Source organism: Meles meles, chromosome 15, assembly GCF_922984935.1.
Source record: "Meles meles chromosome 15, mMelMel3.1 paternal haplotype, whole genome shotgun sequence".
Taxonomy (NCBI): domain Eukaryota; kingdom Metazoa; phylum Chordata; class Mammalia; order Carnivora; family Mustelidae; genus Meles; species Meles meles.
This window is the reverse complement of record NC_060080.1, coordinates 20,387,400-20,504,464: the sequence shown is the minus strand read 5'-3', so window position 1 is coordinate 20,504,464 and position 117,065 is coordinate 20,387,400. Positions and strand designations below refer to the sequence as shown.

The window sequence follows — 117,065 nt, the reverse complement described above, 5'->3', positions numbered from 1 at the left end:
AGAGGTCAACCCCCTGAGACACCCAGGCGCCCCTAACTCTTGACATTTTGAAGAAGGTAACAAATTCTACGAGCTAATACATTGGCTTATATCTGAATCAGGACAGGTAAAGGAGAGCTTCCCCATTTCTGTAGGAAATGAAATTAATCCTATCACACACACAAAAAAAAGCACAACATGTCTGATGCTTTTTTAACCAGGGAAGCCAACCACAAGTTGATCCTTTCCCCGGCTCTGCCCCGATTTGCACCAGGCTTCTCACCAGCTGGCAGCAGGGATGGAAGGCAGCCACTGAGAGCCCTGAGCTTCCTGATCTAGTCAAGCCAAGAAGTTTCCAGAACCTATGGGAGAGCTCCCACCCCGTCACCTACCTCTTGGTAAGTTGAATTGATCCTCGACGTCATGCTCCTGGCCTCACAAGTAGATTCGATGCAGAAACTCAAAACTCACTGGGAAACCACTGGCTGTTACATGGATCATGAGAATTTCAAGGTTTTTAGCAAATTACATATTTCAACTTATTTATAAGTGGACTTCTACTGAGGAAAGAATTTAATTTACTACTGAACCACTGACAAAACTAAATATGATATAATGCTATTATTAAAAACTATAGTAACAAAAATTGTAATACATAACATGAAATTTACCATTTTAAAGAATTTTACCATTTTGTTTTTGAGGCATCTGGGTTGCTCAGTCGGTTAAGCGTCTGCCTTCAGCTCAGGTCATGATCCCAAGGTCCTGGGATGGAGCCTCACATCAGGCTCCCTGCTCAGGGCGGAGTCTGCTTCTCCCTCTCCTCCTTTCCCACTACCTCCCAGCCCCACTCCCATTCCCACTCCCACTTCTGTTCTATCTCTCTCTCTCTCTCTCAAATAAATAAATACAATCTTTAAAAAAATTTTGGTTTTTAAGTAATACCCAATGGTTATTTCAAACTCACAACCCCGAGCTCAAGAGTCACACACTCCACTGAGTCAGCCAGGCGCCCCTAAAATTTACCATTTTATTTATTTATTTTTTAAGATTTTATTTATTTATTTGACAGAGATCACAAGTAGGCAGGGTGGGGGGAGCAGGCTCCCCGCTGAGCAGAGATCCCCCCCCAATTCGGGGCTCGATCTCAGGACCCCAGGATCATGACCTGAGCCAAAGGCAGAGGCTTTAATCCACTGAGCCACCCAGGCGCCCCTAAAATTTACCATTTTAAAGTGTACAATTCAGTGGAATTTAGTACATTCATGACATTGTGTAACCATCACCATTATCTAGTTCCAGAACATTTTCATCACCCCAAGAGGAAACTCCACACCCATTAAGCAGTCACTCCCCAGGCCCTCTCTTCCCCAGCGCTGGCAACGACGAGTCTACTTTCGGTCTCCAGGACTTTTCTATTCTGAACGAATCATACAAATGAATCATACACTCTGTGATCTTCTGTGTCTGGCTTCGCTCACTTACCACAGTCTTTTACCAGTGTTTTCTAGGTTGATCCCTTTTGTAGCCTGTGTCAACACTTCGTTTTCCAGGCTGAATAATATTCCAGTGTTAGGGGCGCCTGGGTGGCTCAGTGCGTTAAAGCCTCTGCCTTCGGGTCAGCTCATGATCCCAGGGTCCTGGCATGGAGCCCCACATCGGGCTCTCGGCTCAGCGGGGAGCCTGCTTCCTCCCTCTCTCTCTGCCTGCCTCTCTGCCTACTTGTGATCTTATCTGTCAAATAAATAAATAAAATCTTTAAAAAATAATAATAATATTCTAGCGTATAGACATGCCACATTTTGTTCATCCATTCTTCAGTTGACGGACATTGGGTTGTTTCTACTTGTTGGCTATTGTGGGCAGAGCTGCCTTGGCCATTCCTGTACACATTTTTTGTTTGAACACCTGTCTTCAGTTAGTTTGGTTACATACTTAGGAGTGGATTTGCTGCGTCCTGTGGTAATTCTGCGTTCAGCAGCCACCAAACTGGTTTCCACGTTGGCTGCACCATTCGACATTCCCACCAGCAGTGGCTGTGGGTTCCAGTTTCTGCACCAAACCGACGCTTGTCTTGCAGTAGGTTTTTTGTGGGGTTTTTTTTCCTTGTTTTTCTTATAACCATTCTAATGGGTGTGAGGTGGTGTCTCATTGTAATTTTGAAAAGAGAAGATTTATTTATTTATTTTTAAGATTTTATTTATTTATTTGAGTGAGAGAGGGAGGGAGAGAGAGAGAGAGAGAACAAGTCGGGGCAGGGAGAAGAGAGAGGAGGAGAGAGGGAGAAGCAGACTCCCCGCTGAGCAGGGAGCCCAATGCGGGGATGGACCCCAGGACCCTGAGATCATGACCTGAGCCAAAGGCAGATGCTTAACTGACTGAGCCACCCAGGTGTCCAGAGAAAATTCTTTTTATGATTTCAACCTTTCTAAATTTACTGAGACTCAATATATATAACGCTATTTTATAAATAACATGAGTCTCTTCTATTTGCTTTTTTAAAAAAATTTATTTATTTGACAGACAGAGATCACAAGTAGGCAGAGAGGCAGGCAGAGAGAGAGGGAGGAAGCAGGCTCCCCGCCGAGCCGAGAGCCCCATGCGAGCCTCGATCCCAGGACTCTGGGATCACAACCTGAGCTGAAGGCAAAGGCTTAACCCACTGAGCCACCCAGGCACCCCTCTATTTGCTTTTTTATGTGAATACTTATTATTACAGTATTATGGGAAATTACATATTAAAAATCAGTTTTGAAAAAAGGAATTGTAAACTAATCAATTGCATAAATTTACCTCTGTGTGATACCAGCTCCCGTTTTGGTAATATCATAGTATATACACTTCTTATATTATTTCCTAAGGTACTGCTTTATTTTTACTACAAATATCAAGGAGTGGACATAGCCCTTCATTAGGGCATGGACTTCAGAGGGAGGTAAATACTCAGATCTGGGAGTCTGACGCACCCGGGACTGAACTCAAGTCTTCCTGCCTGCTAGCTGTGTGATCTTGTGAGCTACATAACTTTGTTGAGCTTGTATTTATTTATTTATGAGCCAAATGGGGACAAGAACACGTAAGTCAAGGAGTATGTCTCCTAAGTCAGGATTGGTTGAAGTCAGATAATAAAAGGTGGGTTGCAGAGCAGGGAATATCCTGCTGCACTGGGTCTAGCCCCTTCTGGGGGGGCGGACAAGCATCTCTGGGGACACCAATCCCTCCAGGACCTTGAGAAAAATGCCTCCAGAATGTCTGGTCTGCTTTCCCCATTCCCCACTGAGAAGCTCCCAGCAGGGAGTAGGGGCAAGAGATGGGATTCATCCATTCAGCAGACACGGAGCATCCTGTGTGCCACGGGCCCTTCTACATGCCGGAGACACAGCAGCAAAGAGGACGGACAGAGCCCCTGTCCACATGGAGCTTCTATCCCAGACGGGAGGAAGGCAATCAACTACTGAACATGCAGATTTTAATATGGCAGATGGTGGGAAGAACCGGAGGGAAAAAGCAAGCAAGGGGAAAGGATAGGGAATCCAGGACAGGGCTGGCATGGCTCCTATCCCACATGGAGCAGCCCGAGGGGGCCTGGATGATAAGGGGACATCAGGGCAGAGACCAGAAGGCAGTGGCAGGGTGAGGGGTTCTGACAGATGAAGGATGCGTCTTTCAGACGGAAGGAAGAGCGAATGCAGATGTCCTAAGACAGACTGCGGCTTGTTAGACAAGTGCTCTGAGCACTGAGTTCTGAGCCGCTCCGACACGACACTCCAAGGTCAGGAAGATGAAGACCTAGGAGGACGAGGGAGGGAGGGGGCAAGGGGTGTCCTGGACGCCACGAGAAGGAGGCGTTTCAGGAAGGAGGGAGACTGAGTCGACATCTCAAGAATTAGTGGCCACTCCGACCTTGGCAAGAGCACTCCTGGTGGGGGTGGAAGGGATGATGCCCCAAGGAAAGTTCTAGAAAGGCTGAAGCCCAGTATACACAGCTCTTTTCAGGGACTTTTGCATAAACCCGAGCAGAGAGATGGTGGGGGAGTTGGAGGGGGTCTGTGGAGCCCAGCATACTTTTGCTAAGTATTAGAGATATTTCGGCTCGCTTCAAGTTGTGTCCCTACTCGCGTGTGAAACACGGTGCCCGCAGGAGAGAGCTAGCTCCCCTGAGCTGAATGATCTGGAGCCACTTCTCTAGGAAACATTTTCTGAGTTCTCCAGTCAGTTTTCTCAACACGGAACATTTGCTCGAGTAACAGCTTCCTCTTTAATTATGGCAGCTATTTGCAAAGGGGAAATTTCTGGGGCTGGGAATTCTGCACCCTAGCTTTCTGCCTCTTACCCAGTGTGAGAAGTGATCACAGCCTGGACACGGAGGTCTAAGGTCACCACACGCCTGCACTTGGTTCTGCTAGTTCTCAAGTAAAAGCAGAGGCTCCAGGAAAAAATGGAAAGGGTGCTGGTGGGGAAGAGACAACGACCTGCCCCCTCTCCCCCAGTGACCATCAGCTGTGTGACCGCAAGCATGTCTCTGGGCCTAAGTTAAAGCCCTGCCATCAGATCTCTAAGTGCCCTATTTGTCCCTCAGACTGTCCTTGCTTTCTTATAATTTGGCTATGCATTTTTAATTATGTTTATCCTCTCTAGGTGTCTGCATGGGAAGGGGAGCAGATCGGCTTGCTTGCCTGGCTAAAAGCGGGAAGCTGAACTAAGTCACTTTCATGCATTCTCTTGCTCGCTCATTTAATAGTATTGCATTGACTGGGTCCCTCCCCTGTGCCAGGAACAGGCAGGCCCTGGGGACCCAGGAGCACATGAGGCATACTGTGTCCCTGCCCTCAGAGAGCCTGCTGCCTAGCTTCCCTAGTTCCTTTCCATGGTCCTTTAGCTGTGTGACACACCCACCATTTAGATGGGGACCATGTCCCCTGGTTCTGCTGGAGGTTTTTTGCTTCCTGGGCTGGCTGCACAGCCCCCAGGGCCTGCTTTCCTGGGACTCAGGGCTCTGTTTCTCTGCATACTTTTTCACTGTGCTTAGAATGTCCTCTAATGGGGGCGCCTGGAAGGCTCAGTCAATTAAGCGTCTGCCTTCTGCTTGGGTCATGATCCCAGGATTCTGGGATCGAGTCCCACATCTGGCTCCTTGCTCAGGGGGAGCCTGCTTTTCCCTCTGCCTCTGCCTGCTGCTCCCCCTGCTTCTGCTCACTTTCTGACAAATAAATAAAATCTCATTAAAAAAAAAAAAAGAGGGGCGCCTGGGTGGCTCAGTTAGGGTTAAAGCCTCTGCCTTCGGCTCAGGTCATGATCCCAGGGTCCTGGGATGGAGCCCCGGATCAGACTCTGTGCTCAGCAGGAAGCCTGCTTCCCTTCCTCTTTCTCTGCCGGCCTCTCTGCCTACTTGTGATCTCTGTCTGTCAAATACATAAATAAAATATTTTTTTAAAAAATGTCCTCTATAGATTCCTGAGAAGGTGAGCAAGGGAAGAAAAAATTTACCTCTTTTCATACCTAAAGACATCATTTCCTATTTGCCAGAAAGTTGAGTGAGTAGAGAACTCTACACAGAAATTCCCTTCCGCTCAGAATTTGGACGCCATTGCTCCATTGCTTCCTCAGTCTCCACATTATTCAGGAAAATTTCTACATTCAGGTTCTCAGTTCTTTGCAGGTGACCTGTTTCTCACACCTGGATGCTTTTTCCCTTTTTTTTTTTTTTTTTTCCTTTTTTCTCTTAATCTTTTCTTTTATCCTTGAGGTTCTGAAATGCTCTGATGACATTCCTTGGTGCAGTAATTTTTCATTCTTCCGGGTTAGGCCCTTTCAATCTGGAGACTAATATCCCTCAGTTCTGGGCAGTTTTCTCGTCTTCTCTCTCCTGACAATTACTTTCTATCTGTCTTCCTCTTTCTTTTTCTGGACTTCCCATTAATCAGATTTTGGCTTTTGGATTGGCCCTCTGAATTCCCTACCGCTCCTCTTTTCCATGCCCCCCCCTCCCCCGCCACCGGAACTGTCTGCTGGTTTGTGTGTTTTATTTCTGGGAGATTTCCTTCACTTTCACCTTCTCATTCTTCGCTTGAATCTTTTATTTCAGTTGACTGTTTTTATTTTAATGAATTCTATCCCATTTTTTATAGCATTCTATTTTTTTATTTTATTTATTTATTTGACAGAGAGAGAGGTCACAAGTAGGCAGAGAGGCAGGCAGAGAGAGAGGGAGAAACAGGCTCCCCACCGAGCAGAGAGCCCGATGCGGGGCTCGATCCCAGGACCCTGAGACCATGACCTGAGCCGAAGGCAGAGGCTTAAACCACTGAGCCACCCAGGTGCCCCTATAGCATTCTATTTTTTAAAAAAGATTCTATTTATTTGAGAGAGAGAGAGAGATCATGAGCTGAGAGAAGGGCAGAAGGGGAGGGAGAAGCAGGCTCCCCACTGAGCAGGGAGCCCAACATGCAGCTCGATCCCAGGACCCCAGGATCATGACCTGAGCCAAAGGCAGACGTTTACCCGACTGAGCCACCCAGGTACACCCCCTTTTTATTTAAGTAACCTCTACCCGCACTGCTGGCATGAAACTTACCAGCCCCGAGATCAAGAGTACATGCTCCACAGACTAAGCCAGCTGGAAGCCCCTGCATCGTATTCTTGCTTTATGGATTCAATATCATGTTGTACCCAAGTTTATTCATTACAGTGTGTTTGAGGTTTCTCTTTGGTTTTTGCAGTTTTTAAATTTCCTTTTCTTGTTTCTTTGTTAGCTGTTTTCTTCTTTTACGTCACCACGCAGACCTGGGTATCTGATTGAAGGCAGGTATCTGATCAGTCTGGGTATCACGTATGTGCATTTTTACTGTCTACGTTTCTCATGTTTGGATGATTGCACAGAGGTTTTAGGTAGATTTGGAAACTTGACATATGTGCGTCTGACTTGGTGACAGAAACCTTTGGCACAGCACCATCCGCAGGGAGCTGACCTTTTAGTTGGTGTACCTCCAAGTGACACGGTTGGTCACTCTTTTCTCTTGAACCAGGTTTTCCAGAGACCTTCCTAATCTTCTGCCTGGGTACCTACGTCTGGAGGCCAAAACCGGGGGAAGGGAGGGGAGAAGGCGGAGAGAATCCGTGGAGCCCATCATTCAAGAAGTGGCTGTTCACTGAACCCGCTGCTGTGGACCCCGTGCCTCACCCCACCTTTCCCTCCGTCTGCCTGGTGCCATTGAGTGTGGAGCCCCTCTTGGTCCATTTCTGCAGCTCGTAAACCTTCAGAGGGGTGGCAGCGCCTTCTGGCTACAAGCGATGATCAGGGACACCCGGGGCTCCCAGGATCTCTTACAGAGTCTTCCTATTGGTCCCATGTTTGTCTACTGCCTCACGCCAGCCATCTCAGTGGTACCCGGCGCCCCCACATCCTGGTACTCTTGGATTCAGGGCAAACCTACTCACTTCTTATCGGCGCTCCTCTTGGAAAACGATGAGCTTGTAACTTCCGCTCGAGGAGAGTCCCCTCCAGCTGTTGCCCATCTCCCATTTTTAGAAGACTTAGGTTCAATATTTGCATTAATAAATCTTTTAATTCTCACAGCTTGCCTGCCTTTTAACATTACTTTTAGTATAGTTGACAAAAAATGTTACATTAGTTTCAAAGGTACAACATGGTGATTCTGTAAGTCTGAACGGACGTTATGCTATGCTCACCGCAGGTGCGTAGCTCCCATCTGTCACCATGCAGCTCTATGACAATGTTGTTGACTATATGCCCTACGCTGTGCCTTTTATTCCCATGACTTATCATCTTGTAACTGGAAGCCTGTATCTCCCACTTAATTTTGTGTGGCGCTGTTTACCAGAAATCCTACAGGATGGGGCGTCTGGGTGGCTCAGTGAGTTAAGCCTCTGCCTTCCCTCAGGTCATGATCTTGGGGTCCTGAAATCCAGCCCCTAATCAGGCTCTCTGCTCAGCGGAGAACCTGCTTCCCCCTCTCTCTCTGCCTGCTGCTTCGCCTACTTGTGATCTTTCTCTGTCAAATAAATAAAAATCTTAATAATTAAAAAAAAAAAAAAATCCTACAGGATAGGATCTCCAGACTGACAGGCTCTAGGAAGTTTCTTGTGAACCAATGGAGACATGCAGTTCTCAGAAATGGTCACAAGGTGGCCCAGTGACTCTATATTTAATTTATAGATTCCCCCAGCTACAGGGCCAACCCGGAAGAGTTAAAAGTGCTGGATCTTGGTTAATCCAGCAGAGGGGAACCAGCAACGTAGATATTTATGCCGAACTGAGGCTCCGAGTGCTTTCTAGCCCCGCTTCTAGAGAAAAGGGAATTGAGAGTCACAGGAGTCAACCCATCTGTCCTGTATCCAGAACAGGCCTTAGGCTTGAATGTTAAAATTCTTATTCTTTTATTATTTAAAAGTCATATTCAAAGTTGCCTTCAAATTGTAATACACATGCTTATGCATGAAGGCGGCAGGGGGCACCAGGAGGCCGGGGCAGCTCCGGCTCAGGGAGTGGAGTGTGGAGTGAAACAAACAGAAGGGAAGTCAGCGCGTCACTTACCGCGTGTCCCGGACGCTTGCCGCGTGGCCAGCAGCGCACTTAGCGCTGTGGAGACACAAAGGGGACGAGACGGGGTCCCTGCCCCCCAGAGTGTACACCCTGGGAAGGACATGAGCCTGCAGAAGACAACTAATGGCAACCAAGGAAGTCGGCAGTTACGCCCGGTGGAGACGTCGGTCAAAAGTGCTCTTGGCAGTGGGGAGAAGCGGGAATCCGTCCCTGCAGGGGAGCGGAAGGCCCTTGCTGGGGGGACTGGGGCTGCCCTTGGAGTTAGAGTCGGACTCAGCCCTCCTCAAACTGGGACATGCGCACTAAGCATCGCCTGGGGCTTCGGTTTAAAGGCCGATTCCGACTCAGGAGGGCCGTCCCTGGGTGCCGAGACTGCATTTCTAACAAGCTCCCAGGTGACTCCGCTGTGGCTTACCGGAACCAGCGCCAGTGTGTAGGCACTGGTTCATCAGCAAAAAACCGCTCACACTCCAGTCTCACCCCATACTGCGTTAATCGGGCTGGGTGCCACCTTGGCGTTGGTATTTTTAAAGCGCTTCCCAGGTGATTCTAATGCACGGTAAGGTTCGAACGTCACCGACGTGGGGAACATGTGTCACCCACCCAGCACTTGAAGCCCCCACCGAGAGTCAGAGCCCACCCCCATGCTATGGAAGCTGCACGCAAGACTCTCTTTCCCCCCCACTTCTGGGGCACGGGCATGCGCTCTGGGCGTCACCAACCAACTGAACCATCTCAGACTTCGCAGCAAAAGCTACTGAAAGAAGCCGGGGCTGCGCGGTTCCGACCTTGGCAAGGAGTCTGGCATTGGTGGCAGCCATACTGTTCTCAGAGGCGGCGGGGACCATTGCTAGGGCACGATGTCCAGCCGCAGGAGCCGGCCGGCCTCAGCGGACCAATTCTGCTAAGCCTGATTTTGAACAGTGGTCTTGACCGCACAGCCTCTGAAACTGGTCCTTTGGTCCTACAGGTTGTGAGCAACCCAATGTAATATGAAACCCACACAGAGTCCTTTATGATTAAATGTAATACACCCTGTAAAACCCCTAACACCAATGTGTAGATTAATGAGTTGTTACAAGGCAAACACCCTTGTAAACATCCATGCCAGATTTTGCTATCCCTGAATATCCCTCCGTGTGCCCTTTACCATTTTGTAAAAGATCTATTAATTAATTTATTTATTTGGGGGAGGAAGGGCAGAGAGAGCAAGAGACGGAATCTTTTTTTTTTTTTTTAAGATTTTATTTATTTGTCAGAGCATGAGCAGAGCAAAACAGTAGGCAGAGGGAGAAGCAGGCTCCCCACTGAGCAAGAAGCCCAACGCGGGACTAGATCCCAGGGCCCTGAGATCATGACCAGAGCCAAAGGCAGGATCCAGAACCTTGAAGCCGACTCTGAGCTGAGCCTGGAGCCAGACCCAGGGCTGGATCCCATGACCTCAGCAGAAACCAAGAGTGGGACACTTACCCAACTGAGCCACCCAGTAGCCCAATCCCCTACCATTTATAACTCCTCCCTCCCTGCTCAGAATATCCCTATCATGACTTTTAATCATTTCCTTAATTTTCTTTATATTCTCTGTAGTTCCCTAAATACATTGTAGTTTAGTCTTTTTTTTTTTTTTTCCAGTCTTTGATTCATTTACAATCTCTCCCTCTCCCTCCACTGAAATTTAATTGAAGAGACTGGCTCAGTTGTCCTGCCACATTTTTTACCAGGCTGGAGTTTGCTGACTGATGCAGTTCATGATGTTCCTCTGTCCTCAGGTTTCCTATAAATTGGTAGTTGGATCTAGACCAAAACTTTGATCTGACTGATGTTTCAGATTTTTTTTGGCACGGCCTCGTTGTGGGAAGTATTGTTAGTGGTCAGAGGTACGTGGATGTTTGGCTGTCTCCATTTTGTTGGATCTCCCTTTGTGATGTTAGTCATTGACCATTCCTAACCCCCTTAATTCATTAGCAGCTACAAAACAGTGATACAAACCTAAGAGCTCAGAGCTGCTCCTCAGTGACGGGTTCATTCGGGAAGCTATGCTCTTAAGCAGATAAGAGATTTCAGAAATTCAGAAACCTTCAGTTCCAAATCATTTTTATGCCCCAGTGGCTTCTTCTGGCCCCTTCTACCGTTCAGTCAACCAGTGATATAGTCTATACTGGGAAGCTGAGGTAAGTTCTGGATTCTTTTATTTACCAGCAAGGCTGTGGTAGGGAAAAGAGCTGTTGCCCAAGCAACTTCCGACAGTGACCGATGAGGAGTCTGTGTGCCTGCACGTGCGTATTCCATCATTACGGATCCCCACATTGATAAACGTCTGATGTGTTCCCGGTGTCCGCTCTCTGGCTGGAGTGGGTCTCTTCAAGTTGGCTCCCAAGACCTACTGACACATCCTTAGATTTCCAGAACACACATGGACTCTGACTATTTCTTCACAAAGCTCTGGTTTCTTTTAGTGGGTAAAGGGAACTTCTTAGGGCTCGGACTGTTGCAGTCTTCCGAGTACCTAGCAGACCCGTGCACTCACTTACTGTTGGATTGTGCAAACCCCTGTGTCAGCCACTGCTCTAATATTGGCGTGCAGTGTTTTCGAGTACTTGCTGGTTATTTTGGAGTTCTTCCAACCACCGGATGCCCCATTTCTTTTTTTTAATTTTTTTTAAAAATATTTTATTTATTCGACAGAGAGAAATCACAACTAGGCAGAAAGGCAGGCAGAGAGAGGAGGAATCAGGCTCTCCACGGAGCAGAGAGCCCGACGTGGGGCTCGATCCCAGGACCCTGGGATCATGACCCGAGCCGAAAGCAGAGGCTTTAACCCACTGAGCCACCTAGGCGCCCCTGCCCCATTTCTTCCCTAGGCTTTCTTCTTCACAGACGCTATGATGCAGCTACTGTTTCTGTCAGAAGTTTGCCCCAACCTGCTTGTGTTTGGAGTTTGTGGGGTACCTTATCAAGTGCTTTTGCTGTATACACTGTTCATGGGTTTTCCCATCCTACTTGCTGTGTTTTTACGGAGGGATTTGTGGAAAATGAAGAATCAGGTCACTGCCACCACCTTCATATAAAAATGCAACTTTAGGGACGCCTGGGTGGCTCAGTGGGTCAGGGCCTCTGCCTTCGGGCTCAGGTCGTGATCCCAGGGTCCTGGGATTGAGTCCTGCATCGGGCTCTCTGCTCAGCAGGGAGCCTGCTTTCCTTCCTCTCTCTGCCTACCTCTCTGCCTACTTGTGATCTGTCTGCCAAATAAGTAAAATCTTAAAATATATTTCTAAAAAATTAAAATAAAATAAAAATGCAACTTTAACATCCTTTTAAGAAATGTTCTTCACTGTTTAAATAAGGCCAAGGTGGTTCTTACCATTTGCAGCTAAGAACTGCACAGAGGGGTATTAAGCGAAGGGATGGTAGAGGCAATTTGCTGCCTGAAGTGTTTTGAGGCCTACAAATAGCTAAGTCAATCTGTGTGGCACTTTGGGTGACAGTTAAGGCTGTAACATGAATTGGGGCCTGGAGAAAGTCCCCAACTGTTGCACCAGGTCAACTCACTGTTTTCCCTGGAAGCTTGGATGGTGACAAACCATGGTCAAAGCATGACACATCCTTGCTGTAGGCAACGGGGCCACTGGACATTCTCAAGCAGGACAGTGGAGTGTTCAGAAGACAAACCTTCTGATGTGTCCAAGAGGGACAAGGGGTATAAGGGGGACAGCAACACTAGGTGGCGAGTTAGGAAAGTAATGCTGTGGTCTACAAGAGAGGACCAAGTATCAAAATAAGAGCAGTGGGAATGTCAAGGGCAAGACAGGCGGTAATGGAGGAAAACTGAACAGTACTAGGTGACCGCGAGGGAAACAGTCATCATTGGTTGAGGTCTCAAAGTTGGGTGATTAGAAACGAGAATAGTAATATCACCTCCCACAGCAGTGACCTGGAGTTGAGACTGGAAAAGAGGTCCTAGGAATTTATTTTTCACATCATTCTCTTCAAACATTTATTTCCAAGGTAACATGTTAAGTGGCCCGTGTTGATGAAGATGGACGGGATGTGTGAGGCGCCATGGAGAAGAGCACAGCCTGGAGACCTTCAGACCGGACTGGGTCATCCCAGAGCGAGGGGCTGGGGCAAGTCAGTGCCTTGCTCTCCCCGCAGTCCACTGTGGCATCCGCCTTCAAAACTTGCCAGACCCATGGCTTCTGTAATTGCCGACGTGACACTGAGGAGGCTTTGATGGAATATTCCAAGCACTTCAGAAGGGGTCCGGTTGCACAGCCTCTCCACTGAGTCCGATCATTTTCAAAGTGATATCCATTCTGCCCCTGCACACCTGGACTCAAGTAAATGGGCCTTTTCCACTTACCTCTAAAGCCCTGCGCTTCGAGCACTCACAGGAGAGCTCAATCTTGGACTGACTACGCTCTAGCTCCAGTCAAATGATGAGCTGCGATCATTTCAGAATCAAATGAGAACGGTAACTACCCTTTCCTGAAGAAGCAAATAAACTACCTACAGCAAGTCATCTCACCAGAAAGCTGCACATGACTGCAGATCCCTGCAGAAATGCCACCATGAACTTTCAATGTACTTTTCTGTTTTACGGAAATTCACAAAAGTGATAGAGCAAAAGGACAAGCAAATTTATGCATTTTATGAACTTGCATTGGAGACATCTTCACTTTGGAAGCCAATAAACCTTAATGGTAGAAATTTCTGAATTTTGTGCTGGAGATTTTTTCTTAGCAACCACTCTCTTGAAGATGCAACAGGACTATACCTCTCTTTATCTCAGTGCTGGAAACCGCAGACCCAAATTCAGTGTCCTGGAAAAGCCTGAAGCCCCCAATCCCCCTAGAGGACTCTTAATCTTGTACCAAGTTATACTCTGCTAGTCATTTATTACAAACTATCTCAAATCCCCCCAAGAATTTGGCATAAACTCTATCTGCCTTCTTCCCCTCCCCTGTATTTTGAGTTCTTCCACCATTACTCGTGGTAGTGATTAATTAACAACACAGCTGCCCCTCAAAGTCTAGCCTTAGAAAGCCAATTAAGAGAAATGTAAAAAGAAACTGCCTATTTACTTTCAGCCCAAAGATGGTTTGGAGTAGGAAACATAAAATTGGCAGGGTGCCAGGGGGTGGAATATGGGTTTAAACTAAAAACAGGGCGCCTGGGTGGCTCAGTGGGTTAAAGTCTCTGCCTTCGGCTCAGGTCATGATCCCAGGGTCCTCTCTGCTCAGCAGGGAGCCTGCTTCCCTTCCCCCCTCTCTGACTGCCTCTCTGCCTACTTGTGATCTCTGTCAAATAAATAAATAAAATCTTTCAAAAAAAAATCTTTTAAACTAAAAAACAGTAGTTAACTGGTGTAAGTACTTTCAAGGGCATGACTGTGTTAGAAGGGGCCAAGGTCAGGCTCAATGGTTACATCAACTAGGTAAGACTACACTCTAGAATTCTTTTTAGCTTTGGCACAGAGCCCATATGACCTTCATTAAAATATATTTAACCAAACCTTAAGACCCTATTCTGAGAAACTGTGATAAGGTGAAGGTAAAAACAATGAGCACTGGCTTCAGGCTTGGTTTCAAAATCTAACTCCAGCATCAATGGGATGTGCAACCTTAGCCAAAGTACTTAATGTGGCACTGTTTATTTTGTAAATAAACGGTATTTTATACACCGTCTCACCAGGTCATTGGGTACCTAACCCAAAGAACATAGAAAAGTGTCACAAGTAACTGGTAGGCTCCCTAGTAAGCAAAAAGTATTCTTTCCCTTTCACATACTTGAACTTAAACCCTGCATTGCCCTCTGCCATCATTTTAGCCTGGTCCTATTAAAATATCAATTAACCTACTAACTTCCTATGTGATCTCCAGAACCTTCCAGCTTCTTCCTCTTCCAACACATGTAGAATTGGTTTCCTCACACACACTGCTCTCACCACTCTGGAGGGCTCAACAGGATCCCCCCACTGCCCATTATTGTTTAGCTGGACTTCTGGTTTCTCACATAAGCAAAGCCGGTTTCAAATTTACAAGTGGTCCCTTCTTACCCTACGTTAGCATTAGCCAATCTATTTACCTCAGAACCAGTTCATGTCCCTATTCCCTCAAAAAGCCACCCCAACTACTCCCATCAACTGAACTTGCTCTTAACTATTAATAGAGTACTTAAAATCTGAATCACATCTAGTTGATTTTTTTTAAGAGTAAGCTCTGTGCCCAATGCAGGGCTTAAACTCAGGAACCTGGGATCAAGAGCTGCAAGTTCTACTGACCAGGCCAGCCAGGCGCCCCTTGTTGGCTCTTACATACTTAGCTAATAATGGGTTTTGCTTTCTAAACTACATGGCAGATTTAAGGGCTGAGACCATGTTCTATTTTCCTATACCAGTCTCAAAATGAGAATCACGGGCCTCACCCTAGACACACAAAACAGTGAAAGTTGGGAGAGTGAATGGGGAAGCAGTAAAAGCACTCCAGGTGATTCCTATCAACACGGCAGGCTGAGAAAACTTCTACACATTCTCCTTCCCACAGAGATAATCTTGCTAATATTTAACTCTAGGGGCACCTGGGTGGCTCAGTCATTAAGCATCTGCCTTCAGCTCAGGTCATGATCCCAGAGTCCAGGACTGAGCCCCACATCAAGCTCCCTGCTCAGCAGGAGGCCTGCTCCTACCTCGCCCACTCCCCCTGCTTCCGCTCCCTGTCAAATGAATGCTTTTAAAAATGTTTATCTATTGAGTAATAATGCCCTAATATGGGATAAGCTTTTCTTTATATAAAACGAAGCTGTCAGGGCAACTGGGTGGCTCAATAGGTTAAGCCTCTGCCTTAGGCTCAGGTCATGATCCCAGGGGGGTCCTGGGATCGAGCCCCTAATCGGGCTCCCTGCTCAGGGGGGAGTCTGGTTCTCTCTCTGCTCCCCATTCATGCTCTCTTTCACTCTCTCGCAAATAAATAAAATCTTAAAAAAAAAAAAAAGCTACCCCTTATGGTTCACAAACAAACAAACAAAAACTGGAAATACTTTTTTCAGATAAGCGGACGGTCACTGCTAAAACAAGCATTCGTTCCGGGCTGGGAGCTTTCCTTGGTGCCCTAGGGTCATCAGCTGTGTTCAGGGCAGCTGGCCTTCCGCACATTCCAGCATTGTTGGCTGGGGAATGACTGACTGGTGTCTCTTTTGACACCAGGATGATTCTGCTTAGATTTCCATTTTTTATATAGTTTCTTACCAAGGTAGTTCTTGAAACTGCTTTCTGTTTCTCCTAGGCTGAGAAAGTTATTTCCCTTCTATTTTTGCTCCTCTAATACCCAGCTTGCTATTTCGCATTGTCTTCAGAGGTGATCCTCCATCTTCAACTCCATAAATAAATGAAAACCAAGCCACACAGTTGGAAATCAAGTTTTGTTTTTATATGAACAGAAGTAGACCATCTAGAAATATTTCAGTTTATTTAAATTGTTAAGTAGAATATGAAACCGAATTTGTAGCTAGTACCAGAGAATGGACTTAACTGTTTGGTGTTTAATGAGAACAGCTTCTACACAGGATCCCAAGAGACTTACAGAAAAAGGGGCAAAGCCCTAATATTAAGCAAATAAAACTCATGTTTCAAACAGATTATACAAAAATTGATTTATACTCCATTTCCCTTTTTTTTTTGATATTTAGAAAGTGCAGATTTAACAAAAGGTAGCCATATCCTTTCTATGTACAATGCCGATTATAATTATGCAAACAAAACTGTCAGTCTTTTTTTTTTTACCCAAAAATCCCAGTGTTTAGCTCTCAAACCTTAAGTCACTGAATTGAGTAAGGATTAAAGAGGGTTAAAAATAAAAAAGCTATTGCCACATTCCAGACGGGGGAAAGCAACACATACATTAAAATTAATCTAACAATAGTAGGTTTAACCTATAACTTTTCAAGAAGCTTAACATCATTTCATTATTTTTAGTGGAAAATTAGGGATTATTTGGCAATGCTGCTTTTACTAGTAAACAATGATAAAGTCAAGTGAAGGAAAAACCTAAGAACAACAACCAGTGAGGCATATAAAATTGTTTTTAGGGCACTATCTGAAAAATTCATGGATGTTTACAGCAGATACGTCCCTATGCTGTTGACGTGAGCCAAGAGGGCATTAAAATGCTATCCACGACACAGAGAGACTTTTCAATGGAAGCTGCTGTCCTAAACTCAGCCTCTGCTAGAAATGAATCATGCTATTCACAATTATTTCAACAAAGGTATCATCTTAGGATGCTAGCAGCGTAGCAAACTTAACTTACCCTATCCTGATGATAAGCCATGAAGCAAAACTAGGAAAATGAAGTGGAAAAAGGACAGGGTTAGAGACAGCTGGAGATCTTATCTGTACATGAAAAGCCTTTTGTTGTCCTTTTCCCAAATCCATGGTAATACACATTCTCCAAAGGGATGTGAAGACAGGACTTAAAATTAATAATATTCTAAAGTATTTCTAATCTTAAGGTAAAGACAACTTAACACTGAAAAAGTGTTCTTCAAAGGCCAAATCTCAGCATATTTGGCAAACGTGTTGATAAATTTCACTCCTCCTTCCCACCATTTAAAACAAAAACAAAACCAAAAACAACCAAACCTTTACTGGGCTACCAAGCTGCCAGAGGAGTTGCCAGAATGGAGACTACTCAAATTTCGGTTACGAGATTTATTCTAGGAAAGTGAACAGGCTATACACCTAATTAGAAAGACAAACCACAACACCCTCCAAACACTAGTGCATGCAATTAACTCTTCCATTTCATAAACTCAGTGGATAGAAAGGGAACAAAGAGGGAAGGAGAAGAGCATGAAGTAAAAGAGCGAATGGAGGAATCTGGGGCCGAAGTTTTAGGAGAGAGAGAAAATAAGGGGAAGACATTTGATAGTAGTAGGCAGTTAGAATTTATCTTTGAGTTTACGTAGCGAGTTAAGTCAGTACTTTATGTTAAACTTGAAAAACCTACTAGTTTGCCCCTTTCATTTTTAAATAACTCATACCATTGGGTCATGGGGGAGGGAGAAGCAAAGAAAGCAGCATGCAGGTAGACAGACACAAGGAAAAAGTGGCCCAAGAGAAGAACCGGTGGCAGGAATAGTTTTAAATATCAAGGCCACTTAAAATTAAGACTCAGCAAACCAAAGCTATCATTTCTGCATTACCCTTTGTCCTCAAGTAACTACTTTGAAAATTACAGCCAAGCAAACCACAAACATTTTAATGGTTTATGTCTGTATGATATGTATGTCTCCTGCACATGCTTCCACCAAAACAAACAAACTAACAAACAAAGGAAAAACCAAAGAAATTCCTTTCCACATAAGGCACAGGACAAAATTAATTCCATTTACATATTCAAGGCGAAAATGAGTGTTTTCCTGGCTTTTGTTTCTTTTGCTATCACATGTCTATAGGTTATAGGGACTCAAGCACATTATCCAGGACAGAAAATTCCACTGTTGTACAAAATAAAATTGTTAATTCTAACTTTTATTCTTATACAATTTGCAGAATAGAGTTGAAATGATTGCTATAGGTTTTAATGTTGATAAGAAGAACTGGACTATAATACAACTGAAATGCAGTGGTGAGCTGAGCAAGTACATTTAAAAATGAAGTCACAGACATGATTTTTCTATACATTTTCTTGTTTAAGAAAATTATAAAGTCAGCAAGCAGTCACGGATGAGAGAACAAATGAAACAGGGGGACCAGAGAGTTAAGATGAGGAACAAAAATATCTGTTTAGAGTTAAAAATGGACAGAGTGGTTTATTTTGCAGCAAGAGGAGAAAACAGGGTGGTGGACGGCAACTGGCGGGAGGGCGCTCAGCAACATTTGCTCTTCCAGCCTGTCACACCGCCTCCACTGCTGATATCTACATTTTCACTGTTGGGCTCTTTTACAGGGGTCTGGAACAAACACACAAGGAAAGCAACCCATGAAAAACATTGCTATGGAGAAATCAAGATTCAGCAGAAATATTCTCATAAAGGTTAACAAAAAGTAACTCCAGTCACACAGGCAGATTCTCTCTCCCATGAAAGTAAAGATCTGGAAGCTTTGTTTTCCATCTACATTTTGCCTGCTGACTCCAAGCTGTGAAATGTCTAGAGGCCTCTAGGCATCCCTTGAATAAAGCTTCCAATATCTTTTCTGCTCTCCCATGCACAGAGGTTTGCTATCTCTTAGCCCTGACCCCCCAGGGGTCTAGTATCTAGTACTTAAAAAGCATTATCAAAAGGCATCTGTATAAAACCAATGTCGGGTCAAGTCTAACCCCAGAGAAGTGAAACAGCCCTTTCTGTCTAGTTACTTGCCTTGAGACTGAAGTTTGTAATGCTCTACCACAGATTTAAAAGGCAAGCTCAACAGTGATATGCCAACATTAAGTGGAAGAAAAAGGGTAGGGCAGAATGCAAGTTGTATAATTCATGGTAAAAATGGATATATAAAAAAACAAAAGGAGAGACACCAAATGTTAACAGCAGAAAACCCTTAGATGGTGGGTTTATGAGTGATTTTATTTTTTTCTATGAACAATCCTGTATTTCCCCAGTAACCTAAATATTACTTTTAAAATCAAAAGAATATACTATTTTCAATGGATAGCCCGTACAGTATATAGGAAAGGAACATTTTTTAAAGAAACTGCTTACATTCAGTTAAGTATATAAATCTTAATTGTGCTTGATGGATTTTGAGTATATAAAGTGAAACTATCAGATCAAAACATAGAACATAATACCCCCAGAGGCTCCCATGTCCCTTTCCAGCCAGTACTACCCTCCTAAAGGTAAACGGTACTCTCATTTTGGTCACCAGAGATTAGTTTTTTTTTTTCTGTTCTTGACCTTCAAATACATGGAACCATGTTTTATGTATTCTTTTATGTATGATTCCCTTTACTCAGTATCAATCTGTGAAATTCATCCAGGCTGTTGTGTTAACAGTGGGTCACCAAAAATGAAATTTTAAAAGCTAAGATGTAACTGGGAACGTATTCTCTCAATGAAACAAGATAAAGTTAAGGTAACCCAGGGGAAACAACTTAAAATATTTTAGAAAGTCATGTAGCTCAAGAGAAGTCCTACTTAACTCATACGGAAGTGAAATTTCAACTCGCAGTTTGAGCTCACCTACCTACCCTCACTGCCTTATGGGATTCTTTTCCTTACTGCATGTTAAAGCTACAAGTTTTGCATTAAAAAAACTTTGGGTTTTCCTGAGCAACCAACTTTATTCCTACTGCAGATCTTGAGAAAAATGACAGAAGAGAAAGAGCCCCTCAGCATCTATTCCACAGCAAAAGAATATGGTTACACAGGAAAAGGTCCTTCTCTGGTAACTTCTAGGTGTGGGTCAGTTAAAAGTACATGGATTTTGGGGGGGAAAAAAATGGGTACTTGTAACCAAGGAGGTCACTATATTCCTTCACTTAACAGCTCACTCACTGTCTATCCTTTTACAATTTAACTTAGATCCTTCAAGGAGACTCTCTGAAAAAAGGAATTCTCCCATGCAAAGTAAAACATTTTAAAGCCAAAGTATTAATCAAGTTTATTTCAATATAAATATAAGCTATTCCTAGCTAAGAATAAGAAGAGGGCCAATAACTAAAAAAAGCAAGCAAAGGAATAAAACAAGTTTACAGAAAAGAAAATACAAAAGTGGTTCTTAAAACTATCTTTAAAAATGCTCACCATACTCATAAAAGAGCTGCAAATTAAATCTACTTTGTTTTTTAACCTGTCAGGTTGGGAAAGATCTGAAAGTCTTACAATCAGTTACGTGGCCAGAGTGTGAGGAAACAGACATTCTCCACCACTGCTAGTAGGAATGTAAATGGCTAAAACCCTCATGCCAGTACATGGCAAAATGTATCAGAATAAAAATGTACATACATGCTCTTTGGCTACTTCTAGGAATCTGTCCTTCATATATTTGCACATAATCCTATGCTTGCAAAATGATTTAAACGTAAGATTATTCACTGCAGTGCAATTTATGAGATCATAAGGCTAAAAATCACCTGCATGACCCTCACTGAGAAAAACTGTTTAATTATGACACATCCACTCATAGGAGTAGCATTCAATTATTTAAAAAGTGGAATTATTTTACGTATTTTAAGTGCCAGAGTACAGCAGGTTGCCTTATCTCTTTTTTAAAAAGCTGGTGGGGGGGGGGGAGTTGGTGGGAATAAAAATATATATTCATATTTACTCACATATTAAAAATTAAGAGGTTAGTTAATTACACTGGTTACCTGTGGGGGATGAATGAGGAGTTGGGGGAATGTGGTGGGAAACTTCTCTGCACTTGTACTCTCTTTATTTTAAAGTTTGAACCATAAGAATGAACTACCTATTCAAATAAGTTAAAAATGTTCTGAATTGCTTTTATTCCAAAGTTTAATTTTCTTTTACTAAGTCAGGAGAGAAATCATGGCACAGGACGCTTCTGGTCAGGAAGCACTCCTGTATTTCTCATTCTGTTTGCTGTTTAACTTCTAATTTTACCACATCAAAAAGTATATGTATGTATATTTGAGAAAAAAATGGGACCCCACATTGGGGCATGCCTACATGGGGAAGACACAGACCAGACTGAGACCTTCAGCAGTGTATGCGTACTTTTTAACCTTTAATACAGTAACAAGGAAGATCTGTCATATTTGGAAGAAAATTTTAAGACTATATAAGCATCTTTTTTTTTTAATGCCAAGATTAGTGAGAAAAATCAAGGGATACAGTGTGGACAGAAAAAAAAAAATCAAAAACAATGGAGAAAACAAAAAAATCCAGAAAGAGAAAGAACACAAGAGACAAGGGGATTTCAACAAGTGTTGTGGTAAATTCTGTGGGTACTGGAATAATTTTTCACTGTGACTTACCAACTCTGAAATACAAAGTATTCCATTAATTAAAAGAGCATTTTTCGGGGCGCCTAGGTGGCTCAGTGGGTTAAAGCCTCTGTCTTCGGCTCAGGTCATGATCCCAGGGTCCTGGGATCGAGCCAGAGAGCCTGCTTCCTTCTCTCTCTCTGCCTGCCTCTCTGCCTACTTCTGATCTCTAGTCTGTCAGATAAATAAATAAAATCCTTAAAAAAAAAAAAAAGAGCATTTTTCTATTCCTGTTATTCCCTTCACTTAATTAAAAATATGAACATTTGGGGCGCCTGGGTGGCTCAGTGGGTTAAAGCCTCTGCCTTCGGCCCAGGTCATGATCTCAGGGTCCTGGGATCGAGCCCCGCATCAGGCTCTCTGCTCAGCGGGAAGCCTGCTTCCCCCTCTCTCTCTGCCTGCCTCTCTGCCTACTTGTGATCTCTGTCAAACAAATAAATAAAATCTTAAAAAAAAAAATATGAACATTTTTCCTTGTCCATCTAGTACTTTACTTTTCTATGCTTCTATTTTTATTTTTCACAGGAATGTTTTCAAATATAAAAATGTATATAAAAATATAAAAATTCCTCAAGAAATTCCAAGGGGTTTTATCTTTCTTTACATACTGTGAAGAATATTTAAAAAAACTTTTTTTTAAGAGTTTTATTTATTTGACAGACAGAGATCACAAGTAGGCAGAGAGGCAGGCAGAGAGGAGGAAGCAGGCTTCCTGCTGAGCAGAGAGCCCGAGGCAGGGCTCGATCCCAGGACCCTGGAATCATGACCCGAGCCAAAAGCAGAGGCTTTACCCACTGAGCCACCCAGGTGCCCCGAATATTTTAAAATTTTTAAGTATTTTTCTTTTTTAACTAAAAAGATATGTTAAGTTTTCTAAACAAAACTATATAAATGTCAGAGTCATTGAGTAATTTTGTTCTATGTCTCCTTCTCCTTACCTCCCCACTTGGAATACTCACTATTTACATTTGATATAGATCCTTCCAGATCTTTATTTGCTGAACATAACCAAACATGTGTGTGCACGTGTTAATACATGTGTGTTTGGTACCATACATAATTAAAAAAATAAGATCAGACTACACGTATTACATCCTAACTTGCTTTTTATTACTCAGTATATTACAGATACCAGGATGCTGGCAGATGTGGAAGGGCACAACTTTTGTAGTCACTGTGAAGAGCAGTATAAATGATGACTTTCTCCTATACAATGACTGCTTCTTCATCAGGAGTTGTGTCAGATTTTTTCTGTTTGTATGAGCATTTAAAGATACCATAGACTGAATGGACAACTCAGGATTCAGAACCAAATCTGGATATTATATCTACTCATTTGAGGAGAACTACGAAAACCAATTCCCAATTTTGCTACAAGCGACTCATATTGGTAAGTATGGGGATTCCCAAGTTAAATTCAGAAAACTAAACCTGAAGTAAAATGAGTTCCCTGGGACCTGATATTTTTAAAATATCACAGATTGAAATGATTGGCTAAATGAAAAATAGGGGTGGATTTATTGCATTTATTCACTATACAATATAGACAGGTTCTTTACTGGTATATCTGAGAAATGAAGATATAGACAGAAGAAAGTGATTCTGTAGCAGTAACTATTATCTTAAATTTTAAGAAATTATCTATGGAAATACAAAGAGTGTATAAGAGAAGTGAGTCCAAAAGTAAACAGAAGAGCCACAAGAGCACAGACCCGACAGAAAGCTGAAAAAAAGGAGAATGAAACTGGGGACCTGACAGACAGTGTGGGAGCTCAGGACAGTGTTACCACTGACCAGATGTTACAGATTTCTAATGGCTCACTGCTTCCCCAAGTCCCTACTTCACTTTAGGAGGGTTAGATACTGGTGATGAGTAAAAAACATTCAGGAACAATACCACCCAAATCTAATTTTTATATGTTAATCCAGTACTTCATGAAAGAACTGTGACACTGGGAACCTTAGATCTTACCTTTCGAAGGATATCTTCAGCTAATGTGAGGAAAGCCTTTTCGATGTTTATATTTGCTTTTGCACTAGTCTCAAAAAATCTAATACCATGCTCTCTTGCAATCTAAAATAGAAGCAAAATGTCATCATAAAATTATCAAGCACAAGGTGCCAACTGCTGACTTTAGCATCCTGGAGGAAATAATATTATTCTAAAGGCAGCAAGTCCCTACTAGGTTATATAAAGCAAAGTACTTCAATGGGTCACGATTCAAATGGTCAAGTTCTTTCAAAAACAAATAAGCAAACAAAAATAATAATAAAAGAATCCTCTCCTCACTTCAGGAGTTTACGTCAAATACTCTAAGTGAGGTGCTTAAAGTCTTAAGTTACAAAGCTGGGGATCACTGATTTGTTATTTTTCCTCTTTCCTTTTTTTAAAACTTAAATACAGCTGAAGATACTACTACCGAAGGTTTGATTCTCCCACACCTATTAGACAGGCACTGAGAAAATTCACTCACATGGTAACTTGTTTCCCACAGCACTTACAAAACAACGTGAAGAGCTCAGCACATTCCATTACCACTACTAACAATCAAATGTAATGCCATCTTCACAAAGAAAGGACAGTGTAGCAGTTTCATTCACAGCTTTTACCTGTTCTCCTTTTCCTTTAGGTACAACTCTTTTATCATCCATATCACATTTGTTTCCTAGTAACATTCTTTCCACATCTTCATTGGCATGCTACAACGGAAGGAAGATTTAATTGACATTTTATCACGACTTATAGCTCAATATTCTCTAAAAATGACTTTATTATTCTCAATTTTCAGTGTTATTTTTATAATCTGGAAGTTTTATACCATCATCCTGAAATCACCCCATGCAAAAAGCGTATACAAACTTGCAAATTACTTAGAAAAAGAAACACAATTCCTAAGACATACACTGTTAAATATTATCTCACCCCAACACAAGGCTGTCTAGTTTCTAGATATTCTCATCAAAACTGAAGATACGGGCAAAAGATCTGAAACGGCAATCTCTTATGCATAATCTAAATCCAAGGGGGATCATAATTTCAGATCATGAGTATTACCCTACCCTGCAGAAGCCTGAATCAAAAATTCTACAGAGCTCTTAAAATCCCAAGAGGCTATACTGCTAGGGCACAGGAAAATCCCATGCAGAAAAATCAGTTAAAAATAAATGTTTGGGGGCGCCTGGGTGGCTCAGTGGGTTAAAGCCTCTGCCTTTGGCTCAGGTCATGATCCCAGGGTCCTGGGATCGAGCCCCACGTCCGGCTCTCTGCTCCGCAGGGAGCCTGCTTCCTCCTCTCTCTCTGCCTGCCTCTCTGCCTAGTTGTGATTTCTGTCTGTCAAATAAACAAAATATTTTTAAAAATAAATAAATAAATAAATAAATAAATAAATGTTTGGGGGTGCCTGGGTGGCTCAGTGGGTTAAAGCCTCTGCCTTTGGCTTGGGTTGTGATCTCGGGGTCCTGGGATCGAGCCCCACATCGGGCTCTCTGCTCAGCAGGGAGCCTGTTTCCCTCTCTTTCTGCCTGCCTCTCTGCCTACTTGTGATTTCTCTCTGTCAAATAAATAAATAAAATCTTTAGTAAATAAATAAATAGATAGATAGATAAATGTTTGCCCCACTGAAATCCTAACAACATCATTTGCACATATAGAAAAATCCATCCCTAAAATTCATTTATAGCCTTGAGGGACCCTGAACAGCAAAAGTGATCTTGAAAAAGAGGTACAAAATGAGAAGATTCATACTTATTTCCTGATTTCAAAACTTACTACAAAGCTGCAATAATCAAAACAGTGTGCTACTGGCATAAAGATATATACATGAATACACCGGATACAGAGCCAAGAAATAATCCCTTGCATGTATGATCACATGATTTTCAACAAGAGGGCCAAGTCCATTCAATGGGAGAAAGAATAGTCTTTTCAAAAAATGGTGCTGGGGTGTGCCTGGGTGGCTCAGTGGGTTAAGCAGCTGCCTTTGGCTCAGGTCATGATCCCAGGGTCCTGGGTTCGAGCCTCGCATCGGGCTCCCAGCACAGTGGAGAGCCTGCTTCTCCCTCTCCCTTTGCTTACTGCTCTGTCTACTTGCATTCTCTCTATAACAAACTGTCAAATAAATAAGTAAAAATCTTTTAAAAAATAAATTAATAAAAATGGTATCGGGCATACCAGATTTTAACATGGGAAAGAATGAAGTGGGACTCTTAACTTACTACCATATACAAAAATGAACTCAAAATGGATCAAAGGCCTAAATATAAGACTTAAAACTAAAAAACTCAGAAAGAAAATATAGGAGACAAATTTTATGACATCGGATTTGGCAACGGTATCTTGGATATGATACCAAAAGTACAGGCAACAAAAGAAAAAAAGGCAAATTATATGTCATCAAAATTAAAAAAACTTTTATGTGTCAAAAGTCACTATCAGAGTGAAAAGACAACCAACCCCTGGAATAAGAAAAATACCCGCAAATCATCCATCTTTGGCCCAACACTCTTTCCCTGAATGTCTCTAAGCCAAGGTAGTTAAGTTCTCTAGAGAACAAAGTACATTGAAATTTGTCTTAAATTTGAATCAATTACATTCTTTCCACTAGCCCTATTCTTTTCTGGGTAACTTTTACTCACTCATTTCTTCAGATCTCAGCTTAAAAGTCATTCCTCGTATCAAAGCCTGTTTGACTATTCTGGGTCCCATGCCTGCACCTCCATATGAATTTTAAGATCAGCCTGTCAATTTCTCCCAGCCACCCCCCTGCAAGCCCCAAGCCAGCAGCTAGGATTTTAATATGATTACACTGAAACTGCAGATCACTTTGGCAAATGCTGTCATTTTAAGAATATGAAAACTTCATTAATAAACATGGGGTGTCTTTTCAATTACATGGATCTTTAATTTCTTTTGACATTTTGTGGTTATCAGTATGTAAGTTTTGAATGTCTTTGGCTAAATTTTTCATAACTAGTTTTTCTTCTTTTTGATGCTACTGTAAATGGAACTATATATATATATATATATATTAAATTTAAAAAAAAAGATTTTGTTTATTTGACAGAGAGACAGCAAGAGAGGGAACACAAGCAGGGGGAGTGGGAGAGGTAGAAGCAGGCTTCCTGCTGAGCAAGGAGCCTGATGCAGGGCTTGATCCCAGGATATTGGGATCATGACTTGAGCTGAAAGCAGCTGCTTAATGACCGAGCCACCCAGGCGCCCCTGGAACTTTTTCTCAATTTTATTTTTTGATCATTTGCTGCTAGTGTATAGAAATACAAGTGATTTCTGTGTATTGATCTTATATCTCCAAGCTTACTGAACTTGTTCATCAGTTCTAACAGTTTTATTTTTTCGTGTATGCTCTTTAGGATTTTCTCTCTCTCTTTTTTTAAGAGTTTATTTCTTTGACGGGGTGCCTGGGTGGCTTAGTCAGTTAAGCATCTGTCTTCAGCTCAGGTCATGATCCCAGAGTCCTGGGATCAAGCCCCAGATTGGGTTCCCTACTCAGTGGGGAATGTGCTTCTCCTTCTCTCTCTGCATGCTACTCCCCCTACTTGTGCTAATAAATAAATAAGATCTTAAAAGAAAGATTTTATTGGGGGTGGGGCAAAGAGCACAAGCAGGGGATGGGGCAGGGGTAAGCAGGCTCCCGCCAAGCTGGAAGCCCAATGTGGGGCTTGATCCTAGGACCCCATGATCATGACCTAAACCATAGGCAGATGTGTAATCGACCGAGCCACCCAGGAACCACTCCTTAGGACTTTCTATATACAAAATCTCATTATTTACAAATATAGTTTGCCCTCCCAATCTGGCTTTTCCCCTTTTCTTTGCCTAAATGCCCTGGCTAGAACTTCCACTACAATTTTCAACAGTAATGGCATACTTCTCATTTTCTTGATCACAGAGACAGGTATGCTGTTAGCTGTAGGATTTTCACAGATGTCCTTTGCTTGGCTAAGGATGTTCTATTTCTAGTTTGCTGAGTGTTTTTACCATGAAAGGGTGTGGGTTTGTCAAATTTTTTTCTGTGTCTGATGGCAAGATCATACAGTTTCTGTCTTTTATCAAGATGTTGTATTACACAGGGTGCCTGAGCGGCTCAGTCGGTTAAGTGTCTGCCTTCAGCTCAGGTCATGATCCCAGCGTCCTGGGATGGAGGCCCAAGTTGGGCTCCCTGCTCAGCAGGGAGTCTGCTTCTCCCTCTTCCTCGGCCTGCTTGTGCTCATGTACGTACTCTCTGTCAAATTAATAAATAAAATCTTCAATTAAAAAAAAATGTGTATTACAGGGATGCCTGGGTGGCTCAGTTGGTTAAGTGTCTGCCTTTCACTCTGGTTGTGATCTCGGCATCCTGGGATCCAGCCCCAACTCAAGCTCCCTGCCCAGCAAGGAGTCTGCTTTTCCCTCTCCCCCTGCCCCTCCCCACTAGGGTCATTCTCCCTCTCTTAAATAAATAAAATCTTAAAAAAAAAAAAACATAAAAAGATGGTGTATTACACCAATTGACTTCTTATATTGAACTACCCTTGCATTCCTAGGTAAATTCCTCTTGATCGATATATAATCCTTTTAAAATGTTGCTGGATTAATTTGGCTTTTTTTCATTTTGTTCAAGCTTTAATTTCTAAAACAAAGTGAAAATTAGGCAACACCAATCTCTTGTATGTCAGAGAAACTTTTTTTTTTTTAAAGGTTTTATTTATTTATTTGAGAGATCCCAAGTAGGCAGAGAGGCAGGGAGAGAAGCGTGGGGGAAGCAGGGTCCCTGATGAGAAAAGAGCCAGACGTGGGGCTCGATCCCAGGACCGAGATCACGACCTGAGCCGAAGGCAGATGCTTAACCCACTGAGCCACCCAGGAGCCCCACATATTTTCTTTTTAGTGGCTGAGTTTTATGTATCTTAATTCTCACGTTGGGAAACTAAAGCTACCCAGCCTATGACATGCATAAGGCTGTAACAGAAATAAAGAACGAATTTGGCCTTGGTACCCTGGCACTACTCCTAATTTCCTGAGTGAAAGACTGTCTTTTGTTATTCATAACAGAGCCCTTTCTACCTAAGTTTATGCTAATGAAGAACTTGGGCAGAGTGGTGGCCTACAGAGTTTCACAATGGAAATCGGTCACTAGAAGAGCCAAACATGTGATTAAAGAATTGGAACTTTCAAGGGGCACCTGGGTGGCTCAGACTGTTAAGGGTCTGCCTTTGGCTCAAGTCATGACCTCCAGGTCCTTGATCCAGGGATCAAGCCCAGCCTCAGGCTTCCTGCTCAGAGGGGAGTCTGTTTTCCTCCCCCTGCTTGTGATCTCTCGCTCACTCTGTCTCTCTACCCCACCTCAAATAAAAAATAAAAAAAGATTTGGAACTCTCAGCCACGCCCCTACTTCCCATGAGGTGAAGAGGGCTAGAGATGAAGTTAAATCACCCGAGGCCAATGACTGAACTACCCATACCTATGTTGTAAAACCTGAATCAAAACTCTGAAACAATGAAGTTAGGGACCTCTTCCAGGTTGGTGAACATATCAAAATGCCCAGAGGGTGACATGTCTAGAGATGGTATGGAAGTTCTGTGTTCCCCAACCCCCATACCTTCCCTGTATATCTCTTCCATTTAGCTGTTCCTGCGTCCTTCATAATAAAATTATAAATGTAAATAAAACACTTTCCTGAGTTCTAGGAGTCATTATAGCTAACTACTGAACCTGAAAGTCCTGGGGGCCCTGGGACCCCCCTCAACTTTCTAGCCAAGTCAGAGAGAAATGAAGGTAACTGAGGGGACCTAGGACTTAACATCTGAAGGAAGGGCAGTCCTTAAACTTGGAGAGTCTGACACTAAGGCTGGGCAGTTAGCATCAGAATAGGACTGAACTGTGGGATATCCAGTTCATGTCATAGAATCTGGAAAACTGCTGTTGTTGGTATAACAATGCACAGTCTATCAATTGCTCCTACTATATGTGCTACTTAGCTGAATCATAAAATAAAGGCTAAGAAAATCCAAAATGGCGCCTTGTTTAAAAAAATCTGTGTATTATTAACTGATTATTAAATACTAACAGGCTTCTCTTTCAAGATTTATCGAAGCGATGGAAAAGTCAGTAATAAGCTGTCAAGACTGCTACCATTGAGATATCATTATCTTGCATCTAATACTTGGTCTTCTAGCCAAAAATGCTTTCAGGAGTTAGTCTTAAGGAAATCAAAGCCCAGAAGGCTGCAATAGGACATGAAAAATAATTTCAACAAGAAGCCACCTACACTGCAGAACAGAAACAGACCGGCTTTGACACATATTTTACCTTATAAAAACTGACATCTTCACAGGCAATGATACGGCACTATTTTCGTTAGGTTTTTACCACATTACTACTCTGTATCTTTCAAAATGTCTAGAAGTGATGTAACGTTTCTGTTGTTTTAAATTACTACTGAAAAATTTAGTAATTTATTCATTCAATAAAAATTCATTGAGAAAGAATTCATTTAGAGAGAGGTGTGTAAAACCACTGGTAGCTTCTACATGGAGCCATCTTTAAAAGATGGATGTATAGGGATGCCTGGGTGGCTCAGTTGGTTAAGCAGCTGCCTTCGGCTCAGGTCATGATCCCAGCGTCCTGGGATTGAGTCCCACATCGGGCTCCTTGCTCAGCGGGGAGCCTGCTTCTCCCTCTGACTCTGCCTGCCTCTCCGTCTGCCTGTGATCCCTCTCTCCCTCTCTCTTTCTCTGACAAATAAAAAATAAAATCCTAAAAAAAAAAAAAAAAAGATGGATGTATAAAGTTTTTGGGTAAGTTAGTAATTGCCTTGGATGGGGTTCTAGATAGACTTACCCAAATATTTAAGAGAAAGGCAGATTAAAATTAACCTTTAAGAAGTAGAAATAACACAATAATAATGAGAGTACATTATATCCTAAACATCATTTAGAATTATTCTTAACTAAACTAAAAAATGTGTCATTATAAAGAGTTTATACAATTTCTAGTCTTACCTCATCTATGTTTCTAAGCCATTTGCTGATGTTTTCAAAACTTTTACCATTGGTGATGTCATATACTAGCATGATACCCATTGCTCCTCTGTAGTAGGAGGTTGTGATGGTGTGAAATCGTTCCTGGCCTGCCGTATCCCTGAAATAAACAGCAATAATTTATATTGAGCATTTTGATATTATGACATTCTAGATAAAGGAAGGGCAAAACAGTCGAATGGTTTGGTAAGATAAATATTAAATCCACTATACACTACAAAGCAAAACAGTACCATCATCCATTTAGTTCTTAAATGGTAAATAATTAGGGTTTATTCGTAAGAATATATATATGTGTGTAACTTTTTTTAGTCAAAGGAAATTCATGACTACCTATAGTGGGTGAAAATCGGAAGGGAAAACCACAGAAAAATGACACAGAAAGTCTTGGAAGTTATTTTAGAATGAACACCAGCAAGTGTGATAAAAACTCTTAAAATTCATTTTATTCAGTGATTTAGTTCCATAATATAACACAAAAGCCTGCGGAATGTTTAGAACATTAAAGGATTAAACCATGGTACAGCTACATTCACCTTTAGGATCATTTACAAAATGTTGTAAAGATAACCTCATTTTTAGGTAACAAGATGGAAATATGTAAATAGTATTTTTAAATTCCTTCACACCAAAGATCTTAGATATATATTTTGCTCCTGTAATTTCCCCCTTGTTTGCATCACTAATTTCTTCCTTTTATGAATCATTCTCATCAGCATACATACATGTTTTAGTATCCGCTATACTGAAAGAGCAAAATTAAAACAAAAAACCCCCATTCTCAACACTATACCCCTTCAACATCCCATTTCTATGTTCCCCACCCCAGCAAGCTTTCTTTTTTAAAACTTTATTTTAAAATAATTATAGCCTCACAGGAAGCTACAAAAATAGTACAAAGTCTTTGTATCCTTCACCCAGTTCTCCCCAATTGTAACATCTTACACCATCTTACAAAAGCAAAACCAGGAAATTTACATTGGTACAATCAAAGACCTTACTTAAAGTCTACTTTTTTTTTTTTAACATACATTTGTATGTGTGTGTGGGCGCACACGCACACATGTATGTAGTTCTCTGCAATCTTATCAGATGTACAGACCACCACAAACATGATAGAAAACTCCATCTCCTTTAGTCCCTATACCCTGTAATAATAATAATAATAATAATAATAATCTGTTCTCCACACCTATGATTTTGTCATTTTCAGAATGCTATATAATGGAATCATGTTATATACAACCTTCTGAAATGGTCATCTTTCACTTTTTTCACCATGATTTCCTGAGATCCATCCAAGTTGTTGCACCTAATACTAATCTGTTCCACTTTATTGCTGAATAGCATTCCATTGTATGGACATACCACAATCTGTTTATTCACTCACCTGTGGAAGAAGACTGGATTGTTTCCAGTTTTTGGCCATCACGAAGTTGCTGTGAATATTTATTTATGTACAAGTTCCTGTGTGTACATAAGTTTTCATTTCTTCTGGATGAATACCCAGGAATCCTACTGCTGACCCATATGGTATGTTTACATTTATAAGAAACAAGGAAAAAAAAAAAAAAGAAACAAGGAAACTTTTCTAGAGCTGCTGTACCACTTTACATTCCAACTAGTAATGTAACAGATTTGTTTTCTCTGCATTCATTAGCATTTGGTGTTGTCACTATTTTTTATTTTAATCTAATAAATAAGGCATGTAGCGATATCTCATCATTTAAATTTGTATTTCTCTACGGCTAAGGATGATGAACATTTTTTCATATAATTATCTGCCATTCATATATCCTCTCTGGTGAAATGGCAGCTCTTGTCTTCTGTCCATTTTCTAACTGGATTGTTTGCCGTCCTTTTTTTTTTAAACACTGTATGTTGAGAGTTTTATACCTAGTTTTTTAATTCTCTTGACAGGGTCTTTTGTAGAGTAAGAGTTTTAAATACTAAAATCCAATTTACTGATTTTTTTCAAGAATCTTTTATGGATCACAGTTCTAGTGTTGTATCTAAGAACTCTTCACCTAGTCTGAGGTCCTATTTTCTGTATTTTCTTCTGAAAGTCTATGATTCTACATTTTATATTTAAACTGATGATACAGGGCACCTGGGTGGCTCAGTTGGTCAACCATCTGCCTTTGGCTCAGGTCATGATCCCAGGGTTCTGAGCCCCACACCAGGCTCCCTGCTCATCTAGAAGCCTGCTTCTCCCTCTCTTCTGCCTGCCACTCCCCCTTCTTGTGGTTTCTCTCTGTCAAATAAATAAATAAAATCTTTAAAAAATAAGGAATGAATGAATGAATGAACAAATGAACAAATGAACTGATGACACATTTTGAGTTAATTTTTTTTAAAGATTTTATTTATTTATTTGACAGACAGAGATCACAAGTGGGCAGAAAAGCAGGCAGAGAGAGAGGAGGAAGCAGGCTCCCCGCTGAGCAGAGAGCCCGAGACGGGGTTCGATCCCAGGACCCTGGGATCATGACCTGAGCTGACCTAACCCACTGAGCCACCCAGGTGCCCCAATTTTGAGTTAATTTTTGAACAGGGTGTGAATTTTAAGGAGAGGTTCATGGTTTTACTTATGGAAATCCAACTACTCTAGCACCATTTGTTGAAAATGTTGAGGAAATACCCTTTCTTGGTTGAGTTGCTTTTGCACCTTTGACAAAAATTAATCAACCATAACCCAGTATAATTCTGGGGTTTGCTTTCTGTTCCAATGATCGATGTGTCTATGTCTCCCCCAAAACCACAGGGTGTTGATTACTATAGCTAAATAAAGTCTTAAAACCAGAGAGATTACTCCCACTTATTTTTGTCAGTTTTTTTTTTTTAGCTATGTAGCCTTTGCATATAAGTTGTTGTTGCTGTTTTTATGTAGGTTCCATGCCCACTGTGGAGCCCAGTATGGGGTTTGAACTCCTCAGATCAAGACCCGAGCTGAGATCAAGAGTCTGACGTCTAACCAGCTGAGCTACTCAGGCAACCATCCATATAAAGTTTAAAACCAGCTTGTCTGTATCTACAAAAAAATCTCCCCAGCAAACTTCTTTAAAGAGTTCTCTAATTTCTGTCTTCCCAAATTCATTTCTCAACCAATTCTAATCTGAATACTGCTACTACTATTCTACCAAGACTGCTCTTCTTCAAAAGGTCTCCAATAACCTCTGATAGCTAAATCCAGGATTTAGTTCCTTTTTATATATTTTAATCATTCATCAGGATGCCATAAAATTGACCACTTTCTCTTCTTGAAACATTTTATTCTCATGGATTTTCTGACACCACGTGTTTCTGCTCTTGGTTCTATGGCACTGACTGGTCATTTTCAGTAACTTTGGCTAGCATTCTAACATTCGGAGATATAGGAGATGACATTCTATACACAGTAGCCGTAGTGTTCTTCTTTAAATATGTGTCTGATCATAACATCTGCTTAAACATTCCAACAGCTTCAATGGGGAAAGAGTAGGTTTTTTCTAACAAATAGTGCTAAAACAACAGGTTATCTCCATGCAAATGATGAAGTTGGAACCCTACCCTCATACCGTATAAGTAAATAAAAATTAATTCAAAACAGATCTAAGGCCGGAATATAAGAGTCAAAACTATAAAACTCTTAGAAGAACATATGAGAACGATGCTCAACATCATTAGTCATTAGGGAACCGTAAGTCAAAATCACTTCATACACCCTAGGATGGCTATAAGCAAAAAAGCAAACAATAAAGGATGTAGAGAAATTGGAACCTTCACACATAGTTGGTATAAATGTAAACTGATGCTGCCACTGTGGAAATAGTCTGGCAGTTCCTCAAAATGTTAAATATACAGCTACCATATGATCCTGCAATTTTACTTCCTGGTATATAACCAAGAGAAATGAAAACATATGCCCAATACAAAGATTCATACATGAATGCTCATAACAACATTATTCACGATAGCCAAAAAGTAGAAACCACCTAAATGCCCATCAACTGATGGATGGATAAATAAAATGTGGTATAGTCATATGATAGAATATTATTCAGCGATAGAACAGAATGAAGTACTGATATCTGCTACAACCTGGGTGAGCCCTGATAACGTTAAGTGAGAGAAATCAGATACAAAAGATCAAATAATGTAAGATTCCGTTTATATGAAATGTCCAGAATAGGAAAATCTACATAGGCACAAAGTATATTAGTGGCTGCCCTGGCTAAGGGGTTTGGTCAGGACGGGGAGGGGCTGCTAGAGTACAGTCTCAAAAAAAAGAGTATGGAGTTTCTTTTTGGGAATATAAACATGTTCAAAAATTATGATGATGGTAAATATATATACCTTGTAAATACACTAAAAAACTAGTTTTATACTTTAAATGGCTGAGTTACAGTAGATGAATTAGATCTTATCAAAAAAAAACAGAGATTACTAGGCTTAAAAAAAACCCAAAAAACAAAATTTTCAATTCATTATAACCAGAACCAATTCCAAAATCCTTATCTTGAGGTTTACAAGTGTTATAGGACTTGTTCTTTACTCCAGTCCCCCAAATTTTGAGGCATTCCTTTCCTGGCAACTAGAGTCACGTTTTGGGTTTTTTTTGTTTTGTTATGTTAAATGTCCCCAAATTGGCAGGTTTGTTTTCACTTGACAGCCTCTGCACTAGCTGTTGCCACAGCCTGCCTGTACATGACTGGCTCCTCATGTTCTCGTTTTAACCATCACTTTAACAATGAAGACTTCTCTGACCACCCAATTTAAATAGCCATCCACTCTCTCTCCATTCCATATCCCTACTTAACTTCTCTGTATAACACTTACTACAGATTTATTTACTGTTTGTCTCCCATGTCCTCCAAAATTAAAGTTCCATCAGAGATCTGTCTTGTTTATTGCAGAACCCACTTTATCTACAAGTCTAATAAGCATTCAAATGTTAAGTCAGTTATTTCAGAATATTACCTTGCAAATTCTATATTATTTTACATAGCAAGGTGCTTCAATTCAGTTAAATGACCCTTAAAAAGACGTTTTAAAAACAATGCTTTTGGGACACCTGGGCGGCTCAGTTGGTTAAGCCGCTGCCTTCGGCTCAGGTCGTGATCCCAGGGTCCCAGGATTGAGTCCTGCATTCGGGCTCCTTGCTCAGCAGGGAGTCTGCTTCTCTCTCTGCCTCTGCCTGCCGCCACTCTGCCTGCTTGTGCGTGCACACACACACTCTCTCTCTCTGAGAAATATATAAATAAATAATATCTTTAAAAAAAAAAAAAGTTTCTATGCCTAAATATATATGTAGCCAGAAATAACAGAACTACCAATACATCAATACTCCTTAGGTTCAATCCTGGTGTACAATCACCATGTTCATACATCGGCCCTCTATCCATTTGTCCATCAATTCAAATACTGTGCTAGGTATTATACAAGAAAAAATATAGAACATGGGTTTGGAGTCAGATCCAAGTTTATCCTCAGATTCCAATCCTTCTGGGTGGGTGACCTTAAAGGTATGTAACCTCTCTGAATCTTCTTTATTCACAGCTAGAAGAAATAACTAAAGTAAAATTCCATAATTTGTGTGTGTTATAAATAAGCTCAAAGCGATCTGTAGTATAAAAATATGCAAAGAATCAATAATGTCATTTTGAGATTCAAAATTTGTGTTTTCAAGATGTCCTAAGTCAAAACCATCTCTGCAGATGCTCTTTCAAGTTAGTACCTGCTGGTGTTTAAGCTGTACTCAAATCTGTTTCACAAGGAAATCCCTGGCTTTGCCTGAAGCCTATATCCAAATAAATGTAAAATAAAAATTTTTTTTTATTTAGCCAACTTAAAAGATGATCTTGTTGGATTTTTTCAACTTTTGTAAGAGAATTTCAGCCTTGTCACTTGCCCCTCTCATCTCAAAGTACATGGATCTGCCCTTTACAATAATGTAGAATCCTATTTATTCATTCTGTAAGTATTTATTGAACCAACAGTACATGCCAGACACTATTCTAGGCACCAGAGAGAAAGCTGTAAACAGAAAAAAAAAAACAAAACAAAAAACCTCCTGCCTTAACGAAGTTTTATATCCTACTAGGAATAAGACAACAACAACAAAAAATCGTAATTCCTAGAACTACGTATCTTCAGAGGGTGAAAAGTACCAAGAACACAAAAAGTAAAGAGACTAGGGGCTGATGTAGGGGATCGTGCAAACAAGTAAAATTTTAAACAGAGTGGTGAGGCCTCAGTGAGAAGGTGAAGGCAATAAGGAAGTATCTGGGAGTAACAATGTTCCAAGAGGAGGGAAGAACGAGTGTAAAAGTCCTGACCCATGGTTGAGGACTAATAAAGAGCTCAATAGGACTTCAGCTTTCCTTCTGAGTAAGATGAGAAGTCTACTAAAGGGTTTTACAAAAAGAAGTAACTTAACCTGGGGTTAAAAAGAATCATTCTATTGACTGTGTTGAAAATGGTTGTGGAGAACCAGAGTTAGGAGATAATACAATACCAAAAAACTGCCACCAGAACTGTCATTTTTTTTTTTTTAAAGATTTTCTTATTTATTTATTTGACAGAGAGATCACAAGTAGGCAGAGAGGCAGGTGGGGGGCTGGGGAGAAGCAGGATCCCTGCTGAGCAGAGAGCCTGATGCAGGGCTCGATCCCAGGACCCTGAGATCGTGACCTGAGCTGAAGGCAGAGACTTAACCCACTGAGCCACCCAGGAGCCCCCAGAACTGTCATTTAGGAAAAACCATCTAAGGGACCTTTGCCTGGCTCAGTGGTTAAGCATCTGCCTTCCGCTCGGGTCACGATTCCAGGGTCCTGGGATCAAGCTCCTCATCCGGCTCCCTGCTCAGCAGGAAGCCTGCTTCTCCCTCTCCCACTCATTCTGCTTGTGTTTCCTCTCTCGTAGTCTTTCTGTCAAATAAAGAAATAAAATCTTTAAAGAAAAGAAAAGAAAAACTATCTAAGAGACATGCTATCAGTTCTTCCAGGTTATATCCTTAAGACAAGTTAGATCAATAAAGGCTACACACACATATTTCTATCTGTATACTTACCTACATTCTTAGACCAGAATTTTTATCATCATTATCTTTAATAGGTTAATTTATTGAAAATCACAAGAAGAGGAGCACCTGGGTGACTCAGTTGTTAAGCCTCTGCCTTCGGCTCAGGTCATGATTCCAGGGTCCTGCTCAGCGGGAAGCCTGCTTCTTCCTCTCCCGCTCCCCCTACTTTTATTCCCTCTCTCACTCAAATAAATAATTTTTTTTTAAATCAAAAAATGAGCTTTATGAAAATGTAGTCTATATTTGTTATGATCTATTTTCTCCCCCATTCTTTACATTATTTCTGAAAAGAATACTGTAATCTATTGTAGGTAGACCTCCTTCTTGGTTCTTTTTGTACCTTGGCCCCCAAAGAAATTTCTAGGTAAGTTTTACAAATTAAGCATAGCACATAAGTTGTCCTTCAGAGATAGTATATTTATATCCTCCATTCTCAATTCCAAATTCTTGTTTCATCTTTTATTTAATCTTTATTTAGTCACAAGATACTTGTAAGCACGTGTAATTTATGAATTCATGAAAGAACAAAAATTTTGCCTCCTCACAGTAGAAATACTTTAGTTCTTTTCTGAATTGATAAAAAGTATAAATCAACTAATAATTCTATACCCTTAGAGAGGGTTTAGTTTCCTAGCTAAAATCCAGGATGGAAATGTATTTACTCAAGACACAAATACATGCCTACTGGTTACAGTGTAGGAGGCACACAAAACCTCTACTTCATTTTTTGTCATTTGCAATAACAATTTAAAGAGATCTTCCACAGCACTTCACTATGTGCAACCACCCCCACCACTGTCTAGCTATGATATGTTTTCTTCGGGGCGCCTGGGTGGCTTAGACGGTTAAGCCTCTGCATTTGGCTCAGGTCATGATCCCAGGGCTCTGGATCCAGTACGGCATCCTGCTTTGCGGAGAGCCTGCTTCTCCCTCTCCCTGCCACTCCCCCTGCTTGTGCTTTCTCTCTCTCTGTCAAACAAGTAAAAGTCTTAAAAAGAATTTTTTTTTAAATAAAAAGATATGCTTCCTTTCTCTCCATTCATTCACATTACAAAATTAGCAAATTACGTACCCATTTCGGTGTCAAATCTATGACTAAATTCTCTACCAACAAAGAATACACTGCAAAAGACACTACTTAGTTAAAACCAAATCAAGAGCACTTAGGTTTTATAATACTGGTTAGATATGAAATGTCAAAATAAAAGATACTGTAAGATTGGGGCACCTGGGTGGCTCAGTGGGTTAAAGCCTCTGCCTTTAGCTTAGGTCATGACCTCAGGGTCCTGGGATCGAGCCCCGCATCGGGCTCTCTGCTCCGCAGGGAGCCTGCTTCCTCCTCTCTCTCTGCCTAGTTGTGATTTCTCTCTGTCAAATAAATAAAATATTAAAAAAAAAAAAAGATACTGTAAGATTAATGGCCCCTCTGAAAGGAAGGTAATCACTATTCAGATTCAGAGTTAAGTTCCTGCTTTGATCCATGACATTCTACTCCATCTGTTCTTTCAGTCTCCTCCATCTTCCAAAATCTCTTACACCCAACTACCTCCCTTTTTTTTTTTTTTAAAGATTTTATTTATTTATTTGGCAGAGAGAGATCACAAGTAGACAGAGAGGCAGGCAGAGAGAGAGAGGGAAGCAGGCTCCCTGCTGAGCAGAGAGCCCGATGCGGAACTCGATCCCAGGACCCTGGGATCATGACCTGAGCCGAAGGCAGCGGCTTAACCCACTGAGCCACCCAGGCGCCCCTACCTTCCTTCTTTTTATATGCTTTCCCTGCTAAGTTTTTAAAAGGCTTTCTACATCCTATTTTCATTTACACATGTCATACATTTACACCTTCCAACAGGACTGTCTCCACCCCACAAGATGACCTGGCTCCCTGACTCCTTGATCTCAAATTACCCTTTTCCTGAGTCCTGCGTAGATACTTGTATCAGCCCCTACCAATTGTTAAGGCCATCAACCATTTATTTGGAACCAGAAACAGAAGTTCTTACTCAATACCTCTAAGCTAATTGATGATCCTTTGCCCAGGGCTAAAAATAGCCATAGCTGCTTATTCACTGCCCAAATTATTTTTAGGTTTACATGCACACATACACCCAAGATTAAAGACAGAGGGTTAATCCCAATGAGTAAAACCAGGTATTAAGTATCTGAAGAGCAATAAAACACTGTACATACTCACAATATATTTCTACGTACCATAATACTGTTTTTAAGCCGGAAATAAAGCCGGTATAAATCACTCAACTTGGTTTTCCTTTCTTGCATTTTTTTCCTTCTCAGACTACATTTAAGGTTTCTGAAATTACAACCCAGTGGCAAAAGAACTTTCCTTACACAAAATAACAGACACACAGCAAAGAGAATTTTGTGAAATCCTCTTTTTTTTTTCCACTGACATATTATAAAAGGAGCGATATGTTCCTAGGAACGAAAATAGCTTATTTCCTTACTTGTTAGTCCCACATGCAGGGTCAAGGAAGCTGTGTGCTCTGGCTGCTATTATGATGTTATTTTTAGTGTGGGCACTGATAGCACTAGAAGGTCCAGAGACAACATCAATCTGCTCTGCAAAGCAGAGATCCCAAATTTTGTACCGTTGTGTTTTTGGTAACATAATGAAGTTTCTTTCTCCTTTATAAATTAGGATATCAAATTTCACATTGAGGTGGTTTTTTGTTTTGTTTTTAAGATTTTATTTTAAAGTAATCTCTACACCCAACATGGGGCTCGAACTTACAACCAGGAGATCAACAGTCACACTCCACCAACTGAGCCAGCCAGGTGCCCAACACTGAATTTTATTTTAACAAGACCTTGATTTCCTTGTAGATATGCAATTTCTCTAGTTCAAAATGTCATTTAGCTATGTTTATCTTCATTAAAAAAAAAAAAAAAAAAGAGCCTGAAACCCACTCTTGCAGAGCTTATATTCCAGTGGGGAAAGGAACAAGCAAATAAGCAAATACATAATCCCAAACTGTGATCAAGGCTAACAAGGGAAACAGTATGGAGTGATGAAGAATGGGATAAGGGGAAGGAAAGACAATCTAGATAGGATGTTCAGGGAGGTCCCTGATACTTATGGTAAGAAGTATGAACAGAAATCAACCAAACAAGGTCATTTAACCAACAATATTTACTGAGCGTCTGTACTTGCCAGGTTCTTTCTAGGTGGTCATTATAATAACCATATATCAGACAGATAGGATCCCCAGCCTAAGAAGGGGAGGAATAATGGGCACTTTAAAAAAAAAAATATGGTTAACTTTATTTTTTTTAAGTGTATTTATTTAAAAGAGATAGAGAGAAAGAGCATGTGTGTGAGCAGGGGGAGGGGCACTGGGAGAGAAGCAGAACCCCTGAGCAGGAAGCCTGATGTGGAGCTCAATCCTACAACCCTGAGATCACGACCTGAGCAGAAATCAAGAGTTGGGACGCTCAACCGAGTCACCCAGGCACCCCCAAAATATGGTAACTTCAGATACTAAAAAATACTATGATAAAGACCAACCAGGATAAATGTGACAGTGCCTGAAGGACTGGGCTGCCTTTTTTTTTTTTTTTTTTGACAGAGATCACAAGTAGGCAGAGAGGCAGGCAGAGAGAGAGGAGGAAACAAGGCTCCCCACAGAGCAGAGAGCCCGATGCAGGGCTCTATCCCAGGACCCTGGGATCATGACCTGACCCGGAGGCAGAGCCTTTAATCCACTGAGCCACTCAGGCTCCCCAGACTGGGCTGCTTTAACTTGAAATCATGCAAGGCCTCCCTCAGATGATAATGCAGAATTAAGATCTGAATGAGAAGGCAGCAAGACAAAGATCTGATGAAAAGCATCCCAAGCAGAATAACAGCTGAAGTACAAAGGCTCTGAGATGGGAACATTTTGGGCATGCTCGAGGGAGAGAAAATGGCCACAATCACTGCAGCAAAACTGGTGAGAGAGGAGGTCAGAACCACAACCTGACATTTTCAAATTTTATTTCTGGTGAAATAGGAAGTTTCTGGAATGAAGTGGTACTTCAGAATGTTCAGGCTAGCCACAGCTGGGGGTGAGGGTGGGTAGGGGTGTTTGAGGGAGATCTATGGAGCGTGTACAGAGGTCCCAAATTGGAAAAGAGCATATCATGTTCACGGAATTGAAAGAAGATCAGCTGCACAAAAGCCCACAAGATGAGGTTGAGGCCACGCTGGTAAGGAAGTTGGATTTGGAATTTGGACTTTTTTTTTTTTTTTTTTTTTTATTTATTTGACAGAGAGAGATCACAAGTAGATGGAGAGGCAGGCAGAGAGAGAGAGAGAGAGAGAGAGAGAGAGAGAAGCAGGCTCCCTGCCGAGCAGAGAGCCCGATGCGGGACTCGATCCCAGGACCCTGAGATCATGACCTGAGCAGAAGGCAGCGGCTTAACCCACTGAGCCACCCAGGCGCCCCCCCACCTTTTTTTTTTTTAAAGAAGAAGAAGCCACCTAAAGACAAGGAAAGTGAGGTCAGAAGGTATTTTTTTTTTTAAGATTTTATTTATTTATTTGACAGAGAGAGATCACAAGTAGACAGAGAAGCAGGCAGAGAGAGAGGGGAAAGCAGGCTCCCTGCCGAGCAGAGAGCCCAATGCGGGACTCGATCCCAGGACCCTGAGATCATGACCTGAGCCGTAGGCAGCGGCTTAACCCACTGAGCCACCCAGGCGCCCTGGAATTTGGACTTTAAAATGCAAAGAAATTCAAATGGTTATAAATGGGGAAGGAATGACAACCATGATCTATACTTGATTTATATTTGAAAAAAGATTACTCTGGCTATTATGTGGGAAAAGGCAAAAAGGAAGAAGGCAAAAGGGGAAATAAGGACCTGTTAGGATATTAAGAGCCTACCTACTGCAGTGGCTCAAAGAAGCAGTACTGGTGGCTTAGAGGGGGAGGGGGGCGGGCAACAAAAGAGACAGCAAATTATATAAGGATTCTAGACAGGTAAGATTCAGTCAACAGGGATTACCAAAGAGGACGCTGGGATCAAGGGAACGGAAAGAATCAAAGATGACTTCCCAAGAATTTCACAGCTTACGTAGGTAAATGGTTAATTCCTCTACAATGTGACATTATTGATTTCTGGTTAACTGTGCTGATGTTAAAGTTGCTGCTGGTTGGGGTGCCTGGGTAGCACAGGTGGTTAAACTGCTACCTTTGGTTCAGGTCATGATCCCAGGGTCCTGGGATCCAGCCGGATGTCAGGTTCCCTGCTCAGTGGGGAGTCTGATTTACCCCTGCTTATGCTCTCTTGCTCACTCTCTCTCAAATAAATAAAATCTCTTTTAAAAAAAAATTGCTCTGGTACAAGATACAGATGCCAACAGTAACAAACATTTCTGATCCCCTCCCTTAAAAACAAAACAACACAACACAAAAAAGGGCAAACTTGAAGTAACTCACTATGGCTTTTTTCCTGGCAGGACCCACAACACTATGGAAAATGTAGACAGATACTGTGATGGAAACTTCTAGAGATCTGGGATTTAAAAAGCCATAGCTGCTTCTCTATCAGCCCAACGAGTTAATTTTCGGCCTACACACATGTGCACTGGCCAGGGTGAGACCTGTCTCCACCCTTCTGCAACACACAGCCTACAAGACCCTTGGAAAAAAGACAAGAAATGAAGATCATTCAAGTAAAAAAAAGTAACACAGATCTTCAGCAGACACTTTTCAATATCCAATCACAGAATGGAATTTTTCATGCTGAAACAAAAATATGAATATATTCATTCAAACTAGAGACAGATTTGTTTTAAAAATCACTGCTTTAGTAACAATTGGAAGCAAAACATCTAATGTTAAGTAAGGACAGCATTTTGATTATGAGTAACGGGTTTTTCAATGCTAAAAGCCTTTTTTAATTATTGTGGCATGTTTCATATGTCTTAACTTGGAGCTGCATGGTTTCCTTCTCCCTGGATTTTAAGCATGCGAACTTTGAAAAGCAAAGAAAATCAGCTGGCACAATGCTAACCTCATAAAAACTATCAATCACTAATTTTCACCTCTCATTCCTAATCTTTATAAGAAAATGGATACTTCAAATTAAAAGCAGTTTTATATATGAAAACCTAGATTAAATGAAATTTTCCTTCTAAAGTGTTTTTACCCAAATGAGGTTATATTAATGTTTAAAAATCAAACAATTCTAAATTGGAAATTTTACCATTTCTGTGCTATACTTGAGATTTATAGGTACAGCAGAAATCTTTTCTAGATTAATCTTGAAGGCCACACTGGAGGACTTACTGTTGCAAAAGAACATCTTCTAGGAAGGCTCCCTTTTTCAAAAACAAGTGTTAGTTATTACTGTTTACTTCCAGAAGCTACAGAAACTAAAATGATAGGGAGAAAAAATACTTAAAGCCACAGGACAAGAAATAAAAGGGAAAGTCTGTGGGGCGCCTGGGTGGCTCAGTGGGTTAAGTGTCCATGACTCTTGATTTTGGCTCAGGTCACGATCTCAGGGTTGTGAGATCAAGCCCCTGGTCCTGCTCACGCACTGGGCATGGAGCCTGCTTAAGATTTTCTCTCTCCTCCTCCCTCTGTTCCTCTATTCCTCTCTAAAAAGGGAGGAGGGGGAGTTTGTGGAAGAACAGGACAAATTTAGTAGGGCAAATGTTTTATGTGTTAATATAAAGAAAAATGTATCTTAAAAAAGTTTTTTGCGCTTTTGTTTCTGTTGTATACACTCACATATATACATGTATATATATATACATGTATATATATATACATGTATATATATATACATGTATATATATATACATGTATATATATATACATGTATATATATATACATGTATATATACATGTATACTGAGTCACAGAGTCACAATGTAAAATGTGTCTCTTACCATCAAAAAGCTTGAACATTATTGGTTTAAAGTGTGTACAGAGGGGATGCAGTTGAGAGAAAAGCCAATCAGCATGGCAGAGCCTAAGAGGGGCTTGGAACATAGACTAACTTGTAGGGCCAACGCTGGATTAAGGCATGGAGCTAAAAAAGGGCAGGGGGGAAGGCTGGTTGAAATTCAGAATAAATAATTGACATCCATTCGCTTGAAATCAGCTTTAATTATAACGAAGCAAAATATGAGGCACAGTTCATTTGCTGAGTTATTTCCCAGTTAAAGTAAGGAAAAATCAAAGATCATCAAGTAGACTGTGTTTCAAAGGGAATCATTAAATGTAGGAAATACGTTAAAATGTCTACATTTTATTTAAATTTGTATTAAATTTTAAAGATGTGATAAAGATCATACCTCAATGACATTCTGGTTAAACATATTCTACTCATCTAATTCTTAGCTCCCTTTGGCGCCTGGGTGGCTCAGTCAGTTAAGCATCCAACTCCTGGTTTCAGCTCATGTCATAATCCCAGAGTTGTGAGATTACATCCCATGTTGGGCTCTGCACTGGGCACCGAGCCTGCTTAAGATTCTCTCTCTCGATAAATAAAATGGAAAAAAAAAAAAAAAAAGATTCTCTCTCTCGGAGTTCCTGGGTGGTTCCGTGGGTTAAGTGTCAGCTCATGATCCCAGGATCCTGGAGATCAAACCCTTTGTCGGGCTCCCTGCTCAGTGGGGAGGTCTGCTTCTCCCTCTCCCTCTGACCCTCCTCCCAGCCCATTTGCGCTCTCCCTCTCTCAGTAAATAAATAAAATCTTAACAAAGAAAAAAAGATTCTCCCTCCCTCCGCCCCTCCCCAACGCTCTGTTCACGCGCACTCTCTAAAATAACAATATATTAATAATATGCATTATTATTATTATTAGCAGCTCCCTTTCAATGAGAATACCTTTCTGAAAGTGTCTTTGGATTCTGGGACATTGTTCTCTCCACTTTTTTTTCTTTTTAAGATTTTATTTATTTGACAGAGAAAAAAAGAGCAAAGCAGGGGAAGCAGCAGGCAGAGGGAGAGGGAGGAGCAGGCTCACAGAGCAGGGAGAGTGATGTGGGGCCCCAGGACCCTGGGATCATGATCTGAGCTGAAGGCAGACACCTAACTACTGAGCCACCCAGGTGTCCCCATTGTTCTCTCCTAATTCTCTAACTCTCCTCTGCAGTCTCCTTTGCTAACTTCCACCTCTGCTCATAACCTAAAATAAAAGGTTATTATTCTTAGGGTTCTAGCCTCTTAATGGGAGATAGCCAAATAGTAATAGTTATGATTTATTATTAAACATTAATCACGTATCAGACATTGCTCTTAGTGCTTTACATGTCCCATTCATTCTCATAACCATTCTATGGCAAGTCCTTTTACAGTGAAACCCAAGATAACAATGAATTCAAATTTAGCACAATTACTGACTGGTAATAAAGAAATGACAGGACTGGAAAGAGCAGCAAAATCAACGATCAAACTGTACTATTTATAAGAAGCAGGGGCGCCTGAGTGGCTCAGTGGGTTAAGCCACTGCCTTCGGCTCAGGTCATGATCTCAGGGTCCTGGGATCGAGTCCCGCATCGGGCTCTCTGCTCGGCAGGGAGCCTGCTTCCCTCTCTCTCTCTCTCTCTCTGCCTGCCTCTCTGTCTACTTGTGATCTCTCTCTGTCAAATAAATAAATAAAATCTTTAAAAAAAAAAAAAAAAAAGAAGCAGTATAATAATTAACAGTGTTACTCTCAACTCCACAGTCTGAGCATTTAATGCATCCCTGCTCTACCATTTACATGTTGAAGATCTTAAGTTATTTCAAAATGCCATTTCGGAAAATACACACCTACACAAAGATTTATAGCAAAGATTTATGGTGAATAACCGAGGTGTGATATATCTTCTTTTTTTTTTTTTTTTAAGATTTTATTTATTTATTTGACAGAGATCACAAGTAGGCAGAGAGGGAGGCAGAGACAGAGGGGAAAGCAGGCTCCCTGCCGAGCAGAGAGCCCGATGTGGGACTTGATCCCAACACCCCGGGATCATGACCTAAGCAAAAGGCTGAACCTTAACCCACTGAGCCACCCAGGCGCCCCGAGGTGAGATGTATCTTTTTTTTTTTTTTAAAGATTTTATTTATTTATTTGACAGAGAGAGATCACAAGTAGACAGAGAGGCAGGCAGAGAGAGAGAGAGGGAAGCAGGCTCGCTGCTGAGCAGAGAGCCCGATGTGGGACTCGATCCCAGGACCCTGAGATCATGACCTGAGCCGAAGGCAGCGGCTTAACCCACTGAGCCACCCAGGCGCCCAGGTGTGATGTATCTTAACAATGGAATACTACCCAGCAATAAAAAGTAATGAACTTACTGATACACAGAAAAATCAGTGATAATTTTCAAAAATAATTACACTGAAAGAAGCCAGACCCCCTCCCCTGAAAAAAGGACAAAAGAAGACACTACATGATTGTACTTATATACAGTACTAGAAAATGGTAACTAGTTTCCAGTGACAGACAGAAAGCAGAATGGATGCTTGGCGCCCAGGAATAGGAAAGGAACGAGAGATTACAAAGAGACTTCAAGGATGGATATGCTCATTATCTTGACTGTGGTGATGGTTTCGCAGTCAAACTCATCAAACTGTATACCTGAAATATGTACAGTTATTATGTGTCAGTTATACCTCAACAAGGCTGTTAAAAAACAGGAATAACATATCTCACAGGGTCATTCTGAGTATTTAATAGGTTAATATACATACATGAAAACACTTAATATTTACTATCAAATACTGCTATTCTAATTTTAAAGTCTATGATTCATACTTGAATACAAATTGAAAGAATTTCATTTTACTTCTATGGGACAAATCCTATACAAACTAATAAAAATAATGCCCATAAAAAGTTATAAACATATTAAAGGAAACAAGTATTTTAGCTTAAGACTCTCAAAGAAACGACTTTTTGATACTGAGTGTGAGCAAAGTATGGTGCTAAAGGCTCTACACAGATTATTTCATGTAATCCTAGAACAACAATCTTTTGAGATAAGTGGTATTGTCTTTGTTTTACATATGAAGATAAAACAGCCTCACAGTGTTATATAACTTGCTCAAGTTCTTAGAATAAGCAGAAAAAGTAAAACACTCAGATCTCATAAACTAATATTTATTTATTTATTTTTAAAGTAATCTCTCCACCCAACATGGGGCTCGACCTTACAACCCCAAGACCAAGAGTCACATGTTCTACCAACCGAGCCATCAGGTGCTCCTGATGCCATCAGAAGCTCCAGGTCCATAATTTTTTCTCTTCACTGAAAGAAGGTGACCTGACTGCTGGCTTTACAAAGGAGTCTCACAGAATCTAAACAGGTGACTAGCAAAGAGTTCACTGCCAAACCTTCAGGAACTTGGCAATCTATTATATAAAGTTGGTAAATCAGCATCACTTACCATATCTGTAGCTTGATCTTCTTCCCTTGCAATTCAACTGTTTTGATCTTAAAGTCTATTCCTACAACAGAAAAAAAAAAGGTAAATTGTATCTATGACTTTGAACTTAGCTCTCCTAAAATTAAATGGAGTGAACATAAAAACACACTTTTAAAATCTGGGTATCTGTGTTTGTTTGGCTCTTGTTAGTCACTAAGTAAGCGCATTCTGAGCAAATTATCCAATTTCAAACATGAGTAATAGAAGATCCAACATGGAGAAGAAACAGTTCTATAGGAAGAGTTTTTACAATTAAGAAATGAAAAGGTCAACTTTAAAATATCTAAAAAATTTTTTTAAGTAGGCTCCACACCCAATGAGCTTGAACTCATGACCCCATGATCAAGAGTCGCATGCGCCACCAACTGAGCCAGCCAGGTGCCCCTAGAGTAGCTAATCTTTTAATGCAAAAGATTAAAAATATGTTTCCTAGTAGGAAAAATATATAGCCTTTACTAGCTTGCAAAGCAAAAGACTACTACCAAGGATAAAGAGGGTCATTTCTTTTTCTTTCTTTCTTTTTTTTTTAAGATTTTATTTATTTGAGAGCGAGAACAAGTGAGAAAGAGAGAGTCTGCGCTCCCAGGCACTCGACGGGGAGGAGGAGAGGGAGCACAACGCAGAACTTGATCTCTGGACCCTAGAATCATGACCCGAGCCGAAGGCAGACACTTAACTGAGCCACCCAGGCACCCAAGAGAGTCATTTCGTGATGATAAAAGGGTGAATTCATTCAGAAGGCATAAAAAGACTAAATGTTTATTCATCTAATAACACAGAGCTTCCAAAGACATGAAGTGGGAGTATTGTGGCTTGCCCACCTCTGTCTGCTCCCTAACCAACCAAAATCTTCAGCTTGGGTTGAGTTCCCCATACCCAAATTAAAAGAAAAGGGTCTTGTGCCTGGCATTCATAAACCTCAGACTTTATCTACAGCCCACAGTTTTGTTTCTCTAGGAATTACTGAGAAAACTGTCCCACAGTGACCTAGTTTTCAAGACCAATTCTGAACAAAACTAACCATTCCAATTAGGCATACAATTTGTTAATTAATCTTAATGACAAACCTGACAACCAATACTATTCCAGAAAACTTCCCTGACAAGAGGTGAAATTAGGACATGGTCTGAAAGCTCCACACACCTTTTGAGATAGAAACCAGGTACAACTGGAAAATTTACATTTTAGGCTGTTTTAAGCCACCTACCTCCATCCTAGACATCTTAAGTTTCTCCCTCAATCAATGTTGTCTATCCTCAAACTAATTAGCAGTGATTAAAGCAGTCCTTCATTCTTTTCTGCACAAAAGCTCCCACTGTCTACCTCAGCCATTTATTCTTCAATCTTCATTACTGGTTTCTCCTTATCTCTCTGAACTTTCCTAAAAACTGGAGTGTACTTTTCTATCTCTACTCATTTCCTTGGTGATTTTCCCTAATTTCATGGTTTTAAATTCCCCATATACACTGATAACTCTCAAATTTTATACCAAAGACCAGACCTCTCTCTTGAACTCCAAACTTGAGATAAACATTGTCTATCTGCAAATCCCATGTTTCATAAATTAAAACAAAAGTTCTTAAAATGGTTCATAAGGCCCTACACATTCTGCCCACCTCCCTATTTTCCACCCTGTCCACATAATTCTCTGTATCTTTCTTTGATCTAGCTAAGAGTATCAACCTCTTTATTGTTCCACACACACGTGCGCAAGATTCCCACCTCAAGGCCTTTGCATACCACAGTTCTCCCAACTTGGAATACCTCTTAGGGCTCCCTCCCCTCACTATCCTTTCCTAAGTGGCAACATTTCCCCATGTCCCACATCCCATGTCCACTGTCTGTTAATAATCCCTACCCTTCTTCTTTACTTTTTATCTTCAACATCCTTCAAATATACTGTATATATTTACTGATCCCTGTTATTTATTGTCTGTCTCCCTATGCCAAAATATAAGATCCACAAGGGTAGGAGTTTTTATGGTTAGTTAATTTAAATTTCCAGCACCTAGAGCTATGCCTGACAAAAAAATAGTCTTTCAAAAAGTATTTGAATAAACAGATAAATGATGTTTTCTACAGAAAGTGAAATGGTACCTGAGAAAAGATAGAGATATTTCACCCTTAGGGTGAAACTCACTACTTGACAAGTTCCACACTTGTCCACTTAGTATCCAATCATATTTTGAGAACCTCAGGCCAAAATATGAACAACAAAAGTTCCGATGAGATACCAAAACTGAAATGAACCAAAAAAGAGAACCTGAAGGGAACAGGAGCACTCTTCAACAGCAACACTAGAATACAGTAAGATAATGTTTCTGTTTTTAAGATTTTATTTATTTGGAGCACCTGGGTGGCTCAGTGGGTTAAGGCCTCTGCCTTCGGCTTAGGTCGTGTTCCCAGGCTCCTGGACTCCAGGCCCGAATCTGGCTCTCTGCTCCTGCCTCCCCCTCTCTCTGCCCGCCTCTCTGCCTACTTGTGATCTCTGTCGGATAAATAAATAAAATCTTAAAAAAAAAAAAAAAGATTTTATTTGACAGAGAGAGACCTCACAAGAGCACAAGCAGGCCAAAGCAGGAGAGGGAGATACAGGACTGACACAGGGCTCGATCCCAATCATAACCCAAGCTGAGGGCAGACACTTAACTGACTGAGCCACAAAGGTGCCCCAATAAGATAATGTCTTTTAAAATGTCTTTTTCAACCTGGGGCACCTGGCTGACTCAGCCAGTAGACAGTATGAGACTCAATCTCACAGACATGAGTTTAAGCCCCATACTGCGTGCAGCATTTACTTTAAAGAAGGGGCGGGGCACCTGGGTGGCTCAGTTATTAAGTATCTGTGTTTGGCTCAGGTCATGATCCTAGAGTCCTAGGATCAAGCTCTGAATCAGGCTCCCTCCTGGGCGGGAAGCCTGCTTCTCCCTCTCCAACTCACCCTGCTTGCATTCCTGCTCTTGCTCTCTGTCAAATAAATAAATAAAATCTTTAAAAAAAGAAAAGGTGATTTGCAACCCATATCCAGCCTCAAATCAAATGAAAGTTAAATAAAATCCATTTCAAGATGTGAAAAATCTCAAAATAGTTTGCTCTCATGCATCTTTTTTAAGGCAACTACCAGGAGACTGCTTTGACAAAAACAAGAAATTCAGCCAAGGGTGAGGTAAACTGCAGTTCAAACTGGCCTAGAGAGCAACCAGTTCAGAAGGAAAAGCAGACAGAAATGGGCAGAACAAAATGAGAAGTAATTTCCAAAAAGTATGCCTACTAAGAGAGGGATGGGAAGAAATGGTATAAATGTAATTTGTGTGAACAAAGAAATTCAGGGGCACGTGGGTGGCTCCGTCAGTTAAGCATCTGCCTTCAGCTCAGGTCGTGTTCCAGGGGTCCTGGGACTGAGTCCCGAGTTGGGCTCCCTGTCTACACAGAGCCTGCTTCTCCTTGTGCCTCTGCCTATCTCTGTGTCTCTCATGAATAAATAAACAAAATTTAAAAGAAAGAAAGAAAAACAGAAATTCAGAGGATTTGGCAATTCTGTTGCAGTCTGGGATAAAGTATGGATAGTGTCTTGAGCTCTAAGTGAATGTATCAATAAAGGAACTGTAAATTACAATAAAAACAGAAAGACATCCAAGAAAGCAAAAGTAATTATAGTACACCGCTTGGTTTAACACAGCTGATAAAAACGTGTCACAACTATTTAAGAAGATGAAAAAAGAAAGCCACCAGTAGTGTCCAGGGTTATCCGAGTGAATGATTCTCATTTCCCATAACAAGAGAGAACTTTCGAAGTTAAGTTTTGGGTTTTTTTTGTTTTTTTTTTTTTTTAAGATTTTATTTATTTGACAGAGAGAGAGATCACAAGTAGGCAGAGAGGCAGGCAGAGAGAGAGGAGGAAGCAGGCTCCCCGCGGAGCAGAGAGCCCGATGCGGGGCTCGATCCCAGGACCCTGAGATCATGACCTGAGCTGAAGGCAGCGGCTTAATCCACTGAGCCACCCAGGCGCCCCTCGAAGTTAAGTTTTTGGGGTTTAAGTTAAAAACTATGACAAAAGGAATATGGTGTTGAAGAACAGAGAAAAAGGCCAAAAAGTGTTTGGAAAAGGACACGCAAGTAGGCACAGGGCAAAGACTTGTTGCTGCTGTCCTCGCAGGCCTTGAAATACTATATGACTTCTAAAATTCTGGTCTATTTCATTAACAGAAATAAAAATTAGGTCAGCAGGCGCCTGGTTGGCGCAGTTGGTTAAGCATTGCCTTGGGCTCAGGTCATGATCCCGGACTCCTGGGATCCACTCCTGAATTGGGTTCCCAGCTCTGCAGGAAGTCTGCTTCTCCCTCTGACCTTCTCCCCTCTCATGCACGCTCTCACTCAAATAAATAAATAAAATCTTTACCAAAAAAATGGGTTAACAAAGGAAGAGGTGTGTTTACAAATATGTTCTCTCCACTATTTAAACACTTCAATTTGATCATCATATTTTAGCATGGCTCTAAGCCACCCCTGCAGTCTCATTCCTAACCAGTCTTCCTCTTATAGTCACCTTCAAACACAACTTTTGCAGCGGTCTGTTTCTTCCAAGCAAATACCTTTGTCACTGCAGCATGTATCTTCTATAATCCCCAAAACATACACACGTAAGTAAGTATGGGAAAACTTAGGAGAGAGTGGAAAAGCTTTTGATAAAATTTAGACATAAGAGCAAAATCAATAGCTCAACTGCCCAAGAGAAGCTAGGAAAATCTACCACCTTTTAAGATTCTGCCAGGAGAAATAACCAGATTCTCCTGCAACACTATCATTTCCTGAATTACCACAGACTAGAGCAATCGTAGCGTTTGATCCAACCAGTGGTTCTTTTAGGTTTTGCTTATGTAAAAACACGCTAAAGGAAATCTCTATTTTTTACAGATTCCTGGGACCCAGCTCACAAGTATTTCAATTTACTGTAATCTAACTTTTACCAATTTTCAGCTGCTCAGGAAAATAAGAAACATCAGCCAAAATACCTGCCTTGAAGATGTTGCAGAAGCACCATCCAGTGGCAAGAGGAGTAACTGCAACTTCTAGCCACTACAGAGAGCAGTTTAGCTTCTGATGACACACCAACGTGTAGTATTTAATGCAAGCAGAAATAAACTTCAGACAGCCAAAGTTTAACAACTCATAGGTAAATAATATCTGTGATTTTTAAAATATTTTATTTATTTGATAGAGAGACACAGCGAGAGAGGGAACACAAGCAGCGGGAGTGGGAGAGGGAGAAGCGGGCCCCCTGCTGAGCAGGGAGCCTGATGTGGGGCTCAATCCCAGGACCTTGGGACCATGACCTGAGCAGAAGGCAGACGCTTAACGACTGAGCCACCCAGGTGCCCCAATATCTGCGATTTTTAGTAAGCGAAAATAATGTGTTTTCACCACATGAGGAAAGGAAATAAGAATCCTACACCTACAATCCTTTGAATGCAGTTTTGTCTGGAATTTAAGAAACATGATTCTAATCCTAGCTCTAACTCTGTCATAACAGCACAAATTTTGAAAAGATCACTTTTCAGTACAGACATTAGTTTCTTACTCTTGATGCAGAAGTGAAAATGGAGAATACAAAAGTTTCCTGTAAAGATTCTTTCACGTTACAGTAGTAGCTTACTAAACACTTTGAGAATGTACTATGTGCTTGGCACTGTTTTAAGCCCTTTTGAGTGAATTAATGTACTAATTCCTCAGAACGATCCGAACCCATACTTTTATTTCCATTCTACAAATGAAAACTAAAATAAAAACCAATAGCAGGAGGAAAAAAAAAAGGCAGTAACACTAATATTTACTGGATAACTACTAAGTGTTCTAAGCACTTCACATATACTATATCTCATTTAATATTCAAAGATATCCTCTGCAAAAGTACTAATATGCCTATTTAAACTTTAGTTAACATACAGTGCAATATTGGTTTCAGGAGTAGAATTCAGTGATTCATCACTTACATACAACACCCAGTGATCATTTCAATTGCCCTCTTTAATACCCATCACCCATCTGGCCCTCCCTCCCTCCCCCCATCAACCTTCAGTTTGTTCTCTATCATTAAGAGTCTCTTATGGGGATTCTTTTGTAGTTCATAAGCATGATGATTGGGTGTTCACGCTTCTGTGAGATATGTGCCACCCCTTAAACCTTGTTACGACCTAGGCACATTACCCATCTGACGTGAAAAGAAAATGAAAAGAAAAAAAAAAAAAAGAGTCTCTTATGGTTTCTTTCCCTCTTTTGCTTTTCCCTTCCCATTCGTTCTTCTGTTTTCCTTTTTTTTTTTTTTTAAGATTTTATTTATTTATTTGACAGAGAGCGAGATCTCAAGTAGGCAGAGAGGCAGGCAGAGAGAGAGGAGGAAGCAGGCTCCCCGCGGAGCAGAGAGCCCGATGCGGGGCTGGAGCAGAGAGCCCGATGCGGGGCTCGATCCCAGGACCCTGAGATCATGACCTGAGCCGAAGGCAACGGCTTAATCCACTGAGCCACCCAGGCGCCCCTCATCTGTTTTCTTTCTTAAATTTCACATGAGTGAGATCATACTGTGTTTGTCCTTCTCTTACTTCACTTAGCATAATACACTCTAGCTCTATCCACGTCATTGCAAATAGCAAGATTTCATTCTTCTTGATGGATGAGTAACATCCCACTGTGTGTGTGTACTCACACACACATACACACCACATCTTCTTTACCCATTCATCAGTTGGACATTTTGCTCTCTCCATAGTTTGGCTATTGTTAATAATGCTGCCATAAACACTGGAATGCAGGTACCCCTTAAATCTGTATTTTTGTATCCTCTGGGTAAATACCTAGTAATGCAAATTGCTGGATCATAGTGTAGTTAGTTCTCTTTTTAATGTTTTGAGAAACCTCCATACTGTCCTCCAGAGTGGCTGCGCCAGTTTGCATTCCCACCAACAGTGCAAGATGGTTCCCCTTTCCAGAAGAGGAAACTTTAATCTACCCAAGGTCAGAGAACTAACAGGTGACAGAACCAGAAATTAATTCCATGTGTTTTTTCAGACCATACAGGCCCTTAACTTACATTAAGTTCCAGAACTCCATTTTTAAAATTTATTTTTATTATCTTTGAGAGAGAGAACACAAGGGAGTGCAGGGTTGGGGGAGGGGAGGAGAGAGAGAATCTTTTTTTTTTTTTAATATTTTATTTATTTGACAGAGAGAAATCACAACTAGGCAGAGAGGCAGGCAGAGAGAGAGGAGGAAGCAGGCTCCCCGCGGAGTAGAGAGCCCGATGCAGGGCTCGATACCAGGACCCTGGGATCATGACCTGAGCCGAAGGCAGAGGCTTTAACCCACTGAGCCACCCAGGCGCCCCTCCACTTCTTTCTTGATGAAAATCTGGGATGCTTCCACCTTTTGGCTTTTGTGAATAGACTGCTATGAACACACACATACATGTATTTTATGTGCTCATGTGTTTTTTCAATTCTTTGGGGAATACAAAGAATGGAATTGCTAGGTCATATGGTCAAATTAAACATAATGTTTAACTGCTTGAGGAACCACTGTTCTCCACATCAGACACACCATTTTACATTCCCACTAGCAACACGTGAGGGTTAATTTTCTACATCCTTGCCAATGTTTATTTTTTCTTTTTTAAATTTTAAGTCATCATAGTGTTTGGGTATTAAGAAGTACCTCATTGTGGTTTTGATTCGCATTTCCCAAAGTACTAATGATGCTGAGCATCAATTCATCTGCTTGTTGGCCATCTGTATATCTTCTTTGAAGAAATATGTATTCAAGTCCTGCCTATTTCTTAATCAAGCTTCTTCTTGTTAAGTTGTAGGATTCTTTTTCCATTTTGGGTACCAGACCCTCATCAGATATATGACTTGCAACTATTTCCTACATTCTGTAGGCTATCTTTTCACTTTAAAATCCACTGATGTTACATAAGTTTTTAATTTTTATGAAGTCCAATTAAATTATCTATTTTTTATTTTGTTGCATGCTATATAACTTCACTGATTTTAATTTTTGAAATGCATGACATAGGAGAAGTTCCTGGAAATTAAAATATTACTGACAGGAAATTTACACTCCCTAAAGAGCAGACAATAAAATTTTTAAAAATTGCTTTATTTGTGGGGTACCCAGGTGGCTCAGTTGGTTAACTGTCTGCCTTCAGCTCAGGTCATGATTCCAGTGTCATGGGATTGAGCCCCATGTCGGGCTCCATACTCACTGAGGAGTCTGTTCCCCACCACCCCTGCCCCTGCCCCACCAACTTGTGCATTGTCTCGCTCAAACAAATTCTTTTTTAAAAAATTTTTTAAAGAATTATTTCCTTTATTTGAGACCACACATGCACACACTCACAAGGCAGGGGGCGGGAGCGGGATGGGGGAGAGGATCTTAAGCAGACTCTACACTGAATACAGAGTCCGACCTGGGGCTCAATCTCAAAACCCTGAGAGATCACGATCTGAACTGAAACCAAGGGCCAGCAGATGCTTAACCAATCCCACCACCCAAGTACCACAATAAAATTTAAAAAATTTTTTAAAGATTTTATTTATTTATTTGACAGAGAGAGATCACAAGTAGGCAGAGAGGCAGGCAGAGAGAGAAGGGGAAGCAGGCTCCCCACTGAGCAGAAAGCCTGATACAGGGCTTGATCCAAGACCTGGGATCATGACCTGAGCCAAAGGCAGAGGTCTTATTAACCCACTGAGCCACCCAGGCGCCCCTAAAGTATTTTTTTTCTTTAAAGATTTTGTTTATTTATTTGACAGACAGAGATTACAAGCAGGCAGAGAGGCAGGCAGAGAGAGAGGGGGAAGTAGGCTCCCCGCTGAGCAGAGAGCCTGATGTGGGGCTCAATCCCAGGACCCTGGGATCATGACCCGAGCTGAAGGCAGAGGCTTTAACTCACTGAGCCACCCAGGCACCCCTAAAATAAATTTTTTTAATGTTAGTAATCACAAATGCTATAAACAGGAATGGGGAGAGAGGTATTTTATACAAAAAAATCATTCTCCCTCTGACCTCCTCACTCATGCTCTCTCTCACTGCCTCTCTCTCAAATAAATAAATAAAATCTTAAAAAAAAAAATCAGGGAATGCTTTACTGAAAGACATTTGAGCAAAGACCTCAAGGAGGTCTGCAAACAAAGCTATGTGAGTATCTAAAAAGAGCGGTGTAGGCAGAAGAAACAAGAGCAAAGGATCTGAAGTAATAATATGCTTGGTGGGTTCAAGAAACATAGATGGGGGGTTGAATGTAGTGATATAAGCCTTCTAAACCATGAAGATGATAAAGTTCTCAGGTTTTTTGGATCCTCTTTAAGTTCTTGCAACAGTATTTTGTAGTCGCCAATGCCTAGGTCTTACACATTATTTTGTAAAATTTATTCCTATTTCATTTTTAGGATGTTACTATAATACTTTTAAAAAGTTCCATTTTCCAATTGTTTGTTCTAAATGTAGAATTTTTTTGTTGTTTTCCTTTTTATTAAATTATATTTATTAACATATAATGTATTATTTGCCCCAGGGGTACAGGTCTGTGAATCATCAGGCTTACACAATTCACAGCGCTCACCATAGCACATACCCTCCCCAGTGTCCATAACCCAACCGTCCTCTCCCTACTCTATTTTTGTATATGACCTGTATCCCGCAATTTTACGCCAGTCACTTCCTAATTCTGGCTGCTCTTTTCTTGGGGGGAGGGAGATGGTGCTTAGAGTTTTCTACGAATGTAATCGTAATCAGGTAGTCTATAAATGGCACTTTTTTATCAACTTCCTTTTGAACATCTGATTTCTTTCTTTCTCTTGCCTTATTGTTACCAGCTAGGACCTCTAATAAAACGTTGTTCTGTACTTGATCCTTGAGAGAAAGCTTAGACTGAAAGCTTCACCATTAAAGTATCATGTTAACTGTACATCATTTAGTAGATTGAAGAAATGTCCTTCTATTCCTAGTTTGCTGAGCTATCACGATGCAAATAAGGTTGCATTCTGTCAAATGCTTTTTCTATACCTATTAAGATGATTATGACTTTTCTTCTTTATCCCATTAAGTCAGCTAATTAAAATTTATTTTGAAGGTGAAATCAACATTGGATTCTGGAAATAAAGTCTACTTGGTCACGATGTATTATTCTTTTTATAAGTTCCCAGAATTGCTCTGCGGTTATTTAGATAAGGATTCTTACGTATATGTTCATGAAGGACATGTCAATGTCCATTAGAGATATCTTTGTATTTGTTTTTTTTTTTTAAGATTTTATTTATTTATTTGACAGACAGATCACAAGAAGGCAGAGAGGCAGGAAGAGAGAGAGGGGGAAGCAGGCTCCCTGCTGAGCAGAGAGCCTGTTGTGGGGCTCGATCCCAGGACCCTGAGATTATGACCTGAGTTGAAGGCCGGGGCTTAACCCACTGAGCCACCCAGGTGCCCCGATATCTTTGGTTTTAGTATCAAGGATAAGGCTGGTCCAATAAATGATATGAAAAGTGTGCCCTCTTCCTCCATTTACTAAAATAGAATTTTTCTCCTTAAACATTTGATAAAACTCAGCAGTGAAGCTATCTGGGCCTTAAAGTTTCTTTCAGAAAAACATAAATTAAGATTCTATTTCTTTAATACAGGTCTATTTATTCTATCAATTGCTAGAGAGGAATGCTGAATATACAACTACACAACTGTAGATTTCTACTTCTTCTTCCACTTCTGTTGATTTCTGCTTCAAATATTTTGAAACCCTGTCATTAGGCATACAAATATGATAAACTGATACCTTTATCATTACAAAAAAGTTCTTTTATTCCTGGAACTATATCCTTTGCTCTGAAATCTACTTTGTCTAAGGTTACTACAGCCACTTGAGCTTTTGTTATAATTAGGAGATTAGATGGTCCTAATGTATTTTTAGTGGTTGCACTAGAGTTTATAATATACATTTTAATTTAGCACAATTCACCTTCAAACAACATTATACCATTTCTCATATTAATATAAGAACCTTACAGCAGTAAACTCCCACTTTTTGCCTCCCATTATTGGGCTTTATTTTTTTCACTTTTTACCTCTACTTGTACTTCTGTATTTTACTGTCAATTGTCTTTGAAATAAATTAAAATCAGAGAAAAAAGTCTTTTATATATTCCCACATGTACCTTTTCTTATCCTCTTCATTCCTCTATGTATATCTGAGTTTCCACCTAGAATGACTTTCTTCAGCCTACAAAACTTCCTTTAATTTTTTTAAAGATTTTATTTATTTATTTGACACAGAGAGACACAGTGAGAGAGAGAACACACAAGCAGGGGGAGTGAGAGAGGGAGAAGCAGGCTTCCCGCTGAGCAGGGAGCCCAATGCAGGGCCTGATCCCAGGACCCAGCAATCATGACTGAGCCAAAGGCAAATGCTCAATGACTGAGACACCAAGGCGCCCTTAAAAAAATTTTTTTTTAAGATCTGACAGAGAGAGAGATCACAAGTAGGCAAAGAAGCAGGCAGAGAGAGAGGGGGAAGCAGGCTCCCTGCTAAGCAGAGAGCCCGATGCAGGGCTGGATCCCAGGACCCTGAGATCATGACCTGAACGGAAGGCAGAGGCTTAACTCATTGAACCACCCAAGGCGCCCCGGCCCTCAACATTTTTGATAGTGCAAGACTGTGGGCGGGGCGCCTGGGTGGCTCAGTGGGTTAAGCCACTGCCTTCGGCTCGGGTCATGATCTCGGGGTCCTGGGATCGAGTCCCGCATCGGGCTCTCTGCTCAGCGGAGGGCCTGCTTCCCTTCCTCTCTCTCTGCCTGCCTCTCTTGTGATTTCTCTCTGTCAAATAAATAAATCTTAAAAAAAAAAAAAAAAAAAAAAGACTGTGGGCAAGATGCCTAGAAAATGTCTTTATTTTGCCTTCACTTTTGAAAAGTAGTTTTGTTAGGATTAAATTCTAACTTGTTTTCTGCCTTTGAACTTTTTGTTTTATATTTATTTTTAAATAATCTCTACACCCAACATGAAGCTCGAATTTAACCCTGAGATCAATAGTCTTGCGTGCCCTACAGACGGAACCAGCCAGGCACACCCCCTTCTAAATTTCAAATGTATTACTTACATTGTCTTCTGGCTTGCACTGCCCCCTCACACATATACCTTTTGGTAGAAATGTAGATTCTTTTTTTGAAATGTAGACTTAAGAAAATTATTATTATGAAATTATTTTAAAGAAAAGCTGCAAAAACAGAGTCCACATACACCTTTCATTCAGCTTCTCTTAATGCTAACACATAACCATTTATCAGAAAAAAGAAAGTAACACTGGTACAATGCAATTAACTATAGACCTAATCTACCAGTTTTTCACTAATGTCTTTTTCTATTTCAGGATCCAACCTAATTCCCACACTGCATTTAGTTGACAAGTCTCCTGCAATCTGTAACAGTTACTCAGTATGTTCTTGTCTAGAATGACCTTGATAGTTTTAAAGAATACTAGTCAGGTATTTTGTAGAATCTCCCTCCATTTGGTTTGTCTGAGGTCTTCTCATATTTAGAGTAAAACTTCAGTTTTTGGTAGAACACCACAGACAAAATGTTTTGCCTTTCTTAGCTCATTATCAGGGAGTATACATTGCAAATGTTTTATTGCTGTGACATTAACCCTGATAACTTGGTTATGGTGGTTATCTACGGTTTCTCTCCACTACAAATTCACTGTTTCACCCTTTGAAACTATAAGGTTTTTGGAGAAAATACTTTAAGACCATGCAAATATGTTTCTAATCATAGCCTCACCCACTGATTTTACCTTCCATTATCAATTTGTTCCTGTGACAACTGTTACTGTAAAATTTGCTTGATGGTGTTATGTTTCAGTCACTGCTTTACACTTAAAAACTGGAATTCCATTATTTATCATTGCCAATATGGACTCACAGATATTTTATTCTGCTTATAATGCAATACTGTAATTATCTGATTCCAGCTTTGGTCATTAGACACTCTTTCAGGTTGGCTCCTAGGTCCTTTTGACATGTCCCACCCTCTTCTAGCACTTCTTTGTTTTCTGGTACCAAAGATGTCCTAAGATCATCTTCCACTGCCACATACCAGCTCTTGTTCAAAGAGCCCTGGTTCCTCTTACTGAAAAATTAGAGAGTCCAAGATCTAAGCACAAGGGTATGCTCATTGCTACAGGGATAGCACTTCTATCTTGTACTTCTAAGCACTTCCAGAGGAGAGAGCAAGGAAATATATTTATGTAAAATAACCCATGCATACACATACATCTACATTTCTGTAACTATCTATCTGTATGTATAACATATATAAAACCATGAGTTAATATTGATACCTCTGACACCTCCAACTCAACACAAGAAGTTCATTCTAGTCTTTTTCCTTTCCTTACTTGTAAACTCTTCATTTAACGACTGGGTACCTGGCTATCATTATCTAAAATATGTTTACTTGCATATTCAATCCCAGTATATACATAAAGTAGTTTATACACAAAGCAGTTTCATACCAACCCATACCCTTATGAGAAAGGGTAGATTTACTAACTAGAGTATTTGTATATAGTTCTTTTTCTCTTTAGTCTTACAGCGTATCTAGTCAAAATACCATGGGTTTTTGTTTTGTTCTGAGAGAGCGGGGGGGGGGGGGGGGGGGGGGAGTAGGGATGAGAGAGAATCTTAAGCAGGCTTCACACTGAGAGCAGAGCCTAAGGAGGAGCTCCATCTCACCATCCTGAGATTATGACCTGAGCCAAAATCAAGAGTTGGACACAACCAACTAAGCCACCCAGGTGCCCCACAAAATACTCTTTTCTAAAGTTACTTTGATTATTCTGTTCCTCCTCCTCCGTGTAGTTATGTTATTCAACTGTAAAAAAGTGAGGTTCATCTGATGGCTTACATTATTATTCCTGAAAAGTCAACAGCTGATACCCTCTGTTTATATAATGTGGTCTTTCTTTCCTCCAGCTTCTCATAAGATTTCTCTTAGTAACTGGTTTTCAGCAACTGGATTAGGATGTGCCTTGGTTTGACTCTTTTTGTTTATCCTATCTAGGTTCATTATGTCTAAGGGATTATAGCTTTCACCATATCCAGAAATTTTTGGCAACTGCAGCCCCTCCCGAATTCCAAATGCAAATGTCTTAGACTATCTGATAATGTCCCATACATCACCAAAAACACTTTTTTTCCCCAGCCTTTTCCCCCTCCAGCTTCATTTTGGACAGTTTCTACTACCCCATCACTGATCTTTTCTTCTGCATATCTAATCTGCTAATCTAATCCACAGACTGGATTTTTCATTTCAGAAACTGTATTTTTCAGGTCTAGATGTTCCAGTGGGTCTGTTTTACATCTTCCTATTTTTTTTCCTGTTCATGCTTTCCTTTAACTGTTTCAACATATCTCTGTCTTTTAAATCTATCATCTCTGTCATTTCTGGGTCCATTTCCATCAACTGCTTTTTCTCCTGGTTAAAGATTACATTTTCCTTTTTCTTCATATGTCTAATAATTTCAGATTAGGTGGTGAGCATCTTATTTATTTTGTTAATGTATAAACTTTTCATTTTTTTATTTTTTAAAAGATTCTACCTATTTAAGAGAGCGAGCATGAGCAGGGGCAGAGGCAAGCAGAAGCAGGCTCCCGGATAAGCAGGGACCCGGATGCGGACTCAATCCCAGGACTCTGGGATCAAGACCTGAGCCAAAGGCAGACACTTAACTGAAATGAGCCACCGAGACATCCCTAATATATAAATTTTTTAAATGCTGAGATTTGTTCAGATGGGCAACTAAATTATTAGAGAATCAGCTTAAACCTTTGGAGAGCCGCTTTTGAGCACAACTGTTGTTGTTTTTAAGATTTTATTTATTTATTTGAGAGTGAGTGAGACAGTGAGAGAGAACCCTCAAGCAGGGCGAGGGGCAGAGGGAGAAGCAGACTCACCACCCAGCAAGGAGTCCAACGCGGGATCGATCCTGGATCTCCAGGATCATGACCTGCGCCGAAGGAAAACCCTTAACTGACTAAGCCACCTAGGTGCCCGTTTCAGTACAGTTTTAAGGTGGGGCGAGAGCAGCCTTTGCTCCAGAATTACTTTAGCCCTACTCCTAATGAGTACCATTTCTGGGGTCTCCCCCAAATGGCCCTCATAGTCAGTAAGATCTCTCTATTCAGGGTGGTCAGAACTCGAATGTCTCCCAACCCCTTTTAACTCTCAATACTTCTACCAGCTGTCTGTTAGCTGCTCTTCCCCAACAGTTGTTTTCTGCCCATCCCATGGAGTCCCACACATCTTAGTATACAGGCAAAGATTCAAAGGGACTCCTTTCTGGATCTTACTGTCTATATACCCCCATCTTCTTTATTTTTTATTTTTACAAGAAAAATTTTTAAGTAGGCACCACACTCAAAGTGTGGCTTGAACTCATGACCCTGAGATCAAGAGTTGCACACTCTACGACTGAGCCTGCCAGGCGCCCCCATAACTCCATCTTCCACGATAAACAATCCTGCAAATTCCAGCCTCTCCAGTCTCTCTCTACTCTGATTTCTATCTTCTTGGCCCAACAAGACCGCCTTGCCCTGCTTAGATCCTGCACTGGAATCTAGTTTCAGACAGAAAGCCAGGGTGATCGCTGGGTTCAATTTCTTTGTTTTCCTTTTCTTGGGGACTGCAGTTCTGCCCCAGTTGTTACCAAATATTTAAAAGTAGTTGTTTCTTATATTTTGTCCGGATTTCTAGCAGTTTATAGCCAGAAGGTTAGTCTGGTATCTTTTACTCTGTAATGTCCAGAAATGGAAGTTCTCAACAGCTTTATTGTCTTTTAAAGATTAAGTAATCCTTCATCTTTTGGGGAATGTTTCAATTCATTCGAGGACATAATGAAAATCATGGATCCTTTGCCCGTACCCTTACACCAAACTGGATATACACAAACTCTGGAGCACAATTTCAGGGACTTCACAGCCTTGGCCCAAGTGCCCCACCTCCTATAGTTCCAGAGGGTTGTGGTTTACAGTATTAGTGCACTATCATTCTTTCAAAGCTTTAGAGCCAATTTTTGTTCACTAAAAACTTGCTAAGGCTATAATTAAAGTAGGTGAACCAAGGAAGCTTTTTTTTTTTTAAATCAAAGAAGACACTTTATTTTTTTTTTTTTTTAAGATTTTATTTATTTAGGGGCACCTGGGTGGCTCAGTAGGTTAAAGCCTCTGCCTATGGATCATGTTGTGATCCCATGATCCTGGGATCGAGCCCCACATCGCGCTCTCTGCTCGGCAAGGAGCCTGCTTCCTTCTCTCTCTGCCTGCCTCTCTGCCTACTTGTGATCTCTCTCTATGTCAAATAAATAAATAAAATCTTTAAAAAAAAAAAGATTTGATTTATTTACTTGACAGAGAGAGACAGGTGAGAGAGGGAACACAGGCAGGGGGAGTGAGAGGAAGAAGCAGACTTCCCACCAAGCATGGAACGCAAAGCGGGGCTCAATCCCAGGGGGATCACAAACCAGAGCCAACTTAAGCAGACACTTAACAAATGAACCACCCAGGCGCCCCAAAAGAAGACACTTTTTAAAAAGTATAATTCAAAGTTCAGAAATAATACAGCTATTATTGTTTTTTTATGTGTGACAGATAGTATTTCTCACATATCTTCATGATGATATGCTGGCAGTTTGATATTACAGGCTGAAAAAACAAAACTGAAGTAACCTGGATTTTGTACCTAATTAGTTTCCTTTTGAAGATTTTATTCGTTTACTTGACAGAGACAGAGCACAAGCAGAGTGGCAGACAGAGCACAAGCAGAGTGGCAGGCAGAGGGAGAGGGAGAAGTAGGCTCTCCGCTGAGCAGGAAAGCCAATGTAGGGCATGATGCCAGGACCCTGAGATCATGACCTGGGTTGAACGCAACTGCTTAACCGACTGAGCCCCCCAGGCGTCCCCTGTTATATAATTATTAAAAAGCACATTTTTTTTTCTTAATTTTTATTTATTTATTTGACAGACCGAGATCACAAGTAGGCAGAGAGGCAGGCAGAGAGAGAGAGGAGGAAGCAGGCTCGCTCCCCGCTGAGCAGAGAGCCTGACGCGGGGCTCGATCTCAAGACCCTGGGATCATGACCTGAGCCAAAGGCAGAGGCTTTAACCCACTGAGCCACCCAGGCGCCCCAATTTTTTTTTTTACTACGATCTAACTACCACCACCAACACTGATACTGAATTATAAATATATACAGTTCATATACATATTCACTCTTCATATACATATTCATTCTTCATTAACTGCTGTTAAAAAATGGCATTCTCTTCGGTTACTAGTCCTACAGTAGCAAGCCAACTCTGTCAGGCCAGATGGATATGAATAAATACACCTCAGAATTCACCCTAATCCTGTATATTCAGCTCTAAGTACCTGCTGATTTAAGTAATGGAAGGAAGTTGAAAAAGACAAAAAGGTAAATAGAATACCATAATAAGAGTGCTTGGTATTTAATTATCAAAACTCAGCAGATTAGAATGTAAGGGTTTATTTCTGGACTCTCAATGCTATTCCACTGATCTGTAATGCTTACCTTTATGCTAAAACCACACTGTCTTCATTACTGCAGCTATGCTCTAAGTTGGTATCAGGTAGTATTGTCTCCCAACATTGTGCTTCGTTTTCAAGATTATTTTGGCTATTCTGGGTCCTCTGCAGTTCTCTCTGAATCTTAGCCACCAGTCAACTTCTACAACCATCTTGCTAGTATTCTGACAGGACCTGAACTGAAATCTGTAGACTAATTTGGATAGTACGTCACCTTAATATTATTTTCTGATCCATGAACAATGGGTATATTTCCATTTATTTAGATCTTCTTTAGTCTCTTTCAACAGAGTTTTCAGTGTACAAGCCTTATACTTCTATTAAATTTGTTACTAAATGATGACTCTTTTTCATGCTAGTATAAACAGAATAAATGCCTTAATTTCCTTTTTAGATGTTTCATTACTAATGTATAGAGATACATTCAATTTCTGTATATTGTTCCTGTATTCCATTTAGACTTTTAAAAAGCAAAGTAGCTATTTTAAAGTACCTGTACATTGTATTACATCAAAACTATATTACAAATAACAAGTCATTCTAACAAAAAATAACTTCATCTAACAAAAGCAGCTGACATTGCAAAGTAGTATATAATAAACCCAAGAACTGCCAAATCTATAGGTATAAGTCAGGATGAAGAAAAAGTCTTTTTTGTTATGTACTAATTTTAGAGACACTCCCTTAATCCATTAATATTCTCAGAAGTAATACAGTTAAGACAACTGGAAAATCTAATAAATTCTACAATACCAGTTAACAGAGCATAAAATTAAAGAGAAGGACCATCTCAAAAAGAGAAAATTAACATATTTGTCTATGCACAAAAGGTATGTCCTCTTAATTCACTGCTAGAATAAGTTACATCTTATTTGAAAATTTAAAATTTTCTTTAATAAATATAATATATATAAACACATACTATATATATACACACACACATATATGTATGGGGTTTTCTTTATTTAAAGATTTTAAGTACTCTCTACACCTAATGTGGGGCTCGAACTCACAATCTATAGATCAAGAATCGCATGGTCTACTGACTGGGCCAGCCAGGCACCCCTAATGTCTGTATTTATAATATCCATGTAGCATTTTAAGTATTATCTAGCATTTTGCCTTTTACCACCTACCCAATTTGGCAAAAATGAAAAATAACCAATTTATACTTGTATCTTATAAGATTTTTGAAAAATCAAAAGCTCTGAAAAAGTAAAACACAACCACACTCTCTCTTAATTATTCTGAATTCAAAATTAGTACAGCAGAAATTAATGAGCTTTGTTGCTTTGTTCCACATAAGCCATAGATTTATTTCATTGGAGTCATATAGTTCCAAACATAGTTTTAAATTTGGCATGTGTAGTTAATTCCTCAAGTCCCTAATGAATTTCCTTCATTCCCTTTATTCCTAAGCTCTTTATGTTTATATGCTCCTTTGATACTTTTCTTAAAAAGGAGAGACTTTCTCATGTCAAACCACTGAGCAAGTAAATTCCGTGATGAAACACTATTTTGCTGCTTTTGCTGTCACCTCCACTACTGAAAACTTTGGAGGCACCTTCCAGAAGGTGTTCTTCAGAACATGGCAGTATCTTATTTTCTTAAATAGGTACCACAGCATCAAAAGTAACCCTGCCTCAATTATCTATCTTGATCCCTACACAAAGCTACTCCAATCGTATTTTCATGATCTAGTATGTTTATAAACTACACCTCAACAAGCAAATACAAGTATGGTGTTGACAGGGAATTAAGAAAGGCTGTATGTAGCAATGATTAAGATATATGCAGATAAACATGGTTTTCTGGCGCTACCACATACTAGCTACGTTGCATTGGGTGAAACTTTAACCTCTCTAGACCTCTTCTTGTTGCCTCCCCACCTACAGGAGGAATTACATCTACAAGATATCATAAGGATTAAATAAGATCATGTGCAGAAAGCCTAGGAGGGTACAAACAAGCTTTCAATTAAGCTATTCTTAACGTGGTCCTGAATACTATTCTAACTACTTAATTTCAGAGTTATCCCAGTCTAATGCTTTGCCACTACTGAGTTAACCTGTCTATATCCTCTTTTTGGCCTGCCCTTATCTTACCCTTCTGACACATGTCCTTGATCCAGCCCAAACTGTATTCCAGGCAGCAGCATGACCCTTAGGGTAGTAACTCTTCTCAACTTTCCCAGAACTTGCTCACTCATCTCCTAACCCTTGCTTAAATTTCCATCTTCAATCCTTTTTTGTATGTATTTAAAACTTCGCCTGGGTGGCTCAGTTGGTTGGACGACTGCCTTCGGCTGGAGTCATGATCCCGGAGTCCAGGGATCGAGTCCCGCATCAGGTTCCCAGCTCCACAGGGAGTCTGCTTCTCTCTCTGACCTTCTCCTCACTCACGCACTCTCTCACTGTCTCTCTCAAATAAATAAAATCATTAAAAAAACAAAACAAAAAACTTCGCACACACTGAAAGTTTTTCTGGATCATTATAAAATGAGTTCATATATGATCTCCAAAAGCCACCAAATCTTCAGAATCTAGGACTTGATTAACAGTTTCGAATTTATTAATGAATACTGCTGATCTCCAAATAGTATCATGACAACTTGTCACTTGGCCATTAGACTTTCACATCAGAATAATACTTTGCAATGGCATTTGTTTAAAACGTTTTAATAGCGGCACCTGGGTGGCTCAGTGGGTTAAAGCCTCTGCCTTCAGCTCAGGTCATGATTCCAGGGTCCTGGGATAGAGCCCCGCATCAGGCCCTCTGCTCTGTGGGGAGCCTGCTTCCCTTCCTCTCCCTCTGCCTGACTCTCTGCATACTTGTGATCTCTGTCAAATAAATAAAAATCTTAAAAAAAATAAATGTTTTAATAAAACATTACCACTTTAAATTCCTGCTAATTTACTTGACTATCTCCTCTCTTCCCCTCTTACTTTCAAGCTGGGGTTTTAATATTTTGTTGCTTTGTTGGTCAAATGAAAGAAAGAAAGAGAGGGAGGGGAAAAAAAACAAAAACAAACAAACCTGAGGTGCCTGGGTGGCACAATAAGTTAGGCATCCAACTCTGGGTTTTGGCTAGGGTGGAGATCTCAAGGTCAAGAAATCAAGCCCCATGTCAGGCTCTGTGCTCAGTGGGAAGTCTGTTTAAGTTTCTCCCCTGCCCCTCCCCACCCCCACTCTCACACATGTACATGTGCACTTTCCCTCTCTCCAATCAATCAATCTTTAAAAAAGCCTTTAAACAGCCTCTTCCCAAGCTTATTTATAACAGAGACAAAACATCTGCTTAATAAATAAGTTAAATCTGCACTGAACTATTTAGGACACCAGTAAGTCAAAGCACAAACCCATTTCATTCCAGAGAAGTGGGAGGAGGTGATGGGGAGGATCTTCAAATGCTATCAGGCAATAAATGACTTAATGGAGGAAATGAGGACCATCCCCCCCCCATGGAAAATGAAGGACAGTTCTTTTCTCTTTTGGCACTAAAGAATTTAGGAGACACTTGCTTGTTAAAAAAGGAAAAAAGGGGAAAAAAGGAGGGGAAAAAAGGAGATCCTAATAAAATTTGAGTATAATATTCCCTAATTTCTTAACAATATTTCAACCTTCAATTACGTCATCTTGATATTTTCTTCAATTCTCCAGGAAGCCTGTAGTCTCATACTGTTGTTATCTAGCTGCTCTAAATTTTACAACCAGAATGCTCTCAAGAGCTCCAAATTAAGCTCAGTCCCTACTCTAAACAAATGAGAAAAGAACACCATTTCCTTTTCCCCCAAATTCTTATCCCTCTCTGAGATCCTTGGCTTTTGTTACTGTTTTTTGTTTTGTTTTATTTTAATAAGCATTTATACAGTGCTTACTATGGGCAGACATGTTCTAAGCATTTTACAAACATTAACTCTGGGTTTTGGAGATGAGAAAATCAAAGGCACATGGAAGCTAAGTAATTTACCTAAAGGTACATGGCTAAGTGGCAAGACTGGCATTTCAACTTCATCAGTTTGACTCCAAAGTCTTAACTATGAAACCCACCTTTTCTAAACTTAAAAAACAAAAACAAATACAACAACAAAAAAGCCCTGTAGCTCACGCAAGAAATTAGAGCAAACAAGAGTTCTCCCCTCCTTTGTAATCCAAGCTTGGTTTTATCCACAGATGCCGGATGAGAAAGAAAAAGGTGAAAAGATTTAAAGGAAGGGGCAAGGGAGTCTTCAGAACCCAAAGTAGTATTACCAGTGGTACCACAGCCTTTCCCTTTACTATTCCCTTCTAAAGGCCCTACTATTCCCTACTATGTCCTTCTAAAGTAGTACGTTATTTTGCACATCATTTAAGTCACTATTCTTCCAAATATCTCAATGTAATGCTGCTTCTTTTTCTGCCAAAGGCCTTACTGCTGGTACATTGCTATTTCCCCATACATAGGACTCTACAAACCATCTCTTCAACTGTGCTAGTAACTATAAATACAATCCGTATAAACCACCTGGGACAGTTCCTGGCACATAGTTAGCCTAAGTGTTAGATCCTATTACTTTTATTATAAACAGAAAACTAAGGTCAAGAGATTAAATCATTTCCCTATTTTAAAAAAATTATTGTCAGGGGCACCTGGATGGCTCAGTGGGTTAAGCCACTGCCTTCAGCTCAGGTCACGATCTCAGGGTCCTGGGATCGAGCCCTGCATCCGGCTCTCTGCTCAGCACGGAGCCTGCTTCCCCTCTCTTTGCCTGTCTCTCTGCCTACTTGTGATCTCTCTCTCTGTGTCAAATAAATAAATAAAATCTTTAAAAAAAATTATTGTCAAAGCTAGTTTTCAGTCTCCAATACAAGGTTCCATCTACTACCTACACTTCCAAAAGATTACTACAGAACAGAACAAAGAAACAAAGTATTCCAGTTTATAGTCTCTGGGACTCCTTTAAAAATACAATGATTCAGGGTATCTGGGTGGCTCACTTGGTTAAGACTTTGGCTTAGGTTATGATCTCAGGGTCAGCAGGGAGTCTGCTTCTCCCTCTCCCTTTGCTCTTCCCCCTGCTCATGCTCACTTGTGCACACTTTCTCCCCCAAATAAAGTAAACTCTTTAAAAAATATAAAAACTAAAATTAGAGTGATTCATTCAGTCCTTCAATGCTCAATCACTCCATCCATAACCTTCCCCAAGTGCTCTTTCTTCTACTTTTTGTGCTATAAAATGATGATGGAAGACACAAATCTAGTAAGTTCAAACCCATTTCTAATTCACATTGGTTTACATCAACCTCCTATTAGGGCTGCCTGACTGGCTTAGTCAGTAAAGCATGCAACTCTTGATCTCCAGGTTTTACGTTTGAGCCCGATGTCAGGTGCAGAGATTACTTAAAAACAAATCTTAAAACAAAACCTCCCACTAACTGGTTATCCCCATTATCTTTCACTGCAAACCTAGAAAAAATAAAGAATTGTTTTTCTACCTGAGGGGTCCTAAACTGCTAAAAACAAAGCATTCTACTTTTTTTTTTTTAAGATTTTATTCATTTATTTGACAGACAGAGATCACAAGTAGGCAGAGAGGCAGGCAGAGAGAGAGAGGAGGAAGCAGGCTCCCTGCAGAGCAGAGAGCCCGATGTGGGGCTCGATCCCAGGACTCTGGGATCATGACCCGAGCCGAAGGCAGAGGCTTTAACCCACTGAGCCACCCAGGCGCCCCAAGCAGTCTACTGTTAAATGTTTAAAATTATTTCTATTCCTAAATCAAAGAGAAATTAACAATTGCTTTAACAATAGAGAAAGCATTAATTCCAGATAGCCAAAAGGAGTACCCTCATCTGCCCTTTATATTTCCTGAAAAACCCCACCTTCAATCTATGCAACCTATTGCACTAAATGCTTCTACTTAGTGATTCCATAGCCCCCCCTAAAGTCTTCCTCATCTATACTCACAAGTCACAAGTTTGCAAAAAGAAGTAAAAGTTAAAACAACATGAAAATACTAGTAAACAGACATTGGCACCAATCCCCCACCTGTCACATGGGCATTGTTAGAATGTCTCTTATCAGATGGTCCAATAACACAGTGTAAACTTAACTACAAAGAGACTGTGAATGCAATGAAAAATGTTAGACTAGAACTAACTGTTAAGCTATTGACAAATGAGGAATGGAGTTAACAGATGAACAGAAATAGTTAAGGATGACAGCACAAGTGGACTTAAAATTATATGAAAAGGACTAAAAGAGTCCCTTAAGGAAACAGGTAAAACTTTAAATATATATATATATATATTTTTTTTTTTTTTTAAGATTTTATTTATTTATTTGACAGAGAGAGAGACACAGTGAGAAAGGGAATACAAGCAGGGAGAATGGGAAAGGGAGAAGCAGGCTTCCTGCTGAGCAGGGAACTTGATGTGGAGCTTGATCCCCAGAACCCTGGGATCGTGACCTGAGCCAAAGGCAGACGCTTAACAACTGAGCCACACAGAGACCCCCTAAACATATTTTTAATAACTTTTATGTTCATAATATAAAAGGCAAAAGAGTAAAGATCTTACTTACACAATTTTCTCTAAAAAGGCATGCCCAACCCTTCCAACAATAAGTTCTTTCTCTCGGTGCTAAACAGTAACCAAGAATTAAAATTATAATCCAATTTTGTCAAATACAAGATAAAGCAAACTTGCTTTCATAAGTTTTAATTTCATTTCTCAAGTTACCAATATTTTGGTTTTCCATTGTTTGCTAAGAAGATTTGTTTACTGTTCTGCATGGACTCCTTTTAAGTAACTTTGCTCAGTAACCACTGTTTCATAAATTATTTTATCACTTCACTTTTCATTTTATGTCAGTTTCCTGTACTAGATTATAAACACAATTAGGAGGGACTTTAGAAGCAATGAAAGAGGTACACCACCAGCTCTCAAACACCACCAGTCCTCAAACTGAGGACTCCTTTATGCCTCTAAAATTACTGAGGATCCCCAAAGTCGTTAGTTTATGTAGGTTACGTCAATTTATATTTACCATACTAGAAATTAAAACTAAGAAAACCTTTAACTATCAATATATTTTAAAATAATAAACCCAGGGACGGCTGGGTGTCTCAGTCAGTTAAGCGTCTGCCTTCAGCTCAGGTCATGGTATCAGACTCCTGGGATCAAGCCCCACGCAGGCCTCCCTGCTCAGCTAGAAGCCCGCTTCTCCCCCTGCTTGTGCGCACGCACTCTCTCGCTCTTACTCTCTCTCTGGAAAATGAATAAAAATCTTAAAAAAAAAAAAACCTATAAATAAGTTTTTATGAAAATAACCCTGTTTTCTAAAAACAAAAGTAAACTTGGTGAGACGAGTGGCATGAATTACAGTTTTGTAACTTTAATGTCCAGCTTAATGGGCAGCAAATGGATTTTCAATCTGCTTCTGCATTCAATCTGTTACAATATGCTGTTAGGTTGAAACATATGAAGACTATGAAGTATATATGAAGTCTAGTTGCATACAGATATACAGCTGAAAAAGGAACCTGCATTTTAAGAGCATATTCAGATAATCCTAAATATTCTTTGACACTAAAAACTCAACAAGTGGTACTTTCTCAAAGATTAGCTGCAATGTGGAATCTGAAACCATATCAACAAATTTTTCATATTCAATTACATTAAATCCATCAGTTACTTTTATATTTAGGGTGGATTTTTAAAAATATTTTATTTATTTGAGACAGAGAGAGAGAGAGATCACAAGTAGGCAGAGAGGCAGGCAGAGAGAGGGGGAAGCAGGATCGCCGCTGAGTGGAGAGCCCAATATGGGACTGGATCCCAGGACCCTGAGACCACGACCAGAGCCGAAGGCAGAGGCTTAACCCACTGAGCCACCCAGGTGCCCCTTGAGTGGATCTTTTTATACATGCATGATTTTATAACATCTTGTATTGGTCATTTGGAAAATACAGGTTCACTAAGCTATACAGTTCTTCCAAATGTATGACATATCTCAGTATACAATATGAAAAAAAAAAATCATGTTTGTTAACATCACCTTGGACCTCATCAGGAAAATCTCTAAGTATTGGAAAACTGTCAAGCTCATGAAGGTAGACACAAGTTTTCCAAAATTCTTATTTTCAGGGGCACCTAGGTGGCTCAGTCAGTTAAGCAACTATCTTGAGCTGAGATCAGGATCCCAGGGTTCTGGGATCAAGCCCCATACCAGGCTCCTTGCTCAGCAGGGAGCCTGCTTCTCTCTCTTACTGCTGCTCCCCCTGCTTATACACACTCTCTCTCTGTCAAATGAAATAAAAATCTTTTTTAATTAATTAATTAATTAAAATTGCCACTACAGTCCACTCATTTCATCTAGAAAAATTCCAGGTGTAATTATGGAAGAAAAAAAACCCACAAAATCCTAATTTTCACTTAAAAGCATGAATTTTATCATCAGCAACAAATACTATCATTGCATTTGAGAAAGTGTCTGTCAAATACTCAAGGTGGAATAACCATAGTGTGGCAGTTATTCTTTCAAGGATAAATGGGGTTCCATGAAAAAGGTGGCCAATTCAAACAATTTCACTGGTGCTTTTCCTTGAGACAACCATCACTGCTTCAGAATAAGGCAGAAGTATTTTACAGTTACTGCTCATTTTGTCACACAGAAAAAAAGATGGGTGCTGAGGGTCAAGTTTAAGTAAAAATAAAATAAATAAAAATAAAATAAAATAAAAAATTGTTCTGCTTCCTCAAGGAAATTAAGCTTTTTTCCCCTGTGAGTCCATGGTGGTGAAGAAAACAATGACTAATTAGTCCAGCTTGAAGCTACCGTCTTGGTTAATGATAAGGCCAGCAATTTTACACACCATTGCTTCTGTACAATCAGTTTAAGCATGAACATGGTGAAAAATGGGAAACATCTTAGAATATGAAACAGTTTTGACTTTCTGGTCATAAAACATCCCTGGGTGGGGTCTATGGAGATCCAAATTTTGAAAACCCCAAAGGTAAAACTACCATTTGTTGAGGATTTCAAATTTCCTGGGACACCTGGGTGGCTCAGTGGGTTGAGCCTCTGCCTTCAGCTCAGGTCATGATCCCAGGGTCCTGGGATCGAGCCCCGCATCTGGCTCTCTGCTCAGCAAGGAGCCTGCTTCCCCTCCCCCCCCACCCCCTCTCTGCCTGCCTATCTGCCTTCTTGTGATCTCTCTCTCTGAATCAAATAAACATATAAAATCTTTTTTTTTTTTTAATAAATAAGTAAATAAATAGGGGCTCCTGGTTGGCACAGGTGGTTGCGCATCTGACTATTGGTTCCTACCTGGGTTGTGATCTCAAGAGTCAAGAGATCGAGACCAATGTGCGGCTCCATGCTCAGCATGGAGTATGCTTGAGATTCTCTCTGCCTCTCCTTCAGCCTCTATCTGCCGTGCTCTCTCTAAAAATAAAATTTCTTAAGAAATTAAAATATATGAGGTGCCTGGGGGGCTCAGTGGGTTAAGCCTCTGCCCTCGGCTCAGGTCATGATCTCAGGGCCCTTGGATTGAGCCCCACATCCAGCTCCCTGCTCAGCAGGGAGCCTGCTTCCCCACCCCCTTCTCTGCCTACCTGTGATCTCTCTCTCTCTCTCTCTCTCTCTCAAATAAATAAATAAATAAATAAATAAAAACAAAATAAAACACGAAACTACAGAGCCATAACGCAAATTTAAAAATTCTTAAATTCAGGGCAACTGTGTAGCTCAGTTGGTTGAGCGGCTGCCTTCAGCTCAGGTCATGATCCTGGAGTCCCAGGATAGAATCCCAGGATGGAATCCGGCATCAGGCTCCCTGCTTAGCAGGGAGTCTGCTTCTCCCTCTGACCTTCCCCCCCTCATGCTCATTCTCTCTCAAATAAGTATTTTTTTTAAAGATTTTATTTATTTATTTGACAGACAGAGAGTACAAGTAGGCAAAGAGGCAGGCAGAGAGAGAGAGGAAGAAGCAGGCTCCCTGCTAAGCAGAGAGCCTGATGCGGGGCTCGATCCCAGGACTCTGGGATCATGACCTGAGCCAAAGGCAGAGGTTTTAACCCACTGAGCCACCCAGGCGCCCCTCAAATAAGTATTTCTTTAAAAAAATTCTTAAATTCAAACTGCCACCAAAACACAAGAAAGTGTATAGGCCTGTCCCTTAGCTACTGTGTACTATATTCTCACTCCTAAATGAAAAATCTGTGTGAAAACACTAACTGCTCTGCAAAAAACTTTTATTAAAAAAAGAAAAATAAATAAAACATTCATAAAACAACAACTTCTTTCCTCTGACTTCTACAGAACAGATATGAAATGTCATGAAGTTGGCTAAGCTGGCTTTAATTAAGCCTTGCCCACACAGTCTAAGAAAATGACTCAGCAAGACTCAGCCCGTATGTTAACTATAGTTAAGTGATTAACACAATTAAGTTAAACACCTATTTCTCTAACATGCCCTATTTACAAATAAAAAAAGCTCAGAGGTTAGATGACTTGCTCAAACTCACAAAGCAAATAAATGATGAATAGAACCTTGTCTCCTGGTCCAATATTCTAATACATTTGGCACTAAAAAGACAATTTCCAAAAATCAGATCATTCCAAAAGAAATTCTTTGTGTCATATTTATATACCTTTATTAGCTACATCCAATGTCATATATCCCTTGTATTCCTCTGAAGAATGTGGGTTGTGTTTTTTTTTTAAGTATTTTTAAAATAGTTTTCTGTGGTCCCCTAAGTTGTATTTAAAGTTCAATACATTGCAAATTGTTGACACTTTCATTTGGCATTTACCTGTGTGCAAGGTTTTATTTTCAATAACTACAATTTGACAAAAACTTCAAAACCTAAATCTTTTGGCACTTCAATTCACTGATTAAAAACCTGCAACCAAGGGGAACCTGACTAGCTCAATGGAGCATGTGACTCTTTTTTTTTTTTTAAAGATTTATTTATTTGACAGAGAGAGATCACGAGTAAGCAGAGAGGCAGGCAGAGAGAGAGGAGGAAGCAGGCTCCCCGCCGAGCAGAGAGCCTGATGTGGGGCTCGATCGCAGGACCCTGAGATCATGACCCGAGCCTCAGGCAGAGGCTTAACCCACTGAGCCACCCAGGTCCCCCAAGCATGTGACTCTTGATCTCAGGGTGGTGAGTTCAAGCCCCATGTTGGGCAATTGTGTGTATATTTTACACACACACGAATACATAAATAAATACAACCAAAATTTCTAAGTCTCATTTATAAAAAATTATTCAAAGCAAATGTGTGTATATTTTACACACACACACGAATACATAAATACATAAATAAATACAACCAAAATTTCTAAGTCTCATTTATAAAAAATTATTCAAAGCTACTGTATGACACTCAGGTAGATTTATGAAGTAGTTCTTTCAAAGCTCAAACATTTCTGGGACGCCTGGGTGGCTCAGTCAGTTAAGCATCGGCCTTCGGCTCAGGGAGTCCCACACTGGGCTCCTCGCTCAGTGGGGAGACTGCTTCTCCCTCTGCCTGCTCTGCCTGCCGTTCCTCTGCTTGTGCACTCTCTCTCTCTCTCTCTGACAAATAAATACATAAAATCTTTTTTTAAAAAGTTTTAAAAAATAAGAACTCAAACATTTCTAAAATATGAATGATGACATGTAACAGAGCAGAATCACATTTTGCCATTAATATCTATGTATACAGAAATCAGCATAACAGCTTGATCACAAATTGTATACTTCAGTCACTGCGTGTGTTTCTGAATTTTAACATCTAAATTGGGGTGCCTGGGTGGCTCAGTTGGTTAAATGTCTGTCTGCCTTTTCAGCTCAGGTCAGGATCTCTGGGTCCTGGAATCCTGAGGTTGAGCCCCACATCAGGATTCCTGCTCGGCAGGGAGTCTATGTTTCTCTCTCTCTCTCTCCCTCTGCTCCTCCCACCGCTCATTCTCTCTCTCAAATTTTAAAAACCTAAAAATAATAATAATACACACACACACATATATATATATCTCTCTTTCAAATGGTCTAATATTGCAGCCTTCCCGGTATTCCCCTTTCCTATTTATTTTTTTATCTGAGTATAGCTGACACACATGTGACATCAGTTTCAGGTATACAACATAGATCCAACAACTCTACCTTATGCTATGCTCACCACAAGCAGGGCTACCATCTGTCACTCAACAATACCAATGCCTATATTCCCTATCTTGCTCATCTTTTATTCCCATGACTTACTCATTACATAACTGGAAGCCTGTTATCGTCCACTCCCCTTAATCCATTTTCCTCACCTTCCCATCCCCAACAGTAGCCTTTTTGTTTGCAGTTAGAACAATGTGTATTCCAGTCATTCCAGGTGTATTTTTTGTTCTATAGTACCTTTTAGTTTAATAGGAACATTTTTTTTATTAAGACATAATCTATTACTTGCTTCAGGGGTACAGCTCTGTGAATCATCAGTCTTCACAGCATTCATCACAGCACATACCCTCCCTAGTGTCCATAACCCAGCCACCCTTCCCCTCCTCCCCCACCCCCAACAACCCTCAGTTTGTTTCCTGAATTTAAGAGTCTCTTACGATTTGTCCCCCTCCCCAGACCCACCTTGTTTCATTTTTTCCCTCCTTACCCCTCACAACCCCCTGCCCTGCCTCTCAAATTCCTCATATAAGAGATACCATATCATTTCCTTTTTCTGATTGACTTATTTTGCTTAGCATAATACTAATAGGAACATTTTTGCAGTAACTTATACTTCACCCAAATTTGTATCCTCATCATCACTAAAAGAAAAACCTTTCCAACAGGGCTTATATAAGTTGATAGAGACTTCACATAAATGAACTCACAAATAAGAGGGAATGAGAATCCCCATTCCTCTCCTGACTCTGTCACCTACTATTAACTATTTCACTTAAAGATAGTATCAGTCAGGGGCCCTGCCTCTGTCACCTACCATTAACTATTTCACTTAAAGATATCATGTAGGGGCACCTTGGTGGCGCAGTGGTTTGACCACCTGACGATTTCAGCTCAGGTCACGATCTCAGGAGTCATGAGATTTAGCCCTGCATCAGGCTATGTGCTCAGCAGTGGTTTTGCCTGAGATCCTCTCTCCCTCTCCCTTTGTACCCCTTCCAACTCATTCTCTCAAAAAAAAAAAAAAAAAAACAAAAACAAAAACCTGAGGAAATGTACACGGCAACTAAAAGACAAAGCTACATCTCTAAAACAGAACATTCACCTTTTTTTTTTTTTTAAGATTTTATTTATTTACTTGACACAAAGAGATCACAAGTAGGCAAGAGGCAGGCAGAGAGAGAGGGGGAAGCAGGCTCCCTGCTGAGCAGAGACTAATGCAGGACTCCATCCCAGGACCCTGGCACCATGATCTGAGCCTCAGGCAGAGGCTTCAACCCACTGGGTCACCCAGGCATCCCAGAACATTCACCTCTTATAAGAAAAATCAGCAGCATGGATTCTGGAGCCAGTATGTCTGGGCTGAAACTCATATTACACAGAAGGAAATCAACAAATAATGTCTAAAATTGATAAACAGCAATATAACATTATTTAGAAATATGATGGTAAATACAGAAGAATTAGTGAAGAGTCAAAAAAGCTGTCACAGGGAAACAGGACGCATAGTCAACAGTCATACAGGGAACTCCTGTTTTTCACAGTAAGTCATACAGTACTGTTTAACTTTTTTTATTTTATTTTTTTTTTAAGATTTTATTTATTTATTTGACAGCGAGAGAGAGAGATCACAAATAAGCAGAGAGGCAGGCAGAGAGAAAGAGAGAGGGAAGCAGGCTCCCTGCCGAGCAGAGAGCCCGATATGGGACTCGATCCCAGGACCCCGAGATCATGACCTGAGCTGAAGGCAGCGGCTTAACCCACTGAGCCACCCAGGCGCCCTGTTTAACTTTTTTTAAACTACAAATCGTTATTGCTTTAAAATTTTTTGAAATTTGTTTCAAGAAAAAAAAGGCTGGAAAAAATAGCTCAAGGAACCCTATTACAGCTGTGTATAAAGCTGTGTTTGTCTGTTTGTTTTTTTAAGTCAGGAAAATGCTCGTTTATATTATGTCCATGTTAACACAATTCTGGCTAATGAAAAGAGAAAGTAAGCTGGCCAAAGGACTCTGGTCAGAGTTATTATGCTCTTAAAAGAAGACAAAAAGGAATCAGAGAAACATAAAAGTTTTTTTTGAAACCCCAAATGTAGGGGTGCCTGGGTGGCTCAGTTGGTTAAGTGGCTGCCTTCAGGTCAGGTCATAATCCCAGGGTCCTGGGATTGAGCCCCACATCGGGCTCCCTGCTCAACAGAGAGCCTGCTTCTCCCTCCCTCTGCCTGCTGCTCTGCCTACCTGTGCTGTCAAATAAATAAATAAAATCTTAAAAAAAGAAAGAAAGAAACCCCAAATGTAATTACTGAGTCATTCATGGATCAAACCACTGGGTAAAATGTTATCAGAGAATACAATAGTATTCTCAATACAATACAATAGTCACACAGTCTCAAAGTATCACCATACCTATTACTTATTAATATGTATTAGTATACATACACAATTATGTATTGTGTATGAGTGCACAAATGCAGCAACGTAAGTTATTAGAAAACCCACATGAAGGGTATGTATGTGAACAGTGGTATTATTCCTCCAAATTTTCAGTAGATTTGAAAGGTCTTTTCCCCTCAACAATTTGGCAGATTATATCTTATACAAGGGCACAAATTTATTATCTCCAATAACAGACAAAATGACATTATGCACACTTCCTGATGCGATGAGTTGAAAATGACAGATCACCTAGTTAGTATATTTGCCAAATGTTAAAATTTGAATCATGAAAAAGCAAATCCAAAATATGGAGCATTCTTATTAACCAAAAGACTTATACTCATTCAAAAATGTCAGTGTCATGATCTGTTTTGTTCTCAGTTAAGGAAAGTAAAAAGATAGGACAACTAAATTCAATGCAATACCCTGAACTGGACTGAGGACCCTCCAGTGACAACCACCCTCCAAAAAAGCCAAAGCAGTTGAGAAAGTTTAAATAAGGACTACAAAGCATATAACTGACAAATATTAAATTTCTTGAGTATAATTATAATATTGTTATAGAAGTTATATAAGAGAACATTCTTTTTTTTTTTTAAAGATTTTTTTATGATTTTATTTGAAAGAGAGAACAAGCGGAGGGGAGAGGGAGAGGGAGAAGCAGACTCCCCGCTGAGCAGGGAGCCCAATGCGGGGCTCGATCCCAGGACCCTGGGATCATGGTCCGAGCTGAAGGCAGACGATTAACCAACAGAGCCACCCAGGCGCCCCTAAGAGAACATTCTTGTTTTGAGCTGATATACACTGGAGTATCTGGGAATGAAATGTCTTATCCGCAGCTTACTTTTACATTTTCAAATGGCTGGGACACCTGGGTGGCTTAGTTGTTAAGCATCTGCCTTTGGCTCAGGTCATGATCCCAGGGTCCTGGGACTGGGCCCCACACTGAGCACCCTGCTCGGCAGGAAGCCTGCCTCTCCCTCTCCCACTCTCCCAGCTTGTGTTACCTCTCTCACTGTGTCTCTCTCAAATACATAAAATCTTAATAATTTTTCAAATGGCCTAGCAAATAAAAGAAATACAAACACATCGTGTATGAGTGCACAAATGCAGCAACGTAAGTTATTAGAAAACCTACATGAAGGGTATGTATGTAAACAGTGGTACTATTCCTCCAAATTTTCAGTAGATTTGAAAGTTTTCAAAATAAAAAGCTGGAAGGGAAAAGAGAGAGACACAAGGAAGTAAAGGTCCTTTTTCTTTAGGATGATGTTATGTCTCAGTATGTCTGGAGCCTAAAACTGCTGCAGCTGTCTCCACAAGAGGAAGAAAGCTAGCTAGGGAAACACCACTGACTGACTGAGTGGCAGGATGGAAAATAACCTGGGCTCTTGTTGAGACTGCCACTTAGTAAGCCACTTAGTAGAAGGACCCTCAAAATGGCACAGCTTCAAACTCACTGTTTAAGCTAGTCTGTGGGATTTCTTGGGAGGTCAAGGGTTGTCATTCCTAATACACAACTATATTGAAAAGAACTACTGCCACCAAAAAAGACACTGAGGATGTAGAGCCAGGAACAGTCAGCAAAAGAGGCACCACAGTACTTATTATCCTTTCTATTTTTTTTTAAGATTTTATTTATTTATTTGACACTCAGAGATCATAAACAGGCAGAGAGGCAGGCAGAGAGAGAGGGGGAAGCAGGCTCCCTGCCAAGCAAAGAGCCCAACATGGGGCTTGATCCCAGGACACCAGGATTATGACCAGAGCCAAAGGCAGAGGCTTTAACCCACTGAGCCACCCAGGCGCCCAAATCCTTTCTATTTTAAAGGATACTATATTTTTAAAACAATAGGTATTATTTTTAAAAATTAAATTTTCAGGGGCGCCTGGATGGCTCAGTGGATTAAGCCGCTGCCTTCGGCTCAGGTCATGATCTCAGGATCCTGGGATCGAGCCCCGCATCGGGCTCTCTGCTCCGCGGGGAGCCTGCTTTCTCCTCTCTCTCTGCCTGTCTCTCTGCCTACTTGTGATCTCTCTCTCTGTCAAATAAATAAAAAATAAAATCTTAAAAAAAAAAATTTTTTTTAAATTAAATTTTCAATGAATGTAACTCAAATAAAAACAAAGGCACCTATTACTGGAAATCATTTTCCTGACCCAGGGCTAAGGGCACTGACTACAGTAATTTACCACAAAACAAAAATATTCTAAACCAAAGAAAACATCACATACAGAAACGCCAACTCCACCCCTTTTCTGAAAGCTCCTAGAACTGTAACTGTTGGTGGTTAGAGATTTTGGGGTTTCAGTGGGTTCCATTTATAGAGGTGTTTGATGTGGAGAAGAAACATGGCTGCTTAAAATTAACAACAGAAGTGATAAATGACAAAAAAAAAAAAAAATTCCACAAAGTATCATTTCTTTCAACCTAAAAATATGAGTAGCGAATGGAATTGTCCAAACTATATCTCATCTGTTTATAACCATCCCCAAATTACATACCCAAAGAAATCACTCAGGTAAAAGATAGTTTTTGGTGTGTGTTTGTTATTTATTTATTTTATAGATAGAGAGCATGCCCCCAAGTGGGAGTAGGAGCAGAGTGAGAGGCAGAAAATCTGAAGCAGCCTCTGGGCTGAGCACAGAGCCCAAGGCAGGGCTCAATCCCAGGACCTGAGCTGAAACGAAGAGTCAAATGCTCAACCGACTGAGCCACCCAGATGCCCCTAAAAGATACTTTCCAGTAAGTCTTTTTAAGTCATATAGAATGGTCCAGCCCAGTACTGTCTTATCATTCCATTTAATCCAAACAGGTTTACAAGGCAGGCATTACTAGCCCCAGTCTAAAAAGAGTTCCAAAAGATTTAAAAACCTGTCTGAAATTAAACAGTGGCAACAAAGCTATTAATTAATCCATGTGCTTTTCATTACACCATTCCTCCCTTACCACTCTAACCACGACTTCATTTCCTTGCTGGATTCCTATCCTGCCGACACCTGAATATTGGTATTCTTCGCAATTTTTGGAGGTCTTCTCTTCTTACTCCACCATGACTTCAACAGCTTTTATTTCTCCAGACCAGAGTCCCCTCCTTACCTCCCAGACATGATATACAAGTATCTACTGTCTACTAGATACCCTATAGGCACATAAACCAACTCAAAATCTCATCATGCCTCCAACCTGCTCTTTCTCACATATTTCCTGTTAATGACACCAATTCACCCAACCAGTGGCATCATCAGAAATATGTGGCACAGGACGTCTGGGTGGCTCAGCTGGTTAAGCCACTGCCTTCGGCTCAGATCCCCGGGGTCCTGGGATCAAGTCCTGCATCGGGCTCCTTGCTTGGCGGGGAGCCTCCTTCTCTCATTGCCTCTGCCTGCCTCTCTGCCTGCTTGTGTGTACTCTCTCTCTCTCTCTGGCAAATAAATAAAATATTTTTAAAAAATAATAAATAAAAATTCTCTCTCCCTCTCTCTCCCCCTGCCCTCACCCCACTGTACACTCTCCAAAAAAAAAAAAAAAAAAAAAAGTGGCACATGGGCATCTGGCTGGCTCAGCCGGTGGAACACGCAACTCTTGATCTCAGGATTGTGGGTTTGAGATCCACGCTGGGTTTAGAGATTACTTAAAAATTTTTTAAAACTAGGGGCGCCTGGGTGGCTCAGTGGGTTAAGCCGCTGCCTTCGGCTCAGGTCATGATCTCAGGGTCCTGGGATCGAGCCCCACATCGGGCTCTCTGCTCAGCAGGAAGCCTGCTTCCTCGGCTCGCTCTCTCTCTGCCTGCCTCTCTGCCTACTTGTGATCTTTCTCTGTGTGTCAAATAAATAAAAATCTTAAAAAAAAAAATTTTTTAGAACTAAAGAAATAAATACGTGACACAGCTTTAGTCCTGTCACTCACTATCCCATCCACAGGTTGAAGTGTAAGTTCACTGCCAGATCAAACAAGGCACCTTCACAGTTGGCACCACGTTTCTTAACACCTGACAACCCAGACTCAAGATGCCAATACATACAGGACAGACAGGCTGACTAACTGTGATATATTTAATGGAACACTATTCAGCAGTTTAAAAAATGAAACTAACAATGATGACAAATGATCTTCAAGATACATTACAGGAAAGGGGGGGAAATACAACTATTTCTGAGTTGTATTTATTTAATAGTACAACTGACCCCTGAACAACAATGGGTTTGAACTGCACTGGTCCACTACATGCAGATTTTTTTTTTTTTTTTAAATAAATACATGCTGCAAGTGTACTTTCTCTTCCTTAGGATTTTCTCAATAAATCTTTAAAAATATGTATTAATTAACTGTTTATACTGCTGTTAACACTTCTAGTCAACAGCAGGCTATTAGCAGTTGAGTTTTGGCAGAGTCAAGAATTAAATACATTTTCGGGCACCTGGGTGGCTCAGTGGGTTAAGCTGCTGCCTTCGGCTCAGGTCATGATCTCGGGGTCCTGGGATCGAGTCCCGCATCGGGCTCTCTGCTCAGCAGGGAGCCTGCTTCCCTCTCTCTCTCTCTCTCTCTGCTTACCTCTCTGTCTACTTGTGATCTCTCTCTGTCAAAAAAAATAAATAAAATCTTAAAAAAAAAAAAAAGAATTAAATACATTTTCAACAGCACAGGGAGGCTGGTGTCCCTAACCCTCACATTGTTGAAGGGTCAACTATACAACCTTGGTTCCCAAACTAGCTTGTACCCTATCACCTGAGGTGGAACATGAGAACTCCCATTTCCAGCAAGTTTCCTGGTTATACTGGTGCTGCTGTTAAGGGAGCCACACTCTAGAACCACTGTCTTCACAGACACCGCACATTTCAAAAATAAAATTGGATGATTTTTATCATTTTTAAAGGATCAAGACACCACGGACTGTCCAAATTTTACAATGGTAAAGAAAGGCCAAATGTTGCCTAAAAGCCAATCATCCACTGAAGTAGATCCATGGCAACTGTATGTTAAAATTTAACTGACAAATAGCAAGAAAGATGAGTCAAGCTACGATACTATTTCATGGTGCATATCAACATCTACAAAACAACATATGATCATCCAATACCAAGCACACAGCACTGCTTTCAGGAATTTTACAGTAAAAGAGTCAAGGACAAATTAACAAAAAGCGTATTTACTCTTGAAATTGTTAGCTATAATGTGTTCTTTAAAATTAATGTTTAAGACTTCCAATTCTTTCCTTATAGCCACTCATTCCCATCAATCAACAAATTCACTTAACAGACGAAAAAAACTGTATTTGGGAATATGGTTCCCTAAAAAATTCTCACTCAACTGAGCAGTTTCAAACTCAGTAATTTACTAAAATTCATTAAAAGATCAGGAAAGGGGCGCCTGGGTGGCTCAGTGGATTAAGTCGCTGCCTTCAGCTCAGGTCATGATCTCGGGGTCCTGGGATCGAGCCCCGCATCGGGCTCTCTGCTCCGCAGGGAGCCTGCTCCCTCCTCTCTCTCTGCCTGCCTCTCTGCCTACTTGTGATCTCTCTCTGTGTCAAATAAATAAATAAAATCTTTAAAAAAAAAAAAAAAGATCAGGAAAAAACGTTAAAAGAATCCCTCCTGCAAGAATGTTTTTATGGAGCTCAAGTATTCCAAGGGCAGACAGAATGTCAAGCATGGAGATGGTCCCAAGACTGAAGAAAATGTTGGAAGAGCAAACTGTGCCTATCTAGATCACTACCAGAGTTGGAAATTGTCATTAAATAGGAAGTTCACAACCTACGGCAAAGGGTAAGAGAATTCATATAAATATACGGCCTTGTGACCAAGAACTTAATAAATAATGCCTGTTACAAAGCATAACCTAAAAAGAAAGCTGCAATCAGATCAAGAAAATATGTGCTGGGAGAGCTAAAGAAAGTTTAAAATGTCTTGTGTTAAAAAAAGAAAAAAAAAAGAAAAACAATCCTGTAAGTTGTGGTACCTAAATATAAAAACACCTTAATAAGGAAAAGTTTTCAGAAGATAAAGAAAAAGTGAGGGAAAGTCATACTATAGTATAAAACTTAGTTATACTGGAGTTTATCAGGTTAATATTGAATTCATTTTTATTCCCTTAAGTATACATTAACCAACAATAACAAACCCCTGAGAAGTACAGTCCACATATTGCTTAACTTACAGTTCCCTGTGTTATATTAGGTATTACTATTTATTATTTTTATAAGAATATTTTAGGGGCACCTGGGTGGCTCAGTGGGTTAAAGTCTCTGCCTTCAGCTCAGGTCATGATCTCAGGGTCCTGGGATGGAGCCCGGCATCAGGCTCTCTGCTCAGCAAGGAGCCTGCTTCCCTCCCTCTCTCTCTGCCTGCCTCTCTGCCTACTTGTGATCTCTGTCAAATAAATAAAATCTTTTTAAAAAGAGTATTTTATTCAACAGAGAAATACAAACTATCAAATCCTCTCTGACTTATGATCCAAAAATCCACTATTCTTGAGGGAGGCATATTAAGAGCATGGCTGACCTCCTGGAAATCCATCTTAAAGGTTACATATAAGCTAGTTTCACTAAGTTGCTATTTGTGGCTCTGACATTCATTCACACACCTATGCAGACCATCTCTGAGAAATTATTTCTCTTAAAACAGAGAAATTATTTCTCTTAATATATCATTCAATATGTAAAAAATCCTTACATTTACCCCCCAAACCGTTTCACTCACATGTCAAAGGATAACCCTCCAACAAATCTTAGAACTTGAGAAGCAGTAAATAAATCTTAAGTGTGCCTTACCCAGGCTCATAATTTTCTCTTTGGATTATATGCACACTCAGGACTCACTTTTCCACTGATCATCCCAATGTTTTTAATCTTTTTGAATATAAGAAATCTTTTACTATTTTATGATAAATCATTTATTCAGCATCTTGTAGGAAAAAAGTCCAAAAAAGTTAAACTCTGATTATATGTAAAGTACCAAAACTTAATCATTTTTTAAGATTTTATTTATTTATTTGACACACGGAGATCAAAAGTAGGCAGAGAAGCAGGCAGAGAGAGAGGAGGAAGCAGGCTCCCCACTGAGGAGAAAGCCCAATGCGGGGCTCGATCCTAGGACACCGGAATCATGACCTGAGCCGAAGGCAGAGGCTTTAACTCACTGAGCCACTCAGACGCCCCCTTAATCACTTTTTATGTCTCCAAAATACATCAAACTTTCTACCTTGACAGAAACTACTAAAGATAAAGAATTTCTTCTCACTGATAATCAGTTCACAAATCTGTAACTGTATGGAATAGTAATACAATCTTAAAACTTCATTTTAGGGGGCCCCTGGGTGGCTCAGTGGATTAAAGCTTCTGCTTTCAGCTCAGGTCATGATCCCAGGGTCCTGGGATCGAGCCCCACACTGGGCTCTCTACTCCGCGGGGAGCCTGCTTCCTCCTCTCTCTCTCTGCCTGCCTCTCTGCCTGTCAAATAAATAAATAAAATCTTAAAAAAAAAAAAAAAATTTTTAGTTTTCAGGTTCCTCCCTAATTGTCTACTTGTTCTCATTTTTTTTCTGGCTAGACATGTTACCTACATAACAGCAAATGCCTGCTGCTTCTTCACTGCTTTGAGCTTAATAAAATGGAGTTAAAAATCAAAGTCAATGAGACACTGAGGAAACATCAAATACTGCAGTGTTGGAAGACTAACTCCCTAGATAAATATTTTTATTTATAAATTTATTTTTATTTATAAATATTTTAAGATAAATATCTTAAAAGTTGGTTGTTAAAATTCTCCATTTAGGGGTACCTGGGTTGCTCAGTCGTTAAATGTCTGGCCTTCAGCTCAGGTCATGATCCTAGGGTCCTGGGATAGAGTCCCACATCAGGCTCCCTACTTGGCGGGGAGCCTACTTCTTGTTCTTCCACTCCCTGCTGTGTTCCCTCTCTCACTGTGTCTATGTCAAATAAATAAATAAAAATCTTATAAAAATAAAAAAAAAATGGATAGAATTCTCCATCTTAAACTCTACATCTTTCTATAAAATAGAAAAATAAGGTATCTTAAAAGGTATAAAGTTTGTATTTCTCACAACACAAAACATCTTAGAAGAAGAGCAAAGGAAGAAAAAAAAAAAAAGAACAGCAAAGGTACTGTGAATTAGATTCTAACTTCAGGTACTGAGAAAGTACTGCTATTTTGGTACTTTTCAACCACTCCCTCCCCCATAGAGCTAAACTCCACACGAGCTGTTACCAAGTCTTTACTCAACACCATATCCCTGGTACTCAATACAAGATACCCAATACATTTTATAAAATCTCAATTTTTTTAAATAAACAGTAACTGTAAAGGCATAATTTCCTAGTTTATTTTTTAAAAAATGACTACGGGGGCGTCTGGGTAGATCAGCCAGTTAAATGCCCGTCTTCAGCTGGGGTCATGATCCCAGGGTTCTGGGACTGAGCCCCACATTGGGCTCCTTGCTCAGTGGGGAGTCTGCTTCTCTCTCTCCCTTTGCCTGCTGCTCCCCTGCTTATGTCCTCGCTCTGTCAAATAAATATTTTTAATTTTTAAATAAAGACTATGTTCCCCTTGAAATATGTATCTTTATTTTGAATCAGACACATGATCATACACAAAATAAATTCTTAAGAAACATAAAAGGAAATATAGCAAAATATGGGCTACTGGCAAATCTAGAAGAAGTATATAAGGGGATTCATTTTAATTTTTTTTTTTTTTTTAAGAGATCACAAGTAGGCAGAGAGGTAGGCAGAAAGGGGGGAAAGCAGGCTCCCTGCTGAGCAGAGAGTCCAACGCGGGGCTCGATCCCAGGTCCCTGAGATCATGACCTGAGCTGAAGGCAGAGGCTTAACCCCTGAGCCACCCAGGCGCCCCAGGGGATTCATTTTAATAAGTAACTTAACTTTTCTGTAGGTTTTAAATTTTTCAAAAAACAGTTTTTAAAACTCTTACTCACTTAGGCAAAGAGCTAATGTTTGAACAGTTCTTTTTTTTTTTAAGATTTTATTTATTTATTAAAAAAAAAAAAAAAGATTTTATTTATTTATTTGACAGACACAAGTAGGCAGAGAGGCAGGCCGAGAGAGAGGAGGAAGCAGGCTCCCTGCCAAGCAGAGAGCCCGATGCAGGGCTCGATCCCAGGACTCTGGGATCACGACCCGAGCTGAAGGCAGAGGCTTTAACCCACTGAGCCACCCAGGCGCCCCAAACAGTTCTTTTGATATTATATTTACCTTCTATAACTCTTTCCCCTTTACTATGATGAGAATATATCCCCACACACAAATATATACAAAAATTTACTGAATTTTTAAAAATTCATATTTATATAACTTCTGATTTAAGGAAAGCAAAGGCATTTTTTATAAGAATATATAAAGAGGTAGAATAACAATACTTACACTTTGTAAGAACAAATGTTTACTAGGAGGTCTCAAACCAGCAAAATCATGAGTGAAGATACTGTATCACTCAATGCCAAATGCTGTAATATACGGGACACACTGCAATCTTCTAACAGACTGAATTTGCTGAATCATCCATTGTTCAGTATTTTATAAAATAGTATACACCAAAAGCAGAAGACTGAATAGAAGACTCATACTTTGTTTCAAAAAGCAAAAACACTCCTTTTTCTCCCAAGTAAGTCAGCCAAGAATTATACATCTAAACTAAAACCGTTTCCTTTAAATAACACTGTTTCTGAACAGAACTTGTCTGATTCTCTACCACATTCATCTGATTATCCTAAGAAACAAAACTTCAATATTCTGAGGATGGGCTGGATATTTAAAAAACAGTAGCAAAATATTATTCATCCTAACTCTACTGGACATTCTGAGTTAAAAAGTGGAGTCAATATCCTTTTGAGTCAAAAATTACTTCAAATTCCAGGGGTGCCTAGCTGGCTCAGTTGGAAAAGCATCCAACTCTGGATCTCAGAGTCATGAGTTTAGCCCCACACTGGGCGGTAGAGGTTACTTAAATAAGTTAATATTTTTTTGGAAAAATTACTTCAAATTCCATTAAGGTAGTATAAAAAGATCTTTCGACTCATTCTCTCCAGAATCACACCAAAACAGTAAGGAAAACAAGAAATATTAAACAGACAGACAGACATTGTAACTCTAATCACAATACATGAAGACAAAAAAAAATCTTATGACTTCAGGGTCCACTAAAGACATCGAGAAGCAAGCCAATTTAAATTTATGTCTCAGAACCCTGGAAAGGTTTTGCAACAGGAGGTATCAGGCACCAGGCAGAAAGGGAAGGCCTGATTTAGGTTTACATAAGGACACCCCTAAGACCTGGCCTCCATCTCACCTAGCCAGATTTTACCACTCCTCAAGGCTAAAGCAGGAATCTAAACATTTGTTCTCCAAATTCAAGAACGAGAGGCTCAATGTAGTGTGTAGAGGAGACTAAAAACAGAGAGATTAAAAAGCCCCACGCAGGGCGCCTGGGTGGCTCAGTGAGTTAAGCCACTGCCTTCATCTCAGGTCATGATCTCAGGGTTCTGGGATCGAGTCCCGCATCGGGCTCTCTGCTCAGCAGAGAGCCTGCTTCTCTCTCTCTCTCTGCCTGCCTCTCTGTCTACTTGTGATCTCTCTCTGTCAAATAAATAAAAAAATACTCTTAAAAAATAAAAAAAATTTTAAAAAAGCCCCACGCATGTTACAGAGCTTGCAAACATCTTTTTAATGACCCATTCTTCATTCTTAATTATGAACATGCACCCTGAAATTACCAATCATTTGAGAAGGGCCTCTAAATACAGAATAAACCTTGTGACCATCTTATTTGCTGCAAATAAAAAATAAATAAAAAATTTAAAAAGTAGGGGTGTCTCAGTGGCTCAGTCGGTTAAGTATCTGCCTTTGGCTCAGATCATCACAGGGTCCTGGAATCAAGCTTCACACAGGCTCCCTGCTCAGTGGGGAGCCTGCTTCTGCTTCTCCCTCTCCCTCTGCCAATCCCCCGCCCCCGTGCTCTCTTTCTCAGATAAATAAATAATTTTTCAATTAAATTTAAAAAATAAAATGCAGAATAAAACAAATGTGGGGGGAGCACAGAAAACTTGAAGGAAAAAAAATCAGTCAATAAAGGAAAATGTCAAACAAGCTACCTTCCAAGAAAAAAATACTGTATTCATGAAAAGAGAACACTTTAACAGACAATTTCAAGGAATAAACAAGAAAAAACTACTAGAAATTTAAAAATATGACAGCTGAAATAAAACCTTCAATAGAAAAGTCAGAAGATAAATCGAGGAAATCTTCTAGAAAGTAAAACAAATGAAAAAAGCTGGAAAACAAGAAACTACCCAATCAACCCAGGAAGTCCAAAAGCCAATTAAAAACAGAAAAAAGGGAAGAAAATTATAGGGGGTAAAAATGCAAGAAAAACCTGCAAAGACCCACCAAATATTTAGAAAAATGGGTTAAGGGGCGCCTGGGTGGCTCAGTGGATTGAGTCGCTGCCTTCGGCTCGGGTCATGATCTCAGGGTCCTGGGATCAAGCCCCGCATCGGGTTCTCTGCTCCGCAGCGAGCCTGCTTCCTCCTCTCTCTCCGCCTGCCTCTCTACCTACTTGTGATCTCTCTGTCAAATAAATGAATAAAATATTTTAAAAAAAAAAATGGGTTAAGAAAAGATCCCACCAAGATACATCATTGTGCAATTTGTTACCAGGAATTTAAAAAAAAAAAAATTGTTTTATTTTATTCATTTACTTGTCACAGAGAGAGAGAGAGCACAAGCAGGGGGAATGGTAGGCAGAGGGAGAAGCACGCCCCTAGCTGAGCAGGGAACCCAATGTGGGACTCTAATATCAGTACCCAGGGATCAAGACTGAGCCACCCAGGAGTCCCTCAAAATTTTTTTAAACCTAAAAACTTCCAGAGACAATCTAAGCCACAAACAATGGGTAAAGTATCAGAGTGGTACTGGACTTGCTAGTAGTATCAGAAGCTACACAGCCACAGACTAATACTTTCAAAATCAAGAAAAATTATTTTCAACCTAGAATCCTAATTCCTGCCAAAACTTTATTGAATGAAAAAGAATTAAGACATTGTCAAATGTGGAAAGTCTCAAAAAATTTCCTTTGCCATGCACCCCTTTTTCAAGAAACTACTAAACCATGAAACAAGCCAAGGCCATTAAACCCCCCCAAAAAACAAACAAACAAACAAGCAAAAACAGTATTACACAGAAGAGGCAACTAAGAAAATTCCCAAGGCAAAAGCTGTACAACAGGCCTAGTTAATGACCAATTCACTATTGAAGCAGGAAAAGAAAAGATGTAGAAGAGGTGTGCCCAGGAAGGGAAAAAAAAAAAAAGATTATCTTTCTGATGATTTGACTGTATACATAATCATTCTGAGAGGTTGTTGGAGAATGTAAGAAGACAATGGGTAAAAGGAAATTAATCAAATAAAGAGAACTTTTAACTTCAGAGGAAAGGAGAGTCAAACCATTTGGCTTGACAAGGAATATTTACATGGCTATATTAATGGAACCACTAGAAACCAATTTAACAAAAAGGAGAAAGCGTGGGATAAGATTACAAAATGTTAAAATTCTCATTTAGTATTAAATCAATGACTCAAGAAATGGCTATATATGCATATCATTTGAAAAGACGTATGAAGGGGCACCTGGCTGGCTCAGTCAGTAGAGTATGAGATTCTTGATCCTGAGGTCATGAGTCTGAGCCCCACACTGAGAGTGGACCTTACTTAAAAAATAATAATAGATAAATATGAAAAAAAGAAAACAGAGGTAGGTAATAGAAGAGCCAGAGGATGCCTCTCAATAACAGGACAGGGGATGGAGAGGGACAGGACAAGAGATTCCTTTTTTTGTTACTATAAATCTTTTATTACTTTTTAATCTTTTTTAAAAGATTTTATTTGAGAGAGAGAGAAAGAGCACACACACACATGCACGCACCTGTGCACAAGCAGGGTGGGGGAAGGGGCACAGAGAGAGGGAGAAGCAAGCCCTGCTGAGAGGCACCTCAGTGCTTCTCCCTCTGCCTCTCCTCCTCTCTCTCAAATAAATAAAATCTTTTTTAAAAATAGAAGAAAATCTGGGGGCACCTGGGTGGCTCAGTGGTTTAAGCCGCTGCCTTCGGCTCAGTTCATGATCTCAGGGTCCTGGGATCCAGTCCCGCATCGGGCTCTCTGCTCGGCAGGGAGCCTGCTTCCCTCTCACTCTCTCTGCCTGCCTCTCTGCCTACTTGTGATCTCTCTCTGTCAAATAAATAAATACAATCTTTAAAAAAAAAAAAAAAGAAAATCTTCAGGATCTAGGACTAAACAAAGTTCTTAGACACCAAAAGCATGATCCATAAAAAGAAAAATTCAACTTCATCAAAATTATAATCGTTTGCTCTATAAATGTCCACATGAAGAAGAAACAAGCTGTAGACTAGGAAAAAATATTTGCAAAGCACATATCCAACAAAGGACTAGTATCTCTCAAAACTCAACAGTAAAAACAGTCCAAGAAAATGGGCAACTGACATGAACAGACATTTCATCGAAGATATGTAGATGGTAAATAAGGACATAAAAATTTTTTCAACACCTCTGGCCGGCAGGGAAATGCAAATTAAAACCACAATGAGAGTATCACTACACACATACCAGAATAGCAAAATACAAAATAGTAACACCACCAAATGCTGGTAAGGATGCAAAGAAACTAGATCACTCACACACTTCTGGTGGGAATGTAATAGTACAGCTACTCTGGAAACAGTTTGGTAGTTTCTTATAAAACTAAACATGCAATTACCATATGATCCACTAATTATACTATTGGGCATTTATCCCAGAGAAATGAAAACTTATGATCATATAAAAACCTATACACAAATATTCATAGCAGCTTTATTTATAACAGCCAAAAGCTGGAGTCAGCTGTGATGTTCCTCAACAGGTGAACGGTTAAACAAACTGTGGTGAATGCATACCATGGAATACTATGCAAGAAAAAAGAACTACTGATAGTACAAAACTTGAATGAATCTCCAGAGAATTATGTTAAGTGAATAAAGGCCAATCCCAAAGGTTACATCCTATATGATTCCATTTATATAACATTTATGAAATGACAAACTTTATAAATGAAGAACAACCTTCTGGAGGAGATAAATGCGGGTAGGAGTCTGAAAAGAACACTAGAGACCCCTGACCCTTGAAACAGTTCAGTATCTTGACAGTGGTGGTGACAACATTAACCTACACAAGTGACAAAACTGCAGAGAATTTAATATACATACACAAATGAAAACCAAACTAGGAAATGTAAAAAAGACTGGTGTACCATGCCAGATGCCAATATCCTGGTTGTGATATTAGAGTTTCAAAAAATGTTTCTGTAAGGAGAAGTGTACAAGGGATCCCCTGTATTGTAACTACATGTGAAGCTACAATTGCCTTAATAAAAATTTCAATTAAAAAAAGTCTGCATGGGGTGCCTGGGTGGCTCAGTTGTTGGGTGTCTGCCTTCAGCTCACGTCATGATCCCAGGGTCCTGAGATGAGCCTCATCAGGCTCCCTGCTCCCTGGGAAGCCTGTTCTCCCTCTCCCACTCCCCCTGCTTGTGTTCCCTGTCTCTCTCTCTCTGTCAAAAAAAAAGAAGTAAAATCTTAAAAAAAGTTTCTGCACAAGCACTGCTATTGATATGAAAGAAACAAATCAACACTGTCCCTTCTGTTCTGATTTTGATACGTTGTACTTTTTGGATCTCCAGAATACCGGTTTTTCCATTTTCTAATGATTTACAACCTTGGATGCTCTGTTTCTGGGTCATACTGGAAACTCAGTGTTCCATCACCAGTTGCTGTTTTCCTCAAAAAAAAATTATTTTTCATCTCAAGAAAGAAGGATAAACATCAAGTAATCACTTCTGCTTATAATCCAAAATATTGTTTTCAAAGAAAGTCTTTCCTCATTTCAGATTTCCTTCAGGTGAGTTTTCTTTACCAAAATTTTATTCTAATCATTTTTTCAAGTTCCTTTATCTTATCATCCAAATTTTAAAACCTATTCCAGGGGCACCTGGGTGGCTCAATAGGTTGAGCCTCTGCCTTCAGCTAAGGTCATGATCTCAGGGTCCTGGGATCGAGCCCCGCATTGGGCTCTCTGCTCGGCAGGGAGCCTGCTTCCCCCGTCTCTCTGCCTGCCTCTTGGCCTGCTTGTGAGCTCTCTGTCAAATAAATAAATAAAATCTTTAAAAAAAAAAACAAAAAAAACCTAGTCCAGGTGTACCTGGTTGGCTCAGTAGATAAAACATGGAACTCTTGATCTCAGGACTATAAATTCAAGCAATTGGGTGTAGAGATTACCTAAAAATAATACCTTAAAAAAAGTATTCTAGTAACCCCCAATATTCATCTACTTGAAGGAAGTAAATCTATGACCTTTCCAAGACTTTTATCAGTCTTTCAGTTTCAGAAAATCTTCTATTAACATGCTCTGTAGCTTTAAACTGTTCATTTATGACTGAACCATCTCCATAAGCAATTTTCCCATGTAGATCTCTTTAATCACAGAATTTATATTTTATGCTAAATAGCAGTTTCTAATTTGTAAATCAACACTCAAGCAGCCCTTACATTTCTCTACTAATCACAGCTCCTACCACAGCACTGACTGGGGAAACTGAAACTGTTCAAAGTTGACACAGATTACCAGTATTTCTCCTACCATTCTTTCCCTTTTACAAACCCAACAGGAGTACTGGTATTTCCTTCACCACATTTTATACTCCATGATTCTGGAAATAAAGTAATTACCCCTGGCATATCTGCTTAGCTCTGCTCTGTTATGCTCTTAAGTCTGCAAAAGACAAGTAACCTGAACAAACTTGGTATTTGGTGCTGATACCTGTTACTCTTCCTCACTCCTGCCAAAACAGAAACAAAACAGAAAAACCACTGTAACTCCATTTTTCAAATAGAAATTGATGAGTAGAAAGAATTATCCATCATTAATTTTTTTTTCAAACAAAACAATGAAATTCTCTGAATGAGAAACATGGCCACAGACAGAAATGGATCTAGAGTCTAGTGAAAACTCTATGGCTCAGGTCATGATCTTGTGGTAGTGGAATAGAGCCCTGCCTTGGGCACCATGCTCAGCAGGTGAATCTGCTTGTCCCTCTCTCCTTGCTCCTCCCCCCAACCCTTGTGCATGAATCTTACAAAAAACAAAAACAAAAACAAAAAAAACTCTCTCGCTAATTAGCCATACAATCTGTTGGAACTTCCTTCACCTCACCAGTCTGTTTTCTGACTCTTTAAATGAATTACAGAGCTCTTTCCTGCATTAATATTTCATGATTCTAACATTCTAGGTAGACACACACAACAAAAAAAAACAAAACAAATCTGTCTTCAGTATCTAAAAGTACAGACCAATGACACTAAAGTGTGGTAAATACCATAAAGGATCCTCTCGACTCAGTCACCACTGGTTAACAGTAGCTATCACATGGAACAGTGAGGGGCTGTCTGTGATCAAATGCTCTTAACAGGGAACTGGGTCAAGTGTTGGGTAGTTTTGTCTGTTTTCTGGATTCTCAGGAAAATATACATAACATAAAATTTGCCTTTTTAAACTGTGGTAAAAATACACATAAGACTTTCCACGTGAACAAGTTTTAAGTGCATAACGCAGTAGCGTTAAATATATTCACACTGTTGTGCAAGAGATCTCCAGTACTTTTTCATCTTACAAAACTGAAACTCTATACGCATTAGACTACTCCCTACTCTCCCCTTCCCCCACCCCCTGGGGGACTATCATGCTACCTTTCACTATTCTACTTTCTGTTTCTATGAATCTGAATTTAGATACCTCATGTAAGTGCAATCATACAGTGAAACCATTTTGAAGCATACAATTCAGTGGCATTATATTTACTGTCATACAACCACCACCACTACCCATCTCCCCAAACTGAAACTCTGTACCCATTAAACAATAATTCCCCATTAACTGAAAATCTATACATATTAAGCAATAACTCCCTATTACCCCGTCCCCAGTAACCACTATTCTACTTTCCCTATGAATTTGCCTATTCTAGGTACCTCATATAAATAATTTCACCCAGCATTTGTCTTTTTTGGGCGGGGGGGGAGCTGGCTTGTTTCACTCAGCACAGTGTTTTTAAGGTCCAGCCATGTTGTAGCATATACCAGAATTTCACTCCTTTTTAAGGTTGAGTGATATTCCACTCTACATATACAACACTACATATTTTGTGTGGCCATTCATGTGGACATTTGGGTTGTTTCCACCATTTGGCTATTACGAATAATGTGGCTAAACAGGTAAGTGTTGGTGAGGATATGGAGAAAGTGGAACGCTGCTATAGTGATAGTGGAAATGTAAAACAGTGCAGTCACTGTGGAAAATATGGTAGTTTCTCAAAAACTTAAAAACAGAATTACCTCTTAATCCAGCAATTTCACTTCTGGGTCTATACCCAAAAGAACTAAAAGAGCTCGAACAGGTAATTGTATAACAAAGTCCATTTGTAATAAGTGAGTCATCCAAATGGGTGAGGTAACATCTCATAGTGGTTTTGATTGGCATTTCCCTAATCATTAGTAATGCCGAACACCTTTTCACGTGCTTAGTGGCTGTTTGTATATCCTCCTTGGGAAAAATGTCTAGATAGTTTTTAATCAGTCCTAAAAATATGTGTTCAAATGAATGATTCGTTAGGCATTCTGGAATTCCTGTAGCATAAACTGCTGACTGAATCACAGCAAAGTCCAGACACGTTTAATGTGGCAGAGATTTTTTTCATTTCTCTAAAAAGCAACCTCCCCATATAAATGAGCTCAGTTCAATTTAATCAACCAACTCTTAAAGGCAGGCTAGTGGAAGCATCCTACTCTTCCAAAGCTTAGCAAGAATACTCAAAGAAAACAAAAGGGTGCATTCATTATACCTCTCTCAGGTTCAAGACTCTACCAATTTAGCTTCCTGCATGAAGCCCAGATGCTCCATTTCCCAATGAAAGAAATTCCCTATGGAAAAGGTAATAATTAAGTCTAGGCATGGAGGGAGGGATTAAAACACCAAAAAGTAGCACATTCAGTAAGACAGCCCACTACCTTGGGACAAGTCCCTTTAACTTTTATCACTTAAGGGTAATGCTTTCCTGACCTCGTACTGCCAAAAGGGTTATAACCAAATCAACCACTAAAATTTGCTCATCCAAAACCAATTAACTCTCTTTTAGCAAATATTTTTAGCAAATATTCTAACAATCTTTGAATTTCCAAAGCCAGTTTTACCCTAAAATTATTCTATTAGACAAACAGCTAGTATTTTTTTTTTTTTTTTAAGATTTTATTTCTATGAGAGAGAGAGAGCATGGGGGGGAGGGGGGCAGAGGAAGAAGCAGACTTCCCACTAAGCAGGGAGCCGGATATAGGACTCCAGGATCATGACATGAGCTGAAGACAGTCGCTTGAGCCAGGCAGGCGCCCAAACAGCTAATATTCTTAAGGAGAGATCTCAATCTACTTCACATATATAATGCTCAGAAAGGAGGTAGAAAGGGAAATATTAAAATAAAATTAAGCCCTATTCTATGTTAGAGGCTCCTGACTCTGTACTACTTGTCTGCCTCTCTTCCTTCATTCATTATTTATCATGCACCCATTAAAGAAAGATACTCTTCTAGGTACTTAGCATCTATCAGCAAAACGAACAAACAAAAAAACAGCGCACCTCTGCCCTTGTGTAGCTTATAGACTAGTGCCCCTGGATTCTCTTTGAGAATGTTGAGTGTGAAACATACCAGTAATTTATTTTTGCAACTCTATCTGCAATAAATCTGACTATAAATATCATACATAATTTCTGGTATAAATGTGTGAGAATTAAAAGTACACAGAAAAATGTAAATACAGCAGTCTTTGAGGGTACTGTAAGCACAATAAGCCTATAAAAATTCTTCAAAGAATCAATGACCAATGAGCAACTAAAATGATTCTGCCTGAAATAATGAGGGCCTACTGAATAATAATGAGTTTGGCCCTTCTGAATACCCCTTCTATTTATTTCTGAATACTCACCTAGCAAGGTAACTATCTATTCAAACCTCAGGAGGTTTTAACAATCAAGTAACAACTCAAATTTCACTATCATTCATAATTAGAGAATGCTCCAGATTTTTTAAAACATCAAAGGAAAAAAAACACTTTTAAAGTTTTTTTAAAAAGTAAATAGTACACATCCAAAGTCATTTCTAGTTATCTGCACGTTAGACAACTAGTTAGTTCAGACTGTTTAGACATGCACTGTCCAATATGGTAACCAACATGTGACTATTGAGCACTTTAAATGGGCCCAATCTAAATTGAAATTAGCTGTAAGTATAACATACACACTGAAAAAAATAAAATGTCAAAATGTCATCTTCTTAATTTTGATTACATATTAAAATGATAACATTTCAGATAAAAATGAGTTAAAGTTTATCATTAAATTCTTCCCTGGAGGGTGCCTGGGTGGCTCGGTTGTTAAGCACCCATGCAGGTCATGATCCCAGGGTCCTGGGATTGAGCCCCACATCAGGCTCCCAGTTCAGCGGGAAGCCTGCTTCTCCCTCTCCCACTCCCCCTGCTGTGTTCCCTCTCCTGCTAGGTCTCTGTCAAATAAATTTTAAAAAATCTTTAAAACCAATCAATCAATCTTTGGGGTGCCTAGATGGCTCAGTCAGGTAAGTGTCTGACTCCTGATTTCAGCTCAGGGCATGATCTCAGGTCTGTGAGATTGATCCCCACACTCGGCAAGGAGTCTGCTTCAGATTCCCTCTCACCCTCTGCCCCTCCCCCTCCCCACATATACATGCTCTAAAATATAAATCTTTAAAAAAAAAAAATTACAAACATGGGGCACCTGGATGGCTCAGTGCTTTAAGCCTCTGCCTTTGGCTCAGGTCATGATCTCAGGGTCCTGGGTCTGAGCCCCACATCAGGCTCTCTGCTCAGTGGGAAACCTGCTTCTCCCCCCGATCTCTGCCTGCCTCTCTGCCTACTTGTGATTTCTCTGTCAAATAAATAAATAGAATCTTAAAAAAAAAAAAAAAAAATTCTTCTTTTTCTTTTTAATTTATTTTATCTGGGGCTCCTGGGATCAAGCCCTGCATCAGGCTTCCTGCTCAGTGAGGAATCTGTTTCTTCCTCTCCCTCTGCCCTCCCCCTGCCTCCTTCCCTCAATTAAATAAATAAAATCTTAAAAACATATATATTTATTTTTCTTAAAGATTTTATTTATTTTGGACACCTGGGTGGCTCAGTTGGTTAAGCACCTGTCTTCAGCTCAGGTCATAATCCCAGAGTCCTGGGATCAAGCCCTCCATCAGGCTCCCTGCTCAGCATGGAGTCTGCTTCTCCCTTTGCCCCTTCCCCCCCCCCGCCTTTATTCTCTGCCCCTCTACAAAAATAGAATCTTTTAAGAAAAAGATTTTATTATTTTGAGAAAGAGCATGCACAAACGCTGAGACCACAGGAAGAGGGGCAGAAGGAGAGAGAGAATCTCAGGTAGATTCCATGTTGGGCGGGGGGCGCTCAGAGCCCAACACTGCCGAATCTCACAACCAACCTGAGCCAAAACCAAGAGTCAAATGCTTAAATGACTGAGCCACCCAGGCACCCCAAGACCGATTTATTTATTCATATATAAAGAGAAAGCGCGCGCGCACACACACGGGGGGGGGGGGGGAGGGATGCGGGGGGGGGGGGCGGCAGAGGGAGAGGATCTCAAGCTGACTTCCGGCTAAGCACAGTCCAAAGCAGGGTTCAATCCCACAACCCCAAGATCATGACCTGAGCTAAAATCAAGACTTGGGCTCAACCAATTGAGCCACCCAGGTGCCCTCCTCTTTTACTTTTGTTAATGTAAAACTTATTTTTTACTTTTTTTTATTTTAAAAGATTTTATTTATTTAACAGAGAGAAATCACAAGTAGGCAGAGAGGCAGGCAGAGAGGGGGAAGCAGGCTCTCTGCTCAGCAGAGCCCAATGATTCGGGGTTTGATCCCAGGACCCTGAGATCATGACCTGAGCTGGAGGCAGAGGCTTAACCCACTGAGCCACCCAGGCGCCCCATTTTTTAATACCAAAAATATCACCCATTTGGCTCACAGTTTATTTGTGTTAAACAGCACTGGTTAAGAGAACAGACTTCTAAAGCTGCATACAGAATAATATATGTTATATATATTCAAACTATGCTCAGAATTTTACACTTTGATATTTATTCATTTCTCAGTTCACATTCTTCAACCTGTCTTCTATATCGAAATGGCAAACATCAAATATTTTTATATCAAAATATGAAAGTTTCAGAGTCTAACGTGAAATTGTTTAGCAGAGCACTGACAAGTGACCACTGTGCACAGGGCATTCAATCCATACAGTAACTTGTTCTGCTGCAAGTGGTTCTTCTGTATCTAACTAACACGCACTCTGCTTCTAAAGTGTGCCTAGTACCATGCTTGACGCTTTACTTTCACTGACCTATAAAATTCTCACAACTACCCTATGTAGTAGGTCCTATTTTTTTTTAAATATTTTTTTTAAAAGATTTTATTTATTTATTTGACAGAGATCACAAGTAGGCAGAGAGGCAGGCAGAGAGAGAGGGAAGCAGGCTTGCTGCTGAGCAGAGAGCCCGATGCGGGACTCGATCCCAGGACCCTGAGATCATGACCTGAGCCGAAGGCAGCGGCTTAACCCACTGAGCCACCCAGGCGCCCCTGTAGTAGGTCCTATTTAAAGAGGAAACTGAAGCATACAGAGATTAAGTAACTTGCCAAAGTCCACAGCCTGTGGAAGTAGGATTCTAAGCCACCGGCTCAAACCAAAACCACCATACACTTTTCCCTAATAAAAGAACTACACAAGGGGTGGTCTGGCTGGCTCAGCTGGAAGAGCATGAGACTCCTGATCTCGGGATTTTTGAGTTCAAGCCCCATGATGGGTGTAAAGATTACTAAAAAAAAAAATAAAATAAAACAAACAAACAAAAAAAAAGGACTACACAAGACTGTCATTATCTTATAGGACTGAGTTCTAGTTGTGCATATGTAACCATTTAAAAAAAAACTGTAATAGATGGGGCTTAATGCCTTGCATCCCACTCTCTACTCCACCCTTCTCAATGGTGGGTTAAAGCTGCCCACATGAATTAAATCCTTGATCTTACTACAAGTTTATACTGTGCTCCCTTTTCCAGAATTTGTAGATCCTATCCCATCTCTCTGGTCCAATTCCTATGTCCTTCAGACTTCATTTCAGACATCATCGCCATGCAAGCCAACTCAAGATTCCTCCTGATTTAGGCTAGTCACTCCTCCTCCCTCTGCTCATCCCTATTGTAGTGTCTCCCACACTCTGTCCTCACTAGATGGCTCCAGGGATCTACTGTGTTCACCACTTACCTTAAACCGTGCCTAACATTAGGTGCTCAATAAATATTTGCTGAACTATCTAACCACCTGACCCACCCAGCTACAGCTAAAAGTGGAATATTAAAAGCAAACTTAGGAATAGGAGAGGCTAATCCACGAGCAGAGAACAAGTTCTAAATTTCATAAAATTTATGGCAAGTCAAAAGAATAGTATCATACACATAAAATAATGATTGCGATGACTCTTTCCCACCCCCAAAAAAAGGAAGAGTAAAATTAAAATCTATTTGAAATGATTACTTGCCCAATTTAGTTTCTGCATAATTTGTAAGAATAAATTAAGTAGCTGACTAAAATTCTGTCATAAGAAATCCTAACCAACCATTCCAGTAATGCTATAAATTGAAATCAGTTTAATTTTGACAATTCTCAAGAGTTCCGAAAAGACTGAAGTTGCTTTTTAAAATCATCTCAAACATAAAACTGGTTACACTTAGGGACGCCTGGGTGGCCCAGTGGGTTAAAGCCTCTGCTTTCAGCTCAGGTCATGATCCCAGTGTCCTGGGATCGAGCCCCACATGGAGCTCTCTATTCCGCGGGGAGCCTGCTTCCTCCTCTCTTTCTCTCTGCCTGCCTCTCTGCCTGTGATCTCTGCCTGTCAAATAAATAAATAAAATCTTAAAAAAAAAAAAAAAAAAAGAAAGAAAGAAAGAAAAACTAGTTACACTTACAATTGGGTTTCACTACACTCCTCCAATGCTCAGTGCTGGGCTCCAAATGACAGGAGCAACCATGTGCCCTTTAAGATATTTACGCAAGGGGGGGGGGGGGTTCACATACAATTCATTTAAGGCAAGTTGTGTTAATTCCACTAAATTTTCTAACCAGAGTCCAAAGGGACTTTCCTAGAGCCTTCCCTCTTCTTTTCCAAAATGGGAAACCGACTAAAAAGGTCAATCTTCAGTTCTTAACTTCCACACTAAGTAATTCCGAAACATGAGGTGAAAGTACATGAGAAGTTCTAGGGCTAGGGCTGGCCAAACGTTTTCCTGTAAATTGTAGCGCAAAGTCAAATAGAAGAGAGAACTTCATTCTTTCGGGTTTGAGGACAGAAACTGATCATCTCTTTTAGATTACTGCTTCTGTTGATGTCTGGAAAAGCACTGTGAGGCAAACATGCCATTGAGTCCCACCCCAAGCACGAAGAGCCTCCGATTGTTTGACACATCAATGGATTAGTCAACGCGGGGGAACTCACTTTTCCCCTCTAATTTGCTTTAATTATTCCTCACACAAACCCTCAAGTTTACTCTAAGTTATGACCAGATGGAATCGTCTCCTTGCCCTGAAGTATAAATTCAGGCCTTTACCAAAGGACTACTACGGCTTCAATCCCAACCTCTAAAATAAATCCCTTACAAGTACCGTACATCTAGTAACGCCACACAGATATGGAAAAAGCCAGTCCAGTCGCTGAAAGAAACAGCATTCTGGGACGCGGTTAATGCTGCATATTTTGCAACAGAGGCAATGAACAGAGTAGGAGACTTGAAAGCAAAAGACCGGATGGAAAGCATGGGAAGACCCCGCCCCAGTAAGCTCGATGTCGATTCCAACACTAACTTGGGTCTGTCGCTTGGAATCGGAATCACTGAAACAAAGGCGTTTATTACGGGAAGCAAGATGTCTGGAGTAAAAAAAACGGTTTGCAGCTACCCACACCGTACACCATCTTCCCACAGGTCTTACCTATGGTGGAAATAAAGGTGGTATTAAAGGCATCATCCGAAAAACGAAAAAGGACGCAGGTCTTCCCTACTCCCGAGTCTCCGATCAGGAGCAGCTTGAAAAGCAGGTCGTACGTCTTCTTCGCCATTGGGAGGAGCGGCTCAGGCTCTCGCCGCCGGCGGCCCCAAGGGATCGGTCCCTCTCACTACGGCCAACTCCTCACTTGGGCGTTCTCAGGCCGGAGTACCGGGGAAGCGTGGGAAAAACGAGGGCTCGAGAGGGCGGGGGAGACCTACGAACGGCCTCGTCGAGGAAGCCCCGACGGTGGCGGCGTCCGGTGCCTCCGAGGGCGGCGACCGCGGCTCCGCAGCCTCTCCCAGCCGCTCCGCCCGGTTCCGGGGAGTCGGTCGGGACAAAATGGCCTCCCCTCCCCCTTCAGGGCTGCTCGGCCGGGACGCTCCCACGGGCGACCAAGCAAGCTCTGCCGTCGAGGGAGCGCGACGGACGTGAGGACAGTCTCTCTCCCGAGCAGAAACTCCGCGCCAGGATGCGGCGGTGGCAGCGAAGGAGGACCCGGAGCAGACGAGCTCAGCTACATAGCCACAGGAAGCCGAGCCGCCCCGGCCAGAGCCACCTTTTCCCCGTGCCCTCTCACGCCGGCGTGCGCGCTGCCTGAGACGCACGCAAGGACGTACGCCCGCCCTTCCCTCGCGCCCTCGCCCTGCGGATCGCCTCTGCGCACGCGCCTCGGAGAGTGTGGAGGGCAAGCGGGGGTGGAGAGTGGAGTGCCAGGTCTCCCAGCCCCAGTCTAAGGCCGGGTGGAGATGAGAGAGGGGAGGGGCGGGAGAGGGCGAGGCCGCGGGCGCGCTCCCTGCGGCCGTCTGATAGGGTGCGCAGCTTTACGAGCACGCCCCGCGGGGAGGCGCAGCCTGGTGACTGCGCAGGCGCCGCACGCTGGAGTAGTTTCTGGGCGCCCCTCCTTTCGTTCCGGGGTTGCCCTCGGAGCTGCGCTGAGGCTCTTCTCGGTCGCGTTTGTCACGTGCGTCGAGCTGAAGGTCTTGGCTCAGTGACAGGCTTGGATGGCCGTGTGTTCCTGTATAGCTGTAGCTCGTAAATGCGAGAAAAAGTGGCGCCCTGGGGTCATTAATAGGCTCTTTGCTAAAATGACACGCATCCTGGAGTGCCCTGGCTAATCGTGTCAGGAGAAACATTAGAGCTCCATCCCGGTTTACTTAAGGAGCGAGAGTTGACGTTCTGGAGAGCAGGAGTTTGACATGGAAAAACTGGCGGTGCTGCTCAGGTTGAGATGATGTAATCCGCCTTTCAGGGCAAGGAGAGGATTGAGGAACACCTGGGCGCAGGGAAAATCTCCCCGCAAAGTGGATACTTGGGGGCTGTGCTCTACAGCAAGAACCCACTGCAGGCCTTGCGATCCTTTTGCAATACGGGAGAGCCCAGAGCGCCATTCAGAAGAAGCAGGGCCCCTCCTGCCGCCAAAATCGAACCACCGATGTCCAAAATTGAAGGACAGTGAAGCCATCCCCAGTCCTACACTGCCTGTTCCTTGCACTTTCTTTTCGTATGCCTCACACCCTTCCTTCTGTGACTCCCCATCCGTCTTTATACCTCCCTCTCACTATCCTTTTCTGTAGTGAAGTAGTCCTCCTCCTGCCTTGCCATTCTCAGTGTGTTTCACCATGGCAAAGCACACCTAGGATGTCATGGCTGAATAGTTGGTAGACTGGTTCAACCTAATACAGGAGAAAACCCTAAGACATCTGGAAACAAGGATTGAGAGAGAAGTAAAAATTACATTTTTACACCCTGCCACCACCACCCCCCAAAATGTTTGGGTATGTAATATTATGATTAAAATAGCCCTTTGAGATAGTTAGGATAATCATATTTCAGTATCCCTTTTTTTTTTTTAAGATTTTATTTATTTATTTGACAGACAGAGATCACAAGTAGGCAGAGAGGCAGGCAGAGAGAGGAGGAAGCAGGCTCCCTGCTGAGCAGAGAGCCCAATGTGGGGCTCAATCCCAGGAGTCCAGGATCATGACCTGAGCCCAAGGCAGGGGCTTTAACCCACTGAGCCACCCAGGCGCCTTCAGTCTCCCATTTTTTTAAAGCCTTGGCTTACATTCTTCCTCCCCAACCACCTCCAAAGCTTCCCTACTGAAAATGCTTGTCTTCCCTAATACACTTGTCCCTTCAGTTTGTTTCTTTGATTGCTCTGGTCTCTTAAACCTTATCCTCTGTGGATCATTCTTCCTCCAGTTGGGAGTGTCTTAATACCAACAACTTTAATAAAGCTAGCTATGCAAATCAAAATGAGCTATGGTCAGTGCTATACAGGTTTGTCATCAATTGAGGCATTACACTGAGTACCTCAGGGAATCCTCAGTGTTAGCGTGATTTTCCCTTTCAAAATAAGTTTGATTGTGGCGCACCTGGGAAGCTCAATGTTTAAGTGTCTGCCTTCAGCTCAGGTCATGATCCCACAGTCCTGGGATGGAGCCCCGGGTCTGCTTCTCCCTCACCCTCTGCCCCTGCTCCTGCTCTCTCTTGCTCTCTTGCTCACTCTCTTAAAAATTTTTTTAAGCAAAAAAAAAAAAAAAATTGTTAACTCAAGCCCCAATATGGAAAAGCATTTTCAGATGTCATGATTTTTAAATGTAGAAAGCCTGATTAATTCTACTACATAAATTTTGGGAATTAGGGCAGCTAAATATGGAAAATAAATTTTAAAAACTACGCTTTATCCCAATTGTTTCCAGCAGTTCTATCAATTAGAGCCTTTCCTTCATGGGCTCCATATTCTGAAAACTTAGGAGTTAATTACGCTTATTAACAAATTTTATTTATTATTGGTCAGAATCATAGAATTTTAGAGCTTTCATCTTTTTTTTTTTTGAAGATTTATTTGAGAGAGAAAAGCACGTTGGGGGGTGGGGGGTGCGTGGAGAAAATCCCAGACAGACCCTGCGCTGAGCTCAGAGCACAGCCCAACAGGGGGCTCGATCCCACAACCCTGAGATCATGACCTGACCTCAAACCAAGAGTGAAATGCCCAACCAGCCGTGTCATCCAGCTGCCCCAAGCTTTCATATCTTTAAATCATAATTCAACTCCTGCATGTAATTTACAGATAAGTCTAAGGCTTAGAGAGGTTAGGGACTCGGCCAGAAGTCACACCGTTAATAGCAGAGCTAGCACTAAGTGCAAGGGAAAAGGGAAGGAAACCTCTACAGGACATCATACTGCATGGAGGTGGGAATTGAGAGGCTCAGCCAGTACTTAATGTTTGGCTTCCCTAAAGTTAATTAAAAGTTTTGCTGGAGTAAGACATAACTATCAAGCTGTATCTACCACTGAAGGTGGCTGGAATGATCAAGGCATGAAAGATCTCTGACTCTAGAAAAAAAGAAAGAATAAAATGGGAGTCTATGTAGGCCTAAAAGGTAATAATATTTGTTATTATTGATATCATGAAATAATATTTGATAAATGCTAAAACCTAGTGAAAGAAAATGCCAATTTAGCACCAGCTTAGAATTTATGCCTTTTAAAGCATTGCTCTATAAAGACTCTAGTCCAAATATTTGCAAAGTCAAGAAAGAAAATAGGTATATTTATATAGAGAACACACAGCTGACCGAAATCATGTTTCTGGTCTTCAGCTTCAACTTTCAGGACCGGCCTCGGGGCACTGGGCTGGTTCAGTCTAAGGAACGTGGGACTCTTTGTTTTGGAGTCATGAGTCTGAGCCTCATGTTAAAGGTAGAGATTACTTGAATACCTAAATACATAAACTTAAGAAAAAAATCTCTGCTTCAAAAGGTATTGACTCCGGAGCCTCTGCCTTCAGCTTGGGTCATAATCTCAGGGTCCTGGAATTGATCCCCACATTGGGCTCTCTGCTCAGCGGGGAGCCTGCTTCCCCCTCTCTCTCTACCTGCCTCTCTGCCGACTTGTGATCTCTGTCTGTCAAATAAATAAATAAAATCTTAAAAAAAAAAAAAAAGGTATTGACTCCGAATCATCTTTACTCCTCTTCCAGCATATATTTTCCATCCTTTATACCTGATTAGTTCCTCTAATTTCTCTGCTCCTTGCTCTCTCTGTTGTCCTGAAAAGTGGGAGTTCTTTCCTTGAATGGCAGTCCTATCATCACCTTGCTGTCAAACCTACCACTCCAATCAATCTCTGGGATTTTGTCCATTTGCTACTGCCTGTTTCCTGTGTTCACACTCCCAATCTTCAGCAAGGACATCCATGAGGAAGGTCTTTGTTAGACATCCTCAATGCTGAGCACGGGTTGCCCAGAGGCTGCAGCTGTCTTTTTTTTTTTTTTAAGGTTTTATTTATTTATTCGACAGAGATCTCAAGTAGGCAGAGAGACAGGAAGAGAGAGAGGAGGAAGCAGGCTCCCCGCTGAGCAGAGAGCCCGATGCGGGGCTCGATCCTAGGACCCTGGGATCATGACCTGAGCCGGATGCAGAGGCTTTAACCCACTGATCCACCCAGGCGACCCCAGAGGCTGCGGATGTCGTATCATCACCTGCCAATATTTTGACATAGTCCTACCTCATGTTAGAGAATGACTGCCCCATGAGCCTTTCCCAGCCCACTATGTGTGTTTGTTCTAATGTTCTCTGGGGATACCTCAGCCCTAGCCAGTGAACTTTATTTCCTATCCCAGCTTCCGCAGACTGGTCTCCAGACAAACTGAACAAGTCACCTTTTCTGCAGTTCCTGCTCATCTTCTTGATTTCATGCTTGATTTAATGTGGTTCTCTCCCCGTGAAATGCACCCCCTCCTCACCACTGGCCCACTGGTATCCCTTCAGGATTCAGCTTAAATGTCCTCACCATAGCCTGTCTTCCCCAACAGTCTTGCTGGGAGGAATTTGTTTCTCTTTTGAACCCCCATAGCACTTTTATTCTTTTTCCTATTTTATTTATTTACCAGGGAGAGGGAGAGAGAAAGCACAAGCAGGGGAAGGAGCAGGCAGAGGGAGAAGCAGGCTCCCTGCTGAGCAAGGAGCAGTCCCAAGACCCTGGGATCGTGACCCGAGCTGAAGGCAGATGCTTAACCCACAGAGCCATCCAGGCGTCCCTCCCATAGCACTTTTAAAAATCAGTTGTTTCCTCTTTCTTATTTCACAAGTAGTACATATTTATTTTTAGAAACTTAGAACCTGCAGGTAAGCAAAACAAAAAATATTAATCATTAAAAATTCTGCCTCCAGGGGTGCCTGGATGGCTCCATTCATAGAACATGCGACTCTTGATCTCAGGGTTGTGAGCTTGAGCCCCATATAGGGCATAGAGCTTACTTAAAAAGAAAAAAAATCTGGGGTGCTTGTCTGGCTCAGTCGGTAGAGCATGTGACCCTTGATTTCAGGATTGTAAGTTCAAGTCCCACGTTGTGTATGGAGATTACTTAAAAATAAACATCTTTAAAATTAAAAAAAAAAATCTACCCCCAGAGATAACCACTATTAGTATTTTGGTGAATAACCATGTCTTCTTCCTATAGCTCTTAATTTAAACATTTATGATACATTTTCCACATTTCATAGGGGTATTTATGTACATATCTTATTTTCCTCAATTAAACTCTCCTGGAGAGCTGTGACTATTACATACATCATTTTGCCTACAGTCTTAAATCTATCAGAAAGTCAAAACATGTTTATTGAAGGAAAAAGAAAATGAAGGGGCGCCTGGGTGGCTCAGTGCGTTAAGCCACTGCCTTCGGCTCAGGTCATGATCTCAGGGTCCTGGGATCGAGTCCCGCATCGGGCTCTCTGCTCAGCAAGGAGCCTGCTTCCCTCTCTCTCTCTCTCTCTGCCTGCCTCTCTATCTACTTGTGATCTCTCTCTGTCAAATAAATAATAAAAATCTTTAAAAAAAAATGAAATTCGGAGGTTCACTTCCCCCCTCCAGAAAACAATACTATTTTCAAGAAATTTTCAGTGTTGGGAAAAAATTGAAAACTCAAAAGAAGTAAATGCAAAGATAATACCTTTGTGGCAGATTTTATCAATTTTAGGAAATACATGAAGAACTCACCTAACTCCATTACAGAACTTATTTCAGTAAACAAGAAATGCTATTAAGGCTAATAGAGCAACTGTAATGTGGACAGTGGAAGGAACACTAACCTCGGAGTTGGATAATGTAGACTCCGGGCAGCTCAGCTACCGATTAGCTAGCTCTGCAACAATGGATTCATTTAACCCCATGCCTATTTCCCCCATAGGTCAAAAGGGTGCGGTACTTCATGAGATTGTTTCAAAAATTAAATAAGAGGATGCAAGTAAATGCACTTTGTATGGTGTAAAACACTTTGTAAATATAATTATTACTATTACTCATAAGAGCTAAGGGTAATGAATTGCACTATAAGGAAAAAGAAAGAAAAATTACAGGTGAAGTTCAAATACTTAGAAATGAGCAAAGCAAATAAGCCATCACGGGAGAAACATGGTGCTAAAAGACACTGAAGAACAGAAGTAGATCAGAAGAGAGGAAAATGAAGGATTAAAATTGGGAGAAGCGAGAATCAGAACTGACTAGACTTGCAAAGTCTTAATGATATCATCAAAAGGAATAATGGGATCAAAAGGAAGGGCAGCGAAGGGATAGGAGGAGAAAGGAAGAAAAGGGAAAGGAAGGGAAGGGGGGAGAAAGGAAGGAAGAAAGAAAGAAAATCTAATGGCTGAAGGCAGCAGATTCCCCTCTCTTTCCACCCCAGCTAAAAAAAAAACACACCATCAATTCCAGGAGGTGAACCCAAACCCATCTGTGTTGGAACAATTGGTCCTGCACGGTGATTTTTAAAAATGGACCTTGGGGCGCTTGGGTGGCTCAGTGGGTTAAGCCTCTACCTTTAGCTCAGGTCATGATCCCAGGGTCCTGGGATCGAGCCCCACATCGGGCTCTCTGCTCAGCAGGGAGCCTGCTTCCCCCTCTCTCTCTGGCTGCCTCTCTGCCTACTTGTGATCTCTCTCTCTCTCTCTGTGTCAAATAAATAAATAAAATCTTTAAAAAAATAAAATAAAATAAAAATTTTTAAATGGACCTTGAGGGGCGCCTGGGTGGCTCAGTCATTAGGTATCTCCCTTAGGCTCAGGTCATGATCCCAGGGTGATTGGATCCAGCCCCGCATCAGGCTCCCTGCTCAGCTTGAAGCCTACTTCTCCCTCTCCTATTCCCCCTGCTTGTGTTCCCTCTCTCACTGCCTCTCTCTATCAAATAAATAAAAATCTTTAAAAAAAATAAGCAAATAAAAATTAAAAATGGACCTTGAGTTGGTAGATCAAAGGTTCTATATCTGTCCCTTCGTTAAAAAGAGACCTTGGGGGGCACCTGGGTGGCTCAGTCCTTAAGCGGCTTCCTTTAGCTCAGGTCATGATCCCATGGTCCTGGAATGGAGCCCTGCATCGGGTTCCCTGCTCAGTGGGAAGCCTGCTTCTCCCTCTCCCACTCCCCCTGCTTCTGTTCCCTCTCTCGCTGTGCCTGTCTCTATCAAATAAATAAATAAAATAAAATCTTTTTAAAATTAAAAAGATCTAGGGTAAGTTATTTACCATCTCTAAACCTGTTGTCTCGTGTGTAAAGTGAAAATAAGACAGAAACTACCATAAGGTTGTGTGAGGATTAACGCAGTGTTCCGCCCTCAGTTAAGCCTCAGCAATGTTATTACCACCATAAGAACTGAGAAAACTTTTTCCATTTAAGGATCATTGCCTTGAAGAAAAAAGCAAACCTAGAGGAAAATAAATCTTAACAAATCACATATTTCGAGACATGAAATGAGTTCTATTAATCCATGGGGACATCCTAGATGGGAAGGAACTTCCCCTAAATCCATCTTTGCAACTTTATGCCACTCTAATGTGATTATGGATCAAGTGGGAACCCTAACCAGGGTTTATATTTACATATAAAAATGTGAATATGTAAGTTAACCTTTTTTTTAATATTTAAAGAAAAACAAAAAAAAAATTCAAGGCAAATGATGACTTTCAAATCATTGGCTATTCAACTAGGTATTAAAGTAGTAACTGCTCAATTAACACTACTTACAAAATGAGAGCAGCAAGAAATAAACAAACATAGTGGTTCTCTTTTAACATGAAGATGTGCAGCATAACCCCTTAGGGGTATCAATGCAAAACAGGGCTATAAGGCACACTTTGTCCATCACAGGAACTAGAATTTTTACAGCACCAAAAGTCAGAACTCCGAAGAGCAAAGAAGGCTTTAGATAAACCCAGAGACAGGAAGAGAGAGCACTGGGTATGGCAACCTGGCCTGCATGAGATGGTCGGAAAACTCACAGAAGCACGAAAAATCAGAAGAGAACTGTTAGAGAGAAAAGGCACTTTTGAGTGGCAGAGCCAGGGTGCAGGAATGCTTTAACCCTTTTCCAAGCCAAGACATTTGAAGCTATACTTGTGACTTACAAATTCATAGACTTGTGGCAAGATACAATGGAGATACAGAGATCTGATATCGAGTTCCTGTTCCATCTCATTTAGCTGGGTCATCTTAGACAATTACTAGTCGTCCTAAACTTCAGTTTCTTCCCCTGGAAAATGGGGTTATCAGCTGCCAAACCAAGCTATTGTGAAGATGAAAATAATCCATGTAAAGAACCTGTGGTGGGACTAGCAGTCCCTTAAACATTGATATTCTCCCCCTGAAAGATGTAAACCATCTAAGGAACAGCTGTTATATCTCCTAGAATACCTAGCCCAGTGTCTTGCATGCAGTACGAGCTCAATACATATAAATGAGACTGAATCACATCTGCATTAGAGGAAATCTTGGAAGGCATCTAAACTAATTTCCTGCTCCACGCGGTAATGCCCTAAGCAACCAACAACCTGCCCAGTCTCTGAATACTTCAGTGAGTTTGCTGATGTCAAGAGGACTGACTCCAGCGCTGGGTATTTCTGACAGAAAAGGGTTCCACATACTGAATCTAAGTGTGCTTCCCTGGAACATCGTCCAGTTGTTTAGTTCTGTGCCCTGGAGCAACACAGAATGAACTTTTCCTCACATTCATGGGACGGCTCTTCAGCTATTTGAAGATATAGCTTTGGTACTTTCCTTGAAGCTGTTCCAAACTAACTCTCTTCAGTAAGATGACTCTCAGATAACTATCACTGCTACCATTTTGGTTTGCATACGTCCCTCCAATGGAATGTGGCACCCATAACTGAACATTATTTGAGCTGAGGATCTAACCCTATGGAAATGCCCAGATCAGGCTACCACTGGCAGGTTATAGAAATAAGGACCACCTGAGATGCTCCCTAAGACTAAGGTGATTTGGTACTTGATTGAGAAGAAACCCCCTTCCAGACGAACCTTGCCTTATAACCATTCTTTAAGTTACCAAACCTATTCAGTAAATTACATAAAAATTACCTCTTATGTATGCAAATTTAAAATAAATGAAGGAAAGAATGGTAAGTCACAGGAGTATAAGAAGAATGCATGAATGGGGCACCTGGGTGGCTCAGTGGGTTAAAGCCTCTGCCTTCGGCTTGGGTCATGATCTCAGGGCCCTGGGATTGAGCCCTGCATTGGGCTCCCTGCTCAGCAGGGAGCCTGCTTCCCTTCCTCTCTCTCTGCCTGCCTCTCTGCCTATTTGTGATGTCTGTCTGTCAAATAAGTAAATAAAATCTTTTTAAAAAAGAAGAATGCATGAAGAAATGTTCAAATTCACTTTTAATCAGAGAAATTCAAACAAGATAGTATTTTCTGTCCATCAGGATGACAAAAATTAAAAAGATGGATAATACCAAGTGTTGGTGAGGATATGGAGGGATATGAATACTCATCCATACCTGGTGGGAGTGCAGTCCGGTCCAGCCGTTCTGGAAAGCAATAAGGCAATATATAATAAATGATGGACATGCCTATGACCCAATAGTACCATGCAGGGTGTGTCCATGAGAAATCCTCACAAAGGTTCCTTATTTGTGGCAGCTAGATGGAATCAATCTAAGCACCTGTTACTAGTGGAATGAGTAAATAAAATGTGAAGGATGCATATTGAGTTAGTTCAGACCACAGGGGGTTGGCTTGGGGTTGAAAATCGGCTAATACTGGGCACCTGGGTACCTCAGTTGGTTAAGTGTCTGCCTTCAGCTCAGGTCATGATCCAGGGTTCTGGGATTGGGCCCCACTATCGGGCTCCCTGCTCAGCGAAGAGTCTGCTCCTCTCTCTCACTCTCTGCCCCTCCCCCAGCTTATGCGCTCTCTCTCTCTCTCATGCTCTCTCTCTCAAATAAATACATAATTTTTTTAATTGGCTAATATTAGGGTGCTGAGTGGCTCAGTCAGTTAAGCAACTGACTCTTGATTTTGACTCAGCTCATGATCTCAGTGTCATGGAATCGAGCCCCTCATTGGACTCCGTGCTCGGCACGGATCTGCTTATACCCTCCCTCTGCTCCTGCTCCTCCCACGCTCTCTCAAATAAATAAATAAATAAAATCTTAAAAATAAGAAAGAAAGAAAATTGACTAACATGACAATTCAGACCCAAGGCTACCTTGTTACCACTTTATCACTAGCAACCAAGTAAAGCAAAGAACATAGGCCTTCCAAGTTACTTGCATACACATGCCCAAATTCTGATGATCAGTGCAGACCATTTAGGAGAAAGAGGGTTCTAATGAGTTCAGAGTGCGGACTAAGTTTTTATAGGATTAGGCTTGGTGAGAGGCTAGGCCAGCATTCAAAGGCCTATCATCTACCATGTAAGAAAATTCTTCATTGTACTATTGGGCCAATAGCAGGTCTGTCCATGGCCTACCCCACACACTACAGAATACTGTGTAGCAATATTAAGCTAGTAACAAGCTGCATGTTCAGCAACTGGAACAAGGAAACAAAATGATTTATAGTACAAAGCCATTCTTGTAAATTAAAAACATACAAAATTATATTGCATGAGGTTTCACACATATTTAATAATGAACATCATTAACACATTACAGTGGGAACCTGTGGAAAGAATGAGCAATCGGGGGAAGAAGAGAAAAATATGAAATAAAATAAAATGAGCAGGACCTTGCACAGATTAAAAATGTCAGTAGTCGGTGGGCAAATAAGTGGGAAAGATGGTTAACTCAGTACTCTGCCTCCCAGATCTAAATTTTTATTTTTATTTATCTATTTTTAGAGAGGGGGAAGCTGAAGAAGAGGGAAATAGAGAACCAGATCTAAATTTTTAAACAAAACAAGTGAGGAGGGGATTCATTTGTATCTGGAGATAGGACTGCCTGGGTGGCTCAGTCAGTTAAGCATCTGCCTTCTGCTCAGGTCATGATCCTGGGGTCCTAAGATGGAGCCCCACATCGGGCTCCCTGCTCAGTGGGGAATGTGCTCTGCCCTCTGCCCCTCCCCCTGCTTGTGCTCACATGCTTGTGCGCGCGCTCTCTCTCTCTCTTTCTCAAAAAAATAAATAAAATCTCAAAAAAAATTGTACCTGAAGATAGAGGAAATCGGTACTGATACTCCTCGTAGATATGAGTGATAGCAAAGGGAGGGGAAAAAACCTAAGTATTTGGTTTGGCTAAAAAAAAGAATAGTTTCAGGGCACCTGGGTGGCTCAGTGGGTTAAAGCCTCTGCCTTTGGCTCAGGTCATGATCTCAGGGTCCTGGGATCGAGCCCCGCATCAGGCTCTCTGCTTGGCAGGGAGCCCACTTCCCCCTCTCTCTCTGCCTGCCTCTCTGCCTGCTTGTGATCTCTGTCTGTCAAATAAATAAATAAAATCCTTAAAAAAAAAAAAAAAGAATAGTTTCTGGGTGTTTTTTAATGCCTAATTACCACATAACATAAGAATAGTTGTGCAAATTTTAAAATTTGGGACAGATTTATTTGATCACATTGATTGATTACAGAAACTCAGACATCATAGAAATGTCCGTTCATAAAGCTGGGTGCTCAGCTCTCAGCTGTCACCTGTCAGCCCTCACCCAGTCCTGCTTCCAGCGCTTTGGACTAAGCGCCCAGTTACTGGCAGGCTGTCCCACCTCTTTCCTGGAGCCCGAAGGAGGGCGGAAGCATGGGGTACCAGAAGCCTCCACGCTACAAACCAGTTGAGTCAGACACTGCCGAGATGTTATGAGGGCAGCCATGCTGACTGTCCAAACTACCCGGAGAGGACACCGGCCTTTGCCACGTAGCTTGTACATCTAGCATTCCACTACCTTTTGCCCCGCTCCAGGCCATGGTGTCCACACCAGCCGCGTGGAGAATCCTGGGTGGATTTCTTTGCCTCGTTCGCACCACTGCCGTCCCCCAGCCCTCACCCATATCACACTCCCTTCCTTGTGGAGCACATGGTTGCCAGGTCTTTGGCTGCCCCGCGTTGGATCCCCTTCCTTTGACAAGCAAATGCTCCGCTGCAAGCTGCCAGGATGCACAGCCCTCCTCCCACTGTATTTCCCTTCCCCGGCACCCGCCCTCCCCCTCGAAACACACATCTAGGCTGTGGCCATGTGAGCCGGGCTCTACCAGCCCGAAGCACCAGCCTAAAGCTTCAGTACAGGCACCAAGGACACAGAGCAGCAGGCGCCGTGGGGCATGTCCCGAGGAGGCAGTGGGGCACAGCAGCAGTACATGGTTCCCAAGGCACCT

The 117,065-nt window shown here is 40.9% G+C and overlaps 1 protein-coding gene and 1 non-coding gene across 2 annotated transcripts; one reads left to right on the top strand and one right to left on the bottom strand.

The window, feature by feature from the left end:
- Positions 1-15,944: 15,944 nt before the first annotated feature.
- RAB10 (RAB10, member RAS oncogene family) lies at positions 15,945-104,538 on the bottom strand. The gene is made up of 6 exons (XM_045979435.1): positions 104,411-104,538; positions 47,970-48,030; positions 30,484-30,622; positions 24,094-24,183; positions 23,456-23,557; positions 15,945-18,490 (listed from the first exon to the last, which is right to left on the bottom strand). Exons 1-6 carry the CDS (start codon positions 104,535-104,537, stop codon positions 18,407-18,409), a joined length of 603 nt encoding a protein of 200 aa, XP_045835391.1. The 5' UTR covers position 104,538; the 3' UTR covers positions 15,945-18,406.
- On the top strand, positions 54,118-54,222 carry LOC123926280. Its single transcript, XR_006815208.1, has one exon. It is a non-coding gene; the product is annotated as a small nucleolar RNA U13 (small nucleolar RNA).
- Positions 104,539-117,065: the final 12,527 nt, after the last annotated feature.

Coding starts and splice junctions, on each gene's coding strand:
- RAB10 (XM_045979435.1), bottom strand. CDS start 104,537: ATGGCGAAGAAGACGTACGACCTGCTTTTCAAGCTGCTCCTGATCGGA. Junction 48,031..104,410: donor CACCTTTATTTCCACCATAG/GTAAGACCTGTG, acceptor TTTCTGTTGTAG/GAATAGACTTTAAGATCAAA. Junction 24,184..30,483: donor GGCTTAGAAACATAGATGAG/GTAAGACTAGAA, acceptor CTTCCGTTGTAG/CATGCCAATGAAGATGTGGA.